Source organism: Salminus brasiliensis, chromosome 11 (assembly GCF_030463535.1).
Source record: "Salminus brasiliensis chromosome 11, fSalBra1.hap2, whole genome shotgun sequence".
In the NCBI taxonomy this organism is placed as follows: domain Eukaryota; kingdom Metazoa; phylum Chordata; class Actinopteri; order Characiformes; family Bryconidae; genus Salminus; species Salminus brasiliensis.
In genome coordinates this window covers 22462062-22606240 of record NC_132888.1, presented here as the reverse complement: position 1 = coordinate 22606240, position 144179 = coordinate 22462062, and the positions used below count along the sequence as shown (strand labels likewise).

Genomic DNA, 144179 nt, shown 5'->3' with positions numbered 1-144179 from the left:
TCTGGAGACAGTCACATGAGGACTAAACTACTAGTTGCCACCATTACAGATTTACACAAGAAGCCACTGGTGTTAAAAATAAACTAAGCGGTCAGAAAACTGTACTTTCTGTACAGTGAGCGAGTTAGTTAGCTAGTTACACCACCGCCGCAGCTGAGGTAGTACTAAAACACTAGGACAGCGTAGGAAATATCTCTATATATTTTTTTTTCTACAAGTCTTTTCAGATTAAAACAGCCACACAAAAAATGATCAAAAATTATATTGAATTAAAATGTTAAAATATCTATTTTACAAAATAATAATAATAATAATAATAATAATAATAATAATAATAAAAGCAGTCGGTGGACCGCAGGGCGCCTGTGAACAGCAGCCCGCTGAATGAAAGTTGACACTTACTCCATTTTGAAGGACTGGCTGAAGTCTGAAGTGCGTGGTCGACGCAGAAACTCCGGCAGAGAGAGAAGAGCAGCCTCAGATTAGTGCAGCATCGCCTCCGTCGTGTTCGGTCACAACCATTTGATGTCGCAATGTGATCGGATCCGCTATAAACACGTTTAGAAAAGTTTTGGGGGGACCGGGGGAGCAAAACGCCTCTTCAAACACCAGCCGCGTCACACACGCTCGTATCAGTCCGCCGCGTCCTCCCTGTGTATGTAACACACACACACCCTAATGAACCGTAATAACCGCACAGGCTCCTCAGGGCCATAAACATCACCACACCACAGACTAGTGCGGACTTCAATCCTCATGTATATAAACTAACCGAAAACAGCAACGGCTTACTTTCTCTGAACTGGCCGTGGATTAGTGCGCTCATAAATCTGAGACTGCTCTTATTTAATCATGCTGTAGCGACGAGGTTTTGTGAGAATGCCACTGAAAGCTAGAGAGCAGAAAGCCCGGAGACTGTTTTAAAGGACTAGTTTATCGCTAACGACGAGGAAGGACACTATTTTTACATTTTGGAGATGTAACTCTCGTTGCAGCCCTGTTGCATCAGATCTACTGGAGTCTTGCCCGTGTTCAAACTTTGTTGCCACACATGTCCAAAGCCGGTTACAGCACAGCGGCGCTGCAGGGTAATCAGTGTCGCTCTGTGTGAAAACACTGCTGTGCCTGCCCCTGAAAACATGGCTTTTACAGGGAAAAACGACTCTGTGGGGTTTAGCATGTTAGTTTCTTGTCCACATAACCTGTTTTCGGTTCAGCTCTGACAGACGGGGAGGTTAAACCACTGTAGTCCACAGGCCAACAAATTACAGCTGTGGATTTCCCCCTAATTAAGGGGAACTCCGAGATCTGGACCTGGTTAGCCCTAATGCTCCTAGACCTGGACCTGGTTAGCCCTAATGCTCCTAGACCTGGACCTGGTCAGTCCTAATGTTTCTAAACCTGGACCTGGTCAGTCCTAATGTTCCAAAACCTGGACCTGGTCAGTCCTAATGTTTCTAAACCTGGACCTGGTCAGTCCTAATGTTCCAAAACCTGGACCTGGTCAGTCCTAATGCTACTAGATCTAGACCTGGTCAGTCCTAATGCTTCTAGATCTAGACCTGGTCAGTCCTAATGTTCTTAGATCTAGACCTGGTCAGTCCTAATGTTGCTAGATCTAGACCTGGTCTGTCCTAATGTTCTTAGATCTAGACCTGGTCAGTCCTAATGTTCTTAGGTCTAGACCTGGTCAGTCCTAATGTTGCTAGATCTAGACCTGGTCTGTCCTAATGTTCTTAGATCTAGACCTGGTCAGTCCTAATGTTCTTAGATCTAGACCTGGTCAGTCCTAATGCTTCTATATCTAGACCTGGTCAGTCCTAATGTTCTTAGGTCTAGACCTGGTCAGTCCTAATGTTGCTAGATCTAGACCTGGTCTGTCCTAATGTTCTTAGATCTAGACCTGGTCAGTCCTAATGTTCTTAGGTCTAGACCTGGTCAGTCCTAATGTTGCTAGATCTAGACCTGGTCTGTCCTAATGTTCTTAGATCTAGACCTGGTCAGTCCTAATGTTGCTAGATCTAGACCTGGTCAGGCCTAATGCTTCTAGATCTAGATCTGGTCAGTCCTAATGTTCTTAGATCTAGATCTGGTCAGTCCTAATGTTTTTAGATCTAGACCTGGTCAGTCCCAATGTTCTTAGATCTAGACTTGGTCAGTCCTAATGTTCTTAGATCTAGACCTGGTCAGTCCTAATGTTCTTAGATCTAGACCTGGTCAGTCCTAATGTTGCTAGATCTAGACCTGGTCTGTCCCAATGTTTTTAGATCTAGACCTGGTCATTCCCAATGTTTTTAAATCTAGACCTGGTCAGTCCTAATGTTCTTAGATCTAGACCTGGTCAGTCCTAATGTTCTTAGATCTAGACCTGGTCAGTCCTAATGTCCCTAGACATTCCTAATATTTTACAATATCATCATGAAAGCAAAGATAGTTTCATGATAAGTACCTAAGTATATATATATTATATTTAGAAAAAAATGGACATGTAGCTACAGTTGTGTGCAAAAGTTTGGGCACCCCTGTTCAGATGAGTTTATACGTGAAAAAAAAATCCCCACAGGGAACAAACCTTAGGATGGACAATATGGTAAATATGCAGATTTGAAAGTGCCTTCTTTACTCATTCGCTGAAAAAAAACTAAAACAAAAACAAAAAAACACACACACAAACAATATATATATATACAACATATAAAACATATCAAATGTCATAATGTACCATGGTGCCATGAATCAAATGGCCATTAATAAACTGTGTAAACTGTGTATTCTCTATTCTCTATATAACTGTATGAATGAACAGTGCCCTGAATGTCATTTTTAATAGCAATTTTATGGTGCAACATTATATATTATTATAATTTTTTAATGGATTTCTGCCTTTTCTGTCTGAAAACCTGTTGTCTGATGGCACAGCAGGCTTTATTCATTTCTATGTGTTTAACAGTCTTAGAGAACTACTGTTTAGATTCCCTTATGTATTTAATGATTTATTTTTTTAGGCCAGGTTGTAGAACCCTTCGATTTCTCTAGATATCACATCAAGTGTGGAAGGACATCACTGTCTGTAACCTTTCTGTCTGAGCTGTGAACTAATAGCCTATACCACACCAGCGGAAACAGCTGAGACGCTGGTGTCTGACACTGTGTATCAGATGACTCTTTTGGCCAGTCAGACCTCACTGACTTTACATGACATAAGGTGCTTGGGGGCTAGAGGGACAGGGCACAATACGGCGAATGTGTTATAATCACAATACTCAAAGATATTATCACATTACTCAGGGGCTTTAGAAGCTGCTGTCAGAAATGAATGAAATGAATGATTTCTATTCAACATTTGCTGCACTGCATTGAATTAAACAGGTCCAAATGAAGCTATCCGTTAATAAACACACTGCTGGCTGGTGTTATATTAATACTGATGATATATCCAATGAAATATGTAGGGGGCTGTTTTTTATTATTATTGTTATGACAAAACTTATTGTCATAATGATAACATGTTGTCATATATATATATATATATATATATATATATATATATATATATATATATATATATATATATATATATATATTTCATAGAACTTAGTTATTGACGCGCTTGATGAAGGTTCATTCATCTGTATTGAGTTAGGCTAAACATGAAAATATGTGGGTCAGATTTCATCAAACAAAGCTGAGTCCCAACAGCAATGTGAAAGACTAGTGGAGAGCCTGCCAAGACATGAAAGCTGTGATTGGCAGTCAATGTTATTTCACCATGGTGATTTCTATATGCTCTCAAAGTTCAAATATTAGTACAGTGTTTTTTTAAATTTGCATTATAATTATTATTATCATTTCTTTGCATATTTGAGCAGTTGTCATTTCTGCAAATAGATGCTCTAAATAGCAATATTTCTTCCGAACTGAGGGGAAATGTTGGCCATGGTTTATAAAATACAACGCTAATGTTAATTTTCCTAAACACATTGCCTATAAATAGTAAAAACAGAGAAACTTCTCCGGTGCTGTATATATATATATATACATATATATATATTTTTTTTTTATTTGTTTTTTTTTTTATTTTTTTTATTGTATATAACTGAAAAATCCTGATTTGATCACGATCTCACTGGGCGTCCCTCCTCTTAGCGGTCTGGGCTGGTCAGTGGCAGCACTTCACAACTGGCTGCTCTTTTCCTTCCAGAGTGAAATCTGACTGAAGCCTGACTGATCTCTCTGTTTGTTGCTGTAGTAAAAGGGAATAATCCCCATGTCGAATGTGTGTTTTTTTCACTGTTGTTGCCAGGGAATTAAGAGCCCTGTGGTGTTTAAGTTTACTTTATTTATTTCTTTCTTTATTTGCTCGTTTGTTTGTGCTAAAGGATTCACTTTGTGCATGATCAGCTCTGAATTTCAGCGACCTATTTTGAATTCAGCTTTATTACTGGGCCACCAGGTTCATCAGGTCTGAATCCAGAGTCTTTACTAATAGTTAACCCCTCATCCAGGCCTGAATACGACATGGTACGCTATCCCACTATTTATATATCTATTATAGCCATGTCTCATATTACTAATACTAACAGTGGTCACCAGCCCTGTTCCCAGAGGCCTTCCTCCTGTAGGCTCCTCCTCCTGCCTAAATTTAAATGTAAATCTCTAGTGCATATATATATATATATATATAGTGCACATATATACTGTGTATAAAAGGCACAATCACATAAACAGTATATTGTGGCTTATTGTGTAAAAACATGGATCTCCAAAATGGTGACTTTACAGTAAAAGACAAACCATAATGGACATTACTGTAAAATATGAGTTCATTTTAAGTAGTTTGGAGCATTTCTATTGATCTGCTCATCAAAAACAGGCAAAAATGGAGAAAGACATGGTTTTCTGGGACAGCAGCGATATTTAATTTTACATAAAGAGAGGCTGGAAAATGGAGTTTGTAGATGTCAGAGAAAAACAATAAGGGACGTAGATTATGATTCCTTTTGCCTACACAAATTACTTATTTAAGAATCTTTAAAATTAGAGGGGTTCATACAATTATAGTAAAAAAGATAAGATAAGATAGATAAGATAGTCCTTTATTAGTCCCGCAGTGGGGAAATTCACAGTGTGACAGCAGAAAGGGATAGCAAGACACTCAGTTACAAAAATTTAGATAAATAATTTACACTATAAAAAAGAAGTTGTAGACAAAATGTATTTGTTTATTCTAAATGTTTATTCTAAATTTAAATATTATAATATTCATTTTCTAGTTATATTACACATTCATTCATTTAGTTATACAGTGTTAGAATTCAAATAATGATTAGTGTGTATTAAAAAGCTCTGTATCATAGAAAACAAAAAACACTTAAAAAATGTTCATCATTGTCTAAAATCAGATGAGTTACAGTTTCATTTACTCTAAGATCTGTAGTGTCCTTATGCCAAATATGCAGTTGTTGCAGGTTTTGTGATGTTATATCATGTAAAAAAAAAACAAAACACATTTACACACATCCACCTATAAGCCCTGCATCAGTTTATTAGGCTTTCATCAGTCAGCCAGGAAAATGGATTTTGTACATAAAAAGTAAAATCAGACCTTGGAGATTATGGTTCCTTTTGCTAAGGCTAATTTAAGAATCTTTGGGGAAAAAATAGTTCGGGGTGGGTGGGAGGGATGTTCATACAATTATAGTGAAAACATGGAAAAAATGTAATAGGAAAAAAGAAGGAGAAACTGTTCTATTTGTCTATTTTATATTTTTTCTAGTTATATTTCTCATGCATATATATTCAGTTATACAGTATAGCACAGAATGTATCACATTAAAAATGACATTAGTTCTAGTCTGTATAAAAGGCTCCTAATCATAGAAAAAACACATTTTCATCATTTTCTAAAATCAGATGTTTTGCGTAGCCTGTAAACACTGTTACAGTTTCATTCACTCTCAGGTCCAACGTGTCCTTATGCCAAATATGCAGTGGTTGCAGAGCTGAATTCACTGATTTTGTGATGTTATATCATGTAAAAAACACATTTACACGCATCCACCTATAAGCCCTGCATCCACCTATAAGTCCTGCATCAGTTTATTAGGCTTTCATCAGTCAGCCAAAATCAGACCTCGGAGAAAAACAATACAATTGTAGAGTAAGGTTCCCTTTTGCTAACGCTAATTACTTAATGCAGCTGCTAATTTAAGAATCTTTTTTTTTTTTAATGGGTGGGGGTCTGGGGGGTTCATACATTTATAGTGAAAGCATGGAAAAAAATGTTCTATTTGTCTATTTTAAAATGTAAATATATTTTATATTTATGTGTTTCTGGTTCTAGAATGTGTCACATTAAAATTGTATGACATTGTATTTAAGAAAAAAACACTTTCATCATTTTTTTTTAAATCAAAGGTTTTGCGTAGCCTGTAAACACTGTTACAGTTTCATTCACTCTCAGGTCCATCGTGTCCTTAGGCCAAACATGCAGCCGCTGCGGAGCTGAATTCTCTGATTTTGTGATGTGATGTCATGTGAAAACACATGGACTAGACCAGTTTGTTAGGCTTTCATCAGTCAGGTTGAAGTTATAGAGAGTGTTTCAGTCCAGACTGCTTTGCAGAACAAAGGTCATTTACATATATACTGTGTTTTAAAGGCACAGTAACATAAACAGTATTTTTTAATTGTAAGGCATAAAGAGAGAGGTTTTGTGGGGAAAAACACGTAGCATATGCATAAAAAAACATACAGCATATAGTAAAATCAAACCTTGTAGGAAAAACAATAATAATGTAGATTATGGTTCCTTTTGCTAATTACTTAATGCAGCTGCTAATTCAGGAATCTTGACAAAGTGTAGGGGGTGGTCGTCATACAATTATAGAAAAAAACATGGAAAAAAAAAAGCCAAAGCAAAAAAAAACTTGTAAATCATCCATTTGAAGATGAAAATCCCACAAATTGTGTCTAATTGCTGAATTGTGAATCAGTAGGCATGCAGTAATTGCGGTATCGCATTTATAGGAGTGGGCTATGGTAGCTGTGGAGTGATGTTCAGCAGCACATAGCTGGTTTGCTGGTACATTGATAAAGGTTACACCATAATTTCATCACCAGCTCCCAAAGAATCCCGCTGCCATTAATGTTTTATATGCAACTCAGGGTAACATTACACATGCACGTGTGGGCTGTGAGGAGCTTCTGTTGCTAAGGTGGCAAGTGATCTCTTATCGGTTATATGGAATCAATGGTATCTTTTTTTTCCCCGTCCAAATCAATTGAGCGAGAGAATGAATGCAGACTGACGTGCCTTGTAGGGTTTGAGAATTCTGTGCTCAAATAGGGGGCGAAACCATACTAAGGGGTTGCTGTACTGGTGGGGTTCAAAATTGGGGGTTGGTGATATTTCTAAAAAAAAAAAAAAAGCTTAATTAATAAGCCTTGCCACTTTTCAGTGCATGCGTGTATGGGTTTAATATACTTATGTGGTTCTATTTAGGGATTGAAAATGTAGTTTGACTCAATAATAATAATAGTAATGATGATTTGATAATATATAGAACCATTTTTTATAGCAAACCCCTTTTTAAACAGTGTGGGTGTACAGCAGTTGCATTTTCTACCAAAATGCCAACATTTTTAATATTTATCCATTTATCCATTAATTTATATTCAAATATTTCTGACATGCTATCCTAATGACCGCTCCTGATGGGCAGGTATTTGAGATCTGGTTGGTCCAGCATTGCAGGCTTATTTCTGGGTGTTACTCCCGCACTTGAATCCACAGTTCAAATAATTCTGTACTGATGCAATCCGAGCTTGTCCACTGGAAGGAGCCATTTTCCAAACAAGTTGAAAGAGCCTCCTCTCTGTTACCATGTCGGCAGTGTGCTCACATTCCACACTTCACCTCAACTTGCAGCGAAAGCCTTTCCAATCATTTCTTCCTTTATTCATCTGCTTGTTTATTCAGTTACGGCCTAAATCCGCACTCAATGGACGCCATCCAATGTCTCTTGTAAAATCAAGGGCGAGTGTGTCTCTTTAATGTATTCTACAGTAACGGTCTGTACTTTTTTGGAACCTTTGCTGTGAGGATCCGATAGCATTCAGCCACGAGAGCATCAGGGAGATCAGGTACTGATGTTGGATGATCAGTTCTGGATCACAAAAAGCACCCCACCTCATCCTAAAAGTATTGGATGATACTCCGGGACTAAAGAGAACCCAGTTTCACTGCTCCACAGCTCAAATGCTGGGAGAGTTATTTACCCCCTCTAGCCCTCTTGCCTGGTTTCGGGCATGGGAAGCCTAAGTTCATCTACAGCTGCTCCAGAACGGCCCGTTCTGTTGGCCTGTGTCAGCAATAGGTGAGCTGAGAGCTGAAGTCAGTGAGGCAAAGATATTCATCTGCAAGGCAGGTGTATATGAAGTATCAGTAGACACTAGATCTAGACTAGACTAAGTGGACCACAGCTGGGTCCAAAAGCACTAATCGGCCCACAAAAAGACTGCAGGGTTCAAAACAACTCAGAAGCCAGTACTGGGTTACTGTATAACAGAACACACACACACTACTGGGACGAGCACTAATAAGCCATAGCAGTTGCCATGGAAGGACACGCTGTTGGTACCCTTGATTTTGCAAGAAACATATGATATGATAGTGATAGTGTCCACAAACCATTGGCCATTTAGTGCAGATTTAAGTCGTAACTGATTAATCAGATGATTAAACAAAGAAATGCTTGGAAAGGTTGCTGCAAACCTGGCATGGCAAGCTGACAGGTAAAGTAAATAACATCCATGATCTGGGAGCAGCCGCATCTGTCAGAGTGGGCTATATTAGGCAGCGAGCGAACAGTCAGTTCTTGAAGGTGATGTGTAGGAAGCAGGAAAAATCTGCAGGCCTAAGGACCTCAGACACTTTGACAAGAGCCAACCTGGGATGTTCTAGACAACTCGGTCAGAACATCTCCAAAACGTCTCTAAGACAGGCCTTGAGGGGTGTTCCCGGTATGCAGTGGTCATTACCTACCAAAAGTGGAAGACTCCATGGAAGGATGACTGGTGAACTGACAAACGGGCTCTTTGATGCTCATTGAGGCCTCATCTCCAGACACCACAGGACACCTTCGGCTTCAGAGGTCTTGTGGAGTCCATGGAGTCCTCAGCGGGTCAGCGGGTCAGACATACGTGATATATAGGGGGCAATATGACATAAAGTCTTCATTAACAGTTAAGTGTTAGAGATTGACCCTATCCGGTTCCCCGTTAAACAGAAGATGTTAGTCCCCTAACAACGGCCGTCCCCACTTTTACGCTCCCTTTCTTTTTGCCAATCGCTTTGATGAAATAAAAAAATAGAGCCGTTTAAACGTTATTCTGGCAAAAAATCAAATCTGAAAACAATATTTAAACTTTGCCAGATTTTGTGGACTAGCTGTTTAACCGGCTCTGTTCTGGTCAGCTTCTTCAGGGGCTGTAAATGATCCTAACCGACTTCTTCAGGCCTGTTAACTATCGCTGATAATTCATCCATTGGCTGAGTAATTACTGTGAGCTGGTCAGTTAGCCCGCTGCTCTGCTACTCAATAACTACCCAGACACCACTCAGCACTCTAGAAATCAGCCAGCAGCTCCACCAAAAGCCCCCCCAGGTATGTTGATAGACAAAACAACCCAGTTTTGTGACCATGTTTATTCTTTTGTACGAAATGTCCAGAGTTTTGCCGTTACTCAAATATAAAAGGATAATCAGGGTGCAAAGACAGTAGCCAGCTGTAATCCGTTTCATTTACAGTTACAGTAAATGAAGTAAATAATAAGATCACAGGTACATTTAAAACTGATTAAGTGATTACTAGCTACAGTGAACAGGATCTCAACTCTGATCAACCATGTGTGTAAATCTGAGCGAGCGAGCGTGGGTTCGCCACATGCTGCCGGCTCTGATGCTGATGTTGTTGATGATCATGGTGGCTTTTTCTTAATGTTTTTAATGACACACATGCAGAGCTAGCTAGGTGTAACAGCGCCCCTGGTGGAGAATCTCGAGCTTGCCTTCCCTGGCCTGCTGTAAAAATACCATTAACTTTAAAATTACATTTATTTCCCTTAACTTCATTTTTAAAGCAAAAAGGAAAAGAATATCCATCTTCAATAGGAATTCTGTCTTCCAGCAGTAAATAGTCCCTCAGCTTTAAGAGAACTTTTGAAGGGAACGGTACTTGGCCTGCGACTGATGGCGTTTCACAAGAACACTGATGTTGTACACAAGTAAAGTTGCTGGAATACCAGCAAACACCAGCAAACCAGACCAGCATAAACCAGTTTACACCACTATGGGGAATAGGGAATTCATGCTGGTCTAAGCTGTGTGATTCAGTCTGCATTTCTTTTTTTTTTGATGAATGGATCAAAATGAATACTCACATTACTTAATATACTTAATAAAATCATTGCACTTTACATTAACTATGAACATATACACTTTTTTCCTTTCGTTTTTCCCATTTTGGAGATGGGTTTTGCTCCAGCAATAATGGAGTTTATAATGTAGTAGATTAGGGATTTGCTTCATGTGGACGCAAGATTGCTCAATGTGGACATGCGGAGATGGTTTTGGAGTTGGTGTAGACACACAGTACAGTTTCATTTCAAGTTTTTGCTTTGTCTTTATTTGAATAAATGGCTTTAAAAAGACAAGTAATCCAAAAATAACTCAACGTAATTAGAATAGTAAGTATAGTAGTTAGTATAGTAAAATCAATTGAATTCCATTACAATTCAATTTGTAATGTAAGTAATCAGTGATCTGTACTGGAATACAGATGATTTAATTTATTTTTGTATTAAGAAATGTATCCTTAGTAAATATTATTTAATTTATTTTGACTAAATTGTATTACATTTATTCCTAGTAAATATTATTTAATGTTTTTTACTAAATATTATTACATTTATTCCTAGTAAATATTATTTAATTTATTTTAATAAATATTATTACATTTATTCCTAGTAAATATTATTTAATTTATTTTAATAAATATTATTACATTTATTCCTAGTAAATATTATTTAATTTATTTTAATAAATATTCATTTACAGACAACAAATTCTTGTCTACCTTAACACCAGGATGGCATAAGCAATATATATACTATAGATACTATTTTTCCTGGATCTATGCTACACCTGCTCTGTGAGACCTTTTATTTATTTATTTATTTTTATTACTTACTGGCACTACAGGGGTGGAGTGATAAGGGTGGGAATGTTGTGAAGAGGCTAGATTTGTACGAAAGCATTTATGTTTTATGTAATTTTGATGTAATGGGATGGAAAAACTAATAAAAATAAAGAATAAAGAAAAAAACATATATATATATATATATATATATATAAACATATATATATATAAAACATATATATATATAAATTTTTCTATATAGACCTATAACTGATGCTGATTTGATGATGTGTTGTGGCAGTAGTCATCACTGTGTCACATAACTCTGGGAGTGAGCCTTTTTACTGTGGATTTGTCGGCTAGTGGCATGTCTGTGTATTATAATTGAGTGTTTAGAGGAAGGTAAATAAATCCCTTACTGTGCTCACAGGAGAGCAGGTCCAAGTCCTGTGAGGAAGCACAGACGCGTCTAACACTACATTCCTGCCAGTCTAATTACATCACTCTCGCGCTGCGCCCGTGACATCATTTAATCTGTTCTGCTAACAGTCTGCACAGGAAGCTCGTATCACAGCGACAGGAAGTAAAATGACTAACTGTGCGACCCTGCTGTTAGCATTTATTACATTAATTATATTAGCATATATACATATAAGTGATGCCATAGAAGAATTGCATTCGGTTCCTTAAAGAACCCTGTATGTAACAGAGATGTTTTAGAGGTTAGAACCTTTATAGCGAGTGAATGTTCTATAGACCTTTAAAAGGTTCTTCACACTTGTCTCTAATACAAAAAAAAAACATGTATCTCCAACTTTACAGGGGAGAGGAGAACGTCTTAGCTTTACATAAAAAAGCCAATGTAAAAAATCTTATTTCTAGATTATTCTAGATTAGATTATTTAGATTATTTTTATTGGTCTATTGGCAGATACAAGGTTTTTGCACATATATCAAAAATATAGTTTAATACATAAAACACACACATGGGCTTCAGATGGGAAACTATATAATAGGAGGCTTGAGAAGCTTTTCAGTTCAAAAGGAGCTTGTTAACTCTGGTGTCGGAGATTTCCACTCGTGTCCTCATTGATAATGACCTCTCTGGGCTAATCTCCCATCTCCAAACGGCTAATTCTCTCTGCTCACCTCCTCAATGAATAGCAATGCGTGGTGAGCATACTAGAGCACGAGCTCGAGTTGCATCATTCTGGTGGGTGCTAGACACTGCTGGTGCCTGAAGCATGTATTTTATCCATTATATGGGAAGAGCTTTTTTGTGTCTAGAAAACCGTCACGGATGCAGTGAGTCATACACTATATTTACAACAGCAGGCACGGATCGAGACGGGATGGAAAAGGGGAAATATTTGAAATCCATTCAGACAAATTTGTGAATGCATACATGTATGTGTCACATGCTCTGAACTGGGGTTGGATCCCTTGTCAGTTCCAGCAGCTGAAATGTCCTGGATAAATTCAGTGGGTTAGTGGAACAGTTATTTTCGGGGCACTGTTGAAGCCTCAAACATCAAAAAAATATCACGGGCATTGTGAAACACATCCGTACTATGGGTGCAGCCAGATCCGTGTTCGAAGTAAAGATTCGATCATGTTCAGAAGAATTTGTGTCATTTTGCCTCTGTACACCACCTCAATGAACAATAGTAATGAAGGTTTAGAGGATTAACTACAATACTGCATTAACTCAGCAGGAATTACTGACATTTTGACCTTTTTCCTCAATATTTCATGACAGATTAAGGAGATAAAAGGCCTGGGGTTGATTCTAAGTGTGGGAACTCTGTGTTTAACAGCAAGTGTTCTTGAATCTGGTGGTTCTAGCTCTGATGTTTCTGTACCTCTTTCCGATTGTATGGATTGAAACAGGAAGTAGCTTTGGTGAGTGGGTTCAGAGGAGATGCTGATGGCTTTCCTCCTCTTTCCATCCTGCCGCCGGTCAGGATGCTCTCCACCGCGGACCTGTAGAAGTTGCCGAGGAGCTGTTGAGGCAGGCTGACTCTCGGACGAAGGCGTTGGAGGAAGTAACATCCTGACGAAAGGAAACGCTGAGCGTTTACCGCAAGATGTAAAGCAGTTGTAACACTCGAGATCAGAAGGACCAGGTTAAGCTGATCCGAGATTCTGAAGAGGACAGATGGCAGTATGGAGAAGATAAGAAAGGGTTCTTGACCTGAAGCATGGCACAGCATCTGTCAAACATGGTGGAAGCACGGTGGCTGCCAGAGTAGCTGGGTCACTGGTGTTTTTGATGATGTGTCTGCTGATAGAAGCAACAGGATGAATTGTGTATAATGTATAGAGCTTTACTATCTGCTCAGATTCAGTCAAATAATAATGACCCAACACATTCAGTAAAGCAACCCAAAAGTGTATTATTATTATTATTATTATTATTGTTATTATTATTATTATTATTATAATTATAGCATATTATTGAACTTACACTTACTGAAGATGAAAATGAGGGCAGAAAGACTCAACAAGCAGCAGCTGAAGACAGGCTGTAGTAAAAGCCTGGTAAAGCATCTTAATGAAGGAAACTCAGAATTTGGCTCATGTGTTACGGATGCCAGGCAGACACTGACAAAGAATTTGCATCCAATTTGTCCAATTACTTTTGAACCAGTTAAAAAGTCTACACTTTTAGCATCTTGATTGCTGTATTACACTCCCATTGAGGTGATGTACGAAAGCAAATTCACAAACACTGTGTCACTGTCCAAATACTTAAGGACCTGACAGTATGTCATTGAAAAAACATAGGGTGTCAAAATACAGTTTACAGTTTCGCCGAGCCGTTATCACATATCCTTGTCAGACCGTACCTTGTGATGTACTGTACCTCAGTATGCAGAGCTCCATTGTGTTGAACTCAGCACTTCCTTTTATATCCTCTTGTTAGTCTTCTGAGTAAGAATGTGCTGCATGAGCAGGAACTCATCTGGTTATTCTACACATAAGAAAGCAGGACAAACGCATATAATCTGAGTCTCTTTTTTTGTGTGAATAAAGTGGTCAGTACCTACCAAAAGTTGATGTGATTCATAAAGGCCCCCTCACAGCTTACAGGACTTACAGGACTTGGCCAGATACCAAATGACGCCTTCAGAGGTCTTATGTCCCAAATGTTCAGATCTGTGGTGGCAGCCCAAGGGGGGCATACTTACATACATACATTTCCATTGAAGGCATTTAGCAGACGCTCTTCTCCAGAGCAACTTACAAAAGTGCTTCACCGTTAGCTCAAGAATACCCACAACTAGTTTGTATAGACTAGGATCCAAAAATACCTTTAGATTACATACTACTAAACACAAAGGTCAGTATAGAGAGCACAATACTCCACACTACACTTCGCCCAAGTACTCTTGGAAGAGGTGGGTCTTCAGTCTGTGAGCGACTGTGCTGTTCGGACACCCAGGGGAAGTTCGGGCTCTTGGTATTGATTAGGTTTTGACCGTTGCCATCGAGTACGGAGGGGCTGGTCCATTCTTGGCTTTGTAGGCTAGGGTCAGGATTCTGAATGGATTTCCACAATGGTTTAAATGTCTGCAGTTGAGCTATCTTAAGTTGAAGCCATAACCTAGCTGTATGTCACCTGACAAAATACAGTCCCAGCACATTTTACCTTCAGTACCCAAAACCCCACCCCCTTATAATACTCATAACACTGTTAACAAAAGCTTTAAAAAGGATGGAGACCATAATACTCCACACTACACTTCGCCCAAGTACTCTTGGAAGAGGTGGGCCTTCAGTCTTTGAGTGACTCTGCTGTTCGAACACCCAGGGGAAGTTCGTTCCCCCACTTCGGTGCAGAACAGAAAAACGTCTGGATGCTTGTCCTCCGTGGATTTTGAGGGATGGCGGGTCGAGCCAAGCTGTACTTGAAGCTGGAAGGGTTTTATTGTACTGATTAGGTTTTGATCATTGCCATCAAGTACGCAGCGGCTGGTCCATTGTTGGCTTTGTAGGCCAGCGACAGGGTTCTGAATCTGATGGGGGAAGCAGCTACAGGAAACCAGTGAAGAGAACGCAGCAGAGGAGATGAACATGGCTGAGGTTAGGAACATTGAAGATGACCCGTGCTGCTGCATTCTGGATAAGCTGCAGGGGTCTGATGGTGCGTAAAGGGAGACCAGCCAGAAGAGACCAGTCTTGAAGTGACGACAAGCACCTGGGTGGCCTCTCTGGAGAGGAAGAGTCAAATTCTCTGGATGTTAAAAAGGAAATATTTGTATGACAGAGTCAGATGTATAATTTATGTTTAATGAAAATGAATGTAAATATCAATATATATATATAAAGCTACCACTAGCATATGTTATCTCTCAGTTTGCATATATGGTTGTTTAAATGCACCTCTTTCCATTTTTAAAGTTATTTCTCACCTTTCTTGGCAAGTCCCCAAGGGCTCACCTGCACATATGCATATGAAATTATCCCGTTTGGCCTGATGGTGGTGATAAAGTGTTCTGTTTGAATTTAGGTACAAACATAAATCCTATTGCATCACCAATAATTTCATTAAAAATGTAATAAAAAAAAAACATTTATAATTTATGTTATCAGTAGTTATCAGTAAGCTATAGAAATACCTATCTACTAATACCATGAAGTACTTTTCAACTACATAGTAATAATAATAATAATAATAATAATAATAATAAGGTTATCCTAATGCATTTCCACAATGGTTTAAATGTCTGCAGTTGAGCTATCTTAAGTTGAAGCCATAACCTAGCTGTATGTCACCTGACAAAATACAGTCCCAGCACATTTTATCTTCAGTACCCAAAACCCCACCCCCTCATAATACTCATAACACTGTTAACAAAAGCTCTCAGAGTTTATGCTACTGGCCATACATACAAATAACAGACTTCACCACAGGATTTACCAAAAATGAGAAAACTAAATTATAAAAGGATTTTTCATATTGAAAAAGTCGAACAAATTTACTATACCCAGCTGTATTTTAACTTTAACTGTCTAAATATTAATGTCTTAAATATCAGAAGGAGCTTTCTCAGCTGGGTGTCAGTTGGAATTTGGATGTAGGCTGAAATAATATATACACATCTTCTAAGGATTGATGTCAGTTAATTCTTTAATGACTTTTTGCCTTTTCAATAAAACCTTCGGGAAACCAAAATTGATGCCCTTTTATCTCTGTGGTTACTTTTCTCCATGTCTGGTAGCAGAACTGAATTTATTGGGTACAGAGCTCTCCTGGTATGGAGACTGAGTTTCCCAAAAGAATAGATCCTTACTGAACGCGATATTCATTTGAGGAAAACATGGCTTCAATACTTGAATGTTGTACTGCAAACGAACATAATGTGGCTTTCTTTTTTTTCTTTTTTGTTGTTTGTTATACTACACGTACAATGTACAAACCCCCCCCAAAAAAATCACAGAACAGCAACAACACAAAGATCTGATCTGATCTTATTAGATGAGTATGGTGAAGATAAGGAAGGGTTCTTAATCTGAAACATAGCACATCATCTTTGAGAATGTAAGAATTTTCCCACTGTGGGACTAATAAAGAATTATCTTATCTTATCTGTCAAACATGGTGGAGGCACTATTGGCATGTATAACTGCCAATGGAACTGTGTCAAAGCAACAGGATGAATTCGGAAGTGTATAAAGCGTTACTTTCTGCACATCTGCACACACATATTCAGTTAAAAAGCTGACAAACAGTTTGCAAGTATTAAAAATAATCATTGTATTGATAATTTTGTTCATTTGTCCAATTACTTTTGAACCAGTGTAAATGGCTACATTTCCTAAATTGTTAGTTTAATATTTTTGTTAAATTACTTGATTTATAGCTAAAAGTCTACACATTCATCACACTGGATTGGATTGGGTGGGGGGCAGAAAACTGATTGGAACATCAGGATCACTACATTTCAAATAAATAAATAAATAAATAAATAAATAAATAAATAAATAAATAAATAAGCAGTAGGTCAGAAAAAGGTCTCATTTCAATACCTTGTCCTGTCCTGTCCCAGGCAGCGAAAAACTCACTAGAAAAGGGCCCTAATGTGATTTCAAAGCACAGCCCTGTGTTCACTCCTCCCAGCAATGATCCTATCTAATCTGCAAACTCTGTCGAACAAACTGGATAGCCTGCAATTACTGAACAAGAAGAACCAGGCCTCTCACCTCTCATCTGTTCTCTGTTTCACAGGAGCCTGATTACGTGAGTCAGAGCTGGATAATGCATTACACCTGAACAACCCACCGCTCTGCAGAGCAGGAGGATCAGCTTAGCTGTCCATGATAGCCGGCAGAATGCTGGCAGAGTACTACTTGCTCGCTCACCCTGGAATCATAAATTCTGAACGTATTCTCTTACATTTTTGAGCTTGATGTGTACGTTGCACCTGAAGCTTGGAAGCTTTCATGGAAGCTGAATAAGGAGTACCTGGAGAACCTAAAATCTGAACAACGCATTATTTGAACCACTGGGGAGGGGACTATTCTACTGACCTCTGCTATAAGCACGGAAATTAGGATCTCTATGAATGGTCACTTTTACTCTAAATGGGGGAATTAATGCACAGGAAATAACGCAAGAAGAAAAGCAGCATCGTCCATCATTTTTCACAAGTTTGAAAGAAATTCCTTCACAGGTGTCCATCAACTGGCCGACAATCTAACTCAAATTCTACAGATTTCAGAGATTTCAGAGGACTAACCCAAAACCAGGCCCGCAGATACAGATGCTGGCTAGGCGTGGCAGAGACTAGAAACACCTGCAGGGATGGAACGATGCAACACGAAACAGGGAATCTAAACAAGACAGATAACATAGGGGTGCAGCAATCTGAAGGACAGGGGAAGCAGAAAAACAAGGACTGGGAACAATGGTGGAATGCTAACAGAGTAGACAAACAGAGAACAATGGACAAGACAAGGCCAGAACGTAAGCGAACCTGACAGTTTCCCACTGAGCAGATCCATAAACCACACTGACAACAACGCTGTACACAGTTAATTTCACAACACCTACCAGTCTGTGGACTGGGCTCAAGAAGCCACAGTCCCAGGTGCCATGAATCAAGAAAACAAGGGGGAAGTCCTTATTTGGGGCAGAGACCTGGGATTGCCCCAGGGGGCCACCATTACATTACCCTCTACTTTGCCCCTTGCGCTGTCAATCTGTGGTAAACTGACTCTTCTGAAGTCTGAAGTCTCATCTGGCCTTCACTCGATACCCACTGAGATGCTTACACAGGAAGAAAATGCCCAGACACAAAGGCTGCCTCAATTCTTAGACACTATAAATATGCTACTACTATGGATCTTGTTTGGACCGGTGCTTAAACAGCATCATCCATTTACAATACCTAACTAACTACCCAGCTAACTAACTAACTAACTTGTTACCTGACAGCTGTTACCGTCCCAGCACCAAACATAACTAGTTAAGCTGATTCAGCTAATCAAGTGGACTTATGTGAGGCAGTCTTGGATGATTAATTGCTAGGAAATTTCATTGACACTATCCAGTTTCTTAACTAGGTAAAACGCTGACAAATGCTACAGTGATGCCGAGGGCTGAAGTGAGGAACCATCAGTTGCATGCAGAAGGCCAGGGACAATTGGTCCCTGGAGTGTCCCAATAAACTTAATAGGCTCCATTTCTTTCTATAAGGAGGAAAGCACTCTGTATTTCCATTGCACAGCAGTTCAACAGAATTCCGCACAGAATTTCCACCCAGCATTGTGTGCTATCATTCATCCCTATAAACCAAAAAAACAAGGATCACATGGTTTTCCAGGTTTTCTTGGTCTTTCCAGATATCAGCTTGACCTTTGCTGTTCCTGTTGACCCCTTAATGCAGAAAGGCTTATCACACACTAAGGTGCATTACTCAGGAACTATAGGGACATCCTGTAGGTGTTAGTGGTTCTTCTCTGTTCAGAGTGTGATCTTACACACAAGAAAGCAACCTACTTACTAAATTATTGACCGCAGCCTGACTTCCTCCATGAGCTCTGTGACTCAGCAGTCAAGATGGTTGTTGACCCTTCGCATCCAGTGTCTCCCCGCAGAGAAAAGCTTCAGAATCTATCGTTCAAGTGCATTCAAGAGCTGTTCCACTCTCCACGTGTACATTCAGCAGCATTTGAATGTGTATATACTGTTAGTCTGTCCTTGTGGCTTAGATATGTCTTGCAATATGTCAACAACTACCGAGCCGAAATGGAAAAGCGTCTTTGTGAAGCTGCTGCACTAAATCACTCAGCCAGAAGCAACAGAACACAGCAAGACAACACAACAGAAACAAGGACAGAAAAAACAGCAAGACATTAAATAAGATAACAGGACATAAGAGTATTCAACATTCTCCCTGGAGAAACCAGCAGCTGGATAGTAGGTGCTGTTGGTGGTGGTGGGAGAGGGGCTGGGGTAATTCTAAGGGCCTATGACTTATAGGGGCCCAAATAGCCAACACTGGGACAGCCTAATGTCAGCCCCTCGGTATCGCGCCCTCCCCGGTGCAATTCTGAGCCGCCGCCCACAGGCCCAAATAAGGACTTCCTCCTTGTTTGTGTTCATGTTTGCTTCATTGTGTCGATTCATGTTGGTTGGATTCATGAGTTACACCTGGGATTGGGGGGTATTTAAGAAGCCTTGACACTGCCATTCTGTGCCGAGAATTGTATCGTTTAGGACCTCGAGGTTTCACGAGAGGTTCCCCAGACTGTAGAAGTGTGTTGAGGCCAGCTGGTGAGCAGGTCACCCTGCCACCAAGGTTCGCTCGCTCACGACCAGGATTTACTGGCAACCCACGCCTCAGCTATGGCCTCAGCTGCGGTTCCAGGTTTGGTCGGCCTAGCCGTTCTTGCTCAGTAGCTGGTCCCCCAGCTCAACCCCCAGTCCCAGGTTCGTTTTGGGTTCTCCCTTTTGTTTGCCACGTTCATGTTTCTGTTGATCACTGTTGTTCATGGTTTGCTGCTTTTTTGCCTCACTTGCCCCCCTTTGTTTATCCCCTTGTGTTAATAAATCAGCTTGCTTTGACTCCATCTCTGCGAGTGTTCGTCCCCTCTGTGTCTGGCCTAGCATGCCATGACACCTAACATGACTTTATTGAAGTCTTTATCCAGCTGTAGCCATTTGGAGGGTCTTTGTAAATGTTGCTATTAAATGATGAAACATTTTTTGATATTCATTGATTTTTTTATTTCAAATATTTACATTTGTTTTTGCTATTTTTCTTGTTTGGCAAAAAGTAAACATTCACAGCCTCTGCATTGCCTCATTTTGCCTCTTTCCTTCTATGTACTTGCAACGGTTCAGTCCACCCAGGTGTGAATTGCAACTGTGAGCAGTGCACAGTGAGTTGGGCCTGAAGCATTGTGTTGCATGAAAAAGAGAAATCTGCTTTTCAGAAATGTGAAAAAAAAAGACAGAGAGAAAGAGAAGGGCGACAGTGTGTCACCCGATTTTTCAGCAAGAAGGGTGGGTGCTGTCTGTGAGTGGTGAGAATTAGCCTGTTAGCTTAGTCCATAGTGAAATAAGCTATTCTTACTAATGGACAGGACAGGCAGAAGCAGCTGAAGGAGGTGAGCAACACTGTGTTGAACGTCTTGCCAGTTAGTATACTTGCAGGGGCTCAGTGGGAATTTCTGTTATTTTTATTATTATTATTTAAAAAAAATCTTTACAATAAAATAGTTTAACAATGAAAAGAATTGAAACACTGTAATTATTATTTATACAATACGGCCCTCAGCACTTTTCTTATAGAAGGTATCAGTGTTGCATCAAGCAGGCAATTCACCGGCATGCACAGTGTTACATTTTCAGGGTTGGCGAGGCCTGGGGCATTGGAGTGGTGAGGACCAGTAGTGTAAAATCTTTACATGGAGCCCAGAATTAACTCATGGCCTTTTTGAACAACAGTGGGGAGGACTTTAATCAGATGGAGCCAGAGTGTAGGAGGCCCAAGTCTGACTGACCTGGATGTTTACATTTACAGTCTGCTGTTCGGGCACCCAGGGGAAGTTCATTCCACCACTTCGGTGCAGGACAGTCTGGACTCGTCTTCCATGGATATTAAAGGATGGCGGGTCAAGCCGAGCCGTACTTGAAGCTGGAAGGAGCTCTTCGTACTGATCAAGTTTTGATCATTGCCATCAAGTATAGAGGGGCTGGTCCAACCTTGGCATTGTAGGCCAGGGTCAGGGTTTTGGATCTGATGAAAGTGTTATTGCAAACCTCTATTACTAAAGAATAGCCCCACCGGTTTGTACAGAAGTCCCTTTAGTAACTGAGTAATACACCTTAGTGTGTAATAAGCCTTTCTTCACCAAATTTGGACTCTTTTATTAAATCAAAGGTAATTCTGTAGTGACCATGACAGAATCACCTCTGACTCAATGAGGGAGAGTGTAAATTTGATAAACAGAAGTAAAACAAAACCAGAGGGCGCGAGTGCATGGGGTCTATGGATGGACAACCCCAATTAGATCTTGAAATGCAGATCATGAGGGTCTCTGGAGATAATGAGAAGTTATTTAAGGCATGCTGAGCTTTTGATTCAGGCTTTCTCTGACTTTACCTAGCTGTGTGCTTGTTGTTGGGTGAGAGCTGAACATTTTTAATGTCCGTTTGGTTTGAAGCAGAAGACGTAGAAGGTGTTGGTTCCTTCTTTCTGATCAAGCCGTATTTTTTTACATCCCTCAGGGGCTGCCACACGGGATAATACGATTAGGTTTACAGTCCAGGTAAACCTACGGATGGCTCATTTAGAGAGACACAAAAAGGGGTGCTGTTTCGGTACTAACACTGTAATAACAGTAGTTAAAAACGAAAACCTCAGGAATTACTGAAGAGCCGTCCTGTCCGGAACTCTGGCTTGAAAGAAAAAGACCCCTCAAAATACAAATGCTAAACATTTTCAGCCGCAGCAATCACCATGGCAACTTTCCCACCACGCTCGCATGCCTATTTTTAACATTAACACTAAACAATTTTTTGCCTGCTACACTGTTTCTGCAGCCTGTGGGAGCTTAGCTGAGCTGTGCTAGTGGATGGTGCATTTTGTGAGCTGAGAGATACAGAACCCTCAATGAAAGTGAAAGAAGCATGTGGACTGAGGCGGTAGAGTGGTATTACAGGGATTTTACACTAATATTACACGGGTTACGCAGCATTACACAGTTCTCCAAAGTTACATAGGGCAATTAGCAGCGTACCGAGAACCAGAGAATAGCCCCCCCCCAGTTTCTGTTATTATTATTATTTAAAAAAATCCTTACAATAAAATTGATTAACAATGAAAAGAATTGAAACATTGTAATTATTATTTATACAATACGGCCCTCAGCACTTTTCTTATAGAAGGTATCAGTGTTGCATCAAGCAGGCAATTCCCCGGCATGCACAGTGTTACATTTTCAGGGTTGGCGAGGCCTGGGGCATTGGAGTGGTGAGGACCAGTAGTGTAAAATCTTTTCATGGAGCCCAGAATTAACTCATGGCCTTTTTGAACAACAGTGGGGAGGACTTTAATCAGATGGAGCCAGAGTGTAGCCGGCTCAAGTCTGACTGACCTGAATGTTTACATTTACATTTACATTTACATATAAGGTCTTTAGCAGAGGCTCTTATCCTGAGTGACTTCCAGAAGATCCCTCTAAACGTAGAGACTACACTACACTCCATTCCACTCAAGTACTCTTGGAAGAGGAGAGTCTTCAGTCTGGGTTTGAAGACAGCGAGTGTTGGACTTGGGCTGTTCGGGCACCCAGGGGAAGTTCGTTTTACCACTTTGGTGCAGGACAGAAAAAAGCCTGGACGCTTGCCTTCCATGGATATTAAAGGATGGTGGGTCGAGCCGAGCCGTACTTGAAGCTGGAAGGGGCTCTTGGTACTGATTGGCTTTTGACCATTGCTAATAACTACGGAGGGGCTGGTCCAACCTTGGCTTTGTAGGCCAGTGTCAGGGTTTTGAATTTAAGTGTTATTGCAAACCTCTATTACTAAAGAATAGCCCCACCGGTTTGTACAGAAGTCCCTGTAATAACTGAGTAATACACCTAAGTGTGTACTAAGCCATACATGCTGTGTTAAGGGGTTCATAAAATGGTTCTCTGACTGTCAAGACCATCAAGACAAATAACCATGTTAATTAAAGCAATTAATAAAATATTATTGTCATCATAGGCCAGCTGTGGGTGATTTTATTCCCCAATTAAAAATGATATTTTGAGTGGTCAAAGCAGAGCCACCTGTGGGCCGTACTCAGAGTAGGCAATTTAAGTTCAAAAGTTACAGCAGTAGATATACAGGGACTCGCACTATGTGAGTGCTCAAATCGATTCTTTCTGGACGGCACTTTGAAATTATTAAAATTACCCACTAGGTCACACCTCTGAGGTTGCCAGGTTTTTCCTATTTAGAGCTTTCCAGGCATTAGCTTTTCATCCACTCACATTGACTTTAATCCCCTTGACTTTAAAACAAGCCCTTGCCTTTAAGCCCAAATAAATTGGACAGAAATTGCAGATTGAAAAGAATGGATTGCACTTTATGGGTGAAATAACGCCATCGGGCACATTACGATGTAACCTAACAGCATGAAACCCACTGAAATAAAAAAATAAATAAGAAAAAAAGAAAATGACTGAAATGACATAAATTTATACAACACAAAAGAAGAGCAGATTCAAAGAGACTCTGTTCCACACTGTAATACAGCACATAGTACACAACGGTAATGGTTGGCATACTGGATAATATACTATATATACACTAATATACCCTAATCCTAATGCAACCCTAACCCTAGCTCTAGTTCTAATCCAACCCTAACCATAGTCTTAGAAAATTTACTACATTCAGTTCTAAAACGTTGATAATAGAGGCATCTCAAGTTTAGTTTAAAGGGTAAAACTCCCACATGTAGTTTAATGACCTAATGATCTTTTATATAGAGAGATATGTGCCATGTTTTATAACATGCACAAACATTAAAATCAGACCTGGACGTCAGAAATCTGTGAGCGATGTGCTTCACTGCTTGTTTGTCTTTCAACAGCTCCTTCTGGAAAACTCCTACAAGGCTTCTACAGTGGGATAGTAGGAGTGGATTTACAATAGCTGAGAGGGCTTTCCTCTATCCTACGTGGGGTAATACTCTAAAATGACCAGACAGACATGAACCAAAACATTAAGTGCTAATACTCTTAGCTTTGTTGTCAAGGCAAGTTACATTTATTTATACAGTGTTCTTAACAACGGATATCGTCACAAAGCAGCTTTACAGAGATCTGGGTCCGAGTCCCAAGTGAGCAAAAAAAAATAAATCTGTGGACGGCCTAAATCACTGCATCGAAGGGTAAAAAAAAGGTAATTGAGGTGTTTTTATTTGATTTACCTTTTTTATTTATAGTACACTTTTGAAGCACACCTGAGAAAACCAGAATTATCATAAAAACCACATGAAAACATTCAAAACTGTGGGTTCACACACACACACAGTCCCACATATCAACGAACATATCAATGAATCAGCAGTTACCCAACCCATACATATTCTCCCCCTATCCCACGCATTGCCCCTTAAACTGGGAGGGTGAGCCAGCACCTCTTTTTCCGAATGCTGCGGATGCAACATCACAGGGCAACCAACTCGCTCTGAGGAAAGTGGGGTGTCCCCAGTTCTGATGCATCTGCTTGCACTAGAATAATGTGTGTGTGGGGGGGGGGTGCCCTCTACTCACTGTGGAGAGAGCAAGGCCGGTTGTGCTGTCTCGGGGTCCTGGCTGCTGATGGCCGATGAAGCCCACATCTTAGCTGCAAGAGCCATTTCTCCTCTCAGTTTTCTTTATAAAATTGCCACTGATTACTTTCTATGGTTGGCTACAAACATCTATTTATTCCAACTGTGCTTTTTCTTGGCATACAGTGCTCGTTGCAAATGTTCCTGTAGTTGTTTCAATATTAATAAGACAATTTAAACCATTTTTCAAGAGTTTTGCTAGTGCGGAGAGCAGGAGAGCAGGCTCAGAAGTGTTTTGGCTAGAAGTCCGGGTCAGCTTTTCTGTGGACTGCATGTGAGGCCTGGAAGAGAGAGGAGATGGGGTAGAGGTGGGAACGACATTGCTGGGATGTGGTTTCTCCTCATTATCATATTTCTTTGCCTCCATCAGTCTGACTACACAGTACTACACAGCTCCATCCAACTGTCCACCATATTAGGAACCATTTCCATGCTCCACTGCAGGGGATCTAGGAGCAAGTCCCTGGCTTGGATTCTTTACATCATGCCAGCTCAAGTCCACTCAGGCAAGGTCATTATGTGCTCGTCTCGCAGGCTCTCGCCGGCTGATGGCAGGCTTTGGTGGGCTTCTCAATGTCATACCTACCAGCTTGTACAGCTATCCCAAAAATAAGCGTAGCTGGAGAGAAACGCGCTGATTCTTGTTTTGCTGACTGGTGAGCCCCCACAATCATGGGCAGATGTTCAGTCTGTTAGAAGTCCATGTTTTTTCATGATGGTATTTAATTAATGCGCTATTTCATGGTGGTCTTAGCACCACCTAGCTATCCAGAAGGATTGAAATTACCCAGGTTCAAACTCAAGAAAAACCCTTTCTCATGAGATTAGGCCTGTACTGAGCAAACCTCAGTCACTATTCATGCAGTGTGTTTTGTAATTACTATGGATGCAAGCCAAATACAGTGTGAATACAGTGGGCTTCGTTCACCAATAATGAATAATAATGGATCCCATTGTTCTTGTACATCTAGTTCGGCCCACACCCTGAGGTGAAACTGAAGGGCGGCCTCAGAAGTGTTTTTGGCCAGAAGTTCGGGTGGGCTTTCCATGGTCTGCATGTGAAGCCATCCACCACCACCCCCGTTAGAGTGTTGGTCCAAAGATGAAGGAGGATACTGTGAGGTGTGGGTATATAGGGAGGGTGAAGACCTTAGAAGAAGGGGTTAAGGGTAAATATCAGAATCTTTGTGAAAACTAGAAATCATATCCCTTTCTATCAAACGACATAACCAGAGCTCAGCTCTCTCAGAGGATACAGAGCCACTGAAGGTCTTTGAGCGCTGGGCTGGTGCCTTTCTGGAAGCGAAGGCATTGCAACACTGGATGTGAGGCGAAATATCCTGCCGACAGCCCGCGCAGTAGACATGCGCTGTACCTGCAACGCTGGTTTCTTCGCTGTTCCAAAGGGTCCAGCTCCTGACGGCACACTGCATGGCACTCTCTCTTAGGCTCTTTGGTATTAGTCACTGTCATGTCAACTGGCAAGGAAGTGCTCTTTGTCAGAGACGGCAAAGGATACTGTAACTTCTGCACATCTCCATTCCTGCTTGATCTCTCCTGGCTATAGTATCTGCACAAAGCGTATGCATGTCAGCTGCCTGCTGCTGAATAACAAACCAGTAGCCTTGTTACCTGCCACTCAGACTCCACCTAAAGCATGAAGCTCTCCCAGTAAATCTTATAAATATTTCAAAGAGAACTTGCTGTTGATAGCAGCAAGCCGTTGCTCTGGCGGTACACTGCCCACTAACAGAGCACTTTCTTCTATGACTAAATGATTAACGACCAAGCGGAACTGATTACAGAGCTCAGAGCTCGATGTAAGTTAGGTTCTAGTATTCTCGGTAGGGCTGTGTATCGTCAGGAAGCTGGCAATGTGATCCTCATCACAATACAGGGGTTGTGAGTCAGTCTATTGCAATATATTGCTATACTGTAAGCAAGGTGATGAAATCCAACGTTTTTGGACGACGGTCAATGGAATGGTTGTCTTTGTCCTGTCACATCTTGCCCTTGTGCTTTGCCCTCTCCATCCTAGCCTCGCCTTGCCATTAGTGTTCCCACCTGTGCTTGCTCTGTAGCCCCGTCCTCTAGTTAGTCTCAGGCGTTGGACCTTGTTGGTCTGTAGATAAGTAGTACCTTTGGTTCAGTGTTCCTGGTCTCGTTCATGTGCATGTGCGTTCATGGCAGTTCACGGTTTGGGTGCTTTCTTTTCTAAGATTTGGTAGCTTAGCTTAGCTTGTTAGTTTTGCTCTCCAGTTGATGTCCATTGGTTCCTGTTTTGCTTTGTTTTGAAAAACACACCACTATATACATTAAATCTGGTTTATTTTTGGTGCAACCAGAACAGTGGGATCGGAAGTGCAACACTGGGGTTTAAAAATAATAATTTAATGATGATTAATCACAAGGTGAAATTTTCTGATTATTGTTTGTTCGATTATTTATTTTTTCTCAGTATAGTTTAGAGAGCTTTAGCCACGAATATTGCGAAGCTTGAACACAGAAGCTTTAATAAAGCTTATGATCAATGGATGATCAGTCATTGGTCTGGATAAAGCTGAGAACTGAGAGAGGATCAGCTGTGTGTGTGTGTGTGTGTGTGCAAGAAAATGAGAGTCCATATTTCAGTATTAATAAAGTGTAATCTATCCTCTGAGCTCTACAGTAGTGACACTGTGTTTCCATCGCTCAGTAAAACCACTAATATGTGTAAAATGATTAATTAACGAAAAAAAACATTAACACGTTAAAGCACACGATTAATCTGCAAACTTTAAAGCGCAAATGAATTATCTTATCAAGTTTGGCCCCAATTTCCTTCCATAGGTCCCTCTCTGTACAGAGCCTAGTGGAATTTTAGTGGTTTTTATTGTGCGATGTAATCACAGCGCCACTACTGTAGACCTCAGAGGCTAGATTACACGTTGACGTCGGTGCAGGAGTCTGAGGTAATGCATCTTTGTAGATCAAGTGTGCACTGACCAGGCAAGGTCATGGCTTGGCACGAAGTTGAGGGAAGCGGGGGAACTCTTAGGGTCTGTTTACACCTGGCATTAACATGCGGTTTTGTATCCGGATAGTATCTTGACCTAGTTTGACCAGATCCGAGTTTACGTTTCCACAAACACAGCACGCCAACACGTACATCAGGTCCAATTTAGAGGAACAGTGGGGGTTCTGCAACGGGATGGAACAATAGACGGTTCTCACATTTACGGACTATTTACCCCACAAGGAAACAACTCGGAATCCGATCACAGAAACCGCATTCCGTTTACACTTGTATTACATGTGGGCGAGATCCGTCTCTGACCACCTCTCAATGTTTTTGCAGTAATCCGAGCGTAATCCGATCACAATGTGTCTTGAGGGTGTTTACACCTGGCTTTCCGTGCAAGTAAAATCCCAACGTAATCCGATCAGCAAAAGCACGTGTTAATGCCAGGTGTAAACAGGCTCTAACAGAACGGCAGGAAGGGGGGCATGCTGGAGGTGCTGCAGGAATTTCAAGCATGCTCTGGCCAGTTTGTATCCACCGATGTTCCTATATTTGCATTCTGGTTTTGCCAAAGGATATCAAATGGAGCTCGGCTTTGGAATACCAAACCAGGCCTAGAGGCCAACGCTGATGGTAAAAGGGCATGGTAGTAAAAGGGCTTCCATGAGCTTTCAGGTTTCTGCAGGTCATCAGATTTCTTGCTCGTTCTTTCTCACAGGGAGGGGTCAACAGTGAGGCATCCCCATCTGAATTCAGTCCATAAACTTACGCCTCCTGTTTTAGCTTATGGACACTCTTAAAAATATAGGTTCTACAAAGGGTATGCCATTAAAACAGCTATTTTTGGTTTCCTAAAGAACCAAAATATAAAGATTACACTTAATTGAATTTATTGAACACATCAGTAGCTTTGCTGGAAAAAATAAGGTATGTGTCAGGAGTATCAATCAAGATATTTCAATCACATTGTGTGTTTAGCAGACCCTCCCACGGACTCCTGAGGACTTCAGAAAGAGAGTTATCGGAGCTCACCGGCCTGCCCAACGACCCGGCCCATTTCTAAAGAGCCTAGTCTTTAGAGGCAGAGATATACACATGGAGGACATTCAGCACCACCGTTAAGGCTCATGTGTGTTTAACGTTAAATGCAGATACGGATACGGACGAAACCTTCTGTCCGTACTGTTAGGAATTCGGTGTATAGAAGTCAGATTCAGGAGTCAGGAGTCTGGATCTTTAGCGTTGGAGTTTATTCACATGCAGACAGAAAATCTGATCCAGTCCAGTTCAATCCAGTACAAAGAATACATAGACTGTGAGAAGGAGGAGGAGGAGGAGATTAAGGAGGGGTAAGACAGGGGGATGAAGGTGAGGGTACTTGGGCCATCAACATTAGTGGGGTTGATAGTCATCACCTTAGGGGGTGAATGGATCACCTTATGGTTGAGACTTCAAAGGATCATACAAACAAAGGGGGGGGGGGGGGGGGTTGGGTCGACTCTGCAAAAAGTAATCTCCATAGAGACAGTAGGACTAAGACGGCCATTTGCTTAGATTCTATGTGGCAAAGACCTTAAGAAAGCATTGTTAAAAAGGGCCATATTTTCTCTCAGTACCCTGCATTCATTTCATCCGTATTTGTGCACTTTCTGTAAAAGCTTATGGAGATGGATGGACTGGAGCAGTACCACTTAAAATTTAAGGGGGCAGTGTAGCAAATACTTCAAGGGAGACACAACCACTGCTATATGGACTCGGTGAAGAAGAAACTCTTCACTTATGACTTAATAACTTTTTTTACGCTGCCTCTTTCGGCTTATATCCTACAGACTGTGCAGGACCCGGTACAGCACCATTTATAAAGTGTGTACACTTAAAGTGTGTCTATATTTCAGAGAGAGAAGAAAATCTAACTCTGCTTTTGCTTCAGATCTGAAAACATCCACAGGTGATTCTATCCGTCCTGGCACCTTAATGCTGTGGATCTGAAAGGACGTGAATCCCTCCAGTGTCCAGACTTCAACATCATTTAATGTGTTCAGGGTGACTCGTACAGTTTAGAACTCTTGTAGAGTTGTAGAGGCTCATTTATACTGCCTTTACCTACGGAAATGAAGACGGCAGGTTCAAACGACGTAATCGCCACTGCCCACATACTTGTATGCATTGTTTGTTTTTTTTTTTCGTTTGCATGGATGTGCAGCAATGCATCCACTAGAGGGCAGTTCAGAGTCAAACGATACACTAAAACAATAAAAATGGTGACAATGTACCATGATAATGTACCATGATACCATACTAATGATGTACTTATTGCAAAAAAAAGGTGAAAGAGACAGTGGTGTGAAAAACGTGAAAAACAGTGTAAACTTTTAAGTCCACTTTAAGTTTCCTTTCTGCCGGAGTTTCTTTGTCGGCGTGTTTATTTGGAAGTGGTTGGGTTTCTTCTGAACTATTGATTTCACCGCACCCACGGTTTCCAGGGGTATTGCTCCTTTCTCTGTCTCATAAGCTTTCAGAAAACGTGCAGAAATAAGGGCTAAATGAACACAGAAGGCTCTGTTCATCTCTGAACCCGTATTTAACGTTGAGCATAAATGAGCCTTAAGACTGAACTTTGGAGAGGTGTGAATAAATCTCCCTGAAGATTTCTGAAGATTTCTGGAGATTTCTGAAAGGATATAAAGGGACAAACTACAAACCAAACTGTGTTTTTGCTAGTTGTCGAAGAGTGCTTCAGGGTTCTATTTTGGGGCCTATTAAATTGATGCTAATTATGACAGTAATGTAGTTAGGAGAGTGAAGAACTAAAGTGTGGGATTGCATCCATGGTCTAACAGGTAAAGGCACTTAAATAAGGCACTGTTTGAATGGAAATGAAATAAATGAAGAGTGGTTTTCACTCAGTCAGTGTTTTTGCCAATTCATTTTCAGTTGAATGTGTGTTCTCTACTTTTTTCCCTTATTTTAAGATGAAAAATAAATAACATATGGCCTTTAACATGTAACCCCTTAAACCCAAAGTTTATAATTTCAGTTATGTCCGTTAATCCTAATGTAGGAACTTTATTGTGTAATATTTTGAAACTGTTTGGTTTGGTACATCTTGTGGAGTCCCACAAGGCTCTATTTTGGGGCCTATTAAATTGACAGTAATGTAGTTATGAGAGTGAAGTACTGAACTGTAGGATTCCATCTATGGTCTAACAGGTAAAGGCACATATATAAACTTAAATACATTTTAATGGAAATTAAATAAAGAATACAAATCAGTAGTACCTTAAAGGTAGTCTCCATAAGGCACTCTTAAAGATGTCAAACACACTGAGAGGAACTGTGATGATGGCATGTAGACATGGACCGGACAGACCCACGTGTGAAGAACTGAAAGCGTACAAATAAACGGTACTGTGTTCACTTGAAGTCAGGGCAAATACGTTATTCACGTGTAAAGTATAAAAAAGGATGTGAGGCAGTGCAGGGTGAGGGATCTGCAGTGATACGTGACGGGGGACGGAGGTGGGGGGATTGGGGGGACTGCTGGGTGACAGGTACAATGGCCCGATAGGGGAGACCAACATTGCAATCATCAGCGTCAAGCTGCTGTCTGGCTTCAAGCAGGATGAGGCGTCTCTGAGGCCTGTGAGTGACACTTTAAGGGCAGATGTTTTCTTTGATCTCCCCGCTCGCATCTCCCTGCTTCTGTTGCACGCTCATCTGTGCCCTGCTGTAACAGCTGAGAAGTGATAGCACATGTGAAAGCACTATTGTGTTATAAGTTATGGACAACAATGATGCTATACAGAGGTGGAAAATATGACAATATTATCACAGAGGGTATGCATTGCCTTTGTTGCTCAGATTTATTTATTAAGATTGACCCACTGATAATCCCCACCTGCTGGTAAGAACCCACCCTATAACATGATGTCCCCAGACTAGCAGTCACTTGACCATAAAGCACGAGACCTGGTTGAAGAACTCCTGTTTTTTAACAAGCGGGCAGTTAGACTGTTGTGCCACTCAAGAGCTGTAAAATCGCACCCTATAAAAGAGTGGCCCACCTATCTAACTGCTTGTGCCTGCTTAGCCAGGAGACAGGAGGTCGTAGGTTTGAATTTCAGTGTTGGCCAAGGTCAGGAGTCTGAGAGTCAGATTTTTTTTTGGTTTGTTTTGTTTTTTGTACAGTGCACCTGTGTCTAGCCAGTAGCCATTCCCTCTCATCGCTGCCTCCAGGGGTCCATCCAGAAATGTTTGCTACTGCTCCTCTCCTACTCCTGAGGAGGAAAGGAGCAGGAGGAAATGGAGAGAACAAGCAGTAATTAAGGAAATGGGGTTGACGTCCGATTAAGGATATGATGTTGACTTCCGATGACCTCATCAAATCAGCCCATCGCAACGTCAGCTTTCAGCAGACCCCTAACACTCCAGAGCCAATCGCAGCTGCTGCACAGAGCCAACACATACACAGCAGTTCAGTCCTTTAATTGGGTTGATTGTGAATGTTTTAAAGATCCAGTCAGCGGTAGAATCCGACTCTCCTTCTGGCAGATGTTTTGATGACTGTTAATGCCGTTGCTTACTCGGCGTACTCCCAGATTGGTAAAAGACTATTTGGGGTAGAATACTCTTGTGTCTCCGCTATGTTGGGTATTTGGACAGGAGCCGCGACTGCCATTTCTGGACGTACCCCAGGTGTTTCCTGCCTGTGCTTTTCCTTTGTGCGGTTGGACCTGTTGCTCTGGTTGCTGTTAAATTACATAATTAAATTATATATATTGTATTGTCTTTATTTTTTTTAATCAATTATTAAATTTTTCTCATTATAAATGTTTTGCAAAGCCGAATGGTTCTGCCAATGCATTTTACCCATCTGAAAAAAGTCCTGACACATATCATCATACTACATCATGTCTGAAAAATGTTTTTCACATTTTCCTTTATTGCTATATGTTATATGTTTGCCCTATAGTCCACTCTTCGTGCTGAGTTCCACAGTACGGTTTGTACCATGACATCCGAGTACATCTGAGAGGGTGCAGTTTTGCCTGGTAACTGAGGAGAGCCGGGTTGCCACACTTGGCACAAAAAGAAGGAGGTGTTTTTGTTCTGTGAATTGTATGGTTTTCATTTGCAACAGGCTCACCATTCACACAAGGGAGGCCTGTTGCTATGGCTGTGACTCGTGGGTGGAAACCGATGCCCCGGTGATGCAAAGATCTGATCAGTTTAATGGTAATTACATGTGTTTGTCTACGGATATCTGCGTCTGAGAAACCGACTCCGACAGGTTCGAACAGAAGGAGGATTTGGAGTATAGAGGGTATGCGCGGGATGGCACGGGGTGGGAGTCAGTGTTGCCACGCCCACTTAGCGGCAAACAGACAGACCGAGTGGCTGAGTGTTGATGGATGTTTTGCCAGGACCAGGACGTGACATCTGTGCATCCCCTCTATAGGTACAATAGACTCCTTTTTATATTTATATAAAAAAATGCTTGTTGTAGAACAGTACAATATCAACTGTCAATCATCATCATCATCAATCATCCCTGCAATATACAGCTGTATGCAAAAGTTTGGGCACCCCAGTCACTTTATATCTGGTCATGTTTAGTCCAAAGCATCTCTAGTCAATGACTAATGCCTGAAGCCTGGAACCCACAAACATCTTCTCGTGAGGTGCTTTATTTATCAAGCCTTTACTGCAGCCGCCTTCAGTTGCTGCTTGTCTGTGGGTCTCTCTGTCATTTTTTTTTCTCTCAGCCAGTGAAAAGCCATTCAACTGAATGGGGTTGAATTTAAGAACACTCAATTTCTTTGCCTTAAGAAGCTTTTGGGTTTCCTTTGAGGGGTTTTTTTTTTTTTGGTTCGCTATCTATCTGAGGAAGCATCCTGTCAGCAATCTGAGCAGACAGTAAAACTCTACACACTTCACACTATACAGTCACATCATCAATCAACACCAGGGATCCAGCTCCACTGGCAGCCATACATGCCATAATGGTGTCTCCACCATGCTTGACAGATGATGTGCTATGCTTCGGATCATGATCCAGAACTGACAGAGGAACTGACCTGTTCTGATTTATGGTGGGCGTGATCAGTTTCACCTGAAAAACTACCTTTCGGGGGTTCTAGATATGTAACTGAATATACTGGGGGGGGGGGGGTCACCTGCATTCAGTGATTTTTTAAAAATAGCTTTGGTAGCTCTGAGCCTGATATGCAAATGTCTGTTATGAGCTTTATAATCTTCGGGCAGGTTTTTATGCCCCAATGTCCGGCTCCCTGAGATAGGTCTCTTAAGTTCCCATGATCAAAAGCAAAGTCAATACTTAAAATCAACTCCAGACTTTTAGAAGTCTTTAATCTGCCTTGAGATAAAGAGGGAAAGGGCTATGAAACAGCTTAGGAGTCAATTGTCCAGTTACTTTTCAGCCTGTGAGAATTTGAGGGACTGTATAAAATGTCTGTAATTTACAAAAACTGTCCAAATACTTAACTAACTGGTAGACCGGCATTTGGATTTGAGCAGACTTACAAATAAATGAAATGGGCCCAGAGTGATCCAGCAGACTAAGATGCAGAGGACGCAGGTTCGAATGCCGGTCACGCTGCTAGCCATCGGCAGGCGAGGCCCAGAGAGATGGTGATGGTGATGTGGCATTGACGGCAGTTTGGAAAAAGAGCGGCTTGACTGTCGCGTTTGGGTAATTGGCGGCCCAAAAGGAAAGGGGCGAAAATTTTTATATCAAATAATAAAAAAAGAATTAATACATAAAATTATGTGCATCATTTTTTAAAATATAAATTCCATCAGTTTGGTACTGCCAATTAACCCACCACCACCTCTTCTCAAACTACTGCCAATTTAGCATTGCCGGGTCGACACACTCAAAGAGGAGAGCTAAATGACCAGCTAACGACAAGCCAATATCACTCTGAGAGTGGTGAGGGGAGAGTCTAGGTTCCCCAGTCTAATTTCTTCTCCATTCATCTGAAAGAAATCCTCCGCTGGTCGGAGGCATGTAAACGCTCATTAGTGTTTCTTTTACATCAGATGTGAACTAAGTCCACATTACTTCACCAAGTAAAGACGAGGCTAACTGCAACACTTCAGCGTGCTTTGATATAAAGCAGTATCATTAAAAACTGAAAGACTCCTGGGTAATGAAGTTTCTTTTGAAAGCGCTGTTGCCTCATAGCGCTCGGTGAACAAGACCATCATTACAGACGCATTAGCCATTTCAACAAGAGAGGAGAGCGAGAGAGAGCGAGAGAGAGAGCGAGAACGGGAGATTTCTGTTCTTTTTAATAAACCTGAAAAAACTCCAGGAAGTCCATCCAAAGTGCCACAAGAAAAGTACCATCGTACCAACATGGTGTCAGCGAGTGTGTGAGTGTCAGGAAATAGAACTGTGGAAAAGAAGGTGCGTTGGTGTGCGTTTGTGTACATGAGATTCAGAGCAGTTTTCTACAGCTGTATGCAAAAGTTTGGGTAACCATGGCAACGTTATGTATTTTGTTTATTTCTGTAATTAACATTTTTCTTTCTTTTTCTTTTAGGTCGGGACCAGGCCTAAAAGAAAGGGGGGGGCGGCCTTGGCCTGGAGTTCGGACCCCCCCTGATGTGCGGAGCCAAAGAGGATTGAAGACAGGGTTAAGAGGAAGGTGACGGGGTGGTAGAGGCTTGAGCAGGCTTGTCGTAGGCACGTGGACAAGGTACAGATGGAATTTATAGGACGTGAAGATAGGGAGGAGGGGCTTCAGGCATGTGTCACAAAATGTAGGTATCCCATTTCCTCTCCACTTAAAAATAACACTGTCTTCAAATGCTAACACAGTTTTTTGCATGTTTTTGATGAGCTAATAAAGTGAAAAAAAAATGAATTTTTGCTTTGGGTTTGAAACCCTTTCAGTTGTAAAGCCTCAGACTTTAATGTTAGCCCTAAAGCCTAATTTATTAGACGGCACAAGAATTGCCATTAAGAACTGTCAGCAAATTATTCCAGAGCTTTAAAATTCTTTGCCTCTTCAAACCATAAACTCATCACAACTTAAAGCTATAAATTGATTTTAAGGACTCCTTATTGTCATTAAGAATAGCAGTATAAGCAGAACTCTGGAAGACCAAGACACTTCAGCTGCTTGGGAAGGTTCAGCCATCACATAGTGGTAGTAGAGGTGCACTATTCTACTGTGCAGCGCTGCTTTGGGTGCCCCAGCTTTTACATACAGCTGCAGGTGTCCGAAACATGTGAAATAAAGAAACACAGCATATGAATATATTCATATTCTTTTCCTATCTCTGAGGAAATATTTATCTTATGTTCAGAATAAAAAAAATAAAATAAAAAAAAAGCCTTACCTAAACTAACGAGGATCAACAGTAATGGTGAGTTTTTGGCCATTTTCAACAACGTGAAATATACACAGTTGAATTTCAGGAAAGGAAAGAGCACATTGGTTTTATTCTAACAGTTTCAAAGCTGTTCAACAAAACTAATTATAAATAAAACCTTTATTTTCGTCCCCCCGGTAAACACTAAGGCATGAAAGATTCTCTGTATTCCCACATTTGAAATCACAGCATAGTTCAGTCAAAGTCTTTCCCCACAAACTAACATGAGCCAAAGCAGATTACAAAGACTTTCCACATATAACGACTTTACAAGCTACTAATACACTGACTGTTTTATTTCTTTTTAGAATCTATTATAAAGCTGACATCACTATTTGTGATCACTCATCGCTCTTAGTTTTTTTTTTTTTTTTTTGCCATCAATCCGACTACATGCCATGTGCAAAATGTCCGTTAAGAATTTTCACAATACGTACTCTTCTGTGAATAAAAATAACATTTAAAACAAACCGCGATTGTGTTCCTGGTGTGCTGTGGTCCTGCTAGCCAATCACGTCCATATGTTGACTTGTGATGAAGCGTGGGGAAATATCAAGGCACTGAATGATTTGCATTATTACATTTTAATGTCCAGTATTTTTTCTTATTTGTCGTTTTCTTTTTTTTCCTGTCCAGTAGTTTGATGCAGGTAGTCCTCCAGGCCTTCGGGTGGCAGTGAAGAGAAGATGGCTGCTTCCTTAAGAAGGGGTCCAGTCAGAAGATCAAGTTGTCAGGACTTGGCAAATGAACACTCATTATTAGTGAGGGTGAGCACACGTGGGTTCGTACCGGAGACGTATACAAGGTGACACAAGCTAATCGGGAGCTATTAGCAATAGGCCTCTGAAGTCGTAGCTTGATTGCGTAGTCGGGGTCATGCCCATTGTAGGAACCGGGGTCAGCTTTTCATTATTTTTTCCTAGACAGTTTTTCTTCTGCAAGACAAATGAAATTCTTGAAGTGGATATTGTTTCAACCTGTGTATATTTTCTTTCTCTAGAAACAGAACTGGATAGGCTGAATTACAGGCCTGTTGGAGATACCTGCTACAGGCAGGTGGGCCATCATCATATGATGTCATCAAAAAGTCTAGTACTCTACTTTAACAGTATTAAATGACAGCATCAGCTACTCAACTTGTACACAAGTCTATTGTCTGTTGCACGTTAAGCTAACAGCAATGATCTGGATGGTTCTCAGCTGATTTCTGATTGGCCATCTGATGACCGTTCCACCACTGGAATCCAGATGTTCAGCTTTGAAAGTGACGCAACCTCCAGGTTTCAATCACACTACTAATTAGCCTTTCCACAACATACAGTGCATCCTTAAAATGTAGGAATGGTCCATTCCACCTTAAATGGAGCAGACGTTACATAACACTCACTCTGGGTGGACCATTCGAGGTAGCCTGGACTTGTTTGCCCTTATATGCGAAGAGTTAAAACAATAAAGTAACACTGTTTAAAGCTAAACACTGACGATCCTAGAGCTTATTGGGCAGGAGTGGGTTTAGTGCTTATTTTTTGCCAACTTTGGTATTCCCACAATGCATCTGCATTAGATAAATAAAAAAAAAAAAAAAGGCCTGTTCTCAGTAACGCACATTGCATGGATGGTATTAGTACAACAGTGCAAAAACATGGCCGAGTTGTTCATGATTTGGACAGGGAACAAAGCTAAAACCCTGTCAGTAAAAGCAAACAGCGGCCTCCACTGGACAATCACCTCCCTCTACACACCGCACCAAAAAAGCAGACTCCGACTGGCCGTTTTGCATGTTGGTCACATGACCTCCCGTTCAAAGTCTTGGTCACTTGGTGAGAAACACCACACAGTTTTGGTGCTGTTAGCATGCTGTTCGCTAACTTGCCAACCATAAACAGTAAAAACACGTAAATAAACAAGTAAATAAGTATATCGGACAACTCCATACGCTAAAAAGCAACATAGCGTAAACACTAGTAGGATAAAACCACATATGTGGCTGTGGCTGATGGAAGTGGGGTGGTTCACGTTTGTTTGGCCATAGAGCAAACATGGCGATTAGCGTGGCAAGAACACAGTTTTCTGGCAGTTCTGCTCACTTTTGCATTGTTTACGATAAACGAGTTAGCTAGCATGCTAATCACCAAATTTGCTCTGCGGCTGAGCAGACCTGCACACATAGGATTAAACTTATAGTTTAAACCTTTAAGTTTTCTACTAATGACATTGAGTAATTAGTGTTTACGCTATGTTGTCGTTTATTTACGGTAGCTGCGTTAGCCGGCCTGAGTACCGACTTATCCGATGTACTTATAGTGTGATCGTGGCTTTATGAAGGCGGGTCAGTGCACAGCAGCGTTAGCCATCATTTAGCAACATTTAGTAATTCAGAACTTTAATGACTCTATAATCCAGAAGATCCTGTGACAGCACTCAGTTCGGAGTTCGTACTGTTTACCACGGTGTGCGATCCTGGTTACACCAGGAGTGCCTAATGGGCAAGACGGGGAGTACACAACGACGGCTTCAGAGGTCTATACTCTAAAAATGGAGGAAGTGACAGACTTTGGTGAAGTTTTATTTTTGTTGTTGTTGTTTTGTTCGGTGACACTGGATGTTTGTCTACAGCTCTGATAAAAAGAATTCACATTTATACTGCTATACTGATATATCTGCATTTACTGTAGGTATCTGATATCTAAGCTGCATTAACCTGTATATGTATGAACTCACTTATTCTCTCTCAGAATCAGGATGTTTTGTTTTTTTTTTGTTTTTTTTTTTAATCTCCAGGATGGCTTGATGTCTTTTGGCAATATCACACAGGAAATGTGAGAAATTAAAAAAAAAAAAAAATCAGTTAGGAAACACAGTTATGCCGTTAAGTCAGGAACGGTCCTGCTGTGGAATTCTACACTATGGCAAACAAAAAGGCATTTTCACAGCAAATCACTTGACCGTGCGTAGGTTTGCTTCTCTAGCTCGTCTTCTAGGAATCCCTTTTTAAATCCAGGCAGACACAGAAAATCCTGTGACGAACGTGTATCTGTACAGTCGTGCTGAATATACAACTTATTTAAAAAAAATAAACAAACAAACAAACAAAAATAATACAAAATAAAAGGCTTGTCCTCAACCCAGAGTCAGTACAACAAGTAAACTGGAGGAGGAGGAGTCATTTGAAGCTTCCCTGCCGAAACCGTTTCCGTTTTGACCTTTTTTTCCACTTGGGGAGGGGGTGGGAGGTGTGTTTAGGAAGGGACTGGGGTGGATGGGGGAGAGGGGGTGGTTTGGGGTGACCCTTCTTTAGTTCATGAACTGCGTGTAGCCCTCTGCTCCTGTGACTATGACGTCCATCCATATCCTCATGGCCTCTGGAGACGGGGCCACCATGTAGTACAGTCTGTCATGGGTCTTCACGCAGAACGTCAGGGAAGGATTGGGGCTCTGAAGCAGAGAGGGAAGAGCAGAATTAGCCGGGCATCGCGGCCTCTTTCAGTCTCGCCATATTGAAGCTCGAGTTAGTTTGTTGGGCATTCTGGCATGCAGTAACATGCACAGTACAGCTAACTCAAGTTAGCGTATGATTATTAGCTGCTGAAGCTAATAATGCTAATCAAAACATTAGTAAGAAGAGAAGAATACACCCCCATTTGTTCACAGCTGGAGGGGTGCAATTCCAACAATACCAGTCCTGCACAGGTTGGTGATTTCCCAGCTCAAAGGACACCTACTAAACCTGGGCATGAACCCCACAGTAACTGTAGAACCCCCCCAGGCTCCAGCTCCGAATTTGTAGAACATCAAACTAGAACTGAACTGCATTCATATGTAAATATATATTGAATATATCATCAGTAAATGCTTACTCTGTGTATTAAATGTATTAAAATACATTGTAAAATATTGAAAACATGGGGCTATAATAAGGGTATTATTATTTCAATGATCATTTTAATTTTAACCAAATAAAAGGATTAATAAACTTAATATATTCCCATAATTCCTGTTTTTGTTTTGCCCTCCCCTCAATTTTTAACCCATGTCAGTGCCCATGGGCGTGGGGCCGTATATAACTGCTATTTTGACCCAAAATATGATTCATAAAGGACATTTGGCTGGTGTTCGTTAGGTTACACAACACCTACATAAACATTTTGTGAAAACTAATATTAACCTACATTAACATTAAAAACAACCTTCCCAATCCAAAGGACAATGACCAAAGACAGGCTTCAGGACTACTTCATATATATTTATAAATACTATTTATGCAGTTAAATAATTGCAATAATTCTAAATAATTCATATTTATTTCTTTATTTATCAATTGTTTGTCGAATTCTTCCCACCAGTTACTCCCATTTGGTACTGCCAATTAACCTGGGTCATACCTAACTCCACCTAGAACTGGCGGTGTTCTCGACACTAGGACTAGGGTAAGGACTTAACATGTCTCTTCCAATATATGCAAAGCCAGCCACTGCCTCTTTTTTAACTGTCGCCAATGCAGCATCACCAGGGGGAAAGTGCTGAGTCCCCAGCTTTACCACACCAGCTAACAGACGCCTGTGCCGGCCAACATTGCTTCATGAGTGACAAAGTGAAAGAACGTCGTCTACCAACCCGAAGAGAGCGCAGCCAATTGTGCTCTCTCCGACTCCAGAAACTGATGGCAAAGTGGCTCACAGCCTGATGGCATGCTGGCCTTCAGTGAAGAAAAAAATAATCTAAACCCCACTGCAAGGCCCTTAAAGTGCTATTTTGACCATGACCCTGTTTATCACCATGTAAGAGTGCTGTCCTGTCGTGTGCTTTACATGGAACCTGTAGCGGTCAGCTGTTTTCCTTCACTGTGAGGACAAAGATTCAGCGTATTCGCAGTAGGGTATCGGAAGTATTGAAATGACTGAAAAACTCTGATTACGGCTGGGTTGTGCATTAGTGCTTCATTCCAATCTGCAAACTGAATCAGGTGAGTTTGAGCAGGGAGATGACCAGTGAGGCGCTCCAGGACCGAATCTGGACAATTCCTCATTTACGGACGTGGTCGTAAAATGTTGCAAGTCCCCGCTGAGGCAGGTTACACACATCTTCCCTTCCTCACAAACACGCAAACATATGCTCACACCAGCCAGATGTGCATTTAGTATGCATCACTCAAACACGCGCACACACACACACACACACACACACACACACACACACACACACACACACACACCTCTCTGTAAAACTTAGGAGGCAGCAGTTTAGAGATACGCTGGGGGAGATGAGGGAGTAGCGGCAGAGTAAAAGTCTACAATTCCTTTTCAGCTAACACACAAAAGACGTCCTCTACAGCCACGACAAACACTGGCCGCGGCGGCGGTGACAGCGGCAGCAGCGCAGTGTGCACAATCACTGCGAGGCTCGACTCGGCTGTGACTAATTGGTAATTAATCTCAAGGGGGGAGGATAAGAAGATAAGCTTGATCTCAGCAAAGGAACTCGAGATTCAATTCACAGCTCTGTCTCTGGGCAAAGGGAGGCTAATCACATGCAGGATGCGATCTGAGGGGCGGGTGGAAGAAAAGCATACATACATTTGTCAAGTTCAGGTTGAAAAATCCTTTCTGTGGCAACGGCCGGCCGAGCGAAAAGAATGGACAGGGAAGAAGGTGGGAGGGGGGGAGGAGAAAAAAAATGCACAGAAGATAAAAATCACAACAGAAGACGTGAGAAGCGAAGCACAGAGAAAAGGACGTGAGCAGAATAAGGCTTAAAAGGAGCATTAGAATGGCAGAAAGTGTGGAGGGGTGTGTGTGTGAGAGAGAGAGTGCAGAAGCAGCAGCAGGAGCATGTGGATGTGAAGTGTGGGTTCATAGCTCTGGTTCGTTTTCACGTGGGGCTTCAGAACTTAGAAAGTGAACACTAAAATAATAATAATAATATTAATAATAATAATAATAATAATAAGGGTGCATCGAGGGTCTTTGAGAGAGTACTCAATAGGCGGACTCCGGTCCGGGTCTGCCTATAGATTAGAACTCTCTGAAGCAGATAAACAGATCCTATCGGCACCATACCTAATGCCAGGAGCTGTGGAACAACTGTATTCTCTTGAATGATGAATGGCGCTCCATCCAATACTTTTAGGATGAGTTTGGGAGATGGGATGGGGATGAGGAGAGATGGGGATCATCCAACATCCTGACCTCACTAACAACGCTCCTCAAAAATCTAGTAGAAAGCCTTCTTCCCTGGACAGTGGAGAGAGTTACTCCAACAAAAGCAGGACCCCCCCTTTTCCCATCACCCTTGATTTCATAAGAAACAATGAACTGAGCAGATGTCCCAATACTTTTGTCCAGATCTCTCACCTCATTTTCTGAGTTTTCTGACTATTCTTTGTTGTGTACTTTGTGGGATGTATGGGATTCATATTGCTTGCTTGTCTTCTAAGGACTTTCGACCCAATGGAAATGTATGGGTATGTGGTAAAAGAACCTTTAACCAGCCCTACTTAGGAAGACATTTCTTCCTAAACCCCACCTACGCAGTGTTCACGTTAAGGCGTATTAGGAGCGGTTCTTCTATGGCATTGCTCAAAGACCCATTTGATGCACCTTCATTTTTAAGAGTGAGGGACGCTGCTTTACCTTTGTGGCACTGCGTAGATGATCATAGTAGACCTCCTCAATGGCCTGGAAGTAGATGACTCCTTTCAGCTTGGTCTCGTGCTTGTCTGCGGATGGGACAGAAACGAGAAGCCACAGTGAGCCACAGCAAGTGAGTGACGGAAGCCCTTGAAGGCCGTGATTGGGAGGCAGATGCTGTTATTATTTCGCCCTGCAAGTTAGCAGAGCTCCATTTGCCTCTGCTTGCCTCTGTTACAATTATAGGGGGGGGCGCGCAGTGGGCGAAAGTGAAAGCGCTAGCCTATGCCGAGTATGGAGCAGGATTTCCACAGCATTGCGGCGGATTTCATCAGCATCAGATAGGACGCGGCCGAGCTGCTGGATATTTGTATGCCCCCGGCTAACCCGAGGCTATCGGAAACCGCGGCAGCCTCCGCCAGCTAAGCAGCCGCTAATTATCCGTATCCCCCCACACCGGCTTCGCCGCGCTAAGCAACCGGCTCTTTGTACTAAAATCGCTCGCTTTCTTCCAGCTCAGAGTGCAAAGAGCCATAAGAACACACTGGCAGCAGGGCTTCATTTGCATAACTGAAGCGAGGCGGTGCGCCTACCGACGTAGTAGGAGAATGTCCTTTTGAGGCGGTCGAAGACGAACCAGCGCTTCTTCCACGACTTGATCTTGCCGCCCATCTTAACTAGGTAGCCCTTGCACATCTTCTCGGTGAGGATGACGTGGTAGCAGGTCTCGATGTTGTGGCCCGAAGACTCCACGTGCGAGCGCAGGTCGAACTCCTCTTTGCGGATGGGCAGGTAGCGCGTCATGGGGCGAGCCTTTGGAAAAGAGAAGTAGAATGAGAGCCCTTACTGTATTTAATACACCTGCTGCTCCGACACCACAGTGCCTGAGGTCTACACTTTAACTTTGTACAGTGTGTGTGTGTTCATGTAATAAGAGTAGGTAGGTAATGAAGGTAATGAAGATTCAGCTCTACAGGGACTGAAATGGCAATTTAAGAAGATTTACTGACATTCATTCAAAAGTTTGGGTACTCTCTGCATCTAGTTTAAAATTGTTCCTAGATTTTCTCTAATATTATTTATTATAGGCAATTATACTTATCATAAAACTGCCCTTTTCTGCCCCATTTTCCTAATGTAAAAAAGTAGGTAAACCTTAAAAACGACCAGTATTGGGAAAAAAATAAACAGAGAATCCCACCAATTTCTTACAATTTTCAGAGTTTAAAAACCAAACAATCCATTGATTAATGGGGAAAATAATCAGCAGATTAATCAAATCAAATGAAATTCATTTGTACAGTGCTTTTTACAACTGGCATCTTCACAAAGCAGCTTTACAGAATCAGGAATCAGTAAGCGGACAAAAGATCAACAAGACATAAAAGCCTATCCCCCCCCCCCAGTGAGCGAGCCAGAGGCGACAGTGGCAAGGACAAACTCCCTCAGAGCTGGAGGAAGAAACCTTGGGAGGAACCAAGGCTCACGGTCACTGTACCACCACATAAGACTGTTCTACTGCTCGGAGGTGCTGATATAATCCTAATATAATATAATTAATACAGTCAGTCATAGAAGTGATCCATAATTGATCCATAATGAAAATATCTGGATATATATCATGAAAATTCTTATTATATGGATATTTCACATCTACATTCATTAATGAAGTGTTTCCAGCTTTAACTATAGTAAAGAATAGAATACCAAAAGAGTACCGTGTTTTTATCCCTTTAATGGTCTGTATATTTTAATAGCAATAAGAGGAAGAATTGTGAAATATCATATACTGTGATACTGTAAAACCATGATATTTTCTCATACCATGACCATTTCATACTGTTGCACTCCTACATCACCCCCATGTTTCCGTGCCGCTTGGAGTCATTCTTTCTCTTTGTTTTGCTGTTGTCTTTAAAGAACAACAGCAGGATGTCCACAGCTTTATAATAATCTGCTTTGCCTAAATAACTGCATGTTGAGGAGTCCTCTTCTTCCTCTTCTTCTTCTTCAAAAGCTTGTCGTTCGTTTCATCTCTTTAATCTCATTTATGTCTCAACATGTGTCTCTTTGGCTTCCTTAACGACCCCATAACTTATATATAAGATATCTTGTTTATTTTATTTTTTCAATAAAATGAGGACATGGTTCTCTGTAGTGCAGAGCTGTGGGAGGCCTTTCAATTTAGAAAGGCTGGACTTGAAAAATGTCAGCTTTCCCCTTTAACATGCTCTGGTTTCCTTCCCAGTTCAACGAAATGAAGGAAATATGATACATGACATTAAATCTGGGCTGCTTGATTATGCCAAAATCGCTGGAAGCCAAATCTGTAAGCGAAAATCAATCATCCAGTCCTGCCAGTGGCTAGCAGCATGACTGGGATTCGAACCAGCGGTCCTCTGATCATGGTGACAGCGCCTTAGTCTGCTGGACCAGTCGGGGCCCCGTCCTACATGACTGTTATCTGTAATTTTTTTTAAACGTTAGGTTCCACTAAACGCTGTCTCTTACGTTTTATACCCTCCAGTTCAGCACACTCACCTGAGAGAAGTTCTTCGCCCTCATCTTCACCTCCTTCTCGATCAGCTGCTGCCGGTGCACCGTCTCCTCCTGCAGCCTCTTCTCCGCCTCCTCCCTCCGCCTCCTCTCCTCCTCTAGCAACTGTTTACGGGCCAGGCTTTCTCTTTCCTGCAGGAGACACACACGAAAGAGAGGAGTGGGCATTCCTGACTGATGTCCCCCTCCACAGCGAAAGGGGGGCCCCCTCTTCCCAATCGCCGTCACCCTGATGTGTTCTGGGCTTTCGCTCACCCTGGACTCGATGAGTCTGGCCTTCTCCAGCTGCGCTTCCTTCAGCATCTTCTCCATTTCCTCAATCTTCAGCACGTCCATCCCGCTGGCACTACACAGTGGACACACAGAGCAGCACGAGGTTCAGTATTTCCCTCCACAGCTGTAGATTTGCACTGTTCTGCTACTGATACTCTGCAGTATTGGCACAGTACAACACTGTGACGAACGCCATTGCTTTTCATTAGCCTATCTGGAACGGTTGTAGAAAAATGTGACCCTTCCATAATCTGATATTGTAATAAACACATATTCATAAATGTGCTGCAGTACAATCTTCATCTACATCCACAGTCTTATGCAGGAGATTTTCTAAGCTTTGTCCTCCGCAGAGACACACTTTCACATTCTACACCAGCAATGGTCCCCAATCCTGGTCCTGGAGGCCCACTGCCCTGCAGTACTGTGCCTGATTTAACCCACCAACCTCTGAAAGGGATTGTTCACGGGTTGATTAGATAGAAACAGTCAAATATGCAGGGCAGTGAGGAAAGGAAATGGTCCTATGTAATGATGTGGCTTCATTTAGAGCATTTATTCACTTACTTTTACTTAGAAAATCAGGAGCATTTATTTATTCATTCATTTATTCACCTGCTACCTGCCTTCTTTCTGGCAGTGGATCTAGATACTACCCGGAATTACAGAAGGCAAGGCAGTCGTGTTGCAAGGGTGCCAGACCCATGCCCATTCATTCACATACTCACACCTAGGAGCAATTTAGTTGAGCCAACTCACCTAACGTGTATTTTTTTTTATTTTTATTTTTTTTATTGTGAGAATTGAACCCACAGCCACAGACACCTAAGCTGTGCAGCTTACACACTACCTGCAGCACCAGCGGGCCACCCATCATTGGCCGTTTTGCCTGTGCAGTACAGGTCTTTTAGCTCCTACGTTATAAAACGCATGCTCCTGAAGGTGTCAGGACCATAAATACACTACAAATCTAATAAAATCTTTACAGTTCAGCTCTGCTAGGTGACCAGGAACACTGAGGAGATTAATTGGGCAGAAATCCAAAAAAAACCCCCCAAAAAAACAGACTAATTAATTCAAGATGAGTTACAATGTTTACACCGGCTTAATTGCTAGTTTTAGTACCCATGCACAATTAAATTCGTATTACTCTTTGTCATGTTGCTCATTAAGAACCTTTAAAGTGCAGTCGGGTTTGGGGCGTTTGCACTGGGAAGAAAAGAAAAAAAAAAGAAAGAAAATATGCGCTAATTTACGGCTGGCAGGGCGGAGATGGAAACGGCAACCCTCTGGCATCTGTTTACGGAAAAGCCTTTTTAAAGTGTTGACATTTTTTTGCAGGCCTAATTACAGTCTTATTTATACTCCGCAACAAACTGGAGACTTTCGTGGTAAATTCTGGCGTCTGATCTGCCTTGTTCCAGCAGGTTATATATTTGGACGCTAATATACGTAATATATACCATCATCACTGTTACGTTTCAGTTTAGTAAGATGCCAGCAGTCACAGCAAAGTGGATCAGCACTATATAAAATCTGCACTGATGTTGTCTTCATTGTTAGATGCACTGTAAGAGCGTCACTTTGAATGCTTCAATGCAGAAATTATACTCATATATATCATATATACACACACACACACAGTATAATATAGTATTGCTGTATTAGTACTGCAAGATTATTTATCTTATTAATAACGTATAACTTCATTTTTTTACTAGTTTTAAGTAACTGTATCTGCTAAAAGTGTCTTATTCCACTTAGGCCGGTCACATTAATGACCTAATCAACTTATTGTAAGAGGTACGGTCACGACCGCAATCATTTTTGCTGACCACAATATTGCCCATTGTGTTAAATGCCTACTAAACAGTATGTCGACTGTTTAGGGGGTTATTTTTTTATGATTTTATTTATCTTTAAATGTCATGGTTTTATTTGATATTTTTATGTATATTTGTTATTACTCTAATATTTCTGAATGTTCTTAATAATTAAAAGTTACTGCTTTAATGACCTATTATATAAATAAATATAGATATAATACAAATTATATCCGTGACATAAAATGATCTTAAAATGACAATAATATTGTTCATCGCAATTATTTCTGGGACAATAAATCATCCAAAAAAATATATAATAAATAAAACAAATAAAATAAAGAATCATCACACGTGACTGTTCTAATTCCACTGGTATATAACTTGCATATTATTTATTAAATTATGCAAAGTTATCTGGTAATAGAAAAAGTATATTTTTAGTAGATATTGGTAGATTTTTAATCCTTGAAAACAAGCAAAAATAAGTTAATTTATCTTATTATATTACGACAATCTCAAAATTAGACACATAGATATTTCGATACAATTTAGAGGATTTGTTCAAGAAAATAATGGTTTATCAGTGTTTCCATCTACTGCTATGTGCAAGTTCCTAAAGATAACATCACAAGCTTGCGTAAGTCTCGCCCACAGTGTTTGCCTCCTACAACAAAGCCACTGGAACCTTTATTAGTACAGCCCCTTTGTCAGCTGTGCATGGCTCTAATAGTTCAGACACCAGACAGTGGCCATTAATTAACAGGGCAGTGGCCCATTTAATATGGGCTGAAGAAGTCGCTGTCCCAATTTGCTGTCGCCCACTAAAAACCCCTGGGAATGCCAGCGCAGCAAACAGAGCTGGGAGGACAGAGTGCCAAACCACTACAGAGGAGCTTCGGGTGAGGCGCTTTCACAAGTCGAGAGCAATGTCTGATCAGCGGCGTGTTTATGCAGCGTTTCCAGACATTAAAGTAAAACTGCTGAAGCAGTCCATCGCAGTACATGCTTTACTTCACGTGGCATGTTTATCATCATCATCATCACTGGAAAAAAAAAGTCTTACTTCTTCACTTCGAAAAAATCTTTAGGAATTGCTTCCCCCAGTGTCTGAAGTTTTGCTGTGCGCATTAAACAGCAGGGTGGAAAACCCTGGTGTGATGCTTTTCATCAATACATCAAAATGTTAAATATGCAAGTTCACAGCTTTCTTTTTTTTTTTTTTTTGCTGGTTATTCTTGATGAAACAGCCTGCTGAATACAACAATATTTCACATATCTGCAAAGTGTGACAATCCCAGATGCTGATCCAGAGTCCAATAGGAGCAGAGATAGCTCAACATAGACCTCAAACCATCACTTCTTGAATAGGGGTTCTCTGACATCTAGAATCCCACAGGCCTGCAAACACCCCCAGGACTGGAGCTGATACCCTCTGATCTAGAGGACTGTGTCAAGATATTCGGTCTAACATTTAAAACTGAAGCTGGAAACACTGCTCCAATGCAGGACTGCTTAGCAAACCTCTAAAGAATCAGAAATACTCAGAAATACTTAGAAATACTCATCCTAATGTTTTTTTTTTTTTTTAACTGAAACTGGAAACACTGCTGCAAATGCAACCTTGCCTATGCATTCCTTAAAATACTCATCAGCCACCACTCATCATCCGGATTCTCAGACATATACCCAATACCCAAAATACCCAAAATACTCCGAATACTCAAATAAGCCCAGGACACTCTGCATTCTCAGACATAATCAGACTACGCAGAATTCCTAAAAATACTTGCAGTATAAGAAAAAAAGCTACAAGAAAAAAATGATTTAAATAAAAATAAAGTATAAATAGTGTTTACAATGTTGTAATGGTCATTGATTTGCCACTCTATGCAGAACTCCAGTGTCATGGAAACAGAAAAGCGTCAAAGCACTAAACCATAGCCATAGATTTTCTCTTCTCTTCTATTAAAAATACATGTGTGTGTGTATTCATATCATCTGTCCTACATTTATTTTGGGTTCTTTTTTCTGATGAGATGCAGAACACTAGCACTAAATTATATCAAATCAACTAGCGTTTCAGGATTCAGTAAAGGGACAGGAGATCAACAACCCCCCCCCGGTGAGAGAGCCAGAGGCAACAGTGGCATAGACACACTCCCTCAGAGCTGGAGGGAGAGGCAAGGGGGGCCCATCTATCCTCCTCTTTATAAATCATTGATAAAAGTCACTGAACCACCACATACGACTGTTCTACTGCTCAGCCGTGCAACATAATCTTAATATCGTATAACTCATATAATCGTAGTAGAGTTAGTAACAATAATGGCAGAAATGAGGGTTAATGGTGGTAATAATATTGGCAGATCATCGGCCTGACCATCGCTGTGGCTTTTCTTTCAGGGCACATGTTAAGTGACTCCAAAGTCTAAAAATGATTCCTGTTCATTAAAAGAATTCTGAACAGTCAGACATGCCCACATGTCACGAGCAGTGCCCAGCATGTTTCTCCACATAACAGCAGCCTGCAGGCAGCAGCCGTACGGCAGCATGGCCATTCCTCACACAGGTGCAGGCTGGAGGAATGATGAAGAAATAAACAGCCCGGCGAGTGGAGACAAACAGATGGCTGCTAATTTAGCTCTAGACAGTGTGTGTGTGCGCAGCTGGGTGGGGGGGGCGTTCTGACCTGGACATGTTGTCCGGCGAGCAGGCCGAGTTGTTGCCGGTGGAGATGCTGGTGTCCATGCTGTCGGAGCTTTCCAGGCTGAGCGTGTCGTACGCTGGCTCTCCAGCAGAGGGTGCTGTGTGGTGCAGGATGGAATGGTGCACCAGTGGAGGAGCCACGGTCAGCAGCGGGTTGTTGAGCTGTGTCTGCGAGCCCCGCAGTGCCTCCCACTGGCACTGGGCCTCCACTGCAGCCTTTTGCTTCAGCTCAGCCAGGCGCCGACGCTGCTCCTCAATCACCTGCTGCCCTGCAGAGGAGAGAGGGGAGGATGTTAAGATGCATAATACACACACTCTCTCTCACACACACACACACACACACACACACACACACACACACACACACACAGTTATACACTGCCTGTCTGATGTTTGGGGACACAGAGCAAATCACTTAAATATCACCTATTAGTTGTTCTGCAGTATCCCATGAAAGTCAGTTATACTTACATTTGGCCAGAAATGTATTCATAATGACATATTTTCATGTAATTGCATGATTCATGTTAATTATATAAAAAATTGCATTTATTATTGATTTACTTTAATTTATTTTATACATTAAGAAAATATGGCTGAATAGCTCTAAATTTGTCTAGCTGTTTAAACCACCATTGGACCACAAAACACTTGTTACATGCTTTTAACAGTAGTCTAGAAAAGAAAACTTTTAAAATTAAAAATTTTATAACCAACGAATGGACCATTTTTTTTTTCACTAATTAAATACACTGAACTGGCATTAGCTCCTCAGCTAAGGCTGGGGTCCCCACTGTCCACAAAATATTAGGAATGCCTAATGAGGACACGGCTGGTTTACTAGAGATGCGAGTCGGGAGCGCAAAGGTTTACAAATAAGGATGTTAAGCAGATGATAGTGAAATGCCGAGAATCTCGAAAATTGTTGTAGGGCTGGGCAGTATGACAATATTTTATTGTATCGTGATGAATTCTAGTTATCATGGTACACAATATGCCTTTATAAGTATATCCTGAAGATCATCAGTGCTTAAGGAACACTGATTAACTGCACATTTCACCACAAAAAGTGTAATCAGACCTATTTAACTGAATGGAGTGCAGCATATCCTAAGTAAAAATCATGGTACTCTGTATGAGAGAGTATGTGAAAAGCAGCTTTTCAATTTTTATGCTGTTGATACATTTTGTCCACATTATAGAACAATGCCAAAAATATTGTAATGTCACATTTTTACCATATCGCCCAGCCTTAAACTGTGTCCTCAGAGCTGTGGACCGGCCAGTGCAAGCAGGTGCTAGGTTAAAAGCTAACCCAGCCCCATTTTCTTCAGCTAGCTGAACTTACAACTAGCTACTCACTATGCTAACAAGATATGCTATGCTAGGCAATGTGGCTGTGAGCCGTCTCAGTGCTATAAACATTTTTTCCACCAATCCCACCATAAAAGGATATGCAGCGGGTTTCATTCGGAGGACACAATAACAGGGTGGTACAAGTATTGCACTAGTCTCTAATAGACACTAATGCTTTAGGTGGTTTGTTCTCACTGTGGTTATGGTGGTTTCTTCTTAATTTGGTCTGGTCAGTCGTGTGTTTATAGGCCATTCCAGAGGCTCAAAGCATGTTGCAATTCCTACTTCTCAGGTACGTGTTCTTGATTATGAACAGGAAAAAAAAAATCCCCAAACATCTGACAGACCGTGTACAGGTGCTTAAATGAACAGACAGCATAAGCAGCAACCAACATAACCAGCTGCAGGAGTTTACCATGGGCACCGTTTTCACACGGAATCCAGCAAGTATTACAGTAGAAAGTGTACAGTGTATCAAACATATTGCGGGAAACAGCCGAGCTCTTCTTGATGTTAGAAAAAACCCACTCAAGCCAACTTGTCCAAGACACCCGCGCATCCGCGTAGGATGGCACGCTAACGCCGCACTGCTCAGTCATGCCCTCACACATACAGCACATGATCATATGCGCTGCATGCGCTTCTTATAAATAAATAAATAAATAAAAAGCCCAAGCAAGTCCCATCAGTCCTGATGCTCTGATCAGTTTTCACTTTTTAACCATTCTGCTCCATGCTGGTTGCCAACACAAAGGAAACACTGATGCTTGTGTAACAAAAGAAAAGTGCAGGAAGTACAATCCTGAACCGGAGATCATGCAACATTTAGGGGTGAAAAAAAAGGGGAAGGGAAAAAAAAGCAAGACACAAAGCATGAAAGTAAGGATAAAAGGAAGGAAGGAAGGTGATGATGATGATGATGACCATGAGTCCAAACCCACTCCAGACTCAGCGTGGTCTACCTGTGGGGCTGTCCGTGGTGGAGGAGGACTCAGACGATGAAGGCAAGCGGTCTTGGCGAGAGGTGAGAGGCGAGAGTTGTGGGTTGGGTGGAATGGGAGGGGCAATGGAGGTGGACGGACAAGAGTGACAGAAAGATACAACAGCACAATGATTAGAACATAACTAGAGGTGTTCAGAGTGGAGGGGTCATGGTGCACTTTATCAGAGAGATCACATGTTTGCAGCCGATAAGCAAACTCATGTATCTGTAGCGCTCTTACCGTATAAATCCCTGCCACGGTCATCTGCAAAACAGCAGCTTAAAGCCACACTGTGCAGCATTTTTACCTAAATAGCATCTTTGAAAACATGATGATGCTCCAGTGACTTGTAATAAGGAGAATAGCATCGCTGTTCTTGTTGCTATGAAACTCTATGGAACTCTTACTGTACCGCCTCAGTCCGCAGGTTCTGTATATGTCGGTTTTTTCAGCTTGTCCAGAAATGCATGTGTAAAGCATGTCCTTTTGCTGTGGCTTACAGCTCAAATTCAACTTTACGAATGTAGGGGGAGCCAAGTCTCGCATAAAGCTCCTTTAAGGTGATAGCTTAGTCCGAATGTAATCAGTCAGGCAAGACATGCTAGGTGTCTGAAGTTTGCTCCCGGTCCTACATGGCTAACAACAATCGGACATTGCTCAAAATCTTGACCCAGCTAGTCCCAGCTGATCAGTTCCACTTTTTTTCTGGCCAAGCTATCGTGAAGGAGCAGCGTTGGAATACCTTTCTGCTGCAGGGCTAGCTGCCGCTTCATCTCGATGTCCTGCAGGGTGGCTGCAAGGTTGCGAGGGAGACTGCCGGTGCTGTTCGCCACCATCACAGGGCTCTGAGGAACAGAAGACGCCGTTATTTACACTCAAACTCCCAATCCCAGGAGCAGGCCTGGCGTCGGAGCAGAGATTAAAAGAGAGAGATGAATTACCCTGGAAGAAGTGTTGCGGCCGAGTGTTGCGGAGGTGTATGTGGGCGACAGGCCTGCGCTGACCTTTGGCCTCAGTGATGACTGACTGGAATCGCTGTCCAGCCTGGAGCGGTACACCTGCTCATCGGAGAAGCGGTAGGTTACACACTAAACACCACATTATTAGCAATGAAATGCACAGTATGGCTATATGATTATATATACAGTGACATGTAAAGTGGGAAGTGAATAGATAATATTTCGGTCATTGTGAAAAGCTAATAGTAGAACTACAAAAGTGGAGGATGAACTGATGTCTGATTCTTTTCAACATTTTAAGAAGGATTAGTGTAGCGTTTTCTATTTTGTAAAATTTGAAGAGAACGTATATGCAGGAATCTCACAGAGAACAGCCTCTACAGCAGGGAAGTGACCCTAAACACACTTCAAAATAGACAATCTAACTCAGGAGACGCAAGCCCTCACCGTCCCCTGACCAAAATAGACCACAAAAGAGCAGTGCAGCAGGACGACCCGAGAATCTCACAGAACTAGAAGCATTTTGCCTGGAAGAATGAGTGGAAATCCCCTGCACTAGGGCTTGGGATCTAATGAAAAATGAAAAACACTCAGCATCTCTAACTGAATTAACTTATATTTTTCATTGTGTTACTGCTCTCCCCACTGTGTGAGTCTAAGTACAGTCCCCTTAAAAACATACTAAACCTCTCCACCTGCTAAGCTAAGAATGGACCAGCCTCTCCGAACTCAAAAGCATGGCTCGGCTTGACCCGCCATCCTTTATAATCCACAGAAGACAAGCATCCAGGCTTTTTTCTGTCCTGTGAATGGTGGAACGAACTTCCCCTGGCTGTCCAAACAGCAGAGTCGCTCGCTGTCTTCAAACACAGACTGAAGACCCTCCTCTTCCAAGAGTACTGAGTACTGACTAAATGCCTTCAATGTAAATGTTGCAGCCAGTGGCATGGGGATCATTTTACTGGCAGAAGGGAAGAATTCATTTAGTTTAACAGCAGCATTTCTGGAATTCTGGAAGCAAACATCATACCTTCTGTAGGAATGAAAAAAATAAAAAAATAAAAAGCTGAAGAGCAGAGTAATGATCCTAAACCCACCTCAAGATCCACAAGAGACAATCTACAAGCAAGAAAGCTCCAAAAAAAAGAAAAACCAAAACAAAATTAAAATTAAAAACATACTTTTGGCGGAAATATTCATCTTTTACTCTTTAACTATTCACAGCTACAGATTTATTTGACCAGAGGTGCCCAAACTTTTGCATGCTATTGTAAATATACTGTATATATGTATGTCAACGCCATGGAGTACATATTAACCACACTGTCACTGTCTGGCTGTAATACACAATAATAACTGAAGCTCTCCCTGAACAGACATCCTTCGCTGGTTTGGCTAAAGCGAGCAGATGTGACCTTTCTGGTTGACCTACGGAATGGTAGCGATGAGTCTCCAGAGCAGTGAATCATAAAATCTGAACCCAATCGAACCGTACTGTGATGTTCCTCAGCAATCTGCAGCAGATTCTGAGCTTGCTAAGCGTGAAAGATGTGAGAACCCGTGTAGAGTACAGAGAGGACCAAGTGAAGATGAAGGCATGGAGAAAGAAGAGCTGGGGGGGGAGGAGGAGGGCTGTCCTGCTTTAGTCAATCACAGGTATACTGGCAGATTAAAGCCGTTAACTTATTTGTTGTCTTAGTCTTTGTCTTTCTGACTCCCTTTCTACTTGGTTCACGGCCCTTAAATACAGGTTTACTGTATTGCTCAGGTAATCAAATATTGCTCATGTGTGTCACAGTCAGGGTTTGAGGCCTTCTTATATACTCTACTGTATCTGACCATGCTTCAGTTCCTCCAAACTGGGTAGGCTACAGCCTTATCACAAATTTAGCTGTGATCGCTGTTCTTAACATACAGCCAAATAAAAGCATCCATATAAGACACAAAATACTGTAGTATTACTATAGTAACTGTTTCACAACACCTTTATTATTTATATGTTATGCGGTCTTTTTTTGGTCTGCAGTTGAGGGAGAGAGGGGATCCGGGCCTACGTGGTTTACCTGCAGAGGCCTGCGTGAGTGAGCTTTGACCGGTAGAGGAGGGGGGCAGAGTGGGCTGCAGTCTCCAGCCTCCATCACCTCCTGATACCAGCGCTCTAAATCTAGACCGGCCACTTGGGGCCTAAGCCACTCCGGCTGAACCTTCACACGCGTCCAAAAGCACGGCGGAGCAAGAGAGGAGGTGGAAGGGTGGCATGAGAAAAGGGAGTGAGGGAAGGAGAAGGAGAAGGAGAAGAAGAAGAGAAAGTGTTAATGAGCAACTGAAATGCTGGTTTAGCGGCAGAGCAGTGAGCAGCTTCTAGTCCCATCCTGAGGAACGGCTCGGCTCATGCAAGGTTCCTTTCATAGCAGATCGTAGCACGTCTGCCAGTCCAAAATTAAGTTAGCCTAAAAGAGCACCTAATTTGCCTTAGTTAGCGTATCCTACAATTTCTCCCAGGCAAATTAACGACTGATCTAATCAGCGGAGGTTCTAGGGAGGGGGCAGCTCCAGTGCTGTGGTCCACCTGCACGGCACGGTTTCTGTAAAAATGACAGCCATGGGAAACCAGGCAAACCAGGCAAGCGAAAAACTGTGCAGTGAGGGGGACGTCCAGCACGAGCTGGAAAAATCATCCTCAGAACCTGACGCTCACAGGCCACTTTACTGGAAACAGCTATCTTTCTACCTTGCTGGTGTGCAGTTAGCTACTGCTTTGTTAGCACAAGCCTTTCTTTCCAGTTAACAAAATAAATTCTTGTATTAATTCTTAACTGAATTGTGTCACACAAATAATACACAGTGTACTTTCATAAAATCAGTCAAGTCAACTCCTTTAAAGGAGCCCTAGGATTAAAAACTATTGTAAAACAGGCCTGGCCAACTCCAGAACCCCAAAACTATTACGCAACAGTCACGGTTCATCATATTTACACCCCCCTGCCCACTAGCAAAAGTCTTTTAAAAGGTAAACGCAATGGTTACATCAGCTGAACATGGAAACGAGGCCAGAATAGCCTAAAATAGAATTTTTACAGGCCAAGAAGGGCCGTGAGCTAGCTCATAGCTCATTCAGCTAGCTAATCGCACACCATGCCAACTGGACATCCGAGAGGACCCAGGCAGCACCACTGTAGGGTAAGGCTCAGCAAAAATGTCAAAAAGTTGCTGTTGCAATGCTAAAAAGTATGCTAAGCTAGGCTAAGCTTCTGCTCACGATCCCACATTTAGGCAGGTTTCGCTGCGAGTCAAAATAACAGGGTTGTAAATAGGTTTGTTAAATCAAATCTGGGAAGATTTTGAAAAATACTGATTGAATGTATGGGAACACAGATGAGAATATACAGCAAACTACCTACATAACATGCTCATGTGTATATATACACACATTACTATAAATATATTCTATTCTTTATTTAACTTTACAAATTCAGCCTAACGTTCTACGTAAAAGCACATAGGCACAACATCAAAACAGAGAGGCTCTCTATAAAGAACAAAAGGTATCCAGGAGGGAATAGAGACACACCTCAAAAGAGAGAGAAAGGGAGGAGCCATGAGGGGAAGGAAGGCAGGAAAAGGTGGGCGGAGTGAAAGGCGGCTGACGTGACTGAGCAGGAGAGGTGGGGGAGGAGTCCACCTTTGGCATCCCATAGATCTGGTTTAATTGGCCCACCGTAACGTACTCCTGGAAGCCAGGAGGAACACATGGACACAGGATAGGAGCAGAGGAATAAAGAGGTAAAGAAGGAGAGAGGTCAGACAGGTGAAGACAGAGAACAACAGATCAATTACAGCTGACGGGTGAAGAGAAGGATACTGACTTACATACGGAACATAATGTCCCATTATAAGCCATTATTATATGAAACATCTGATCTAATCTAATCATATCTCTCTGCCACATCTGCAGCATTCTGCTGATTACCATAAAACCCAACACACTTATAAAAAAGAGGACGGTAGTTTCAGCAGTGGCTCATGATTTCCGCACTTAAAAAGGCATAGTTTTAGGCATGAGTAGTAGAAAAGGTAACAAGTTTAGCAACTAAACCCAAATTCTTAAACCCAAAAAGCTGCAAATCCCCTTTTGAGAGACATCTATTATCAAGAATGGCAGCTTGATAGCATTCCCTAACACTGATGCTTTACTGGCTCCATACTAGCACACAGTGCTTGGACCCCGAAGATTGCCATTTGCTGGGTAATCTGAAGACCAGCACTCAACTCTGTTTCAGAGGAAAGCTAAATAGTCATTGGTTGTCTAGGTTGTAATGCTGTAATGCTACGTTATACTCCATATACTCCGGGTTGGGTGAATAAGAGCGTGAGGCATCATCTACATGATTCAGGTGATGGCATATTGATCATTTTGGGCTTACATTATAAGAGTTGTTTAAGGTTAATGTCTGGGTTCTTGTATTAGATACAGGGAAATGTCTCCATGGTAATCAGCCATATGCTTCAGATACAGCAGATAGAGATTGGGTGAAAAACACTGGAGTACTCGAACATCACTGACAGTGTAATTAATAATGCAGTGATCACGCAAACGCACACGCCAAGAAATGGGTCATGTATTAAGCAGGAAATCTGTATGAGTATGCAGCCTAAGTGCAAGCTGGCAAAGAGATACAGGAAAAAAGAGGAAAAAAGAGAGAGAGAGAGAGAGAGAGAGAGAGAGAGAGAGAGAGAGAGAGAGACAGAGAGAGACAGAGAGAGACAGAGAGAGAGAGGTGAAGGAATGAAGGTGTGAGCACTGTGATACCTCGCGGGGTGCAGCTACAGCTGGGGCAAGCGTAAGTGTAAGGCCGTGCTGAGCAGAGCTGCTGAGCTGAGGGCTGCTCGCATACATCCTAAACACATCCTCCATCCTGCAGTACTCCTGAGAGCGGCCGGCGCATTCACACGGGACAGAGTTCACACTGTCAGTTACTTGCCTTCATACAGCGCTCGGACTAGTTTCTTCATATACACACACACACACACACACACACACACACACACACACACACACACACACACACACACAGCCGACAAGTATATGCTCTGTGACTGGAACTGTGAAATCGGGGATCAGAAATGGTTAACGGCAAAATTTTGCACCGCTTTGATTTAGCGAAACGTTTCTGATTGTTTTTAGCGAAACCTTTCCCCACTGTGTTCCTTAAATTTAGCGAAACCTTTCCGACTGTGTTCCCTAAATTTAGCGAAACCTTTCCGACTGTGTTCCTTAAATTTAGCGAAACTTTTCCGACTGTGTTCCTTAAATTTAGCAAAACCTTTCCGACTGTATTCCCTTAATTTAGCGAAACGTTTCCGACTGTGTTCCCTAAATTTAGCGAAACCTTTCCGACAGTGTTCCTTAAATTTAGCGAAACTTTTCAGATTAAATTCCCTAAACGTAGTTAAACTTTTGGGACTGTGTTATTTTGATTTAGCATTACTTATCCTATTGTATTCCTTACATTTACATAAACCTTTAAAATGGAGTTTCTTAAATTTAGCTAAACGTTTCAACCTGTTTTCCTCCGATTGAGGTAAACATTTCCACATGAGCTTGTTAACTTTAGCTAAACTTTTCTGATTGAGTTCCTTAAATTTAGCTAAACTTTTTCGACTGTGGTTCATTAGATTTAACTAAACTTCTCCAATGGAGCTCCCAAAACATAGCAAAACCTTTCCAATTGTGTTCCCTTGATTAGACTAAACTGATCTACATTTAGCTAAATCTTTCGACGGTGTTGTTTTAAATTAGCTAAACCTAAATGGAGTTTCTTAAATTTAGCAAACTTTCCGATTGAGTTTCCTGAATTTAGCTAAACTTTTCAGACTCTGTTCCTTAGGTTTAGCTAAACCTTTCCCGTTGAGTTCCTTTGATTTAGCATAACGTTTCCAACTGTGTTCCTTTGATCTAGCGAAACATTTCCACTTGAGTTCGTTAAATTTAGGAAACATTTCCGATTGTTTTGTGTTCTAAGTACCATTTCCAATCCTGTTTCAAGTATTGCTTTCTACAGATGGTTTTGTGTTCATGACACAATAAACACACTGCAGTGCACTGCGGTGCAGTGATCATTCCCAATGTGAGGGTTTTTTTTTAGCAGCTCAGTCCAAGGTGACTGGCTGATAGTGTGGGATAGAGTGGGTGGGTGGGGTCTGTGTTTTGGTCAGTGTTTTGATGTGAGGAACACCCAGGCTGCATGCGCTGACTGTTCGAGCTCTACTACCTCCTGGGGTCTGCGGGGACATGAACCGCCGGAGGAAGTGTAAAAATAGGGAGCGGCCAGCCGACAGTAGGGGCTCTGGAAGTGGGCATCGTCTAACAGGTCGGTCTCGCTGATGCAACGCACATCCTGTTTAGAGGTTTGCATGTCAGCCACTGCCTGCCTCACAGGGCTTTCATTTCCTGTTTCCCCGCTCAGAAGTGATGTGCATCATTGATGGGATGTTTTAGGGGACATGCAGATACCAACAATTCAACCAGTCTGTTTGCTTTCGCAATAGCTGGAATCGTCTGAGTAAGCTTCTCTCGTAAGCATTAACCTCACAGTGTTACGTCCATCCATTTCACAATATCTTAGCAGTTTTAAATGGAAGACGACCTTACTGCATAAAAACCAACAAGCTATGAGCTCATTCAAAGTAAAACGGGTCAGAATGGATAAGAGAGGATATTAGAAAGCAGAGAGGGGATGAGAGGACATGTAAAGTCATTGCTGCTGCACTTCTTCACACCATTTCACAGATTTTTCGGCAGCAAAAATAAGCCAGGCTTACCTCCTTCATAGTGCTGGAGCTCTTTGGGAAAGTTCTGCCTCCAGTTAAGCTGAGGTATCTCTTCTCCAGACCAGCCAGCCGCTCCTTCTCCTAAAAAAAATATCCATTTGTGAGCTCCTGAAGCATCTACTGTGATGTGGACCAAGGCATATCTAAGATTCCTGCATAATTTATATGGTTGTGATAAAAACAATGTCATTCAGATGTAAAATGCTAGATTTGTACAGTAACCTGCAGAGCTTTTCAGGCATTAAACGCCCCAGGGATGTACCTGAAAAGAAACTGCTATCTTCTTATAGGCTTCTCGTGCTTCGTTGGCATCAGTAATTTTGATGCAATTAATCAGAGAGCTAGGCAGCTGCTTAGAGGAGGCCATGGCTGCAGATTGTTGGGACTAAGTTTGAAGGGTCAGAGTATTTAAAGCTTTTAAAGCTTAAAGAATTTGCATCACCTGTCGCCGTTACTAATGATGATTAACAAGCCATAGAAAAACAAAACAAGCTATTTAAGGTGTCAGAATAAACGTCATCAGATAGCTCAAATCTCTTGGGGTGGCCAAACTTTAACATGATTGTTGAAATGTTTGTGATGAGGTTCTTTTAATTTAGCTAAACTGTTCTGATTTAGTACCTTCAATTTAGTAAAACTTTTCCAATTGTGGTCCAATAATTCAGCTAAACTTTTCTAAATATATTCCTTTAATTCAGCTAAACTTTTCTAAATATATTCCTTTAATTCAGCTAAACTTTTCTAAATATATTCCTTTAGTTCAGCTAAACGTTTCTAAATATATTCCTTTAATTCAGCTAAACTTTTCTAAATATATTCCTTTAGTTCAGCTAAACGTTTCTAAATATATTCCTTTAGTTCAGCTAAACATTTCTAAATATATTCCTTTAAATTAGCTAAACATTTCTAAATATATTCCTTTAATTCAGCTAAACGTTTCTAAATATATTCCTTTAGTTCAGCTAAACGTTTCTAAATATATTCCTTTAGTTCAGCTAAACTTTTCTAAATATATTCCTTTAGTTCAGCTAAACTTTTCTAAATATATTCCTTTAGTTCAGCTAAACTTTTCTAAATATATTCCTTTAGTTCAGCTAAACTTTTCTAAATATATTCCTTTAGTTCAGCTAAACTTTTCTAAATATATTCCTTTAAATTAGCTAAACTTTTCTACATATATTCCTTTAAATTAGCTAAACTTTTCTACATATATTCCTTTAATTCAGCTAAACTTTTCTACATATATTCCTTTAATTCAGCTAAACTTTTCTACATATATTCCTTTAATTCAGCTAAACTTTTCTACATATATTCATTTAATTCAGCTAAACTTTTCTACATATATTCCTTTAATTCAGCTAAACCTTTCTACATATGTTCCTTTAATTCAGCTAAACTTTTCTACATATATTCCTTTAGTTCAGCTAAACTTTTCTACATATATTCCTTTAATTCAGCTAAACTTTTCTAAATATATTCCTTTAATTCAGCTAAACTTTTCTACATATATTCCTTTAATTCAGCTAAACTTTTCTAAATATATTCCTTTAATTCAGCTAAACTTTTCTAAATATATTCCTTTAATTCAGCTAAACTTTTCTAAATATATTTCTTTAAATTAGCTAAACTTTTCTACATATATTCCTTTAATTTAGCTAAACTTTTACACATATATTCCTTTAATTTAGCTAAACTTTTACACATATATTCCTTTAATTTAGCTAAACTTTTACGATTGATTTTCTTGAATTTAGCTAAACTTTTCCCATTGTGTTTCAATAATTTAGCAAAATCTTTGGAGATTGTGCTATTTTAATTTAGCTAAACTTTTCCAATTCAGTGTCTTTAGTTTAGCTAAACATTTGTGATTAAGTTCATTTAATTTAATAAATCTTTTCAACCTTTCCTTTAATTTAGCTAAACTTTATAGATTTAGTTTCTTTACTTTGGCTAAACTTTTTCAACATTATGGGTTCACTGATGATTCTGGCCAGTAAATAAGTATCTGGCACTTGCAGTGTAGACATCATGACTCCTGGATTCTCTACAACAACCCGTCTCTCACCAAACCAAATGACTTCATCTGCATTTCATCATTAAACTATGCAGAACTCTTTAGGAAACTAAAAAGGGTCATGCTGTCATGGAGATGAGGTGAACAGACCTTATCTATGACTTGCAGCAGTGAGTCACGTTTTCAGTTAACAACCAATGCCTGCAGAGTGGTGGCATTTTAAACCAGAAAAAGAAAATAGCCTAGACGTTACTCCTTGCCAGTGTTTTGACTGCGGCTAAGCTAGACGCTTTCCATCACAACACGGTTTAATTAGAGACACATAAATGTTGTGTGTGGCAATTATACACTTTCAGTGTTTAAGACAAACAGTGCATTCACAGACACAAAAATGAGCTTTCCTAAAAAAAAAGGCAACAAATTAGTTCAGAATGTGTCACAGTACACTAAAAAGGAAACACTGTCAAGAAACTTTTGGCAAGATTGGGCAAAAACCTTGTACCTCCATTTTTGCCATGTTTAACTTGGAAAACCTGCTTCCATTGACTTTGCAGGTTTTGGTGTGACGGTATCTACCACCTAAAAACGACTGATCTCTAGCCATCATGACACATCATATCTTGTTGAATGAGCATCTGCAAGAGGCTAATGTGATCCGCTAATGGACAGCACAATGGTTTACCTTCTGAAGCAGCTGGAAGGTCACACTCCGGTCCTTGGCCAGCCTCTCGAACTCCTGCGCGGCCTGCAGGCCCAGCTGACTGGCCTGGTTCTCCAGAGCTGCCACCTTCTCCTGCACAGCAACAAACACCAGGCCAGTTTAGGGATTTTAAGCAAGGATGGCGGCAAGAACACCATCAGTTGATCCACCATCAGTTTTTCATTGCGTGTGGAATGAGCTCGAACACTGTGGCCAGATAAAGCTTCAACAACCAGGACGAACCAGGACTAGGATCACACCAGAGCTTTAGAGAAAGAGTGTGTGATCTTGCCGGTGTGCTGTTTACCTTCCTCTTGGACACACTGCTCTGGTACTGGGCCCTCTCTTGCAGGAGCTGCTGGGAGATGGTCTCACGCTCTTCTTCCAGACTGCTCTCCTTCTCCAGCTGCTGGAACTCGAGGTCCTCAAACTGCTTGGTTTCTGCCTCCAGAGTCTCTGCTTCCTATCATATACACATGCACCAAGCACAGGGTCAGAAAGCAGCATCGGAGGTCCACGCAGCAGGCCGTTCCAGCCATGCTCTTGAGTAGCAGATAGAGAAGTGGAGGGCACTGGACAGGACACACAGCCTAACAGCCTTACAGCCACTGCACAGAAAGCTACACGCCGCCAGGCCTGGGGTGAGTGACTTGGCTTGACATACTGTACGTTATGTCTTCACTGAGACACCAGCTATAGTGCTGACATCGCTGGAATGCTCAGTAGTGTAGGCTTCGCATACACTGATCAGCCAGAACATTAAAACCACTGCCAGATGAAGTCAATAACATTGATTATCTGGTAAAGGGGTGGGATCTACATAGTAGATCTTGTGGGGTGTTTCTGCTATGCAGTGGCCAGTACCTACCAAACTGGCCACATGCTCCAAGAAAAGGACAACCAGCTCACTGATGTGATCCATAGTGGTCCCACTTACAACTTACAGGACTTAAAGGATCTGCTGCTTGGTGCCAGACACCACAGGGCGCCTCTAGAAGCCGTGTGGAGGTTGCGGCATTGCTGGTGGGTTTAATGTTGTGGCTGATGGGTGTATATAACCATGGTGTTGGCCCTGGTGTATTTACATTGTGCATAGTACTACATCTTTGATGAAGCCCTGATGCTAATCTCGTCTCTACTGCTGAAAAAGCTGAAAAAGAGAAAGAAAAAAAAGAAAGAAAAGCTTTGCTTGATCTGCAGTGAATCCCTCGTGCTTTCCAAACAGATCTCAAGGACGCTGGGCAGCCCTTGATGTCATATCATCAAACTGCTTTTGACACAGAAAAGCCCGAGGGCTCAGAGAGTTTATGTCATCACTGCTTTCTCGGAGCAGCCCGCAGGGTTTGCGTCTCTGAAAGCGGGCTAGTCATGGAAAATTCCGCCTAAAAAAAAAAAAAAAAACATGGCCCGACGATGCGTCCTCTGCACCCAGATGAGCACAGCATAAACTACATGAGGAAATATTCCCTAATATTCCAAACAAAGCAGCAGCGTTCCAGAGTCAAAAAATGAAGACAAATAAAGTCATTCAGAGTTTTGTTTTTTGATTGTTTTGTTTGGTTTATTTTACAGTAGAGGTGAATGGAACCAGAGGTCTAAAAACTTTGAATGGCTTTAAAAGCTACAGCACGCAAAACTGTTCCACGAAACTGTTCTGAATACACTGTCTGGTGCCTGAAACAATGTTTCACAAAAAAGTTTGCGAAGGTTTGGGCCTAAATGCGTTAAGGCTGAGAGGTAGGTTGTGTGTCGCAAGGCAAAATAGTCCCCTGAGATTTACCACTGTTTTACTGTTATCGGTACATCTAAAAACTAGCGTTTCTCTATAACACAACATTTCAGACCAAACTGCTCTGAATGACTTTACCTGCATTTCAACGAATGAATTATTCTGCAATTTGGCAACATCAGTGAAGTTCCCCTTTAACCTTTCAGACAGGCAAAACCATTTGGATATGGGGAAAAAAAAAAAACGATAAGCAGACGACTTGATCCACCGGTTAATCTCTACATTCATTAATAGATTAGTAGAAAGGTTAGGTGTTAAAAGGTAGCCGAGCAGACCTGAACACACGTGCACAGCTCTCGACTGAGGACAGAACTAACTACAGTCGACTGACTTAACCTGAGGTCACCACGCGGCCCTCGCTCTTCCAGCAGATTTAAAGGAGCAGTTCAACCTAATAAGGCTAGCATGGCTTACGATATTTAAAAAAAGGCCAGATTCATCATTCGCCACCATGCTAGCCTTCACGGTCAAGCAGTCTCTTTAAAGCTGCCATTACACACTCCCTTCCTTTTGAGTTTCCAGCAGATTTCATGAGGCGGAAAGAGCGCAGCGTCATACTTGTGCATGTGCATCATGCGTACCAACAGCCCACATCTGTTGAAGGCTCCAAAGTGACTGGTTGGGGAATGGGGAATGTCTGTGTGCGTGTTTGTGTGTGTGTGCGCATGCAGAGAGGCGTCTGAAGTTGGTGTGTTTGGGTCCACAGAGGGTCATTCGAGGTTGTGGGCAGCAGCACTGCTGACAGTCCCGGTGTCTGCGGGGGCGAGACTGACCCTTTTGAGTTGTTCCTGTAACTGCTCCCGTAGCGACTCGGGGCAGTTATGGAGCTGGCTCTTCAACTCATTGTAGGCGTCCTGAAGCCTCTCCAGGGCTTCCCTCTGGGTGTCAACATTAGCCCTCTCCTAGAGAAACCGTCCAGGGGAAAGGAGGGAGAGAGAGAGAGAGAGAGAGAGAGAGAGAGAGAGAGAGAGAGAGAGAGAGAGAGAGAAAACACACTGCTCAAATCCACGCCATGCACAAGCACCTGAGGTTAGAGGACACGACAGACTTGGTTGGGCCAGAGACAACAGACAGTACAGCTACTGTAGCATTGATTAGAACACACACTGTTCACACTCAGTGGACGACACGGCAGATCTGCACATGTGGAGTAAACTGTGCCTACACAGCAAGACTACAGGACTGAAGGCCTTCAGCAGGGCCGAACAGGTTTCTATTTTCAGGCATGTCTTGGCCTTTGGAAGCTTTGGCTGAAGAATAATATCCCGCTGGTATGCGCATGGTGGGTGTTACGCCACCTCAGTCTGATGGCTGAACCAAACGGCTTAGTTCCTGAGGCCTGGCGTCATAAACTAGCGTAGCTGGCGGTTTTCCTTTCTTTCATCTCGGAAAGAAAGATTTGCGACAACAGTCTGATGATTACTGACGCTAACCTTTGGAAGTTAGTCTTTAGATCATTCTAGGTCTACATTGACATGCCTGAATGCATACGGGTCCCATTCATGCATTTTCCGTCTTACGGAGGGATAGAACATTCCGAGGCACAACACAACACACATTTTCCCCCGTACTCTGTCTGTGTGGCTGAGTCAAACATGAAAAAAAATATATATATATACTTAAAATATAATAAATAAATTAATTAAAATATATAAATATATGGGGAAAATTGAATCCTCAAAGGCTAAGAGGACCCCAGAGAAATTCTGTTGTGCTCACACTGAACAGAGTAGGGCATTTGACACGGTCAAGATCAGCATACGCAACTAGCACATAAACCTACAGGCACATGAAATGGCTTAAAATGCTGTACCTTAAGACTGCAAATATCCAATCTATGCCAAACAACTAGAAGTAGCCAGTAACTAATGTGTTGAGGCCTTCTGGGTAAAAGCTGAGGTAATAACTGACCTCTAAATTCTGAAAGAATAGTCAACCAAAATCTAAGCTTCAACCTGATGAAATTCACTGTGGGGCTGCGCAATATGGACATAAAATGCATAATAATAATAATGATAATTCAAATATAATATGCTTATAACAATACTACACAAAGTGCTGTACAGTATTGAGGCCAAACTTACATACACTCATCATGAATATTATTTGGAGTTCAATTACTTCTCTGAACTGTTCTTTTTCTGGGGCAGAATAAGTGTACCCATTAGTTTGCTGCTGACCACATGGACAAAGAACAAGCTGCTTAGTGGACGGCTTTATGGTCAAATGAGAATCAAATCTGTCGGGAGGAGTAAAGGTGATGCGTTCAAGCCCAAGAACACCGTACCTGCTGTTAAGCATGGTGGTGGTAGTATCATGCTCTGGGGCTGCTTTGCTCCTTGTGCGGGTTGTACACTACACAAAGTGGATGGAATAATAAAGGGAAATTCTGCTAGAAGTTTGTGCAATGCTACCAAGGGCCCTATTTTAGCGATCTTTTGGCGAGCAGACAACCGACATCAATAATTAAGTGTCTTAATTAAATCATGGGTGTGTACAGTAAACCAATAAGCGTGTCACTCGCCATTCCCTTTAAGAGCCCGGTGCGGTCTGACTTTGGCGGATTAATATTTCAATGAATATGCACCTGTGTTGACAATTCATTGCCAAGACAGCAATGTACTGCCTAGGTTGTTCTCAGTCAGTGGTGCCAAGACAGCAATATGCCAGAAATGACCTGACCTGAACACACCTATTTCCGAGACCGCCACGCACATTGGCGTAGATGTATTCACAATCACCTCTGCTGTTTAAACAACGCAGGCGGAAGAAGTGAATATAGACTGTTGGCGGGGTGTAAGATAGCAATGAGCAACAGTGTCTGGTCGAGGTGCAAGGGACATTTAACCAAATATTAGGTATGCTGTATATATTTTTGACCCTTAGTTCTGCTGAAGAAAAAAAACAGTTTAAAGAAGTCACTGAAAGACTAAACAGTGCCATGGCATTTATCTGCATGATGAGTGTATGGAAACTTCTACTTCAACTGTATAAACTTAACAAAATACAGTAAAATAAAACAATATCATACAATTATATATTCTTCTTATTATTATTATAATATATTAATTTAAATTTAATTATTTGTGAAATTGTAAAAATAGTAAAATTTGCTTTATTACAAGCCAGACAAAACAGAAAGGCCCTAACCCTCAACACTCATTTACATTTATGGCATTTAGCTGACGCTCTTATCCAGAGCGACTTACAAGGTTACTCATATTACAGAGGTGGGCCAATGGAGTGTTAGGAGTCTTGCCCAAAGACTCTCATTGGTGTAGCGCAGCATAGTCACCCAGACCGGGAATCGAACCCTGGTCTCCCACATGGTGTGGTAGCTCAGTGGCAGGTGTTATCTGTTGCGCCACACCAACCACACTTATTACACACTATGGTGTGTATCTACAGGGACTTTTGTACGGACTGGTGGAGCTATTCTTTGTAATAACACTTTCGGCCGCTGGCGGCCCATGGTTGATAAAAACTGTGCATAATCTTGTTGATTATCACAGTAATGATATATGGTGATACAAAAAAAGAAAATCAGGCTTGGTCCCAAACAACTACTCAAATAGTTAAAGTACACCTCCTTAAATTTACACAGCCCCCTTTTAATGTATTGCTAATTTTGTGAAAAGTGCCATATTGTGATGTAGTATTGTGGGTAAGTAGTGAAATCACTCCCTCCTAAGGCCATATTAGCACCAACCGAATGACTGTAATGCTGCACATGCAATAGAATTTCCTAGATTCTGTTCTGGCAGCCTGTAACGACGTGTCTCACAGAAACTCATACAGACACGATATGATTCACTGCTACTCTAAAGCAGGATTCAGGCGGTATGGCCTTCATCTGTAGGAACATCTACGCTATAGGTCCTTTCTATTAAGAGTAAAGTTTAACCTAACTTCCCAAACAGAAGGCATTCAAGTGTGTTTCCCAGAGTCCCACACAGTTACCACCAGCGTACAAGCTACCAAGAACCACCACAACCACTAGCAGGAACAGCGCCCAAGAATAACCACCATAAACCACACGGATGTGAGACGAGCCTCGAGAAACAGATGCAAAGAGGAGCCCGTATGTGCGTGGGGCTCCGCTGACCCCTGCGCCAATTAGGCTGCTAACACCAGCACGCTCATCTTCAAGTTCTGAGTTTGTGCTCAGCTAAAAGGCTTAGAGACAGAGGGGATGGGAGAGACAGGGAGACACAGAGAGAGCAGCAGAGTAGGCGTAAGTGCAGAGTGGAGCGATGAGTGGATTAGGGGTTAATGGAGGCTGGTTAGTGAAGCCAAGCTGTGTGTAGAGGACCTGATGAGGGACCAAAAGAATCCAAAATTGACCTGTACTGAATGTTGCCCTAAGGAACAGTGAAATCGCCAAAACGCTAATTCTGACTTGACCAATGAGACGCTAAACTCCTCAGATCCTCTGATGGAGATGGCCAGATGTGATGGATAATGGTTTGGGCTAGTTTTGTAACCGTGTCCCTTTTTTATTGTCTTTTTTTTGTTTGTTTTTTACCTGGGGATGGCAAAAGCGACCAGCATAGGTCTGGAGAGGCCATCCTGGAGAATAGCATGCCTTTAAGGAATGTCAAAGACCAGAGAAGGCTGTTCAGTCCAGAGAGGCTCACCAGCATTACATACACACACACACACACATACATTCACATTGTACTTCTAACTAGACAGAGCTTACTTGGGTCTCCCAAAAACGTCATGTGACGAGCACTTTAAGCAATGGTTTGCCAAAAATGAAATGCACACAAGGTCCCCCTCACCCCAGCTGCAGTGGGCCATGTTTGGTGTCCAAAGTGAATGCAGATGCATAATAATGGCAGCTAATAGAGCACACCTACGTCTTCACATAATGGGTGTATCAGAAAATACAATCTGCAGGAATGTCCACAGATACTATACCATACAAAAGAAGATACAGAGCAGCTTCTATATACTGCTGAGATATCACAGCAACCACCCTCTAGCTACCGCCTGAGACGCCCCGTTTACAACCCTGTAGCAAGTACCAGAGACACCCTATCAACCACCACAGATCTCAAGGCAACCACCCTCTATATGCTTTGATTCACTACTGATTCAATTCAGGCCTTCTATTATTTATCTCAATAATTCATTGAGATTAATAACAAACATCAATCGTAGAGTCTAAACAGGAGACTCAAATCAGTGGCTGAACGTTCGCTTTTTCCTTGAAGGAATGAATAGTGGAATGTTCTGACTCATGAATCATTCTCACAATCTCATAGGCAAGCATAAAAGCAACCTCCTGGAATACCATAGCAACCACAAAGTAAACCCTGCGAAACCAACTAAGATCACAACAACCATCTGAGACACCATTAACCACTTTCTAGCAACCACCTGAGACACCATTGCAACCACAAGAGATAACACATCTACCACTCTCTAGCAACCTCCTGGGACACCACAGAAACCACCAGAGCAGCCCCATCTCTCACCCTCTAGCATTCACCTGAGACACCATAGCAACCACCACAGATATAGCAACCACCCTCTAGGAACAACCACAACAGCAACCCGAGACACCCCATCAACCACCCTCTAGCAATCACCTGAGATACCCAATCAACCACCACAGATAATCATAGCAACCAGCCTCTAGTAACTGTATGAAGCATCACAACAGCCACCTGATATACCCTTGCAAGCATACTCTAGGAACCACCTGAGATACCCTATCAACCACCACAGATATCACAGCAACCATCTTAGACACCATAACAGCCACCTGAGATACCCTCTCAACCACACTCTAGCAACCACCTAAAATACCCCATCAACCACTACGGATATCATAGCAACCACTCTTTAGTAACCATCTGAGACATCATAACATCCACCTGAGATACCCTCTTAACCACACTCTAGCTACCACTTGAAATACCTCATCACCCCCCTGAGATACCATAAGAACCACTTAGCAACTAATCCAGCTACAATGTGTCTGCATTTGGCTCTGTAAGGCTCTAGGAGTGCAGGTCAGTTGTTGCGTGACGTGGGGTAGCAAGCGCTAGAAGAACTAAAGCTAACAGCACCAGATGCATCTGTAGCGAGAGACCTTTTTCATGTAACTCTCTCGCGCTCTATCTCTCTCTCTCTCTCTCTCTCTCTCTCTCACACACACACAGACGCACACCAAGGGTGTGCATCGGTTGATGAGTGTATGGAATAGCGATAGCTGCACCAGTTTTTAGTCAAATCCCTTTGAAACTCAAGCTAGATCCAGACTCGTGAATCGCTGCAGCTGTACCTGCTGTTCTGCTGTTCTGCTTCCAAGCAGCGGCTTTTCCACCCTGCTGCGTAAGCTTCCACAACCTCAGCTTGCCTTGTGCCCCCAGAGCAAATCCAATGAGGCAAACTTCAGACATCTAGCATGTCTGCGCTGAGGGACCGAAATCGGGCTAAGTGGACAGTTGTGTATATCTGTTTTTTGGCTGAACCACCACTTTCATATTTCTCATTTCTCACTTTTCATTACAGAATATTTATTTCTGCATGTTACTGTGTGTATTCAAAAGGTCTTCTTTAAGCCAGGGGGATGTATTTTAGTGCGTGCTTTACCTTGTCTTTCTCCCTCTGGATGGCGCTCTCCAGTTCGTTGAGTTTGTGCTGCAGCTGGTTGACGATTTCAGTCTCCGCCTCAATCTGCTCCAACTCTGCCTGTTTCTCCCCCTGCAGCAAAGCCCTCTCCATCTCCGCCTGCACGGAAACACACACACACACACACACACACACAAATCTTGAGCTGTAAATGACATTCTCCTCTCCTCAGGGCACTGCTTTCTATAATCCAGCTCTAATCCCTAACAATTAGAACCTTCCTTTGTGCATGTAAACTTTACCACACACACAGTCTGAGGTTAAGTCTGGGGGGTAGAGGTGGGGGGTAATGGTTTGAATGGGTTGGCATTTTTTCAACACCTGAGACACCATAGCAACTACCTGAGATGCCCTGTCTACCACCCTCCAGCAACCATCTGACATGCTTCATCCACCACTCTCCAGCAACCATCTGAGATACTATAGCAACTACCTGAGATGCCCCGTCTACCACCCTCCAGCAACAATCTGAGATGCTTCATCCACCACTCTCCAGCAACCATCTGAGATACTATAGCAACTACCCGAGCGGCTCCATTTACTACCTTCCAGCAACTATCTGAGATACCATAGCAAGTACCCGAGATGCTCCATCTACCACCCCCAGCAACCACCTGAGAAACCATAGCAACCACCTCAGATGCCCCTTTTACCAGCCTCCAGCAACCACCTGAGACACCATTGCAACTACCAGAGATGCTACATCTACCACCCTCCAGCAACTACCTTGGATACCATAGCAACTATCCGAGATGCCCCATCTACCACCCTCTAGCAACCACCCGAGACATGGAATGGTTTAAAAATCTGGCAAACAAAGCCACAGACTGAGTGACCTCGGGCTGATGAGTGGACTTCAGAAGACCTGTTTGAGCTGAATTAGCTTCAGCAGAGAAGGAGGTGTAATGGCAGTTGTTTACGGACGTAACCGGCTGATTCGTACAGGATAAGGAATCTGTGTAATTTCCCCCAAATTACAAACCAGCGATGACCTGGACGGATCAGGACTAAAGAGCTGCTGACTCGACTGGAATTCCACCCAGGCATGGTGCGTGCGTGTCTGCTCGCGCGGTTCACCTCCTGTTTGGACTCCTGTAGCTGCTGTTCCAGCTCTGTGACCCGAGCCTTCAGCTCATCGACCCTCGTCAGCACTCGCACCCGCTCCTCCTCCAGATAGCCCAGCTCCAGCGCGGACCCGCTGCCAGAGACTGCCGATTCGTCCACCTACACACACACACACACACACACACACACACACACACACAGGCCGTTTAACACAGGTCTTTGCGACACGGTTCACATCTTCTCATCTAGATCATTCTTCAAGTAGTACAGTGGAGGCATGTGGAATATTTCTGATGGGGAAACCCTACTGGAGCCTCCTGCTTCTTCAGATGGACTTAGGCTCCACCCACACGTATCTGAGAATTTTCAGTGTGCAGTGTGGCCGAAAATGAAAACGGCGCTTTATAAAAACGCTGACACAGCCATGTTTATGGCTGAATCTCAAATACCTCCTTACTCCCTACATAGTGAACTACGCAAGTCATAACACTACAGTGTCTACACCCAGACTTCAGCACCACATTTCAGATTTCCATATATGAGTAAATGTAAATACTGTCCTTTTATAATAACGCAATTCCGACAATCTACCACGGCGGTCACTGATGCTAAACGGCAGCCGAACTGCCAGAGAAAGAGGCCCTGACCTCTGCAGGGCGTGTGTTGTCCTCACCTCCTGGTGCGTGCTCTCCGTGCTGCTGCACTCCTCTCTCACATTTTCCTCATCGCTCTCCCTCTGCCTGGGAGCCAGCCTCAGCGAGGTGGCGCTGGCCGCATCCATGGAAGGCCGCCTGACCCCCGGCGTATCCAACCCGGAGAAGCCCATGCCCGGCTCGTCGCCCTTGTTGTACTCCGCACACAGGTTCAGGATGGTCTCCAGCCGCTGCCGCTCCTGAAAGAACCACAAACAGGGGCCGAAGTCAGAGGAGCGCTCCGGTCAGAGAGAGCACTGATAGCAATCTGAGAGAGGCGGAAAGAAACACAAGGGCAGCTGTCTGGAGCTGCTCTTATCAGGGCCGGGGTCTTCAACCACACTGAAACACCAAGTTCTGACTCCTGGGACACACACACACACACACACACACACACACACACACACACACACACACACACTACCATATAAAGGAGCAGAGACCTCCCGATCTGTGTGGTTCCTCCCTCATCTGAACAAGCAAGCCAACACGACTCCGATCTCCTGCAGCTTCTGTCTCTGAAGGACAACAGCTGCCCTGACTAGTGTCTCAAGCCCACCTTGAAGCACACATGGGGGAGGGGGTGCTGGAGCACACGGACCTTCTAACACTGCATAGCAGCTCTGACACAAATATGTGGACAGACCGGCTCCAGGCTTTATTAAATTCAGAGCATTCCTTAATGTCTTCTCACACTGAATGCAGTTTATAGCAGATGGTTGGGGGTTAAAAGGTGAAAATGCATTATTTTATACCCTCCAAGCTGGATTTTCATGGGCAAACTGAACCAGCTTGACCAATAACGGCCGTCTCTGGCACGGACAAGACGGTAGCCAACATTGGTTTGGCTCCAGCACCTAAAATCTAGGGATGTCCCGATCCGATCCAGTAGGGGCTTTATGTCTGACACATTGTCTCGGACACTGTTTGAGCCTGATGCTTGTTCAAAAGTTTGAACTGTCTTGATTACTAAATTATTGGTTTAACACTATAACAGAAGCTCTGGAGCATAAGGGGTTAAGAAAGACTTCCTCCAGCATGGCCTGAGATCAGTGGGAGTGTCGAGTCGAAGACTCACCTACACTGCACACCTTTCATAGTTAATCCACGCAAGAAAATCCCCAGCCGAAAAACTTGATGAAAGAGGAGGCGAGAGCTCCAAGAGCTTCATCTCCACTCATTCTCCATAATGCACCCTAAAGTCTTACTGAGATGATGCTGCACTGTGATCTTGCGTGATGAGGCTTCTCCTAACCCTCCATTAGCCAGACCTGTAATCTGCAGCCCACAGGCTGCTCGGTGATGTGAGAACCGCAGCTGGGGGCACTTGCGTACTAAAGCACCTCCAGCTCTTCCTATACTACTTCACTATTCACTATTATTAGTAGATGTGTAGGGTTAGATGTGTGATCTGAGTCAGGGATGAACAGATATGAGAACCGTGGGCTGCTGGCAAAATCTCGGACACTGCTCTTGTACATATCTGCTAATGTTGATACACAAACATTAAAAAATACTCTTAAAAATAAAGCTGTGTGAAAGAACCATGTTTATAATGGAGATGTGTAGGTGTGAAGAACCTTCATATTGGTTAAGAACCTTTACGTCCAGTGAAAGCTCTTCAGACCTTTAAAAGGTCAATCAAACATGGACACAAGAACCTTTAAATCCAGTGAAGAACAATTATATCTAGTGAAGGATCTTTAGACCTTTAAAAGGTCACCTAGGCATTGACACAAGACCCTTTAAATTAGTAAAGAACCTTTAAATCTAGCGAAGGATCTTCAGGCCTTTAAAAGTTCAACTAGCCATAGACACAAGAACCTTTATATTGGTAAAGAACCTTTACGTCCAGTGAAAGCTCTTCAGACCTTTAAAAGGTCAACCAAGCATGGACACAAGAACCTTTCAATCCAGTGAAGAACAATTACATCTAGTGAAGGATCTTTAGACCTTTAAAAGGTCACCTAGGCATTGACACAAGAACCTTTAAATGGATAAAGAACCTTTAAATCCAGTGAAGAATCTTTAGACCTTTAAAAGCATGGACACAAGAACCTTTAAATTGGTAAAGAACCTTTAAATTCAGTGAAGGATCTGTAGGCCTTTAAAGGTCAACTAGTGCAGTGTGGACGTCCTCAGAAGGTAAACAGAGAGTTTAGAGTCTAGGCAGTGTGGATCTATTTTACAGTGGGACATGAAAACAGACCATAATATCTGACCCTTTATAAAGCCATCACTGAAACGCTCTGTTTGACCAGCGGGAGAACCGCATACCTTCCTTTGTTTTTAAACCAGCACTGAGGAGCCCATTTAGAACACACAGCACATTCACCCACTATAAACCAGTTATTTCACACCAGTAGACCAACACCAACAACAACAACAGATATCAGTCCAGAGTGTGTATCACCACTACACACACACACACACACACACACACACACACACACACACACACAGTGATAAGACTGCAGTGTTGTAAAGGAGCTGGGAGCTAATTGGTCAGAGGAGAGTCAGACTGGATTATAAAATATTAAATGCACTATAAAACAGTCATTTTAAGAAACGTCTTTACTAAAACTAAACCAATCAGTCCAGGGGACCAGCAGGCCCGCCCCCAAGCCCAGCAGCACACCTGCCTACCACTGCTACCTGCCTAATGACCATGTTAAAACCTATATGGAGTCTTAACTATCTGCCACTATTAATGTTACCACTATTATCTGTCATTACTCTCATTACTCTCACCATCACTACCATGACTATATTAAGTTATACTACACCATGATTATTATATTATGATCAGAGCAGTTCAACAGTTTAGATGGTTTGGTAACTTTTGTCAATAATTTATAAATAGTTCTGACCAGAGGAGGATGGGTCCCCCTTGTGAGTCTTGGTTCCTCCCAAGGTTTCTTCTTCCAGCTCTGAGCAAGGCGTTGGCTTGCTCACTAGGGGCAAAATAACCTGATCGGGACGTCCCAAGTAAAGACAAACCATTCTTGGCTTAGACAAGTCTTTGCTAGAAAGAGCGTAGGTTCTTTGTTTGAGGTGGCTCCTCATGAAGCTGCGGAATGCCACAGACCTGAGAGAATGCCACAGACCTGTGGAAAGCAAGAAGGTACTTTCAAGACCATTTCAGTCACTGCATAAACTAATGGCGCCCCCTACTCTCCTCTTCACTGCTATTATATGTGGAAGAAGGTCAACTCACAAGGGAAGCCCCTCTGTGACTCTAGGTCTGTACTGGCAATTTCAGGAGCTCTAAGACCAATGAGCTCAAATCAGCTCTAGATCAGCTCAGGCCAAGCTCCCTTTGTTTATTCAACGATGGAACCAAATCTAAAGTTTCTCTTGAGGGGAAAAACTAGCAGGGTTTTGGAATCAAAGGGACACGTCTCCTCCCGTATCTGACAAAGCCGTCCGCCTGAGCAAATTACACGTCTGAATCCCGAACAGACGTATCCTTTAATCCCCCTGTTTCGAAGCTTCTGACTGCTCCCGCAGCAGCACGGCCTTTGAAACTGCCCTTATTTTTTTCCTCTTCCCTTCCTCAGACTAATTGAAGGCTCACGAAGAGTGCGGCAAGTTCCTCACCTAGCACATGTGCCCCGGCGCAGCGTTCGTTCAGAGTTTCTGGTCAAACGAACACAGCAGTTCAAAGAGGCAAGAAAGACTCAGAGGCCAATTACACAAAGGCTTTCATCCCAACACAAGACGAGACGGGACGGGACGAGACGAGGCAGACTTCTACCTGCTCCCAAACAATGCACTCTCAAACACTGAGCGCCTGAGAGTCTGGCTGTGAGAATGCTCTACTCCAGGCTCTACTGAGGTTTAAAGGCTTCTCCACATGCAGCCAGCAGGTTCCCTCAGGCCGGGAGAACAGCCGCGGAAAGCTCTGCTTGTAAAACCTCCAAATTTCAGCTTTCCGTCTCGGCCTGCTGAGTCTGTGATCCTGCGAACTTTCCTCATGCATCCGAAAGCCAACCCCAGTGCAAATGTCCTTGGCCTTATTTATTGACCCTCTGGAATCTATAAGGGCATTTTCCTGAGCTTTGCGGATCTTCTTAAATTCGCCTTTAAAGGCACTTGCATTTAACGTAATACCCGCATGTATTATAGCAAAATGCTCGGAACAATCTCTGCGCTCTCTATAATGAGACCCCATGTGACCTAGAACACCATGTAAAGATGTATTCTGACCCAAAACCTGAAGAACTAAAGTCAGATTTTCAGAAATTCCTAATATTCCATTATACAAACTAGTGTCTATTGGTCAGTTTCTCACAAAACCATAGACGGACCTACAAATCCACCAATTACAGACGAGAGGCAGATAGCGTACACACTAATCCATCAGGTAGACATGGCGAGAGGCGGAAACGAGCATCTTAACCTGACTTCACAGCCTCGTAACTCCGGATGTGAGTTGCGGACGGTCTGACAATGAGATGCAATGGAAAGGACGGGCTCGACAGATTCAGGAAATGTTGTTTGAAGATCAGAAAGATATTAATAGAAACATCAAGAAACATTCACATTTGGCCCTACCTGTGCCACACCTATGGGAAAAGAGAGGGCAATGCCCTCTCATTTGGCTAGATTTCATAGCAGGCAAAGCAGCAGCCCAGCTGTTCAGCAGTCCAGGATAGCTCCTGCTGCTGGTAGGCCTGGTCCTCTCCAGCAAAATAACCAATATCAAGTCTGAACTGGCATCTGTATGGGAGTATCACACATTGCTTGTGGTGTCAGCAAATGACACAGAAGGGCTTTTCTTAATTGTTTAGCGTCTAGTGAAAAGTCAAGGCTTCGCCAGACGTTTAGCAGAGGTGTTCTTGTTGCAACTCAAGTACCGTACAAGAACAAACCCCACAAAAAAAAAAAAAAAAAAAAAAAGGTGGAAATACAGTATGTTAGCCACGTGAGACAGCTAGCCGAAAGCTAGTGAAAAGATAAGTAAGACAGCTATAATGGACCCAAAACAACGAGAAAACAGTAACACCGTTTGGTTAAATAGCATAATTTTTTTAATATTCACCAATTTTCTTCCCAATTTTCTTCCCAAATTACCCAACCCGTAACCCACCCCCAACAAGCCTTTCATTTTTCGAACTGGTGGTGCCAAACGGTCGACCTTGCTGGTGCCAGGACAGCCAGCACCGCAGCCGAGCTATGTGGGGAGAGAGCGCCATTTACCCACCCTGGAGAGAGCAAGGCCAAGGCAAGGCCAAACCAGTGATCCTCTGCCGGCCTTAGTCCTCTGGACCACACAGGGCCCTCGCTGCTTTGGGTGAACGGTAACACAGAAGACTTAACATAGAGGTTCAGAGTTCCAACAATACAAGGTCAGACACACCAGTAAATGGAAGGTCAAGCAGAAAATTCAAGTGCACACTTCAAATCTCAGCACTTCTACACCAACATAGCCGTCACAACTGATGGAAAACTGGTTTACCATAAAAACTCGGAGAGAAAGTGTCCACTTCCCATGCTTTCCCGTGAATTAACAGGTTCCCAGAGCACAAAGAGACCCTCATTGTGCTTTGTAGTAATAGGTGCTAGTTCTCACACAGTGAAGAGAGTCTCTGGGGGCCTGCTCTGGCTTTCTGGCTGCCTAACAATCCCACACATGCTGAGACAGATGAACAAACACAGTTCCTCCTGCTCCAGCCCACTCAAAAACACAGATGCCAGGCCTCTGTGCTGCAGTGATGAGCCATTCTGCACAACAAGCCATTTTATGTGTTTTCTATTCTCTAGACACTATGGAAGTAGGATCGGTACTGTCCATCAAAAGGCTAGCTGAAGAAACTGCAGCCAAGCATCGAAGACTTTGGAGAGAAGAGGTGGTAAAAGCCGTTCGACTGGCGTTAGCTTTTAGCCTAGCATGGATGCCCGCTAGCTTCCCTGCCTTTTGATTCCTTACTCGTCAAGTTTGCACTCCCCTTCTGTGGACGCTGGCACAGGAAAAGCCATGGTCACGAGGCCTGGTGATGTCCTGTCCTGAACTGGCCATAAATGGGGTCAAGTATCTGGATTGTTTCCTGTATCCTGTTGTTCTCCTGATTAGATTTGAGCCAAATGCATTTATACTCAGTAGTCAGACACGTCTGTAGTCTTACTAGATTGTCTTTGCTGTCCTCTCTGTGTCCTCTTGGTGTCTTGTGCGGTTAGCTAGCTGAAGAGATGGCAGTCGGTTGGCTAGACTAGGTGCTTAGGTGGATGCTAGCATGCCCAGGTTTGGCTTCCTCATGAGGCACTTTTAAACAACTCTTCTGAAGAGATGCAGTTAGCTTTTAGCCTAGCATGTTGTTTCCACTGTTGGAAATTTCTTGCAGATTAGGTTCAAAATTGAGAAACAACTGAAACCTCAGTAGTGTCTACCAATTCCACAAAACCCCAGAGCAGTCTCACAGAGCCTGCACTTATGAAAAGTAGGCCCCAACCCCATCTTATAACACCTGGTAAATGGGGTTAAGTCTCTGGATTGCTTCCTGAGAAGATTTTTGCCACAAACCGCCTTTACACGCCAGCGCCTCCAGTTAATCAGACCGAAATCCAATATCCATGTTGGAAGGATTTTGCAAATCCACTGAAGCAATTATTACTGGTGTTTTAGCTGTACTGGGAGGGGTTTTTCTATCGTCAGATGCATCCTGGACATGGGTTCAAGTGATCGGATTTGGATCTGGTTTAAATGAGTCCTGGTTGTGTTTACACTTGCATTTTTTATATGGCTTGGCCTCCAGATATAATCCTGATACTAGATGTCTGAAGTAACCAGGTGTCACCTTGGGGGTCTTTGAGATGATGCCATAGAAGAGCCATATTTCGCTCCCAATGAAAATTTAAATATGTGGCCCCTTCAAGGAATCCTCCACCATTTGTTTTCCAACCTAATATGCCATATAAGATAGTCTGCCAATCGGCCAAAAAAGATAGTGGAACCCTTTTTGTTCCCAGTGTTTTCCGGTCTAGGGCCCCTTTAAGGCATGAGAAAAGACGCCCGAATCGTGCGTGACTGTGTCAGGTACACGACAGATTCAGTAAAAGCAGAGCAGTCAGGGGTGAGGTAGGAGTGATTGACAGTGTTCTTCTCACACACATTCCGACTCTCCCTCATTTCCGCTCAGGCATTTCCACACAAATCCCCCTGTGCACCGACCAATCAGAGCACAGCAGACCAGGGGCCATGCCACCTGACCCAAACGCTTACATTCCACTGCCCTCTCACGGTCTGGAATGACACTGACAAAACACACACACACACAGAGCTCCTATCTGACCCCCATGCTGCATCACTCACCCCCCCTGCCACCGCTCAGCCTCTCAGCCAATTAACCCACCCATTCCGAAATCCCCCCGTCACTAGCAATCCTTCCAACACTAGGAGAATTAGGACTCAACACACATCTCCTCTGATACATATGAACTCAGCCACTGTCTCTTTTCCATATGCTGCTGTATTGGCATTGCTGGGCAGCCGTCTCGCTCTGAGGAAAGCTTAGGGACCCCAGCTCCAACACACCAGCTAACAGGCGCCTGTGGCGGCCAGCGTCAAGCGCCATCTACCCACCCACAAAGAACAGAGACAGTTGTGCGGTCACAGACTCTTGGAAATTTGTTCTTTGAGACGATGTTTGATGACAAGAACGTCTGTGACATCTTCCAAGGCTGTGGGTTGTGGCTACCAGTTGAGGTGGAACGGAAAACTCCTGTGTTTTAAGGATGCGCTGTATGTTGTGGGAAGAAGTTGTCGTCTGTGGATGGATTGAATGAATCAGACAAATTAGCTGAAGGCTTGAATCCCTGTCTTCTATAAAAGTAGATCTTCTACAGCATCCCTCCTACAAAGGGTTTGGTCACACTGAGCAACACACCAGCAAGCCTTTCAGAACAGGGCCTGTGTGTTGACACTGCTAACTCATCCGTGCAACATGTGGACACAGCTTCACCCTGGCCATAGATCTTCCTGGACTCCACTCTGCTGAGACGTTCCTTAATGGCCTGGAAGCTAGCTAGCTAAGCTCGCTCACCCACTCCGAGCTGTAACTCAGCAGAATCTGCCCAGATGGTCCGGTCAGCCTCGGGTGAAGACGCTAATACTACGTTAAATATATGAGGGTCTGATTTAGGCATGGGGCGAAGGTGGAGCGGCCATAAACCCGCTATAAATAAAAAACATCACTGGAGATGTAATTTGCTTGCTTCAGTTTGTAAAGTTGCTAGCTGTGGATCTGTTCCCAGACTTGAGCATTAAGCTGCCCCCCCCCCCCCAAACAAAGCCCCTGTGGGGCCACGAGCCCCCACTGCACTGCTAATACTGGCTAAGCTCCCTTAGACCTACAACAAAAAGACAGATGGCTCCTGACCTTTTGCCATTTGCTCTATATAGTGAAGATTCTCTCCACTCTCTGAATGCGTACAGGCAGCCACACACACAGGCAGACAGAAAGGGCTGATATTGGGTATAAACAGAGTGGCTGTTAGGACGGTTGGTGTAATTGGAAGCTTAGGGTGTTTAATGCATCCGGAATGAGAGGCATTTCCAGTAGGAATCTTAGACGCGTAAACCTTGGGCCTGTATTACATTCGTCTGGTGCTTTATTGAAGGATTAGGTGCGGGAGAGCTGCCCCGAATAGTTTTGGGCCTTTCGCAGTCAGAAGAAGCACATTTGGCTCCCCATCAAACAGGAGTGTGAAGAACCTTTTCAAAGCTTTGAAGAATCTTGTAAACAAAGGGTTCCATACTAATTTAAGGTTCTTTATAGAGTCTTTACCTTATGTGGAGGTTCTCAAAACTCTACAAAAGGTTGGATACATTCACACACCATGTTGACAAAAGAGGTTCTCTAAAACGGTGGTTCTCAAACCAGTCCTCGAGGAGCCCTAGACGGTGCCTTAAAACTTAGGAACTTTGGGTCACTGGGGACCACTTTGAGATGAAGGAACCATTCAATTAAAAAAGGATATATTCAAGGAACCACTTTTGGATTGCAAAGCAGTGTGAAGAACCCTAAAATAACCACATAATAAAAAGGTTCCATTCCAATGTATGGGTTCTTCCCAGAACCTTTACATTATGTGGACGTTCTTTAAAATATAAAGAGGTAGGTCATTCACACACTCCATTTACAAAGATGGTTCTCTAAAGCAGCGGTTCTCAATGCAGAAGTCACTCAGGGACCTGCAGATGGTCTGCATTTTTTGTCCTCTATGTGTTGTGAATGCAAACCTCAGGACCATCTGGGGGTCCCTGGGGGCCAGAATCAATACTCTGAGGAACCATTCAATGAAAAAAGTTCAGCCTTTGTGAGACCACTTTGATGCTGTCAACAGATGGTACTTGAAACAACCACAACTATATATATATATATATATATATATATATATATATATATATATATATATATATATATATATATATATTAGAAAATTAGAACCTCTTCAATATGTCAATATCATTCAATAATTAAAATGTTCTTTATACTTACAAATGTCTTAGGTAACGTGGTTGATGAGGCAGAATAACCAAACCTGGTTCTTCTAGTATGGTGCCATCTAAGGAACCCAATGTTGGAGTGTATGAACAGCATTATTATTATTTTTTTTTTACAGTTCAAAAAAGCTCCACAACATTCTTCAAAGGTTCTTTAGTAAGGACAGTGGTATATATATTTATATATATATATAGAACCACCACAACTCAAAGAACTGTTTGAAAGGTTCTTTGAATGGTAAAAACGGTTCTATGATGGAGTTATTGTGGTAAACGGCTCTTCGTAAGCTAGCATATAGCACCAAAAAGGGTTCCACTATTGTTTGAAGTGGTGAATTTACATTCCAACAATTACTTTTAACTTTTTGTTAAGGCTGTAGAGTAAAGGTTCCACGAAAGCCACAAAGTTTCCTAGAACCCCATGTCTAAAGCAAGAGCCACTTGCACAGCTTGCATACTAGTGCAGTAGTATTAGCCGTTACTGAAGGTTATACACCAGTCTGAAGTAAGACCACCATTAAACAGACACAGCCAGAGCTGTCAATGCCTGCACAGTGCAATTACCAGCAGTGCAGACCAGCCCACGCTCCTGGAAACGACTGGAGATACCAGGTCAGCGGCTACGACACAAACATAGAGCAGCAACTGTTTAACCCTGGGTGTTAATATTAGAAGCGTCCTCGGTTACCTTCATGAGTGCTGCCAGGTTATGCAGCAGCGCAGGCTTCTGCTGAACGAGGCTGAGCAGGTACATCAGGGTCTGCTCCCTGCTCTCGTCCACCCCAAGCCGAGCACAGGCAGATGTTTGGCTCCAGCTCATGGTTGGCTCCTCGGTCAGAAGGTGCTCCGGAAGGAGCCGGCGTTCACTGGAGCCGCTTTGATTCCCACCACGCGTCTGAACGATCACAGGAGCAATGCCAGCTCCTCTCGAGACACTCCTCAAAGGAGAGGGAGGAGGGGCTATGGCTTCAGGGGGAGGAGCTGAAACTCTGTGCACTCTGTGCACTCTGAGCCTGACGCTGGAAGCTAGTGCTCCTTACAAGCTGTGATTTGCAACATCAGGACATTAGTAGATCAGTGAAGTGCTCACCACCCTGCTTTCGTTTTGGGGCACCCCCCCTTTGTCCCGCCCAGATTTTACATACCTGATCTGCTAAGCAGCTCATTTTCAACCACCCCATGAGCTGAAGTGGACGTGCTAGAGCAGGGACAACACTAGGGCTGTGTCCCAATTCCATACTACACACTAATGTTATAAGGATTGTTATCCACCATTGTCTTCTCATTGATCCAGACGTAGAGTAGCTCCTCCCTTTCCATTTCGCATTGCATTGTGGGATAAAACTGTCCTCAAAAAAATAGTTAGAATTACTACCTAGTTTGCAATTGGGACGCACCCTGCTCCACAACAAGGGCTGAACACATGAAGGTCTACACTGTTACAAGTAGACGATCCTTGAGGAACGTTTGGAGGTTCTTCAGTTTCAGTGGGGGAACCTCTTAAGGTGCTTTGAGGAACCTTTTTCATCTAAAAAAAAATAATAAATTCTGGAAGGTTCCTCAAAGCATCTTAAAAGGTTCCCCCACAGTTTTAAGAAGAACCTCCAAATATTCCTCAAAAATCTGATATGTTAAACACGAACATGGAACTAAACTTGTGAATTCTCTCCCTCATCACACAAACCACTGTTAGCTAGTGTAGCAGACCCGGCGGTCAGCGTTCTCCTCCAAGCGTGTCCGACTGTACGATGACATTGGGTTAAGGGTTGCTCAGCTTCTTTTGACTTGGAGGGGGAAAAAAAAAAGAAAAAAACATGCTAGCCCTTACTCTCCCAGTGTCCCATTGCGTACGGGGGGTGGGGGGAGGGGGTGGTCTTATCTACTGGGCAGGAACTTGAAATGACTAAACTGATGAGAAAATTGGAAAAAAAAATCCCCCCACAAATAGTGCAGATATTAGTTTCCTACCTAAATCAGACTGACAGCAGCTGTCATGGTGATTGACAGTGATGGACACGACACCGCCTCCTCCAGCATGGCAATGCTTCATTATGGTAAATTCCAGCTCAATATGCTTTTCTGAGCACATCATAAATATCACCAGCTCATACAGAACACAGACCAGCTGGAGAAGAGAGCTGAATTAGGCCTGTTTAACTGGATTTGGTGCACCCCTGGATTTCCTATTCCTATGAACTCCTATTTAAATGCATGACATTTGGCTGACACTCTTATCCAGAGTGCCTCAGATTACAGTAGTGGGCCAATATAGAGGACTCTTAATGAAGTAGCGCAGAATAGTCACCCAAACCGGAAATGGAACCCCAGTGTCCCACATGGTGTGATAGTTCACTGGCACGTAATGGTGTTATCTGTAGCGCCACACCAACCATCCATCCATGTTATTCACCCCAATCTATTCCCCAATACGTTTAATGAATGAATAAGGGGCTGGATTTGCACATTTAGCCAGGAATTATGACATGGATGGAAATTAAGGCAGACGAAATCTGGGTGGAGCAAACGTCCCGTCGAGGAATGCTGCAACTCAATGAAACTGACCTGAACAGAAAGGAGTGGACACACTCCTTCACACACACCAGAAGCTACTGAAGGTTTTAGCATAGCACATACTCTGCGCTCTTCCGCTGGCTTGATTACTTGAGCTGAGGAAGTCATTAGGGCAGACAGATCATATGTATTAGGTATGGCTATGGCTCTCCCTGTCCCTCACCATCAATCTGTCCCGTAGAACAGACTCGAGCCTCGGATACAATTATAAAATGGCCAATCCCCGCAATGGGGAGAATAGCACTGCTGCTGTTGCCACTCAGGCAGCATAGCGCTTGCAAGAACTGTGGAACCCGAGTCAGGAGCCAGGAATCAGGAGAGAGAAGCTGGCTAGCATTAGCTTGGTTAGCAAGATAACAGTCTGATCACCAAGAGCATATGTATACCTTATAAAAGTTTAGACAGCACCAACTCGGATCGAGCGTCTGTGGTGTTGGATCTGTAGCCCACCTGCTTAGCTAGGCATTGCTGAGCTAGCTCGGTTATGCAGTGTTTGGACTCTTAGGTGGCCATCTATGAAGAGGATGAAGCCTCATACCTGAGAGCACAGAGTCGAGCGAATGGTCTTACAAGAGTACTGGACCAACTGTTAAACATGGTGGTGGTAGAATGATGTCCTGGGGCCGTTTTGCTGCCAGTTTAAACTGCTACACTGCACAAAGTGAATGGAAGGAAAAAACAGGACCTAGAATTCTTCAGCATAACCTCACATCAACATCTTTCTCAACGTTATAAATGTGTCTAAATCAGCATTAGCAGACATGTACATAAAAACTATTGGATATCGGCATCATCCCAACATACTGTTAAACACACTATTCATCTGTTGAACTTACAAAATTGGGTCGTTTATTCACTTTTTTAATTACAAAAAAGTCTTTTACATAAATAAAATGCTACTTTTTGAATAAAATGAATATAAATAATTATTTTAATACCTGGTTTACTACACAGTACAGCTTGTGGTTCAGTATTCTCCTCTTTGTCATATAGAGCATCTCACATTTTTCATGTTAAGACTAATGGAAACCTGAGGCCATTATTATGAGTTTTAAAATGAGGTCATCATTGGCAGGTCTGGCAGTCTTACTGCACTCCAGTGAGTGACAGGATGCTCTTCTGGTCACTGCCACCATATGCCAAGTGTGTGTGTGTGTGTGTGTGTGTGTGTACAGGCCAAAAGCGTCTCTCAGGCAACCATGTGCGCCCCTGAAGCCTGGTCGCAATTTTGGTGTGATAAATCACGCGCTGCACCCGCCAAGTCCTCAATCAGCCTGACCACTTATCCACATGATCACATGACAGATGTCAATGGCTCACTGAACCGTTTCTACAACTGAACGCTGAGTCCCTTTTTTTTTTTTTTTTAAAGTGCTTGGCCAGTTCTGATTCAAAACTCAAGCCTACATGGAAGGTGGTGAGGTGCGTTTAAGCACATGGCTTTGAATGAAACGCTGGCTGTACATACAGAGTTCTTTCACTCCTGGGTGCACAGTGGACAGGCCCACTTACAGGATCTGTAGGGTCCTATAACACACAGATAACACACAGAGAGATGGGCCAGACAGGCCCAGGCCCAGGCCAGCCACCTTCCACCTGCAGAAACAGCCACAACTTCAATTCTACAGTCTTAAAAATGAAGGCGCCACACAGGGATCTTTGAGTGCTGCCACGGAAGAACCAACTGTGACAACCATCAGCTTCTTTCTCATCCCGTCTCATCCGGATATCCTCAGAAGGTAAATAGAGTTTAGAGTCTAGGCATGAAAACAGACCATAATATCCGACCCTTTATAAAGCAATCACTGAAACGCTCTGTTTGACCAGCGGGAGAACCGCACACCTTCCTTTGTTTTTAAACCAGCACTGAAGAGCCCATTCAGCCCATAATACATACACACAGCACATTCACCCACTGTAAACCAGTTATTTCACACCAGTAGACCAACAACAACAGCAGATATCAGTGCAGAGGACATGATTAGACTGCAGTGTTGTGAAGGAGCTGGGATCTGAATGGTCAGGGAGGAGAGCTGAATCTTCTGCTGGTTGTGGCCAAATGCCGATACTGAACTGTAGTTAGTAGAACAGTGAGCGAGCGCGAGCACCATCTCACCAAGACAAGACACAGTTCCTGTCACGTTCCAAGCGGCTGCCATTGTGATTCTGAGTGTCTCCTGCGTGCCCCACGCTCGGCTGAGCTCGCCTCTCTCCGTCAAGCATGTCCACTGCTTCAGGCTCACTGTGGCCATGTGGCACGCTTCAGCTCCTCGCAGATCACACACACGCACACACACGCACGCACACGCACGCACACGCACGCACACGCACGCACACGCACGCTCTGGACCAGAGTCGAGACACCAGAGCCTGACGTTCAGCTTGAGAAACGTCACGTGAGGAGCGTGGAGTACTGTACTTTTTTTAAGACCTTCTGTTTAGAATCTGATAAGGGTCCGTTATAGCAGGCCGGGGGGGGGGGGGGGGGTGGTCTAAGTAGGCTTCAATTGTCCACTGAAATATGAACACCTTGTCTGATGACCTCTGATCTCCAAACAATATAGCACAGCATGGCATAATGGCATTATCTGATTACTCAATCTGCTTTCCAAACTCATTTCCTATTGGGTAAAAATAAATAAATAAACCAACCCCCCCCCACACACACACACATATTGCACCTGAATCTTTTCCTGTCTTATCTCTTCAGCAATGCGTAGAAAGACACATTTTTGCTGTTTGCACTCGGCCTTCGGCAAATATGCTCAGCTTGCTCAACGTCTCTGAAAGCGAAGTCGAAACCAAAGGTTATGGTTCTGCCAGCTTGGCTAGGCTTGTTTCACTCTGAGCTAATCCTTTTAGAGGAAGCACATATTGATTTTGTCTTTGGGGCCTTTAAGTTTAGGTTTTTTTTTTTAAGACGGCAACAGGCCCAAAAAAAATAAAGAAATAAAAATGTGAAGAGGTTCCGTTTAAAAAACGCATTACGGTATTAAAACGCCATGTCCCTGGAGCCATGTGACTTTCAGCGCCCAACAGTGGTGGATAATGGCAAACCGACCATGGTATTGCAATGAAATTTCTTGTGTTTAAAGCTGCCTCCTAACTAATTTCAATGAAGATTAAAAAAGATGAAAAAGAAACTTAAAGCAGCATTATGCAAAATTTGTTTTGGGTTTTTTTTTTGCTCCTGTTGGGGAGTGTAATAAAATTTTACACCACTGGCATAAATACAAATCGCACTCTGAGCTCCCCCTAATGAACAGCTGTAAGCATGCATTTACGTAAGCAATATTACAGGATTTTACACAAATATGACCTTATAGGCAAGTCTCTTCACTCGGCGGCCGTCTTTGCAACGCCACTGGGCAGTTATTTCCAGTCATACACAGGCGAATGTCTAATGACCGTTTCAGAAAAACCTCATGAGTAGGTTGTAGCGTCCAGCTTAATACGGCACAAAAAAAGTCAATTCTCAGCTTGTTCTGGCCACTGACTGCACAGATCTCCACATCAAGGGGGAGTTATTTCACTCGAGGCCTAACCAGCAAGCTGATTAGCTCATTTTCTTAAAGGCAGGACTTTATCCATAAACCGACGCCATGTTGAGCGTTACAACTCCCATTCATATTTTAACCAGTGGCCGGTCTCCACATTTATGCAGCGTTACATAGAATTACTACATAATGTTGGGCTGGTAGCATCATGTGATGGGGAGTCCTACACAGTAATCTGGTAATTCCGTAGCCAACAGGTTTTATTTTCGTTTATTTTCATTTTGAGATGGTACTCATTATATATAATGTTATATATCAACGTTATGTTAAATTATCAGCTTCAAAATCAAGCTGATGTTCCACAGAGTGACTTGCTATAGAAAAAAACAGCATCTAGGTCATCTCTACTGCACTAAAGGAACTCTGTTGAGTTGCACGAGACCTTTCGCCAGCTCGGTATCGCTCTGCTTGTCAACAAAGGCATGTGCACAGCCATCCATAAGGAAGTAAAAGGGAATTACACACCTCTCAACTCTAGGGGGAGCCTCTGAAGCCATGATTCTCCTGATGTAGGAGAGCTGAGACATGCTTGTTTTCATGTGGTTTTCCTGAGACCAGTCTGAAACATCAGACATCACTGCAGCATCACTGGAGATACAGTAAATATGGTATCCGTATAGTATCGACAGCAGTTCAGCATAGGATATCAGTAGTGTCTTGCTGTGGTCTGCATCAAATAACCCGATAACTGCAGATAACTGCAGGATAAGTCTTTTTTTTTACTATGGGCTGTCGCCATGGTACCCATGGGTAAAAACGGCCTTCTTTCAACTGAATAGGTTTTATGTGTTTTATAAATGGAGTCAGTTGCTGAATATTTCTTAAGGAAACCAACAGTGGTTCTTCTTTCATGGTATCACTCCAAAGAACCCTAAAGTGTAAGTCTAGCAATTAACCGTGACTGTGAGTCACGAAGACACAATAAAAAGCTCCTGGCATTATAAGCATGGTGGAGGAGTAAGAGCTCTGGTGTAAACAGTGCTTCTGCCCAGAGTATTAGAGCGTGACACTGCAGGCACAGTTACATCACCTCCGTTTCTGCACCAGGAAAGCACTCACAGTGGGGTCATTAGGAACAAGAGCAAAATGAGCCATGTTGGACGCAAAGAAACTTTCGGAGTCTGGCTGACTCAACAGACTGGACAACAGACTGGACCGATGTGTCTTGCTCTTCCGCCCACCCCACCATTAAAAAAAAAGAGAGAGAGAGAGAGAGAGAGAGAGAGAGACAGAGACAACAAACAATGGCGTCGTCATGGAGAAATCAGAGCCTTCTGCCACAGCGAGACAGCAGCTCCGCCGTCACTTTCAGGCAGATCTGAATGGCTGCTTTCTCCACTCATTCCTGCTCATAGAAAACACACTCTGTGCTGGAGTTTAAGGACTCATGTAGCATCAATAATAATAATAATAATAATCACATGGTAATCAAATGGTAACGCATGCAAAAAAATCACCATATGTGACAGTAGCGGTTCTTTCTCACCGAAATCGCACCAAAAAGTAGGAGTGAGGTCGGGACGAAGTGCCATCAACCCACCCCTGAGAGAGCAAGGCCAATTGTGCTCTCTTGGACTCAAGATTGTGATTCGAACCAGTGATCCCTGACCATAGTGGCAGCACCGGACCACTCGGAGCACCAACAGTTCACCCAGATCTAGCTCTACAACAGAATAGCACTTACCAGCCTCTCCATCTCCTGCTCGCGGAGACGCTCCTCGCGCTGGCGCCGATGATACTCCAGCAGCTCGTCCTCGTTGTCGCTGATCTCTGTGATGCTGTTCTTGCGCTCCCTCATGCCTGGGTGGGCCAGGCGGAAGTCTCTGTGGCCCGCCGACATCTTCCTGCGGCTCCTGGGGCTGGCCAGGGGTGAGGAACCGGGTAGAGAACCCAGACTGAAAGCTGGAGACAAGGTGTTCCCGAAGCTTCCTTTTCGCTCACCGCTGCCCTCAATCAGGCCGGAGGTGGGCGAGGGGCTGCGGGCACGGACCAGCCGGGGGCTGAACAGCTCCTCCGTGGGGGAGGCGGCTTTGCGTCTGAGCCTGGGACTGTCCGGAACCGCTTTAGCAGATGGGCTCTCTGGTGTCCGGAGGGTTCCTGGGAGAGCCCCTGGCAGCACAGGTACCCCTCTTCGGGCTACGGAGGGGCTGAGAGGGGGCAGCTCCCTCATGCTGCTGCCACAACCAGCATCTAAGTTCCTTCGGGCCAGCCGAGGACTTTCCGGAGGCTGCAGATTGCGGGGTTGTGGCTGAGGCTGGATGATGTGGACGATGGGATCCAGGGGTGGCTGGAAGGTTCGGGGAGGGGGTGAGAGTTGCTGCGATGGGCTGGAGGTGGGCGAGCGGTCCAGCTGGAACTGATCGCAGAACGGGCTGGATGGGCGATCTTGAAGGCTGCTGGTCAGCTTTACCCTAGGACTTGATGGAGAAGAGCAGGGGGACGTGGTGGTGAATTTGGGGCCAACTTTGGGGCTACCTGGCACCACCATCCTACCAAAAGATGGGACATCGTTGGACATCGCGGATATAGAGACTGAAGGCAAAACAGGGGGCAATCTGGGGCTGTCCAGAGCCTTGCCCACTGGGTTATCCTGACTAAGACCCCTGCAGGTCGGCTTTGGGCTTGGAGGCGCTTCCAGAAGAGCTCTCCTCTGGAGCCGAGGACTCTCTGGAACCTTCTGGCCTCCGCTGTTGTTGGGCAAAATGGTCCTAGGCTGAGGTACGGGTGGCTGGCTGGTGTAATTGTAACTGGAGGACCTGACCGGCACCGGAGGCAGAGAGGAAATCTGGTCCGGACAACCGCTTGGCGAGGGACTGGTGAAGCTGCCGCTACTCGCAGCTGAGGGCGAAGAGAGAGGAGAGAATGGTGGAGAGGTATTTTCATAGCTGGAGCCCACAGACATAGCACCAGGGCTCGTAGGCGGAGAAAGGAGGTAGCGGCCACCTCCATTTAACAAGGGGGACAATGGAGACTGCGCAGCGGGGGGGCCAGCAGCCTTCTTAGGCTCGGAGGAGGAGGAGGAAGGCTGGGGATCATCCATGACTAAGGAGTCCATAATGTCCTGGAGGTCCTTCTCAATGGAATTGACAATGGCACTGTGCTCAGGTCGCACTTTCTCTTTGGGGGCTGGGTGAGACTCGGGTGCTTCTGACTGATGGTTCCCATTGACCAGGCTATCCGAGTCTGCCGGAAAGGAAAGCTGAAGTCAGCAAACACACTCAGGAAAGTATCAGACAGTGATTTAACACATATACAGCGGTGTTCCCCAGCCCTGGTCTTGCAGTACCCTTGCTCTGTTCCCACACAGCTAAATAAACAAATCTGTTCATGAATAAGATCAGCCTGGGTTGAAGCTGAGGTGTTAGATCAGGATAAGGATGAGGCCAAGATTAGGACTGGGAACCATGCCAATGGAAGCAATGGCATGGAAGCAAAAGTGGTTCTTCTACAGGATCGCTCAAAGAACCTTTCGTATCTAGAACCAAATAACCAAAGAAAACTCAGGAAAGTGAGAGCTGCTCTCAGCACAGAGTAAAACAGATAGCAACCTTGTTCAGAATAAGGTCTGGCAATACTTCGGTATCCCACCAAATGACCCACTGGATGGGCCTTACACAATATTAGCTAGTACCGTAACCCAAGCGGTTATGTGTTAAGTGAGCCTTTTATAGACTCTAGGGCTCTTAACCTATATGACATAAAGCTTATGCAAAAAGCTTGTTTGCGTTCCTGCAAACAAACGAGTCTTTTGCAGTCTGGTCGCATTAGACCGGCTCTCTGAAGAGGTCAAACGCATTAACAGGAGCACATTTCACATTTCACCCCGACAAAAGCTCTTGTGGAATGAATGGACGTGGAAGCTGCTTCACTTGCTCTCGGAAAAAAGTGCCTCGTTAGGCTTTTAACATAATGGCACCTGGCCTTGAGGACCTGCACCTGCTAAATACAGCAGTGCTGCGAAACACAGAGAGGACTGAGCTCAGAATTCAGCTAACAGGACAGCTTTGGGAGATAAGGGCAAGGAGGCCGAGCCAAAGCACAGCAAGAAAGTGGAGTGGTCATCCCTTCAGCCCTGTCGTTCCTTTAAAAAGGGGTCTGAGGTTTCTATGTAGAACTGTGAGAACTCAAAGAGCCCTCTGAAAGCCTAATGGGTTCTTTACAGCACTACAAAGGGTCCTGCTTCAGCACCTACTTCTGTACTACATGGGACCCTTCATGCTTCAGTGTGTACAGTAACAGTAACATACTAGCTGACCACATGTCCACTAGATCCTATTAACTGTATGCCTCTTTTTTTTTTTTGGTTCTTGGCCAAAGGAAGGCAGGCAGCACTTCAGATGTTCAGATGGTCTCCTGAACGTCAGTGCCCTCGTTACGAAACACTGTGCTCTCTAACTCCTCACTAATAATGTATAACGCCGTTAGCTCCCACAGAGCCTCCCAGATTTCTGCTGTCGAGCCTTAGATCGTGCTAAAACGCACCGAGGAGAACCAGCAACGCCGTCAGAAAGCATTTCTGCTGGAACCCCTGTTCATCTTGCACCACTCCTGTGTTAAATATGGGTCTTTAAGGCGCGCTGCTAACAGACACACGGCGTCTCCTCTAGCTTCCTCTGCGTGTCACTTCGACTCCCATCGTCTGCAGTGATCCCAACGTTTCGCTTTCGCCTTCAGTCAAAGCAGCAGCAGCAGCAGCAGCAGCAGCGCTCAGTACTTACCATGGAAGGATAAGCCTGACCGGCATGGCTGCTAAAAACCGAGCCTGCATTCCGAATCGGACCGACCGCGTTGGCTAAAGCCGGCCGCACGGTCCCCAGTCTGGGCGGAGCAGCGGTTCTCCTGTAGCCGGGCTGCGTGCACTCAGGCTCGGCCACAGCGCGGCTCGGCCCCGCCCTCCCCCTGTCCGCGGTGCTGATGTGACGCACTGCTGGAGCTGTGCGAAGGGGGGCGGGGCTAACTGCTGCATTCTCCTCTATCTCTTAAAGAGACAGTCCCCCTTAAACGCTCCACTCCAAGCCCAGCACGTACACCGTGTTTCTATATTTTATAAATACAAATACATCAAAGTTTTAACGTTTATTTTTAGATATTAAGCCACCAATGCCCCCCCCCCCACACACACACACAAACCAGCAAGCTTTAGTTAAGCTGCATTTGCAGGCAGGCCTACAGTTTGAGTAGCTAGTGCTGATATATATATATATATATATATATATATATATATATATATATATATATACACATATACATATACATACACATATACATATACATACACACACACACACACACATTATATATATATATATATACATACATACAGTGGGGGAAAAAAGTATTTAGTCAGTCACCAATTGTGCAAGTTCTCCCACTTAAAAAGATGAGAGAGGCTGTAATTGACATCATAAGTAGACCTCAACTATGAGAGACAAAATCAGAAAAAAACATTCAGATTCAAATAAGTATTTGGTCAATAACAAAAGTTCATCTCAATACTTTGTTATATATCCTTTGTTGGCAATGACAGGTCAAACGTTTTCTGTAAGTCTTCACAAGGTTGGCACACACCGTTGCTGGTATGTTGGCCCATTCCTCCATGCAGATCTCCTCTAGAGCAGTGATGTTTTGGGGCTGTCGGCGGGCAACACAGACTTTCAACTCCCTCCAAAGGTTTTCTATGGGGTTGAGATCTGGAGACTGGCTAGGCCACTCCAGGACCTTGAAATGCTTCTTACGAAGCCACTCCTTTGTTGCCCTGGCAGTGTGCTTGGGATCATTGTCATGCTGAAAGACCCAGCCAATGCCCTTGCTGATGGAAGGAGGTTTGCACGCAAAATCTCACAATTCATGGCCCCATTCATTCTTTCATGTACACGGACCAGTCGTCCTAGTCCCTTTGCAGAGAAACAGCCCCAAAGCATGATGTTGCCACCCCCATGCTTCACAGTTGGTGTGGTGTTCTTTGGATGCAACTCAGCATTCACTCTTGAGTCAACTCAACGAGTTGTGTTTGTACCAAACAGTTCTACTTTGGTTTCATCTGACCATAAGACATTCTCCCAATACTCTTCCAGAACATCCAACTGCTCTCTAGCGAACTTCAGACGCGCCCGGATATGTACTGGCTTAAGCAGGGGAACACGTCTGGAACAAGTCCCTGGCGGCGTAGTGTGTTACTGACAGTAGCCTTTGTAACGTTGGTCCCAGCTTTCTGCAGGTCATTCACTAGTTCCCCCCGTGTGGTTCTGGGATTTTTGCTCACCGTTCTTGTGATCATTTTGACCCCACGGGCTGAGATCTTGCGTGGAGCCCCTGAACGAGGGAGATTAGCAGTGGTCTTGTAGGTCTCCCATTTTCTGATTATTGCTCCCACAGTAGATTTCTTCACACCAAAGCTGCTTGCCTATTGCAGATTCAGTCTTCCCAGCCTGGTGCAGGGCTACAGTTTTGTTTCTGGTGTCCTTCGACAGCTCTTTGGTCTTCACCATAGTTTGGAGTGTGACTGTTTGAGGTTGTGGGCAGGTGTCTTTTATACTGTTAACAAGTTCAAACAGGTGCCATTAATACAGGTAATGAGTGGAGGACAGAGAAGCCTCTTAAAGTAGTTGTTACAGGTCTGTGACAGCCAGAAATCTTGCTTGTTTGTAGATGAACAAATACTTATTTTCCACCATTTTTGCAAATAGATTCTTTAAAAATCAGACAATGTGATTTTCTGAATGTTTTTTCTCATTTTGTCTCTCATAGTTGAGGTCTACCTATGATGTCAATTACAGGCCTCTCATTTTTTTAAGTGTGAGAACAGGTGTTGATGTTTAACAGCACTGCTTAAGACCATCAATGTCAGACCCTGAGTGGTCCAGGGGAAAAGACGCTGTCACTATGACCAGAGGATCGATCGCTGGTTTGTATCCCGGTTATGCTGCTAGCCATCGGCAGCCAGGGCCTGAGAGAGCACAACTGACCTTGCTCACTCCAGGGTGGGCAGATAAAGCTCTCGCCACACATCGCTCCAGTGCAGCGCTGGCCGATGCATTGCAGCTGGGCATACAGCGCTCCCCTCCGGGCGTGTTAGTTGGCCGGAGATGTTGATGGAAAAATGAGGCGTGGGCTGGCTGCACGCATGTCGGAGGGGGCGTGTGGGTCACAGATGGCAGGGTCAGAATGTGACACCAAAAACATGAATCCATGGACCCAACCTGCCTCGTGTCAACAGTCCAGGTTGGTGGAGGTGGTGCAATAGTGTGTGGAATGTCTTCTTGGCAAACTTTGGGCCTACTGTGCATTATTGCAGACTATGTGCATCCCTTGATGAGCACTATTTAACTAGGTGCTTATCAAGAAAACTGTCTCAGCAGTACACCAATAGCCGACCACCCAGCGACACTAGACTGAGCCGAGCGGATATGAGGGAAGAGTGAGAGGGGGCGGAGATAAAAATACACCCTGCAAAAGATACCCCCATTTCTTAAAATAAACAGTGTGTCCAACAAAGCCGTCTGGACTGGGGACGACAACGTCAGCTGACTGCTACAGGGAGAGAATGAGACAGAGCGTCCACCATTACGCCCGAACTGCTTGTTCACGTAATCACATGGCTGTCTGATCTGGTTAGCTGACCATAGTGTCAGGATGGCATGGAATCAGATCTTCTGATTTGATTTTATCTCTATAAAAGTTAAGGCTAAATAAGGTCCGCAAAGCTCACCTAACCTCGCCACAGTTGTTCCGAAGAAACATGGACTGGTCAATTGTGGTCAATTATGGCTTTGATTGAAATTTTGACTTATATAAGCTACAGAAGCAAAAGGCTGAATCCTCAACTGCTGAATCAAACGCTGAATCACCAATCACTGAATCAGTAAAATCACCAGTAAATACAACCACTAGAATACAGGCAATGCAGCCTGTGGGACAGCATCCATCTCTCAACAGCAGTAATGGGGCAGACTGGGAATGCTTATTTGTGGAAAACAGAAGCTCCTTCAGATCGTAAGGAATTCATTACCAGCTCAGGAAATGCAGTGGATCAGATATGTTTACTGCTACGCTCGTACCTCGTGGCAGCCTAACAGGAAAAGGGCAGGGCATAACAAGAGGGAGTCTGTAGCTGCCCTGTTTGGGTGTATTTACAGCTCAACACGGGAGCCTGTGTGCCGCTGGGAGAGGGAGAGGCGGAAAGCTAGAATTTGCCCAGAAACCCGCCGTAACGAGGCCTCATAAAAGCTGCATGGGGGCGACTCCAGACCCAGGCCACGCTGCTGTCTCCCTCTGTCAGCGAGTGGTAACTGTAGGCGTGCACCTGTAAGGGAGCCTCCACCACTGGTACTGCAACAGTCCACACCATTCATGTGCTCCTGCATGGGGCCCCATCCCTACAGGACTTATTTTAGAATCTAGATGCTGGTGCCTGAACCCCTGCAGTCACGCCTGGTCTTGACTTTCAGGAGTCTGCCTTGGGGTTATATGGTGTACAATGCCATTCAGGGTCATCTTATTCGATAATAGCTTAGTCAATGTCTTAGATTTAGTTCTATTCAACATTTGGAGAAGTTATTAAAGCAACCTTATGTAGCTTTTTCACTGTATAAAAAACTTCAAAATATTGCTTTACAGTTCTGTATCTCTCAGCTTGTCCAGAAATGTCCTTGCTTTACGGGTGGCTTAAACCACAAATTACACTTCCTGACTGTAGGACGAGCCCAGGAGCATTAAATACCAAGGCCAATTCTCGCATAACGTTGCTTTAAATGATAATACACTGTAATGATAAATTTACTGTATTTTGATCAATTTATGTGCCCTGAAATCCTAACATAACACCCATTTGTTAACTTTATGCTTGATGTTATGTGATGTTATACAGCTTTCTTGGTTATTTTTGGAATCATCTATAGCTCTGTGAATCGTTCTGGACACAACTAAAGACAATGCATCTATACAGACCATGAAAACAATTTGAACCTACATTAAACCCCTGGAACGGAGACCCATTTGCATATGGTTCCTTGAAGGTGCCCTAGATTGGAAAGGTATATTTACCTGGCATAACTAGAACAGGGTAACAGTCTTAACTCATTGTATTTACACCAAAAAAAGGTTAAACAAAAAAAAAGGGGCTAAAAGCTAATGCTAGGCCAACTAGAAAAGGGTTGAATGGCGGAAGTACTGCTTTGGAAATCCCAATAGGGTGCTAGCGAGTTTGTGCTAGGATAACCCAGCCAACCCAGTACACCGTTTCACAGAGAGGACAGGAGAACTATCCAGTAAGACTAATTAATATTACAAAAAAATATATTAATATTACAATGCATGTAAAAACAATTACAATGTTCTCGTTATAAGTACTAAGCTATGCTAGACTATACTTTGCCGCTTCTGTAAACAAGCCAATCAGAGCAGAGCCCATTATTATTATTATTATTATTATTATTATTATTATTACCCCCCCAAGGCATTTTTTTCCTATTCGGCAAAATAACAGGGTTGTAAAAAACAAAATATGTAATAAATGCATTAAACAGCACTTTTAAAAAAGTCCTATTCAGTTGTTCAGTACTATTAATCACACTTTGCTAAAAGTGTGTACTGCTGGTAGCTACTGAATAATGTAACAGTATTTACTGAATAAGACAACATTAGCAAAGAGAACAATAATTGGTTTATGAATTTAGCCACATTCATCTTTGTGTCTGTGTATTACCTGTGCGGACTCTTATCTTCATGCTGGATACGTGTTGTCCCTCTGTCCTCATGCTCTTCATTCTGAAAGCCTCCTCGGGATGGTTGAAGCGGAAGTAGGACGACTGGCCAAAGCACAGCATACAGCCTGCACACACAGCCACACGAGCACGTTCAGTCGTTTCTTAAACACCAATCAAATTTTCCAACCAGATTTTCCCCTTTCCCCCTCCCCAACCCCACTGGATGTCTGGAGTTTGCTTCGTTAATGTTGCTCTGGAGCTACAGAGCTGGAGCTAATGTTGCACTGGAGCTACAGTACCCTACATGTAATGGAAGCACACATGCGCAGTGAACATTGTGGAAAGCGCATGCCTGAATTATCACACTAGCTCTAAACCATGTTGAGCTCTTAAAGGCAATGGATACTTAGGGACCCCCAGAATGTCAATGTCAGAAACTTTTAATGAGGGGCTCAGAGTGGCTCAGCAGTCTAACGCACCACCACCGTGGCCCGAGCCATGCCGCTTTGCCATCAGTGGCCAGAGTCAGATAGAGCACAATTGGCCGGTAGGTGGTGTCTTCCCCCAAAGTGTTCCTTCATCGGCAGCAGTTGGAAAAAAGGAGGGGGCTGGCTTTGCATGTACTGGAGGAGACATGTGTTAAGCCCTTAGCCTCCTAGTAATCCCTCTTAGGAGCACTGCTAGTGCTAGGGGGAGTTACATACGGGTGGGTTACTTGGCAGTACCAAAATGGGAGACCTTAAAACCCATCAACTAGAACCCAAAAATGTCTTCTTCACACCTTAAGTTAGTACGTGATTTTTTATATATATTTTTTTTTGTCTTAAAACTGACATATAGACCCACAGCGTCTAGATTTGACATTGTCGTGTTACATTTACAAACGATCACAACTGAAACTCTTTCTGGAGCCCAGCGGCTTTAGCACTGCAGTGTGAGAGGTACAGTCAGGGGCATGGAATATTTGCTCTCAGGCTGTGACAGAGAGGGATGGGACAAAGGGTGGAAAGAACAACACCACAAGCCTTTGTATGAGCTTTATATGGCTAGTAAGTACACAATACGAAGTGCACACTATCATACATAATAATAAGTACACACCAAATAACACACTAATTGAAGTGTGTGCTGTAGCATTACCATGAACCCTCACTGGACCTAAGGGGCCAAACCCAAATCCTAACAAAATTATACTATTATTCCACCTCCACCAAACTTCCCTCTTGGCACTACACAGGATGCTAGGAAGGTTCTCCTAGATAAACCCAGCTTAGCATTGCATATATTGATCTGAGGCTTGTGTGCAGCCACCCAGCCATGGAAACCCATTTCATGAAGATCCTGTCACACAGCTATTGTACGCTGACGTTGCTTCAAGGGGCAGTTTGGAACTAGCAAGCGATGCAACAACAGGCAGGTGATGTTTTACACTCCTCAGCACTGGTCGGCAGTCCTGCTCTGTGAGTTTGCGTGGTCCACCACATAATGACAGAAATTTCACAAACTGAGCTGTGGAAAAGGTGGCATCCTACAACAATGCCACATTCAAAGCCAGATCATTATCCCTCCTCAACCAAACTTTATTTCTGGTGCCACTATGCAGTTCATTGTGCGTCTATGGAGAATGTGTGGCTATGTGCTTGATTTTAGCATGTTTATTAGCAGTGATAGCAGCCCAATAGTCCAAAACCCTACATAAAAAGCAGTCGGCAGAGAGAGCTTACTTTTGCGAGTTTGTACAGCTCGATGGCAGGAAAGTGTACTATGTTTTTTTGTTCCATAGCAGATGTTTAGTACGTGAATCAAGCTTGCCAGATGCCCTTTTTGTTCCAGACCTGAGGAACATTTGATTACATCTCAGGTCCAGACAGGACAAAGTGTGACAGGAACACAAGGACATTAGATGCTATGGCATCGCCATAGGAACCATCCCAACAGAGTAAAAAATACAGACACAGCAATGTTTTCATGTCTTATGAATGCTGTGGGCAGACATCCATGCCGCAAACATCACACAAATGTGTGACTGCTGCTCAGAAGAACTGCTGAGGTACAGTTTTATTCTCCAAGTTTGAAAGGTGGAGTCTGACTAGTCACTGCATGCTCACTGCTAGGCAAGCTGAACTAATACTGAAAACAGAGGTGCATTATGAGCGAGAGACCAGATCCTGCAGTACCAACACTTCACTAATGGAGGGATTTCATCGACTTTTCAAAATTTGACCATTAGAGTGGACTGCTGGGAAATATTCCATTCTAGACAAATCTCTTTTTTTTCATTTTTTATCTCATTGCATTCAAAAGTGTAAAGAAAAAATTACAAAAAAAATCACAGGTTATTTTGGATAAATTAATGGTAACAAGTGGCCGTGTGTGTTTGCATTGTAGACCCCTAGTTCCTGGAATTACTGGAAAGCAGTGGCGAACCATGACCTAGACCAGGCTGATCTGTCAAAATATTCAACCTTATAGTGGAGGTCAACTCAAAAAGATTTTGGTCCATTTTTGGTCCATTTTTGGTCCATTTTTGGTCCATTTGTCCTGACAATAGACACAATGTAAAGAACATCTAAATAAAATTGTCATAAAGACATTTTTTTTTTTTGCATGACAGCGACATATAATTATCAATTATCACTGTTAATAAGAACACATGTCCACCCATAACCCTGCTGCCCAATGAAAAACATCTCTATTTTTGTCTGTGTGAATAATTCTGGATGAACAGACCAATAGAAATGCGATCTATAGGAATAAGCTCTCTTTTCGTCCATTTAAAGTTCAGAACATTTTTGCTTTCTCCTGTAAAGTCACCATTTTGGAGATACATGTTTTTCATTGGACAGCGAGGAGACGCTACGCAAAATAATATAGGGTTCTGCGTTGGACTTTCGTTCCTTAAACCTCTTCGAAGCTTTGACTACTAAGAGAATAGCATGGTACCACCTGTGCCACCTGGATCAGTAAGGGCCTCTCCCACAAAGGCGAGTTGGCGGACAAAGCCCATGCTAGCCTTCCCCCTCCCAGCACTGGTAGCATCATGTGATGGGGAAATCCTAGCTAATGGATGAGAATTGGGAATGACTGGATTGGGGAGCAAACTGAGGAAAACACACAAACCACAAAAACTGTGTTAGCCTAATCGAGAGATAAAGGCTCTTCTGTCTTAAAACAAGGGTGAAAACCAGGTCACTGGTCTCCTCAGCTAGTATCTGACAAAGCAACAGGTTTGACTTTATGCAGCCTTATATCAAAACACAACTGAATGAACAAGAACATCATGTCAAATGTTTGTGGACACCCCGTCTAATGAATGCATTCAGCTACTTTAAGTTGCACCCATTGCTGACACTGATGCAAACACACACACAGCTTGTGTAGTCCAGTAGAGAAGTACTGCCAATAAAATAGGACTCTCTAGAGCAGATTTTCGTGACCCTATTGGCACCATCCCTAATGCCAGGCATGGGCTAGAGGGGCAAAAAAGGCTTCCAGCATTGAGCTGTGGAGTAGCGGAATGGTGTTCTCTGGAATAATGGATGGTGCTCCATGGGAAGTTGAGGACAAGTTGGGATGGCGATCATCCCACATCCCACATCCAAACAATCTTTGTCGCTGAATGCAATCAAATCCTCACAGCAGTGCTCCACTAATGCCTTAGTTACTCCAACAAAAGCAGCATAAGCCCTTTTTGATGGCCTCAATTGCGGAAGAAACAATGAACGAGCAGGTGTCCCAATACTTTTGTCCCTATTGTGGACATTATTGCATTGCAGCGCAGTATTGTGGTATCATTTTTTTTTTGGGGGGGGGGATGGTAACGGCTAACACTAACACAGCTAAACATCAACAGCTAGCAATGGGCTGTCAACACCTTGGCAACTCCAGGACAGACAGTTGCCCTTGTGATTCGGTTTCAGCGACATTGCCCTAAGGCACGGACTTATGAGCGGCACAGCATGAAGGCAGCAACCTTGATGCCTTGGATTTGGACACAGCCGGTGCCTGACCCTCCAGTAGCTTGCTTGCTTGCTTGCTTGTTGTTCTTATCACTAGGCTCTCTCCTGCCAGATCTCTCCCCGTGTGCATCACACCTCTGTCTAACACAGTCCCGCTCTAAGGTATGTGGCAAAAGGCACGCCTCTCCGATCTCTGTTACTGCACGTTACTTCATGACTGCAGGGAGGATGTTTATGAGCTCCATCTTCGAGAACAAAGTCATGACTTGATTCATGTTAAGCTGGATCGCAGAGGGCCTCAGTCATGCCTGACTTGACTAGACACACCCTCAGAATGCCATGCCCCGAGGCGGTAGCTTTCAGACGACTGTGACTGTTATTTCTACCAGCTTAGTGTTATTCATTCTTCAGTAATCACCACGGCCAGCCAGCGATCCAGGTGCGGTCCACAATCTTAACCCCTTCAACCCTACACCTACAACTCAGTTATCAATATTAAGATGTATTGTTTAGTCAGGAAGTACTGTGCTCTTTTTTTATGAAATTGTGAAGAAGAAGAAGAACAGTCTGAGTGATACTGAGAAGAATCTGATTATCTGACAGGATTTGATGTGAGCTAGCAAAGAGAGCTACCTGAGGAGAATAGGCTATATGTACTAGGCTATATGTAGAGCTGAAAGCTAGTTATAATATGCCCAATTTTCATTTCTCAGGTTTGCAATAGCAGGTGCCAACATGTGGCGGTCGCCTGATGACATGGGTTATATATGTTTGTGCTGGGTGCCATTCAGCAGACCCAGTATTCCCAGTACTCGCACTACTCAGTAGCCTCCCCACCAAGCGTGAGGAGCTGAAGTGTGGATTTATCCATTCTTCACTGCCTCCAACGCCGTGCAGTGGCGAGCGCATCCTTTCCCATGCCGTTTTCCCAAGCGTCTCTGAGGTCAGCATGAGTGACGGATTAGCAACGGCATCCTCATGTGTTCTCCACGACAGAGGAGCCCTGGGCTACCGCTGGCAGAGCTCACACCACAACGCATTAGGATCAACAAAGGAAGCCCCCGCGTCCTCACAGCTGAGCGCTTCCACTCCGCCAGGAGTCAGGGCTCAAACTCCACATGACTCAGCACGGGCCTCAACTGAGCCCTGACTTCAGCCTCAGTCTGACTACTTACATCAAAAGCTGTTCTGAGACAAGAAGATCCAACAAAAAAATCCCTCCTCAGGCCAAGTCTTTCAACGTACACCCATCCCAACAAAGAGAAGCAGGACTTCACTGGGAGTCCTGGTCACGCAAAGCACAGTGAGGGGTCAGATCCGCTATCTTCGTTTACGTTTGGTCAAAAGAGCAAAGGCTTTGGCGTGTTCTGCACATTCTTGGCATGAAGGAAGTGAGTCACATTACTACTGACACTGTGAAGGGAAGTGGTCAACTCTAAGAATGTGACAGGTCCCTCAAGAGCGCGGAGCATCTGCACCCTGCCACTGATAGTCAATCCAAGCCAATTACAGTCCCTGAGTTGGCCCGTTTGAAGGATTCGCCCTAATGCTAAATGTGTGGGTTTTGAGAACGGATTTACAGAGCACGGCGGTGTGGGGCATTAATCTGAATACACAGACAGTGCTGTGAAAAATGAGGCCGTTTAATGGAGCCATGAATCATACCTGCTACCTGAGGTGGGAGCGACTCACACCCGTGCCGTCATATATTCACGTCATTCCCAAAAGCACTCAGGCCTCTCCAATAAACCACAGCACTGCCGCTGCTGCATGAAGTCTGCAGACAAAAAGGCTGTCACACAACATCTACTGCGTTAAATGGGATCAGGCTGATGACAGGCGTGGGCTTGTACACTACTGAATCATAATGTGGCTGTCATTCCCAAACCTCACGGCCAGCTGCCTTCTACAGTGTATGGACGAAGATGTGCTCACAAACATCTGGAAAGAAATCACATAACTTAACTTACCATATAGGAGCACTTCACAGACTATAGTCCAGCTGTTCTACAGTCTGGTATTTTTTGGATGGTGGTTCATTCCCAGCACTGCAGTGACACTGACATTGGGGTGGTACGAGTGGATCAGACACAGCAGTGCTGCTGGAGTGCTTAAACACTGTGTCCTCTCATGGTCCACGGCTACCTAGTTGGTGACTTCCACCAACTACCAGGTAGATGTAAAGTCAGTGTCATTTATCAGAAGTCCAGCAGTGCTGCTGAGGTGTTTAAACACTCCAGCAGCACTGCCGTGTCTGATCCACTCGTACCAGCGCAACATTCTCTCACTGCCACCCCACCAACATGTCAGTGTCACTACAGTGCTGAGAGTGACCCACCACCCAAATACTACCTGCCCTGCGGTGCTCCTGTGAGGTCCTGAGCATTGAAGGAACAGGCTGAAACAGTCTAAATGCCAAGCCGAAGTTAAACATAGTATGCGTTTCCCCTGCCGTGTTGTTTATAGCTCTGCAGCCCTCTCTCTTCCAGTCATTATGGATCATTTTACCACAGATATTTTGGTGCCAGGCGAAGGTTATTGTACACTATGTCAGTTTCCTGTTGCAGAGTCATGCTCTGCATAGGAGTGTCCGCTTACAGAGTCCTCACGGAAGCCAGGCCCCACCGCAGCCAGTAGCTCTCTTCTGGATTTCTGCATATGATCATCTACACAAGGCAGTTGATGCTAACTCAGGCAGTTCTAGCAAACATCACACCAACCCAAGACCCTGTTTACATCTGGTCACTTCATCCATTCACTTGAGTATCAGGATTGTAAAAAAACGCAGGTGTAAACACACCCAAGACTCATTCAAACCAGACACTGAGGTGGTCCGGGATGCATATGAGCCAGGTTCAGCAATGTAAACACATCCATCTATCCAAGATGCATAGAAACAACCCAAACTCCTCCCAGCACAACTGAAACACCAGTAATAATTGCCGTACAACAAGCAAATTTGCATTTTCTGACCTACACAGCAATCGGATTTCGGCCTGACTAACTGGACTGGAAACGCATGTGGCTCAAATCCAGATACCAGTCACATGCAGTGACCAGGTGTACACAGGCTCTATTTGAGGCATGTAAGCAGTTTTGGCAGTATAGATAACAGTCTAGATAAAATTTCCCTCCGAAACTGAAAATGAGGCCTAATGATCGACTGTGGCCTCTCGGTGGGACATGGACCGAGGGACAGTTCAACCTAAGAAGCTCCTCATCAGCCTCTTCTGGAGCACTGCTCTTTTGCTGAGTCAGTAATACTGTACATTTACACACTGACACATAATAACACAGTTTCATTTCCTCACTGCAACTCAGGGTCACTTTTCAGACTCCATATACAGATTGCAAGCATCATGATGCATATCCTGTCGGGAGCAAGTCTCGGAGAGACCACTGCATTACGGACTTCTGCAGTGCCAGATGACTTCCAGGACAAACGGTGACGGAGAGCCAATTCACGCTTAGAATTCATGAGGCCATTTGAGAGACACTGCGAAAGCGACAAGGACTCGGCACACTGCATAGGAAATTGATCAGACCATACACCAACCCCCCCCCCCCTCAACCTTCTTGGAAGGGTCTTTTCCTCATTACAGTCATAACTGCTAAAACCTGCACTCATCAGGGAGAGTGCTGTTTGGGCCCTGCTCCAACTACACGGGGTCCCTGCATCTGCTTCCAGCTTCCAACAGCCTGACAGGAGCCCGCAGTGCAACAGGAGAGCAGGTGTCCATGTTACATGTTCACATGGTTACCTCAGGTAGACATGTACCATGAAGAGCCTATATGGCCTTACCTGTCAAAGGTTTTTTGTGATTGCGAAGATCCCTTTAACCAGGCAAAGAACCACTTAAAGCAACAGTATGTAACATTTTTTACTCTAAAGTAACAGCTTCCAAATCACTGTGATTCTTAACTGACTTGTAATGGAGGGGTAGCAACTCTATCATTCCCACTACGGCCTCACAACACCGCCACTTGCACTGTGTAACCCTGGTGGAGTGGGCAGGACAACAGTTTGGAGAACTGCATAACACTGCGTAACCATATTCGAGTCACAGTCGTGTAAAATCCCATAGTCAGTCCACATGATTCTTTCACTTACAGTGACTTTTGGCTTGTCTAGAAAAACATATCCTTCAGTGGTGGGTCGAAGCAGGAATTACATTTCTCCGCTGTAGGGGGGAGCCTAATTTTCCATATCGTTGCTTTAAGGTCGACTCAAAGCAAGACTTAGTCAAAAAGAAGTGCAGACAAAAACGAAGAGCAGGGAACAGAGCAGTGACCCATCCTAGTCAATGGACGTCCAAACAAAGGGACAGCACATAGCGCATGCACACTGGTTACCATGGCAATTTGTTTTACAGGGAAGGTAAAGCCCCCACGACTAAAGAGAACCAGCCGAAACCCAGCGTGTCGCTGACTGGGCCAAGTGCACAGCAGGCAGAAGTGAGCATCGCAGATATAGCCTAACCCTTTAAGCCTTAGAAGGCTGGAGTCCACTGCAGGCTACACTATTTAACTACAATTACGTGCCTTAGGATGCTGGAGGGCCGGAGTCTCCCTTGGTTTCTCAGCTCAGACAGCCCAGGTTCGACCCATCAGATCAGATGATCAGGTTTAGCAGACGTGTTTACCAAGCTGCTGTGGACACCAGCCCTCCGGGATCGTGGCTCGAGAGCCCTAGTGCACAAACTCTCAAACTTTCTGCGATCGTGACCGGGTTCCTTTCCTGACCCTGAGGTCAAGCGTTAACACAAGGAACCTATACAGACATTCTGGCTCCCTCTCAGACAGCTAAGGCACAAATACAGCTGAGTAAACCACCGGATTGAGCAAACTCTGGAGCCCAGCGGCAGAACTGAGAGAGAGAGAGAGACAGAATGAGGATTAATAAAAGCACTTGGGTCACATTGACCAGGAATAGCTGTGTAACAGTAAACCAGGCCAGAATGCAACTTCACCACTGCTCAGCCCTGAGTGTGCGCCAGCTTTCTGAGCCAGGTTCTCAGAGTCTCACAGTCAACACTGCTTTCGCTATGGTCCATGTCAGAAACTGTGAAGCGGTTCGAGATCGTTTTGGAGTGGTTAAGGTAGAAAGGGCAGTTACAAGCTCCACAAGCTTCTCATTCTTCTGCTATGCTAAGATCTAGGACAATGCAAGGTCTCGTCTGTGCCACTGTCTAGACCGGTGCCTTCAAAGTACAGATGTCTGCGGCCTCTTATGATAATAATAATCTATGGTATAAATGATCTGTCCAGGCTAGTCTACATCAGCCAACATTAGGTTCTAGATATAGCTTATTCCAACCTGTCTAGACTGTTTTAACAGCGGTAGCACATTCTGCTATTAATATAAATACATCATTCTATACAAAGTACAAGCACAGAAAGGAAAGGAAATGAAATTATTAGATATAAATACCACAAATAACATGTTTCTCCACATATTCACTTACTTCTAAATCCAACCCGTCATGTCTCTCGCAATCCTCCACCAAGAAAAAAAAAATGAGGACTGTGCCTTTAAAAAAAACGAGCCACGTGGGTTTTCCTCCTTACAGGCGAAGTACAGTGGAAGTGAATGGGAGTGAATCTGTCTTTGTTATGGAAATGGCGTGCAGCGCTTCCCCATAGTCTCCAACTTTCCGTGACTAACAATAGAAAATAAGGAGAAGATTTAAGCTGTTCCGAGTCTGTGCCAAAGCATTGAGGTTCATGAATTTCTCGGGTAAAGTTAAAGGGTAAAGTTGTGCTAAAACAAAAAGAACGCTGTCCGCCCTCAGAAGCCGCTGCTGCCGCGTGCAGTCTTCTGCTGAGGGGTGGTCGGTCGCCGAGCCGTTAAGCGGCTCCTCAGCAGCAGTGGTGGTGCTGCTGCTGCTGATGCTCCTCCTCGTAGGTGGCAGGAGCTGAACAGCTGTCTCCGTCAGTGGAGCAGACTCATTTCCTCGTCGCGTAGAAAAGCGGGATAGAAAGGAGAGAGAGAGAGAGAGAGAGGGAGGGAGGGAGGGATAGAAAGGAGAAGGGGAGAGAGAGAGATAGAAAGGAGAAGGGGAGAGAGAGAGAGAGAGAGAGAGAGATAGAAAGGAGAAGGGGGGAGAGAGAGAGAGAGAGAGAGATAGAAAGGAGAGAGAGCGAGAGATAGAAAGGAGAAGGGGAGAGAGAGAGAGAGAGATAGAAAGGAGAAGGGGGAGAGAGAGAGAGAGAGAGAGAGAGAGATAGAAAGGAGAAGGGGAGAGAGAGAGAGAGAGAGAGAGCTGCTCAGCCCTGAGTCAGAGCTCCTCTCCACTGAGGTTAGCTAACTTGCAGGCTGCAGTCCCACAGCCTAGCCCTCACACACCGTCCCACCGAGTCTGAGGTCTCCATTCGTGAACAGTAACACTGGTGTGAATATACTAAACTAAACAGCAAATGTTCTTTTAGAGGTCATATTCTTAATATAGTCATAAAAAATACAGTATTTTATTTATTTGAGTTGATTTTAATGAATCATTATTTAAATGCAGTCAGAATCCTCTGCCTTGTTTACCGTTTAGACATATACATATATTTCTTTAATTTTAATCACTTATTAAACATTCTACTCTTCTATTTCTGGTCATTTCTGGACAGATACAGTGTCATGCACAGGTTTGGACACTCTCCCTTCTGGCTGCTCTCCCTCTGCAGCTAATCCAGAATGCAGCAGCACAGGTCGTCTTCATCGCTCCTAAGTTCAGCAATGTCACTCTATGGTGCATTCTGTCTTCACTGGATTCCTGTAGTTGCTGCCTGCATCAGATTCAGACACGTTTCTGACGCTGACCTACAAAGCCAAGACTGGACCAGCTCCTCCGGTCAATAGCCGATCTGCACCGAGTGTTGTGGGTTCGATACCCGGGCTCGGCACACTGCCACTGTTGGGCCTTTGAGTAAGGCCCTTCACCCTCTGGGCTTCTGCCCCCCGGGTGCTGGAGTTGGCTACCCACCGCTCTCTGGGTGTGTGTGTGTGCTCACTGCCTCTACTTCACTAGTGTGTGTGTGTGTTTGTGCGTTCTTGACTACAGATGGGAAAAATGCAGAGGACACATTTTGCTGTATGTAGTACAGTGACAAATACGTGCGTTAGCTAGGTGTGGGTTAGGCAACTGTTGCTACAATTGCTGCTGCTAAGCAAAATGCAGTAACCTGAAGTAGAGCATAAAACATCCTCATCCCTTTACAAGGGTTTCAATCAAGAAATCAAGCAAAATCATATACAGAACCTTTAAAGCAGACTGGAGGGGTGGTGCACTGTTCTAGGCCTAATGGGGGCCCAGTGGATTAGGAGTCACCCTTATATTTGTTAGGGAGTTGTTGGTTCGATACCTGGGCTTGGCAAGCTGTTGGGCACTTGACCCTCTTTTTTTTTTGACAGACTAACTGGACTTTATCCACTTGTTGAGGTAACACTTCATGTCACCTCGATGGTGGATGTTTTTGCTGTGCAGAACTCCCCTCTTTTTTCAGCACAATACCCTTCACCCACTCACCCACATTAACCTACACAACAGAAGATTACCCCCAAACACACTCACACACACACACCCCTCCCCCTGGACCCGTCCATTCAAATTGCTCCCACAGACAAAAGACTGTTGGGCCAGGGATGGATCGTATTCACAAAGCTTTTGAGCGTGCTGGTCTAGAATCAGATCTCACTCATATTTGCGATGACCTCACTGATAGGAACAGACTGTGGATCAGCGCTGCTGCTGCTGCTGCTCTCAGAGGCTTTCCGTCGGGGTACCCGGCCTCGCATTCATTAATGTAGCAGAGTGATTTCACACTCGTGCGTCACATTTTGGGTGGCTTTTCAAGGTGGTGATGATCGCAGAGGGAACAGCTGTGATAGTTTGAAAGTGCTCACAGCCAATTGAGTTACAGGCCCTTATTTGATTGAATGAGGTCAGTTGTCTTTGAACTCTGGTGGGGACAAAGGACCTGCACAGCTAAATGAGCTCATTTGCTTCCATCAAATGAGGTGCCATAGAAACATTAGCCCGAGGGGTAGCCCCGAGGAGTTCACTCGAGCCTAGAGGGAGTGATTTGTGACATGTACTGAAGATACAGTGCTTGATATCTACGATTCCTCTGGCACAAAGGACATGTACGCGTGTGTATACGTGACCTTTCCCACACCTGCCAGTATAATAAAGCTACAGAGCAGGACCTAGATAACGCTTCCTTTCAGAGCAAATGTCAGGCTTTGAAGCTGTATGAAAATGTGTGAATTCTGGCAATTATGGCCCAATGCTTTATTGCAACCCTCTGTTAAAGAGCTGATATGGAAGATATTGTATGTATGCAGGAGAAGCATATGAATGCTCAGTAGTTCTGTCTCAGGCTTGCTTCAAAACAAGGGAAATGTCACTTTCTGGCTTAGTGTTTCCCCAAACGCTGTGACTCAGGGCTCGACAGTGCCACAACAATCAATTCCTGCCCTCCAGGGAGTAATGATCGCTGGACTTTCTCATCACAGGACTAAACTGTGGTTACAACCTAAGGCTTCCTGAGGAGCCTGTCAGTACCATTAAGAAAAAGTGTCCCCTGGAGACAGCACAGTACCCCTTTTCCTTTCCAAAACTGACACTGAATTTAATGTGTGTAGTTCTGGCCTGAAATCTTGAGTATTAGCCAAAGTCAATGTCAATACTTAAAGTCAGTTAAAATCCTGAGTATCAGACGGTATTGATAATGATATTGAATCCTTGAGATTTAGCTGATATTGATACTGATTAGAATCTTGTGTATCAGATGATGTTATTGTCTGATGACTAATTTTGAAATCTTAATTATCGGCCAATGTTGATATTGAAATCTTGATTGTCAGCCAATACTGATATCGAGATCTTGAGTATTAGCCAGTACTGCTATTAAAATCTCGGGTGCCAGCTGATATTGATGCTAATATTGAAATCTAGAGGATCAGCCATTAGTGCATTTGAAATCTTAAGTATTAGCCAATGCTGATATTGAAATCTTGAGTATTGGCCAATGCTGATATTGAGATATTGAGTATTAGCCAATAATGATATTAAAATCTTCAGGATCAGCCAATACTGATATTAAAATATTGAGGATCAGCCACTACTGATATTAAAATCTTGAATATCAGCCAGTACTATTGAAATCTTAATTATAGGCCAATATTGATATTGAAATCTTCATTATCATCCAATACTGATAAAATCTCAATTAATGCCCAATACTGATATTAAAATATTGAGTATTAGCCAATACTGATATTAAAATCTTTGGTATTGACCAATACTGATATTGAAATCTTCAGGATCAGCCAATACTGATATTAAAATCTTGAGTATCAGCTGAGATTAATACTAAAATCAGCCAGTACTAATATTGAAATCTTGGGTGTCAACCAATACTGATGAAATCTTAATTATTGACCAATGCTGCTATTAAAATCTTGAGTATCAGCTGATGTCGATGCTAATATTGAAATCTAGAGGATCGGCCATTACTGCATTTGAAATCTTGAGTATTAGACAATGTTGATACTGAAATCTGAGTATCAACCAATACTGATATTACAATCTTAATTATCAGCCAATACTGATATTACAATCTTGAGCATTGTCCAATACTGATATCTGCCAGTACTGATATTGAAATCGTAATTATTGACCCATAGTGAAATTACAGTCTTAAGAATCAGCTGATATCGTTACTAATATTGAAATCTAGAGGATCTGCCATTACTGCATTGGAAATCTTGACTCTCTGCCGCTTTTAATACAGGGTGTTGGCTGCCATCGGCCTGATACCGATGCCAATCAATACCGATATATCATCTCTAATCTAATCTCTAAATATATACAATTCATTTCAGTTCAGGAAATGAACTGAAATGTCACCAAGAGTCCTGCAAATAAGTCTGCCCTGTCTCCACTAGCTCTGTACAAGTGATATAGTCTCGAGTAACTTTGCGTTTGTGGACGATGACATAATGCACTGGCAAACGTAACACCTTAGGAAATGCCCATTAATCAGCTACAAGCACCTCAGGGCTGTTTACCTAACATCACTGCTGTGTTTTTTCTTTGATAAGATATGAGTGAAGGACTTGACCAGTCGCCACCAACTGGTCATGTACAGATACCTTGAGACAGGCGTACAGGCTTAGTGACGGGAAGGCCGTCCATGCTGCACTGGTTCCCACAGGGGTGCAGTGTGATCACTCCAGCCTTGTTCTCAATGAAGCAGTGCTGGGCAGCAACTCCAGGCCCCTGGATGTTTATGTCCATAGCTCCATGGCCCAGAGTGGTCCTCCCTGAAAACACAGAAGATTAGTTAAGAGCAGTCGCTGGCTGTCTGATGAAAAATGAGGGGGTTGCATGTGGAGGTGTGCTACAGATACAGATACATTACACCCTATAAATCAGGGTGAATTCATGTCAAATAGGAATGAGAGTTTTCTTGAAATGCTCAACATGGCATCTGTTTACGAGTAAAGTCCTGCCAATCAGCTTGCGAGATACATTGTGAGGCAAGTTGGATGATTTTTGCAGCACTAGTTACACTGGGCCTCCTCTGCATGCTTAGTGCAATTACACATTCTCACCAGAGAGGTCTCTAAATCCCCACATTCCCAAAACTTACAAACTATTGCTTTAAAAGGCAGGGGGGGTCCATCTCTTGTAAAGTTGCTATTTTGGGAATACTAGGCTTTTGTGTGACAGTGACAATATGTCATTATGTTATTCCATTTCAGTACAGGGGTCTTCATGAGTTCTATTTAGAACCATGCCAATTTGAAATTGTTCTGGTTTTGGCTGGAATTGTGTTCATCTATGTGTTCATATAACACATATACACCATTTGCAACCACTTGTCTCCTTCATATCATGTTCAAAGTGCCTGAGTTTGTCACTGAACAGGGAAACATTATTATTTTCCTAGCACCAACAAGGGTCCAAATCGAAGGACCTTTCCTCAGTACTATGGAGAACCCTTGTAGCTAAAGCTGGTTCTTGTTGTACATACTGTATTTACATTACATTACATTTATGGCATTTAGCTGACACTCTTATCCAGAGCGACTTACAAGGTTACTCATATTACAGAGGTGGGCCAATGTAGTGTTAGGAGTCTGGCCCAAGGACTCTTATTGGTGTAGCGCAGCATAGTCACCCAGACCGGGAATTGAACCCTGGTCTCCCACATGGTGTTGTAACACCACTGTACTGTATGTTTCCCTGCAGACCAGCGCCAGTGCAATTAGAGGATAATTGTACTTGTAGGTGTTAATTAGCCTCTTAAAGCGCACAGGCCTGTATGTGGGTGCACAATCCACTTTGTCACTGTCACTACCGCACTGCCTACACAGCCTAGCTGCAACATCAGGGCTTTTAGTCACTGCTCAGAGTCAGGAACTACCACGCGCTCCTCGACTAGATACAGTTTCTCCATGAGCTCCACGTTCTCTTCTCTTTCACACCCAACTCAGTCAAAGACAAAGACACTGACTGTTATGTCAGCTCGGGCCGAATGTGGGCCTGCCCTCCAGAGAGCATGACTCATGAAGTGCTCACCGAGACATGACAACAATGGAACGAGAGCATGGCGGTCAAACGTTAAATCTCCAGGCCAAGTTAAACACATGGGACTCCACATTCCTCTCCCGTCTCCCCAGCCGGGTCTGTCTAGCCTTATCTCCAGTCAGGACAGCGAGATAAGCATGAACCCGAGGAACCCCGTAGTTTGAGTAGAACCATTATTTCATCCTCTGTCACCTGCACTAAAGAATAAAGATGCTCCTCAATGTGGAGGCCTGGGAGATTCTTCCCCAACATTCCATACGTGTTCTCGAGACATGCAGACAGACGGTCTGAGACGGAGGAGCGGCAGTTAAGAGAGGCTGGGTAGTGTCAGTGAGATAGAGGGAGGTAGGTAATGGAGGGGTTGGGAGAAGGCCATTTTTAAAAGGTCTCCTGTTGCTGCTGGCTCAGGAAGAGGGGTGAGGGGGGTGATGACAGGGTTGGGTCATTAGCCTTTCAGTCTGTAGACAGAAGGGGGGGAGGGGATTCGAGTGTGTGTGTGTGTGTGTGTGTGTGTGTGTGTGTTTATGACTGTGTGTGAATGTAATGGTTGTGGCCTAAATTCAGGTATGGACAATACTCAATTTCTTAAAGAGGACCTCCACCAATTTTTTGAAGTGGCTGCAAAATTCATAAGATGAGGCGTAAATAAAGTAATTATGATTATTAAGCAAAATCCCTGGGTCATGTCATTCAAAAGACAACATTCTTGTGAATTTTACCCGCCTGGGGTATCAGGAAGATTTGATACGAACCAATAATATCGCTGCATGTTTTTCAGCAATGCAGAGAATCTGAATGGTTACTTTTTACCAAACAAGATAAATAAAAGAAATAGTTTTTCATAAAACATTCTTCAAATGATGAAAGTTGAATAGTTTAATACTGATATTAAAATATCTTATAATAAGTTAGGGTCCCTGTCAGACACTTCGTCCCCCTGAGAGTGGTTAGAGGGGGAAGAAAAGTTAGGATGATTCTAAAGGCCCTAATATATTAGATGATTATGTTTAAGCTTTTAGTATTAAACTTTCATCATTTTAAGAATATTTGATGTATAAATTTACCACAGCTGTGAATTTGTCCAGAGTACTTTGGCAGAACTGTTATATATTACATTTTACTGGTCATGGTATGGCCTGGGGTGGTGGGGTCCAGTGTAATATCTTTTCATAGGACCCAAAATCCCTGGCAGCACCCCTGAACACCCCCACCCCCACCTATCCACTCGTTACCTCTGTTCGTACAGGCAGCCCCTGGCCCCCGGAACAGCCATTAACAGAGGTAACGAGTGACGTTTTTGCTTAGAAATAGGTGGAGATGTTCAGGGTCGCTGCCAACTATTAGAGTCATTAAGCTCGTCAGACCTCCGGTTCTTTTCAGACTAGTTTTTGGTATAATCCATTAAATATGGAGAAGCGTAGAAAAAAATGGCCAAATTGAAATGCTTTTAGTGATGCATTTTTAACTCCGAACTCTTCACTCACCCTCAGGCAGGGGCAGCAGCGTGATGGCTATGCTGAGGCGGCCACTCCCAAGACTGACGAGATGGGGGCGCTCTGCCTGGACCTTCAGCCCTTTTCCTGTCTCAATCAGGTCCAAAGGGGTGCCCTGTGGAGGCAACAAGGTAAACTTAGGTAAAGGTTCCATATTAATCAAATGACAGTCCTGTCTCTCAGTTGTGGTGATGTAATACATTGAGAGCGTCTGTCCACACTCAAGTAAAAAATACTACAAAAAGATTCATACCCCACAACAAAATAATCGAATCATTTAAGACCAGCCTGATATTGGGAAACCCTCTGTGATTATCTGGAGGGGCGAACAAGCTTTAAAATATGCTTGGCTATCCAGTAGTGCAACCCAGGTATAAAATATCAGGCTTTTATTTATTTAATAATACCCAATTCATAACCCAGCAAAAAATCAATGCTCGATTTCTCTGTAATTCTAATACAGGCCAATTTAATCCCATTGCAGCCCAACAATACCCAGATCAGTGCATCTCTGGCTATAATGGGTTACAGTGAGGTTTAATTTCTCTCTAAATTCCGAAGTGCTGATCTATATGGGGACACTTAGCTCATACACTGCTTTGCGCCAAGTGTGTGAGCTTCCCTTCTGCTATGCCTCGAGACCAGAGGGAGAAAAAAAAAAAAGGCTGGAACGTTCAAAGGCAAGTAAGGGGTGGTAGTCATGGTAACGGTGGGAGCTGCGAGCGCCTGGGAAGGAATTGCCGAATCTTTTCTTTTTGCTATCTTGCCATGACATCCTCCTCCAGAAGATATTGCATTCTTTTATTAGAGTCGGGCAGCAAATGAGGACATTACTGATGGCTTTCCCGAATATGTGCTGATTACACACTGCATTCATCTCGTCCTGTTTATTCTTTCATTAGTATTATTCTACTCCATCTACAGTCTTTTCTCAGCTCAGCAGTTCTGGTACTAATCTTGAATCAGTGGTAGATCGTTGGGTCAATCTGGCCATCGATAACATTTCAGAGGAGAGTATCTAGATCAAATTAGTCCTATCTGTTGCAGAGATGGTAAGAGGATTTCAGAGATAGGGAACGCCGTTTTAGGACATGGGCAAATAAAGGGTTATAACAGCCCAGCCGTTGGGATTACCTCATCAAAATTGAGGATGGGGAATGTGTGTCGCTGCAGAGAGAGCGACGGAGATGTGAACTCAAGGTGAAGTAAATGTTAGCTAGCTGGTGCAAAGAGCAACAACTGAGTATGAACTATAGAGTATAGGGATTACCTCATCAGGAATATTTGAGCTTCAGAAAAGCAAAAAGTTCGGGTGTTAAAAACCTGAACAAGGATGTCTTGGAAGTTGCTCATGAACACCCCCCAAGTCATAATGTCCAGCCTGAAATCCGGAGATAATATTAAGCCTGTAGTTCTCGAGTTGAGGTGGCCTTCAACCATAATTCCCTATTTTAAAAGTGCTGCTGCTGTTACTGGTTCGTTGTGCACATTATTTGAATCGTAGTAGTATATCGTTAATATGATTTACTATTAAGATGATAGATTTATATTTTTAACTGATATAGATAGTAGCAGCTCTTTAGAATTCAGTATTTTGTCAGTGCTTTTGGCATGAAGAGAAATTGTGTACGTTTGACATTGTAGATTTGACAATGCTGTCTTTACTATGCCTAGCTTGGAGCATGAAGACCTTGATAAGGTCCAGGTGCAGAATGTGTCTAGAATGGAACTCCCCCCCCACTCCCCCAGGATGCAGATCTCCCGTAAGGACCTATTTCACGCTTTATCTGTTATTTCCTGGTCTGACTGTTGCTGATTACTTCAACTGATTAGGTTAAAGTCTCACTATCAGGTTAATGTTTTCTATGTTTGCTGTTTGGTTTCCATTCTCACTGATCTCACTCGAGGTTGAATTAGGGGATGAACAGTGACTTCCTTGGTGTTCCACACTGTTAAGAAGTTCTTTGAGATCCTTGAAAAAGTTTCCTCAAAACACCTTAAGAGGTTCCATCAGTTTCAAACTGAAGAAACTCCAGACGTTGCTCTTTTACTTTTAACAGTGCATTGAGATGTAGTCTAATGATGCACTGTGTCACTGTTAACCTCCTTACTCCTCTCCTGGAGAACTTTAGTATGATCTCTGTTTCCCTTCTGAAAGCTTAATTATTTGAGTAGAATATCATTTGTTTAAGAAAGTTAGATATTCTAAGTTTAGCCGTGTTAAACCTCCTCTGCTGCGTTCTCTCTTCACTGGCTTCCTGTAGCTGCTGCCCGCATCAGATTCAGAACCCTGACCCTGGCCTACAAAGCCATGGTTGGACCAGCCCCTCCGTACTTGATGGCAACAGTCAAAAGCCAATCCGCACCAAGAGCCCTTCCAGCTTCAAGTACGGCTCAGCTCGACCTGCCATCCTTTAAGATACACGGAGGACAAGCGTCCAGACTTTTTCTGTCCTGCACCGAAGTGGTGGAACGAATTTCCTTTGGGTGTCCAACGCTGTCTTCAAACGCAGACTGAAGACCTATCGCTTCCAAGAGTACTTGAGTGAAGTGAAGTGCCGAGTATTATGGTATCCATACTGATTTTTGTGTTTAGTAGTATCTAAGCTTAGAGGTATCTTTTGGATCCTAGCCTGTACAAACTAGCTAAGGGTATTTTCTGAGTGAACAGTGAAGCATGTGTGTAAGTCGCTCTGGATAAGAGCGCCTGCTCAATGACGTGATTGGAAATGGAAATGTTATACACTCTCAGAAAACATTATAGGGTTCAAGGCAGATGTGTGATGAGAAATTGGCAAAGTGAAGAAGCCGAACTCAGACCCCAAACAGAGCTGACAGACTGATCTCACCTGTAGCACCTGATGAGTCTGGCGGCCATGGTCCGGTGGGTTTCTGTTCAGATGGTCCATGTCTGCTGTGTTCTCCGTCCCCTCTTCTAACACGTGAGCATCCTGTGGGACATGAGAGCAGGTCTTGAGAAATGTACGACTGCTCTGTTTTTGTCCGAACAAAAGTTCGTACTGTTGGATAGTGCTTACAGCGTATCTCACACTGCTTAGTTACCTCTATCAGCAAGCAACAGGCCTACATGTGGTTCTGAAACTGTTAGTTCCTCCACACTCTGATAAGTAACGTTTCCTTTCCTGTGAGAGCCATCGCTAAATTTAGGCCAGATTCCTCTCACCTGAGAGGGGGAAGTGAGAAAAATTGACCAAAGAACATCAAGAACCTGGTTAACTGTTCAAGGCAACAGTATTCCAATGCTGAAACTGCTGTTCGGGTGAGTCTGCTGAGCCTGCTGAGTCCATTACATGCTAAAACCATTACCCAGCCCATGGTGACCCATGTCATCGTCCCTTAAAAAGCACTCTGTCCTTCACTTTAACTCATGAAGCCCCGAAGTGACACATACTAGCATCCTGGGTGCCTCACTGGGCAATCTGTGAATGTGTGCCCATGTGACCTTATTTACAAAGTGTTGCCATTGGCTGTTTTATTGCCTCTAAGGGTCGGTTCCAACCCATTTAACCATTCAGATACTTTAATGAAATGTAATTTATTACATTGGAACCAGTTCTGAGCCCATTTCTGGAACGAAAGCTATGAAACTGTTGTCGTCACATATGTTGCATCTGGATTTTAACCATAAAACATTCACAGATGAGGTCATGTGACCTCTAACTGAGTGAGTTATTTTGAGCAATATTGCAAACCGGGCTCTTATGTGTTAAAGAAGGAAGTATTCTTGATCTGCATCCAGAGAATCCACACATGGATCGCAACCATGGCCAAATGGATGACAGATATACAATGTGTGGAAGAGCATGTGTGACGGTGTGCAAAAATCTGGGCACCCCAGGTCAAAATATCTGGTATATCCGGTCCTGTTTGTGCAGGTGCCGCTGCACAGTAGAACAGTAGAACAGTAGAACCTATTCTCCTCTCAGAATCTGCCACATCTTCACGAAGGCCTTCCAATTATTTGAATTTTCAGAGTGCTAAGCAGCATCTCCTTGGGACAAGGTTTGACTCCTGAGTCAGGAGTGTTGATATACTTTGACATTTGCATCAACTGGCCTTTCCTATGATTGTTAAAGCAAGCATGTGTGGGTGGCTCAATTGGGAACCAGAAAGGTTTGCCCTTAGGTTTCCACATTGGCCCCCCATGCGGATGCCCACCCAGGTCAGAGATGGGATCAGTGCACTGCATACGGGGCCTAGATGGGACCCGTGTGAGATTAGGGTGAGCTGTAATGACGGGGCCAATGTGGAAAGTCTCATTAAAAATGTACATTCAAACCCCCTCACAGCTCACCTAGCCCACGTTCCACCCATGTGAGCCCTGGGGGTGCTTGTTAGTTCCACCCCTCATACTCGCCACTCTGTGAGAGTGAGCCCTCGTCAAGCCCTGCCGTGATTCCCTCCCCCTGAGCCACTCCACTGCTCCGATTAATGGACCTGGCTCGCACAAAGGAGACAGCGTTTACAACCAGATGCGTCGGATACGGCGGATTTCCCCATTCAGCTGAGCCCTAAGAAACATTCACACATTCTCAGCCGTGATCTCTCGAGACCCGACACCCACCGCACACACTCACACACTGCCCTCCCCTGGAATTCCTGGCGGCTTACTCACTACCTGGCTCTGACCTTCTCTTTAACCGGAGCCGAGAGAAATGAAGCAACACATTCAAAAATGGCTATATTTGTCCGTGGCCTATATATAGACACTACTCAAATCCTGATTCTGTAATGTGGCAGAACCTCCTTTGAGCAGCCGTCGCTGCGAAGTGCTTGTGGTGAAATCAGATGTGAGAAGCTCCAACCTCAAATTGCACCAAAGCTTCAGTAATTGCTGCAGTTACTCTCCCTGATCGTGCCTCTGTTGAGAAATCTCGAAACACTTCACATCTCAGAAGTGGTTGCTGGATGGGAGGGTGTCATATTGCCTCAGAACCTTCAGCGTGCTGTAAAAGCTCTCTAATGATGGTGATATATGTATGCACTTGTTGTTCAAACAGTTCCCAAGATAACACAAAGGGAAACACGAAAGTCCTGCCAAAATCACCTTCAAATGCATCTACAGCCTACATTCAGTTACAGCCGTTACTTATGATGCTCAAGTCGTCTATGAGCTAGTAGGACCAACAAGAACACCTGGATACACAGCAGAAAACAAGTCACTTTTACCTTTTGCCAGTTGTCCAGTAAACACAGTCCCTCGTACCTCAACTAACCAGTGGCCCTTAGCCGTTCAAGAGAGAACTGACTGCATGTATTATGGTCTGCTAGTCGTCTCCTCTTCACAGAGACAGGAGATTCTGCCTCCCAGTCGCGTCGCTGACCTGTCTGTACACGCTGCACTGTGCTGGAGCCTGCATTCCTGCCCACCAGCCAAAAACCCTGATAACAGATGCTGGAGTGCAAGTCAAAAAAAAATGATGGAGAAGGAGATAAATAAAGGAGGGGGAACAAGCAAGTGAGGATGCCGAATAGCAAGAAGGAACTTCAGAGCAAGCCTGCGCTTAGACAGAGCGAACGTGCGAAATCAGAACCGGGAACAATGAAGCCACTGTATGTAGGTCAGCGGAGTGCACACAATGAGAGAGCATTCGGAAGGCAGATAGTAGGTTCCTACGATTGCGACTGGGTCTGATGTCAGTCTACACAGAAGTAACATCACAGTGTATGCCGATTAGCCATAAAGCATGGGCTCCACAATACCACTAAAGGTGTCCTGTGGTATCTGGCAGCAAGACGTTGAGTCCTGTAGTCCTTTAGGTTTTGTAAGTTGAGAGGTGGGGCCTCTTGGGGCCTTGGGCATCAATTACCCTGTCAATAGTTTATCGGTTGTCCTTTTGGTGCACTTTTGGTAGGTACTGACCACTGCATACCAAAAAGAGCCCCCAAGATCTGGCTGATTTAGTGGAGATGCTCTGACCCAGTTGTCTAGACATCTAGACATAGTCTTCCTTCAGACCCCAAAGACCTGTAAATGGGGCCCATACAATATGTTATGGAGAGCGTTCCTTCAGACCCTAAAGGCCTGTTTATGGGCCCATACAAGATGTAATGTAGAGCCTTCCTTTAGACCCTAAAGAACTGTAAATGGGGCCCATACAAGATGTAATGTAGAGCCTTCCTTTAGACCCTAAAGAACTGTAAATGGGACCCATACAATATGTAATGGAGAGCCTTCATCAGACATTAAAGGCCTGTATATGGGGCCCATACAATATGTAATTGAGAGTTTTCCTTCAGACCCTAAAGACCTGTATATGGGGCCCATACAATATGTCATGGAGAGCCTACCTTCAAATCCTAAAGGCCTGTATATGGGGCTCATACAATATGTAATGGGGAGTTTTCCTTCAGACCCTAAAGACCTGTATACAGGCTCATACAATATGTCATGGGGAGTTTTCCTTCAGACCCTAAAGACCTGTATACAGGCTCATACAATATGTCATGCAGAGCCTACCTTCAGACCCTAAAGACCTGTTTATTGGGCCCATACAATATGTAATATAGAGCCTTCCTTCAGACATTAAAGTCCTGTATAAGGGGCCCATACAATATGTCATGGAGAGCCTACCTTCAAACCCTAAAGGCCTGTAAATGGGGCCCATACAATATGTAATGGAGAGCCTACCTTCAGACCCTGAAGGCCTGTATATGGGACAGTATTCAGTATTACTGAATAATAGGTCTTACAATTAAAACCCCAGTTAGGAGGCTGGTGAAGGCTAGCACATGCCACCTCACAAGTTTGACACTAATAGGCGAGGCTACGCACCATTTGTGTGATTAGCTACAGCTTTAGTAAATACAATGCTAATTTCTGACATGCTGCGAGTGTGTTTTGTGTTCGGATGAAGGAGAATCTCTCAAAGACACCTGTTTTCTCGGCAGAGAGCAGATGGACTGGGACAGGGCTGGATAATTGGCTGATTGCAGGGCATACGAAAGAAAGCTCTGAATGGGCTCTCCAAACCGCAGGCCACAATCACAGCGAGGACACAAACAAGCCGGTCTCTGAAATGAGCCGGCCATACCAGGGTAGAGCATGCGTGGCAAATCGTGCATTCTTTCTTCCAGTGTCTGAGGCTGCAGTGTCGTAAATAGCAGCTGGGGAGCATTCTGGGGCTGAATGTACCAGTACCAGAGTCCAGACCCATCCTGTTGTCCTGTTGACATATTGGCTATGCTGTGAGAAGGTTTCATGCATTGGTTCTCACCTTTGGCTCTGGAATACATCCACCCTGCATATGTTGTTATCCTGCTCTAACGCAGCCATTGAAACAGGAAGGGCTTGTTGATTAGCTAATTAGTGGGATCAGTCATGCTTTGACACGTCAAAGAACTAGTGCTAACCAAGGATAACTGATATTGAGCTTTCAGCATGCTGATTCGACAAGCTTAGATGGCTGAACAGGCACTGACGAGGGCAGCTAAAAGTGCATGACCCTGCAATTTGCCTTGGCTTTGGTTTTTCTGGACAGACACACCTGTATTAGTCCATTTTTCTACATTGTGCAGACGTGTTAAAATCAGGCTGACCAATCAGAGCTCTGTTGCCGTCATGGTTGCAGACCAAACAAATGAGCGTCCAGACAGTGGAGAAACAGCTCATCTTGTTCGTAGCAGAACACAAAAGCATATCTGAAGAGCGGCAGATAACATTGCTCAGCGGTTAGAGCTCCAGGCTATTGATGACAGGGTTGTGGGTTCGAAACCCAGGCTCGGCAAGCTGCCACTGTTGGGCCCTTGAGCAAGGCCCTTAAACCTCTCTGCTTCCTGGGTATCACAGCGATTGCTACCTACTGCTCCGGGCATGTGTGCTCACGATCACTGTGTTTGTGTTTACTCACTAGTGTGTATGTGTGGTATCTTGTCGATGAGAACTATCGTTCAAGTTTGTCTTGGTGCATCCTAGTCTGTTCATGTCCACAAAGAACCGTGAACTTCCCATGCTAATGAGTGCTTGTGTGGAGGAGGGAAATTAGCGAGAGCAAAAGCAAACAGGGAGCAGAGAACTAGAAAGAGTGCAAATTTACGAGAACTATGGAGCTTCTGACCCCGTTTACAAAACACACCAGGCAAACATATATCATACTTGGTGTAAAGGTCCAACTATGTAAAAAAGAATCACATCCAGACTCAAAATCCGATGATGTGGTACAGGTTGAGTTGGGTAGTCCAGTTCAGATCGGATTCAAACTCATTACACACTGGGCTCAGGTGGGCTCATGTTAAAATCTTTTTTTGTCTTGGACTTGGTGTGAATAGGCCTTTAGTACGAGAACACCACATTATGAAGTTTATCCAGATCAAATATTTGGCATGTTGCTCAATCAAGTTGAGGTCAGTTCGGACTGGAAATCTGCTGATGTTGTTCAGATTGGATTCTCAGTACACATTGCTGTGGGTCAGGCTGGGCTCAGGTACAAACCGTAACTTCAGGCCTGATTAAAGCTGCAGCCAAGGCCTTTACAGCAAGCTCTCCACCAAAATAAGCAGGACCGGGCAGGAGTACTCCTTTACTAAGGCTTGGAAATCACTGATTTAAGAGTCCACTCTGGACTTGGCTCATGAAGGGCTTGCTAATTACCTGATGGGCTGACTAAAGTGCTGTAGATCTAGCAAACTGCAAGATCCGGGGCTCCACTGAGGATCCGCTGGAGCAGGCGAGGCAGGTTTTAGATAGCTGCACAGGGAAAAGCAGTCAGCCGATCTGAGCAGTAGCCTTGTGGTTTGAAAGGGGGAGCAAGGACTCCTGACAGACTCGTCTCTGGAGGGAAGAAGTGACTGCGCTGCTAGGAATGTGGATCTTTCACCACCTAATCCCCTACTTCATATTAGCCAGCAGTGGTTTGAACCATGCGGAGGAAGCTTGGCACGTTGAGTCTCTTCGGTGCATTCCTGCTGGTAGAATAATGGAATTTCCTTCAGGATCCTGCTTCGTATGCCTAATAAATACTAAATGGGTAAAGACAAAGTGATTAGTTGGCAGGAGTTGCAGAATATGGAAATGCAGGAGAGGCACGCTCTCAGAGAGTAGTGTAATAACAGCCTACTGGTTCCTGCCCTGCGGCACTGAGGACTATTCATCGGTGGAATTTGAGTTCTGGAATAAGGGGAGGAGATAAGAGGATTTTTGCTGGCTGGTTATCTTCTTTTGCCAGCTGCCTGATCCTAGACCTCCACCTGGCGGTAAGCACCGCACACACTAATGCTATCTGCTAACACATACACTCACACACACTTCTCCCTCCATACTACTGAAAAATAAAGATGTCAAGAGGGTTGTTTGCTGTGAGACAGTACAAGAAAAACATTTGGTTCCCTGAGAACCTTGAGTTCGCAACTCATTCTCTTATACTCCCTTGCTCAGCTGTCAACTGTAGTCTGCTACACTAGCCTTTCTGTCCTTAGGTTCCCAGCTACTCAAATGAGGACCAGTCAAATATATACAGTACCAGTCAAAAGTTTAGACACACCTTCTCATTCAGTGTTTTTATATTATTTGATTTTATTTCTCCTGCATTGTAGTAAGGAATCATGTAGAACTTAAAAGGTTGGCTATCATCTGGATTATCTGGTGGTGTTAACTTGGCGGTCCTGAGGAAAGCCATCATAGCGTTTGATGGCCTTTGCAACTGCACTTGAGGATACTTTCAAAGTTGTCAAACTTTTTCGGATTGACTGACCTTCGTTTCCTAAAGTAACGATGGACTGTGTTTTTTCTTTACGTAGTCGAGTAGTTCTTGCCAAACCTACCTCTTCACAACATGACTGATAGTCTCAGACACATAAGGAGGGCAAGAAATTTAAGAAATGAACTTTTGACCAGGCACAGCTGTTAAGCCAAGACGTGCATTTTTTGCCATCTAAACAAGAAGTGCCTGCTTTGAAGAATTTAAAATATAAAACATAATCTGGTTTGTTCAACCTTTTGTTTGTTTACTAAATAATGTTTTTCTTCATAGTTTGGATGACTGTAGTATAATCTACAATGCAAATGTTCAAATAATGAAAAACCACACCGATTTAAGGTGTGTCCAAACTTTTAACTCATATGTTACACTCATGATGCAGTTGGTTTAAGTGTTTTGGCAGCTGCAGTGCATTTTTGAGTATGCCAAGAAACACTTACACATTTATAACCCATGGCTGTCTTCTGAAAGTCTGCTTTTGCAAATGTACTGGGTTTAGCTGCTCAGATAGGGGGCAGTATACTTCTAATACGCCAGCTTGTGATATAGAGAGCTAAGCCAAATCTGAACGGTATGTTGATTGCCCTGTTTTTAGCCCGACCCTGGGTAAGCGTATCCACATAGCTACTCCCAGTGTTGATGTGGCTCTTTTAAAAAATGATTGCATGAGATTTGCATTCAGCTAGCTGAAGACAGACTCACCGAAAGATCTAAACACCTCAGACATCTGTCTGCTGAAGTACAAACAGCATATTTGATATTACGAGGGACCCATTCTAGATTAGGCCTAATGCCACGCATGCCACAGCAGGAGGTTTAAAGCCTGAGGGAGTGCAGGACTGTACAAAGTATGAGAACTACTATTCTGCGGCATCTCACCAAGCAACCTCATTACTGGTTGATGACAAGAACCAGTGTTCACAGCAGTAAAGGACGCTGGAAACCGAAGGAATGTGGTCATCAAGCTGAGCTAGAAAGGTCACGTGACTCAGCCATCACACTTCCAGATGAATGAAGCAGGGCCATCACTGTATCCATGCTATTACAGCAGCAGCAGTCTTCAGCAGGCAAGCAGCAGCCCAGCTTTCTTTGAGCAGCTGGTTGAACACTGGCTGGCTGTGGGACGAATGGGAACACAATGCCCGAGGCCTTTGTTTCTCCTTCGGAGACACCAGCCTTCAGAAGATGGGTTCGTAGGGACGACACATGTGGAAAATGGGTTGTGCAAAGCAACACACTGCGCATGTGGACGGGATATTGAGAGGCAGAAGAGAAATACTTGACATTTCTGAGAGCATATGATTATGGCCGCTCTGGTACCCAGGGAAACATGTGGCTAGCTAAACAGCACTCACCATTTTAGACAGCGCCGCAAGTATGTAGGGAAACGGCTCAAGGGGGGTGGGCAAAACAGTCAAGGGTAGCCGAAGAAATGTGTAGGCAGCGGATCAGGCATCCTTTCAAATTATGTAACTGTCATTTTTGGACAGCGCACAAACCTCAGCTTGGCAAGCGAGATAGCAGATGCGTCTGATCCTTTATTAAGAGCCAGACTATTAAAATAACTACAGAAATACGCAAAACCTCTCTTAAATAGTTCCAACGGCACACCTTGGGATCGTTCTGCTCATTGGTCGCCTTCCTTTCTGCCTCAGCGCTTTAAAGTCAGCCCATAAAAAGATTATGAGACTTGTAAGAGCCACCTGGTGCTGTTTTATAACGCTGAAGGGAATCTCTGGTGCGCTGCACTGACGCCTCCTTGTTCCTGAAGACTGAAGCTCCACTGCAGAGCAAAAGGGAGCAGGAAGCTGACTGCCCCGTAAAGACCCCGAGACAAGTGCAGGTCACAGGGACGCGATCAAAGGTGTCTGTGTGCACCTTTCAGTTAATGTCTGAGAAATATATGGCCTGCCCTTGCAGCCTGCCAAGAACAAAGGGAAGCTGTAAACTGGGCTACATGCAAGAAGACACACGGAAGAATGTAGGCAGAGCACGAAAATCGAAGCACATGGGGAAGAAGGTGGGCTTTACTGTTTCTTACCCACGGTCAAAAACACAAAGACAGACTGAACAGAATTCAGGTATTTCCATTGTATGGAAAGGAAGGTGGGATTAAAGGGGAATTCGTAGTGAAATTAATCATTAAAATGTTAAGATATAAGGTGTATACCTTAGGCTAATCTTAATATAGTGGGTTTAGCTGGTTAGCACACATACTATTAACATATTAACGGGAAGCAATGGGACCTCGAGTGGTCCAGCGGACTAAGGTTTAGAGAATTAGAGGGTCGCTGGTTCGAATTCCACTCATGCATGCATGCAGCCAAAGCCCTGAGAGAGCACAATAGGCCTTGCTCTCTCCCGGGTGGGTGGATGCTTCGGTGGTGGCAGGAACAAGACGCCTGGAGAACGGTTCGAACCCTCTGTTTATCAGTCTGCTGTTAATCATACTGCAGAAACTGCTATGAAATACTTAGCATTTAGAATATTCTGATGTTCATAGGGAGAGATATTAAAGCTCTAGCGAAAGTTCTACCAGGAGACTCGAATGTAGCACCACCGTTCTGCAGCCAATCAGCAGCCGCCACCTGTGTTCAAAAGTCCTCTAATCACACGTTTTTTCCCTGCTTTCAGAAGTGACGTCACGTCTCTCCCGCTTTCCTCCCCACCTCCACAAGTCTGACCCCCAGGGATAGGCTCCGCCCCCTGCCTCAAAGTTCAGCAGGATCTGCGAGAGTCCCGATGGTGCAAGACCTGTGCTGATGAGGGGGCCTACCCAAAGACAATCAACAGCTCAAACTTGTTATCAACAATCTCAAACGATCTAGAAAACAGCTGTGGAACTCGCTTACAGAGTTCTCCCATATTCAAATCCTTTGATCAGATGAAAGCTGCAAGACTTGGACAGAGACCACCAGAACTGTGGGATGGCAACAAATGACCAGATTTGCTGGAGCCGAAGAAACCCCAAATTAATCTCAAGGACAGCATTAACGGCGGTAACCTGCACAAGACGTTTGCTGTTCTTTTGTGAGTTTGTTGGTAGTTGCTAAGCAACCATAAAGATATGATTGTGGAGTTACTGAGGTATACCTGGAGTTTTCTCATTATTAGGTGACTTAAATAGTTGTAAACATACTAACATCTGATGAATCCTCTTGTTTTTCTTTACAGTGACGTCTCTCAGCTTGTACAAAGCTTGATTTGCATACATTGGAGTAAAAGTGGATTACACTCCCCACCTGTAGGGGGAGCCCAAGGGCAACAAAATACCAATTCTCACGTAACACTGCTTCAAGTCCAAAAATGTACAGAGCAGATTTGTCAGTTTTATACCAGAACCAACATCAGTCTCGAAGGTAATGATTACTCCCGACAGCAGGCCCAAGTCCTACCCTGCATCCAAATTCCAATCTTGCATCCACAACAATGCACAAATAGATGGTTGTGGGGATTCTCTAACTTCTGGCATCATGGGATCCCATCACTGGTGTAGAAAAAAGAAAGCTCCAATATGACCAGTAATTACACAGTCACACGGGGACAGCACAATAGACGTTCCTGTACAATAGCGTAATACCGACGGCGTGATCATGCCCAGACCACAGCTCACTGAGATCCACCATCCTCCAAAGCAACAGAGTGAAGCAGTGGAAAACTAGAGGCGGAATAAAAAGAACAGCAGGAGATTGGCGTGTCTATATGTAGGCTTCCTGTAGGACATGGACGAGCAGGCTGTTTCCTGTGAACCCTTGGTGGGCATATCACTTCACTGCTGAGGCATCACTGGCTGCGTCCGAAACCTTGCACATGCTGCCTACTCAAGACGAGGCATCGAGGCAGCTACTTTTTTCCGTGTCTGACACTTGTCTGCCATTCTCCAGCTTGGGATTGGAGGTGTAGCTCCAGACACTCATGCCAAAGCCACAGAAAAGGAACCATTACGAAGTTCAACTAGACCCAAGACCAATTCGTCAGCTCTGAAGTGCGTAAACAACAGAGGCTTAAACTGACTTTCCGTTCTGATGATGGGTTTGGGCTTACTTGAAGTGTGATGAAATCCAAACCACAGGGAGATGATTTGGTCTAACCAAAAGAACTTCAAGAATGAGAAGGAGAATCACCACCTCACAGTACCAGCTCTCGCAGTCTGACAGTTTGTGAAATGCAGAAACTGGATGCACTCTGGATATCAGAAAAGTCAAGGGTGTAGTCTTTAACTGATCCAACCATGGCCGGTTGTTAAGTAATGTCAAAATGACTTGCTTATGTGCTTCCTATTACAGAAATAATAGCCAATGAACACCCTAATACATCCCAGATTGTAGTGTTCAGGTGACATACGCTGGAATTTCCAATGTATACCAATGTCTTACTATTGACAAAGAGTTAGACACAAATATGGGAAAGCCTGCTGGGCCAGGCATTGATCTCTATTGATGGGAATCGGGCCAAATACTGGAAACTGAAGGTCATGATTACATGATTGCAATCACTGATCAAATCTGACCAAAACCTCATGAATAGTTCCTAGCGTTCAGCTCAGTAATGCACCAAAAACGTGATTTCTGGGCTTCTTCTGTGACAAGGCAACCATATTCACCGTTTGTGTTGGCCACAGAGGGAATTCGGCCTCCGCCTTGAACCCAGCCGTGCAGTGAACACATACAGTGACAGTTTGGTGCATCAAATGCAGTAGATTCTGCACGTACTGTAGTAATACTGCTATTTCACTGTTGGGATCTGGGTGGATACAGCCCAGCAAGCTCTCCCACTGGTTAGGCCTTCAGGAGCTGGACTGAAGAGTGACCACCAACCTACTGTAAATAGCAAGTGACGGAGGTTTCCTGTAAGTATGGGGGTAGGGTCTTTATGGATCACGTCAATGAACCTTAGGTGCCCATGACCCTTTCACCTTTTTAATAGTTTTCCTTTCATCGACCACCTCTGGTACATACTGACCACTGTATATCAGAAAGCCCACTCAAGACCTGCCTGTCTGATGTTTTGGAGATGTTCTGACCCAATCGTCTAGCCATCTGACCCTTGTCAAAGTGGCTCAGATTCGTATGATTGCTTGACCTGCTTTTTACACCACCACCCCTTGACAGATGCAGCTGTATATGAAGATAATCAATGTTTTTCATGTGGTACTAATGTTATGGCTGGTGGTGGGTGTGTGTTACGGCCTTTAATGGTCTTTTCCAGGCTTGTGTGTTGTCTGCAGTGTCTCGGAAAGGTTAATGCGCATCAGTGTCAAATCCCAAAGGTGTGCTAGCAGAAATTAGCATTACTGTAAAGGTGGGTTGTGTCTCCTTTTGATATTTCCAGCCCAAATTGAAGGAATGGCTCTAATAATACTAGTGGTTGGTTGCTGTAGTGTGGTGGGCAAATACAGCACTCTACACCAATAAGAGGCCTTGGGCAAGGGTCCTATCACCACATTCTCCCACCTGTGTAACATGATTGAAATGTAAGTCGCTCTGGATAAGAGCGTCAGACAAACGCCATAAATGTCATGTGAATGCAATCTTCACGGGTTGCCACTGCTGTTATCTATAAAAAAAAGACAGCAGAAGCACCGAAAATATGTAATCGATTACTCCAAAAAGACGTGATTGGCTTTCTGCTTTAAGACACATCCTGGCATGCGGAGATATTGGACTTAAGCGCAGAGTGTAACGCCGCCTTTCATGTGCTTATAGTGGGTGACTGGTAAAGGCACAAGCCTGACTAACACATCCCTGGCTGGGATTCTGCTGTTAGGAGTGATTGAGTCAGTCTTTCCCCATAACTCCCCCCACCCACCCCCATGTTCAGGGGGTCCACAACAGTCACTATATTCTAACAAGGTCTTGCTCAAATGTTCCGTTGACTTTGGCTGTTTGTTTCCCAAAGACACAGAGCTCGACAGGCATTCCAACGCTGCCGGCACAAAGAGTTCTTTTCAACATGCATAATCCCTGCAGAGGAGTGGGGAAGGGGCCTGGCCCTCCTCCACCATCATCAGCAGCAGAGCACACTCGCATGCTCACACACTGCCTTTTTGCAGCGAAAGTCCCTGAGTACCACCCAACCTGAGTGAAGAAACGCTTGGCTCTGGCTGAATAATGAATCGGTTCTGTGTTCTCCGGCAAGCCGTGCAGGAGAGCATGTTTGAGGCGGTGTACGGAAAATAGGCAGACCAGAGTCAAAAAATGAACGAAAAAGGGTTCTAAATAGCACTGAAAAAGGGTTCTTTGAGTCCATTTTGGTAAAGAACCATCTACAAGAGGGGTTCTTTGTATATGAACAAGCATTTAACCACACAAAGAACCAGTTATACATTCAGATGGTTCATTGAGCTGTCACGGTTCTATGTAGAACCATCGCCTGTCCCGATGCACCCTTGAACCCTTAAAGCACCCTTGAAGTACCCCCTTTTTCAAGAGTGTAGGTCTAGCAGAACAACACGTAATGATGGTGCATATGGAGCAAGTTCAGTGCTGAACTTACCTTCCTCAAAAAAGAGACCAGACGTCCTCTTAGTCCTGGACATGTCCTCTATTTTTGAGATGTGAACGCCACACATCCTTGATTTCTAAATTTTGTAAAATATCCAGAATTTTGCACTGATTCCAGGTCAGCGTTTGTTACTACAGTTGCCACATATTCTGTTTGTAGGTTTCTACAGCTTTCAACATGTCTGATTAAGCCCCGCCTTCTTACCGCCACTACTGCTATACATGTACCTGCATCTACATCAGCCATTGGTCATACTGCTTAAGACCCGCCTTCTCACCGCCACTATTTGTCTACATGTACCTGCATTTACATCAACCATTGGTCAAACTGCTTAAGTCTCGCCTTCTCACAGTCACCACTATTGGTCTACATGTACCTGCAGCTAAACTTTAACTTCCTCCTACCCTCATACATACACATAGCCACGGGCCCTACAACCTAGGCCTACTAGAAGCCCCCCAGCCACAAAGTCCAAACCACAACAGACGCCCGTATTTCCCCAGTGTGCTCCACCCTACAGCACTGCCAACTTTAAGAACCACCTGCCTCCTTTAAGAGGTCATGATGTCTGGTGGACATTGACCAGTTCATGCTCCTGCAACAAAGAAGTAGCTACTGTTGCAGGGTTTAACAGTTTGGCCAAAGTCCAATTCTACTTCATAGGATGAGATATCGACTAAATTACTCACACCGTCCATATGGCACTTTGTGGTGCTGTATAGAGCCATTATGAAAAATTTGTATATGAAGAACCTTTGGGTTCTAAGTCTTTACTAAAGAATTAACTTGAAGAATACATTTTTAAAGGTTGCATCCACTGCAAGTTGAGTTGAAGTCTGGGGTTCTCTGAGGACTGGTTTGAGAACCAGTGATCTAGCCTGACCATTTGAACACATACTGTACTGTAATTGAAGTGAACAGCGCCCCTTACGTATGATGGTGTTTTCATGTCATATTATGTTGAATGGGTTCTAGAAACCCCCATAAAGCTTTAGGAAATTCTATGAAATTCCATAAAGCTCATATATATATATAATATTCATTGTGATTTATGCTTGCTTGATTGCGCCAAATCATTAAGATTCCCTAAATAAAGCCAAGCCAGGAAAGTCTGCATAGCATACAGTGCTGAGCTGCACTTGCCCAGGTGTTCCAAGTATAGTGTCCAGCCTCCCTGCTGGACTCCCAGTTGAAACCCCCTCATGTTTCCCAGCTAATCTCCAACCGAAAACCGCTGACAAAGGAAATCCCAGGGCCAGGAATTTCAATTCATCCACCGAGTGCCAGAAAAGTGGGCCTCCAGCCTCAACAAGCCCCCCCATACCCTCACCCCACCCCATCACCCCCCTCCACTCAAAACAAGAAAGACGTCAACACTCACCTTTTCAACCGCTACACAGAAAAGCGACAGAGCCTTAATGAGCTATTCCCTCGAAGTCAAGTGTCCTCGAGTCACCCCCGCTTTATTTTCCTCTGCAAATGTTACGGCGCACATCAGTTAGCACTGAGTACAGACAACAGAAGAAGCCACAAATTTACCAGGCCCAGGCTGAGGAGCAGAGAGAGCGTGACGAGGGCAATTGCCACAGTCTGAGCACTACAAATGTGAAGGAGGATTGAGGAGCAGAAGGAGGTGGTGGAAACGAGGGAGAGGAAACAGCTTTGGAAACATCTTTAGCTAATGGAAATCTCGCCCGTGACCTCCTTCCTCCATCCCGCCTCCAACTCTTCTACTCTTTTACTCTTTTTTTTTCCCCTCCCCAACCGTCTTTGGAGCACTTCACTTTCTGTTGTGATGAAATTCAGAAACTCCTCATTCGGGCCTGCATCATATGACTCCAGTGTTTACAAAGAAGAGGTACTAGTGAGGCTCACTGTTTGACCCATTTGCTCTGGTATGTGGATGGACCATTACAGGGACACAACAGCTGGAGGCCATGCTGTGCACTCTGCAGGAAAACTGAAGGTACCGAAATGGTTTATTTGCAGCCATGCCATAGAAGTTCCCAACTTTTTCAAAGGAACCATTCAGTAGATGGATTTATCCTAGAACCATATGTCCAAGCCCAAAAACCAGACAGCAGGTTTGGACAACAGGTGCTGGGGATGCTTAAATAGCTGTTGCTTGGATCTTCATCTAAACATGTGTCTTAAGAAGTTGGTCTACATGTACCAGCATCTACATCAACCATTGGTCAAACTGCTTAAGTCCCGCCTTCTCATCACCATTATTGGTCTACATGAACCAGCATCTACATCAAATATTGGTCAAACTGCTTAAGTCCCGCCTTCTCACCACTGTTACTGATCCACCTGTACCAGCATCTACATCAACCATTGGTCAAACTGCTTAAGTACCGCCTTCTCACCACTGCTACTGATCCACCTGTACCTGCATCTACATCAACCATTGGTCAAACTGCTTAAGTCCCGCCTTCTCACCACTGCTACTGATCCACCTGTACCTGCATCTACATCAACCATTGTTCAAACTGCTTAAGTCCCACCTTCTCGCCACCACTACTGATCTACATACACCTGCATCTACATCAACTATTGGTCAAACTGCTTAAGTCTTGCCTTCTCACCACCGCTACTGATCCACCTGTACTACCAGCATCTACATCAACCATTGGTCAAACTGCTTAAGTCCCGCCTTTTTACCACCGCTACTGATCCACCTGTACTACCAGCATCTACATCAACCATTGGTCAAACTGCTTAAGTCCCGCCTTTTTACCACCGCTACTGATCCACCTGTACTACCAGCATCTACATCAACCATTGGTCAAACTGCTTAAGTCCCGCCTTCTCACCACTGCTACTGATCCACCTGTACCAGCATCTACATCAACAATTGGTCAAACTGCTTAAGTCCCGCCTTCTCACCACTGCTACTGATCCACCTGTACCTGCATCTACATCAACCATTGGTCAAACTGCTTAAGTCCCGCCTTCTCACCACCACTACTGATCTACTTACACCTGCATCTACATCAACTATTGGTCAAACTGCTTAAGTCCCGCCTTCTCACCACCGCTACTGATCTACATGTACTACCAATATCTACATCAACTATTGGTCAAACTGCTTAAGTCCCGCCTTCTTGCCACTGCTACTGATCTACCTGTACCAGCATCTACATCAACCATTGGTCAAACTGCTTCCCAACACAGCCAACTGGCCACAGCCTAAAAAAAATCTGAATACGAATCTGTATGTCCCCAGTGTCCTATTTTTTGAGTATCAACATATGGTCACCCTCACCCTAACCCTCACAGCTCAGGTTTGACTGATCTGAGGTAAGCTGAGGGGAAACTTATTACCAGGCTCATTGATTTCCAGAAGATTTGAAAGCAAATCCCCATTTTCCCCCAGAAAGCAGAAAAGCGTCCAAAGTTCTAGGAGGTTACTGTTGAGTAATGACCTTCAGCAACTATGTAAACAGTGTGTAGAGAATGTCCCAGTCAGTGTGTTTGTATCCAAGAGCAGAGTGGACAGCAGCAGCAGCGTGAAATGCAGATGTTACAGCTGTTATGGCGCCAGTGGTCTAGTGCTCTTTCAGCTGGTTGTGAGAGCGAGACACACAAACGCACACATGCATATGGAAGCAGTAGAGCAGAAGGACCAGGTCTTGGCACTGTAATTATATTCAATGACACTCTTCAAATCGAGTGTTCTCAGTATTAAGTACAGTCCTCACTGATGAGAACCTAGTACTTACGATATGCAGACGTCACCCCTTCAAATGATTCAGGACATACACAGCACAGGCCATAAGTACATTACATGGACAAAAGTATTGGGACACCTGCCCATTCATGGGGCCCTCTCTCACACCCTAAGGTTCATTGCTATCTTACACCCCGCCAACAGTCTATTGGTCTTTAAATGAGGTGTGTTCAGGTCAAGACGTATTGCGTATTGCTGTCTTGGCAACGAAAAACACAGGTGCACCACTGACTGAAAACAGCCTAGGCAGACGTCAACAGTCAGACGTTCGTTGCTATCTTGGCAGTGAATTGTCAACACAGGCGTGTGTGCAATGTGTGTACACTCCCGCTTTGCGTCATTGACATAGCAATCCGCCAAAGTCAGACCGCACCTGGCTCTTAAAGGGAATGGCAAGTGGTATGCTGATTGGTTTAATGCACGTTGTGCCCAAAACACCCCCATGATTCATTAAGAAACTTAGTTTTAGGCCCTAGTTTTTTTTCTCAAAGCAAGGGTATTAAAAAAAGAGGTGATCCTGCTTTTTTTTAGAGTAAATATCTCTTCTTTCCAAGGAAGAAGGCTTTCTACTAGATGTTGGAGAAGCATTACGGTGACGATATATTACTTATTATTTTTTAAGCATTTTAGGGCTAAAATATAGTATGTTATAAAACTTTATTTACATTTATGCAACCCCATTGCTGGCCATTGGCCATTTCTGCTGCTACATTGAGAGTCTTTTCTTCTCAAAGTACCAAAGAATGTCAATGCCATTAAAGGAGGACATCATAAAATGAATATTGATCATTTAGAGACATATCATGAGATACAAATACAAATCCACCATTTTTACCAAGTATCAAACACCCTCAAAGATCACCAAAGACCACAGCAGTCATGAAGGAAAGCTATAGCAAAGAACACCATGCAAGATGTAGAGCTAGATGTGCCACCAGCATGACCTCAGAGCGTCCATCAGAAGATATGAGCCAACTGGTCTAAGGTTACACTGGCAGAGCTCTGAAAAATCCAGATTCAGATAAGATGAAGACGAATCTGTCCCAGACTGATGGAGTGAGAAAGGTCTGGTAAGAAAGGAACAACTGGTCACGATCCAAAGCATACCACACATTAAATCTGCTCTGCACAGACGATGCGATGTTTGACAGATGGAGCGAGATGAATCTGAACTGCTCAGATCTTTTTCCAATTCCAGACTTGCTTCCAAATTCCTTGTTCCTACAAAGCCACATTACAGAAACACCTCAGCCTGATGAGAACTCTGGACCTGAGCTCAGACAATTAGTTGGGCACATGGATGCATGCCACAGAATTGGGGTCGAGGGCAAATACTGTGAGACTAGATTATTACGGGATGTCCTCATTGCTTTGACAGTGCTGAACAAAGCCTTGATTATTAGAACCAAAGGCCACAAAACCAGGGGAACTTCCTTTTTTCAAAAGTGCATCTGATCATAGAAAGCTCTCCTGCCTCAATGGCCTGCTCTGTTCAGAGGGGGACTAACTTGGCTTTTACCAAGTTCTTCAGTTCTCGCTCTCATTCCATCCCTCTCACCACTGCAGCAGAAAGTTTCCATTTTTCTTCCAGCAGCTCAGATAACACGAAGATGGCCCAGTTTCTCAAGGCTACGCTTGCCAAGAATGGTGAACGGCATAAAGCTCATAATAGCTGCTAAATAAAGGCTGAGTAAGACAACACTTCCAAGGATAGCAACTCAATTCAACCCAATTCAAACCTTTGATTGTTTTTTTTTAAACATATTTAAACATCTGGGAGTTTGACTCCTTAAAACAGCCTATGGACCACCAGTGGGCCAAAGGTGTTATTACAAACTGCTACTGCTAATAGTCCAACCAGTTTGTACAGAAGTCCCTGTAGTTACTGAAGAATACACCTTAGTGTGTGATAAGGCTTGGAGTGTTAAGGGGTGAATCTTCATTGGAACAATGATTCTTGTGTGAACACCCCCCACACATTTATTACTCCTTAAAAAGTCTAAACTTTGAACCGTTGGCTCCTGATTCTAATGTACAATAAATAATAAACTAATTTAATCCATTTTCTTATTTTTAATTGATGAAAAAAATCTCGGCCACTCCCGCTTTCAGCCTTGACTTGGCTTTGACTACTAAAAGTCTCGGTTGTAAGTCTCGATAAGGCTCAATGTGTCCCGTTCTTGGGGGGGAGGGGTTCTCAATACAAAGTATGCCAAGTCCACACTGGTGGACTGGTGGCAAGTTCGACAAACTTCAAGGACAGGAGGATGGGCTGTACGGTAATTTTGCAATTGGAGAAATGCTTTCTGGGATAGTAGCCCAAACAACTCACGTCCTGAGGAATCCTCCATAACGGACTATACTTCAGCTAGATGTGAGCTTATGAATGGAGCAGTACTTGGGCTGCAACTGATGCCGTTTCACAAGTCCACAGAACACAAGTACAGACAAGAACGTAGACTGAGAATCGGCCTCGGACTTGGACTCGGCTCTGGCGGTCTTGACTTCAACACTGTCAGGGGTTCCAAATAGGCTGCGAATGATTAGAACATGGTCAGAGAGCATTCTGGAGGAGCCTGTCTTATTTAATCCTCAGACGTTTAATCTGGTCCACTCTTGATTGTTGAAGTGAGTGGTGAAGATCAGTGGAGCAACAGCCAGCATGGCCAGGTCAGGCCGTCCTGGCAAGAGCTCCCACTCCAGCTGCCGTAGTTGATGTCAACCGATGTCATTATCTCCACCATCGAAAAGAGACCGAACACAATTGCATTTCTAGGAATTATACTTTCTCAACATTGTTGAAATGAGGGTCCAAAAAATGCCCATACGTTTCTCATTTGACTGTATAATGATGTATAAACCACATATGATGCCATATGATGGTGGTTGGTGTGGCGCAATAGATAACACCACTACCTGCCACTGAGCTACCACACCATGTGGGAGGCTGGGGTTCGATTCCCAGTCTGGGTGACTATGCTGCACTATACCAATAAGAGTCCTTGGGCAAGACTCCTAACACTACATTGGCCCACCTCCGTAATACGAGTGACCTTGTAAGTCACTCTGGATAAGAGCGTCTGCTAAATGCCAAAAATGAAATGAAATTAAATGCCATATGAATAAAACCATAAGCCACAACAATATCACCATAAGTCATTATCAGTGTTTATCAGTGATGCATTTATCGACTCTATATGTACACACACTGCTTACTGGTCCTGTTCAACACGATGCAAACTGTAGACTAATCTTTAAAGATATCTGAACACAAACCTGATGACCCCTCCGAAAATAGCCAAAGAAATCCGAAAGTAGGAGAAATTCCAGGTTCTTGCAAGCATGGAAGAGATGTGCTGTGCTGTGAAGTTTCGAAATTGTGAGTTTTTCCCAATTTCTCTCTCTCTCTCTCTCTCTCTCTCTCTCTCTCTCTCTGTCTTTCTCTCTGACTTCCTTTTTTCTCTATCTACTCCACTCAGCCTGGCTCTCTCTCCCCACTCTTCCCCTCCGTCTCTGCTCTTCCACCTACTTCTCTCTCTCTCTCTCTCTCTCTCTCTCTCTCCCTCTCCCTCCCTCCCTTCTCCTTCCCTCCCTTTCAGTCAGTCTTCCTGCACCATCAGCCCCTCCTAGTCCAACACAAGGCCATCATTATGCCAGTCAAAGAAATCCTCACTTGTTCACCGTCCTCCTGCAGGGATCTGTAGGGAGGGGGGCCGGTTTAAGAGCCTGCAAGAAAAAAAAAAAGTCAACGAAACTCCAACTCCACCGCTCCTGGGCAAAAGTCACCTGCCGCTTCGTTGCTCCTCTTCTTCTTTGTGGAGCAGCTGAGGGCACTGTCGTGCTTTTCGGAACTGGAGGAGTGCCAAAGCTCAGAAGAGCTGAAGTGCTTGTGTGTGGGTCCCCTACTGCCCTCTTCTCTGATCTTCACTAAGCAAGCCCTGGAGGCTCCAACAGCAAAGAACCAAGGCAGAACATTCTTCTGCTGGGACAGCTGGGAGAAGAGTCACGTAGTGTTGGGTTTTGGGATGGTAGAAGAAATCCAAACCAAAATTTAAGCACAGTCCACATATTGTTTACTGGGTTGAGGTCAGGACTTTAGGAAGGCCTTTTCAAAGTGCTTACTGTTAGCCTGCTTTGTTCAAGCCACAAGCCTCTTTGATGTGAGTTTGGGGTCGCTGCCCTGTTGGACCACCCAGCTGTGTTAGCTGTCTAGCTGACGGTTTAAGGTTATGCTTGCAGAAGTCTGAGGAAGTCCTTCTTCATTGTCCCATGCACTCCACTGACAGCAAAACAACCCCAGATCATGGTGCTACCACCACCATGCTTAACAGCTGGAATAATACTCATGGGCTAGAAAGGTACACAGGCCTCTAGCATTGAGCTGTGAGCAGTGGAAGAACACTGCTCTCTGGAAAGATGGTGCTCCATCCAACACTTTTTGGGATGAGCTGGGGGGTTCATATACATCACTAGTGTCACAGTCGTTTCTATCAAGACTAGAAATACTCAGCAACCCAACACTATGTAACGTGTACATGAACATACAAGGCATGAAGCACTAGTTTTAGACCAGGTTCCTCCTTTAGACCATCACAAAGAACATTATTTTTCTCAAAGCTGCTGCTTTTAGATGAGATTCTGCTGGTCTAATTGGCCCGCGCTACCATGAGAGGTTCACCCATAGCAGCCTTAGCTATTCAGCCTCATCCAAACTGAAATGACACCAAATGAACCGTAAAACATCTATTCAGGATCTCCTCCTTTGAAAAACGTAAACAGATATTCGCAGTACGAACCAATAAGGAAAGCATGTTGGTGTAGGCCTTATCACATCACACACACACACACATATAAATGCTGCTTCTGTGTGGGCATGACTGGTGCATGGTTAGTGGGCTCTCTCAACCAGTTATTAAAGTGTAATTAGCAGCGAGATCTCTGAGCCATGCTCTGCGGGTGAGTGAGGGAGAAGGCAGTCCGCACCGTGGCAAATGCAGCTGTTAAACACTTAGGCTGTTTTCACAGCTAGCTTGTTTGTCCTCCACACAGTTTGGGATTTGTACACTGTATCTTTTTAATTTGGTTCGGCTGGGTTCACACTACCTGAACTGCACCAAATCCTCAATTAAGTATCAAATCCAGATGGATCTCATACAGGATGTAACTGATTAAATGCCCACACAGGCCATGAGTAAATAGTATTTCCCTGTACATAATATCTTCTGATATTATGATATTTGGTGGAATGGCACCGCTTATACACCAACTACCAGCACCAACAACTGACGCCATCATGTTCATGCCATGTGCTTCACCTCCCAGCTCTGGCCTTATGCCACAACTGGATATAGTCATCCTCCTTTCATAGGATTGTAATATATATATATATATATATATATATATATATATATATATATATATATAGATAGATAGATAGATATAGCTTCCCAAAGGAAATATATAAGTCCTTACACTATAAATGCAAGCCCACACATCATTCAATTAAATCCAATTCAATTTTATTTATATGTATATATACAGTATTTTATATTTATATATATATATATATATTTTACAACAAATGTTGTCACAAAGCAGCTTTACAGAGATCCATGTTCAAGCCTTTTTTGAGCAAGCTAGTGGCAACCCATCCTCCTCTGGTCGACGCCGGATAATAATAAAGATCAAAACAAGAATAAACACAACAATAAAACAAAACTGAATTAAGAAAAATAAAATGGTAAATGTGGCGTCAAGCCAAACAAGATGAAAATGTGAGTGAGAATGATAAAGTCCATACCGGTAAACAGGTAAAACATTGTCACTGTTTTAATTAGAAAAACAAAGTTTCAAAGGCCCCAAAGTAGAGCCCTGTGGGACTCCTAAAGCTATGCTGACTCAAACCGCTACTAAATAATACACAATAGTTTCTGCATTGGGATTAATAACTGAATAATAAACCTAGGGGTCAAGGGGTTAAAAGGCATACTCCAGCATTTCTGACCTAACCTTCATCTGCTACATCTGTGTAATAGGAAAGTCCGTTGAAGGTGGTTCACTTCTATAAATGAACAGAACTCACTTCATTGAAGTCAATGGGGAGTCATTCCTCACCTGCCTATTGGCTTAAAAAATAATTGGCATACAAATCTACTGTATTCTACAAAACGCCGGAGTATTCCTTTAAGAGCACAGCAGTTTTCCCTTATCCTGAGCCTTCCATGACCCATTTTCCACTGAATATCTCCATTCCAATCTCACCACATTTTCTCCACTGTATCACAACCCTGCACTAAAGGCATGGAGCTGTGTTTAGATCGCTGATAGCTGCAAATTGGCTTTAACAGACCTGGTCTAGTAGAAGTCTTTCATAGTTACTGAGGGTGTTGTCTTAATTAGGCTCCAGTGGCTGCGTGTTTCGACTGAGCCCAAAGAGTCTGGGGGACAGGGGGTGGGAGTGCTTTTCATTAGAGATAAAAGGAACCAAGCTTTTACTGTCACCCCACCCTGCACACACACACGCACACACACACACACATCTCCTCTCTCTAGTTGGGCTCTTCCCTGCTCATTTATATTTCCATAGAGGGAAAATGTCTGATATGAACTAGGGTAGAGGGTGTGAACACCTCCATTCCCCTGCAACGAATGGAAACAACAGCTCAGATACATGAAGCGTCTCTAAGATCCGGGTCAATCAAATTCATCAACTGTCTCCGAGTGAGAAGGCTGATCTGCGACCGGTTCATAAGACCACATGGACAGATAAGGCCTGATCTTAGACCAGTGTGGGCCTTAGGTCTCACCTGTTGGTATGACTGTGCCTAGCATTAGATAGAAGCTGATCCTGAATCAGCATTCTTGAAATTCTGGGCTAATGTGGGCCTGTGTCAGAATGGACTGTGGCATCAGGAAGGATCTTTGATGTAGCTTTAGCTAAAAGATAGGTGGAAATGCTTTAAAAGATCAGACAACTTGGGCTGCATCCCAATTGCGCACTAATCACTAGTGCTTGAGGATGCATCATGTCATATAGATACAAGTTAAGTATACTCAAATATCCAAGATAAATATTTAGAACCGGCCGTTTTTGGAGTGTGGTTACGGAGGACACTACTATCCCACAATGCACCGCAAAACAGAAATGCCGGAGCTGGTGACTGGAACTATTATTTGAAAAAAAAAATGGTGGTGCAAATGCAGCAGCGACAGCGGCTCCAGAACTTGCAGTGATGTATGTTGGCATAGCAACGCTTCATCACTTCCTGTTAGTACAAAACGGGTCAGTGCACTAATCTTTTGTGTGCTAAGCTGCCAAACTTGCACTACTGAGATTGGTACATAGTATTTACTGCATAGTACTAGTGTGTAGTATGCGAATGGGACGGAGCCCTACCCTACATGTTAAAAGGGTCATTGTGGCCTAAAATTAGCCTTTCATATGTTATTTGTCATGTTAGCTATATGATATTGCATCTCTCATCTTCAGAAAGTCAGAAACCTTTAGCTAGAGTTTAGTGTACTACAATGCCCAGCATGCACCACACCAATACATCACCCAAACACTGAGCACCGTTACCTTTACCACAGTGCTGCAGAAATCCTGACTGTTAGCATAGCCACTCATGTAGAAGCTAAGAGATACTGATGTGATAGCTAGCTGTGTGGCATAGCCTGCCCTCAGATGTCCTCCTCAAAAGTGCATGTAGCGTAGTTTTCCAGGGGTGTTTTCCTAATCCGGAAACCCTCACCCTGGAAACTAGTAAGGGGCAGCTGGAAGATGCAAGTAGACATATTTACAACAGATGTGTAGATGATTACAACAATTACATTTTTTGCCTTTAAGTGACATGGAGCTGAAGCTATACCTATGCCCCATTCCAGGTTCCTCTGCCCAGCAGCTCTTCTGTCGCTGGTGGATTCACTGTGTTTCAACAGTGTCCCCTAGTGGACCTTCTGCAAAGCAGCCTCCCCCCACTTCATAAGAAACTCCTACCTTGTAGCTGGAAAAGACCTACCTTATAGGTCCACTATGGTCGTGTACAGTTGCAGACCTACCCTGTAGTGAGTGAGCCACCCTCCACCCCTTTCATCACTAGTCCGGGTCTCCCTACAGGATTTCTGTTGGATATTATTCGGGTGGTGGGCCAAACCTGGTAGTGGTTTGGTAGTGTAGCACAATAGTGTTGCCGGGGTTTTCCACACTTCACTGTTACTGTTAGGTTAAAAGAGTTCTACCATCTAAGAATAACGAGCTGAGAGTGGCTCTGCGGTCAGAAACTGACCACCTAATGAAGGCTTAGATGATAATTAGGAACAAAAAAACTGTGCTTTGAGAGATGGGCCACAGTCTCTAGCTGTAGTTGTTTCCGATAAAGTGGC

The 144179-nt window shown here is 43.6% G+C and overlaps 2 protein-coding genes across 13 annotated transcripts in view; both read right to left on the bottom strand.

Annotated features, from left to right (window-relative positions):
* The window catches only part of atf5b (activating transcription factor 5b), a 4250-nt gene extending 3629 nt beyond the window's left edge, over nucleotides 1–621 (bottom strand). The window contains exon 1 of the mRNA XM_072691226.1: nucleotides 403–621. The gene's annotated coding sequence lies outside the window, so the exon portion shown is untranslated. The remainder of the gene's footprint in view (nucleotides 1–402) is intronic.
* A 35865-nt stretch (nucleotides 622–36486) lies between these two features.
* Nucleotides 36487–139146, bottom strand: phldb1b (pleckstrin homology-like domain, family B, member 1b). Of its 12 annotated transcripts, XM_072692218.1 has the most exons (26): nucleotides 139074–139146; nucleotides 118694–118795; nucleotides 115836–115959; nucleotides 112911–113081; nucleotides 98804–98929; nucleotides 90785–92283; nucleotides 73449–73667; nucleotides 72788–72934; nucleotides 71672–71809; nucleotides 69591–69650; nucleotides 65839–65967; nucleotides 63584–63739; nucleotides 63259–63369; nucleotides 60554–60643; nucleotides 58542–58658; nucleotides 57303–57461; nucleotides 55795–55935; nucleotides 53714–53830; nucleotides 53515–53617; nucleotides 50417–50702; nucleotides 45884–45974; nucleotides 45614–45760; nucleotides 43666–43885; nucleotides 43076–43161; nucleotides 42020–42049; nucleotides 36487–39881 (listed from the first exon to the last, which is right to left on the bottom strand). In XM_072692218.1, the coding sequence occupies exons 2-26, from the start codon at nucleotides 118751–118753 to the stop codon at nucleotides 39741–39743; spliced, it is 4668 nt and encodes a 1555-aa protein (XP_072548319.1). In that variant the 5' UTR covers nucleotides 118754–118795; nucleotides 139074–139146; the 3' UTR covers nucleotides 36487–39740. The 12 variants fall into 12 exon arrangements, with proteins under 12 accessions (XP_072548319.1, XP_072548311.1, XP_072548312.1 ...); XM_072692210.1 differs by lacking the exon at nucleotides 139074–139146 and having other exon boundaries at nucleotides 65839–65964; nucleotides 118694–118792; XM_072692211.1 differs by lacking the exons at nucleotides 42020–42049; nucleotides 139074–139146 and having other exon boundaries at nucleotides 118694–118792.
* Between the last annotated feature and the right edge of the window lie 5033 nt (nucleotides 139147–144179).

What these genes read in the sequence shown, in the direction of transcription:
- phldb1b (XM_072692218.1), bottom strand. Translation starts at nt 118,753, where the DNA reads ATGGACCATCTGAACAGAAACCCACCGGACCATGGCCGCCAGACTCAT. An exon ending in TCCAGAGGGAGAAAGACAAG is followed by an intron (nt 69,651 to 71,671) that starts GTAAAGCACGCA and finishes CATTCCTTAAAG; the next exon opens with GCATGCTATTCTCCAGGATG. An exon ending in GACATTCTCCTACTACGTCG is followed by an intron (nt 43,162 to 43,665) that starts GTAGGCGCACCG and finishes TCCCATCCGCAG; the next exon opens with ACAAGCACGAGACCAAGCTG.